Source organism: Ptychodera flava, chromosome 18 (assembly GCF_041260155.1).
Source record: "Ptychodera flava strain L36383 chromosome 18, AS_Pfla_20210202, whole genome shotgun sequence".
Taxonomy (NCBI): Eukaryota; Metazoa; Hemichordata; class Enteropneusta; family Ptychoderidae; genus Ptychodera; species Ptychodera flava.
The window spans coordinates 16422052-16566230 of record NC_091945.1 but is presented as its reverse complement, the minus strand read 5'-3'; the positions used below and the strand labels follow the sequence as shown (position 1 = coordinate 16566230).

The 144179-nt window shown below is 37.6% G+C and overlaps 8 protein-coding genes and 1 non-coding gene across 11 annotated transcripts; 3 read left to right on the top strand and 6 right to left on the bottom strand.

The window, feature by feature from the left end:
* The first annotated feature begins 23119 nt into the window (after positions 1-23119).
* Positions 23120-23228, top strand: LOC139118019 (U6 spliceosomal RNA). The gene has a single exon (XR_011548621.1). It is a non-coding gene; the product is annotated as a U6 spliceosomal RNA (small nuclear RNA).
* Positions 23229-24550: 1322 nt separating this feature from the next.
* On the top strand, positions 24551-50555 carry LOC139117001 (annexin A7-like). The gene is made up of 5 exons (XM_070679796.1): positions 24551-24801; positions 26795-26942; positions 36638-36903; positions 38331-38409; positions 45661-50555. The coding sequence occupies exons 2-5, from the start codon at positions 26907-26909 to the stop codon at positions 45679-45681; spliced, it is 402 nt and encodes a 133-aa protein (XP_070535897.1). The 5' UTR covers positions 24551-24801; positions 26795-26906; the 3' UTR covers positions 45682-50555.
* A 7260-nt stretch (positions 50556-57815) lies between these two features.
* Positions 57816-67729, bottom strand: LOC139117000 (uncharacterized). Its single transcript, XM_070679795.1, has 5 exons — positions 67529-67729; positions 61024-61323; positions 60085-60272; positions 59430-59514; positions 57816-58473 (listed from the first exon to the last, which is right to left on the bottom strand). Exons 2-5 carry the CDS (start codon positions 61300-61302, stop codon positions 58411-58413), a joined length of 615 nt encoding a protein of 204 aa, XP_070535896.1. The 5' UTR covers positions 61303-61323; positions 67529-67729; the 3' UTR covers positions 57816-58410.
* Positions 67730-72166: 4437 nt separating this feature from the next.
* LOC139117805 (uncharacterized) lies at positions 72167-82074 on the top strand. The gene is made up of 2 exons (XM_070681055.1): positions 72167-72552; positions 80106-82074. The coding sequence occupies exon 2, from the start codon at positions 80119-80121 to the stop codon at positions 81670-81672; it is 1554 nt and encodes a 517-aa protein (XP_070537156.1). The 5' UTR covers positions 72167-72552; positions 80106-80118; the 3' UTR covers positions 81673-82074.
* Positions 82075-86618: 4544 nt separating this feature from the next.
* On the bottom strand, positions 86619-103375 carry LOC139116998 (macrophage mannose receptor 1-like). 2 transcript variants are annotated; one of them, XM_070679792.1, is made up of 11 exons: positions 102867-103375; positions 99018-99103; positions 97154-97393; positions 94556-94765; positions 93851-94078; positions 93011-93229; positions 92415-92438; positions 91751-91948; positions 90600-90830; positions 89343-89381; positions 86619-89012 (listed from the first exon to the last, which is right to left on the bottom strand). In XM_070679792.1, the coding sequence occupies exons 2-11, from the start codon at positions 99070-99072 to the stop codon at positions 88783-88785; spliced, it is 1674 nt and encodes a 557-aa protein (XP_070535893.1). In that variant the 5' UTR covers positions 99073-99103; positions 102867-103375; the 3' UTR covers positions 86619-88782. The 2 variants fall into 2 exon arrangements, with proteins under 2 accessions (XP_070535893.1, XP_070535894.1); XM_070679793.1 differs by having other exon boundaries at positions 86623-89012; positions 97154-98241; positions 98812-99103; positions 102867-103275.
* Positions 103376-103504: 129 nt separating this feature from the next.
* LOC139116999 (macrophage mannose receptor 1-like) lies at positions 103505-113144 on the bottom strand. The gene is made up of 9 exons (XM_070679794.1): positions 112972-113144; positions 110191-110276; positions 109267-109461; positions 108947-109156; positions 108224-108451; positions 107050-107268; positions 106569-106592; positions 106320-106358; positions 103505-104807 (listed from the first exon to the last, which is right to left on the bottom strand). The coding sequence occupies exons 2-9, from the start codon at positions 110243-110245 to the stop codon at positions 104644-104646; spliced, it is 1134 nt and encodes a 377-aa protein (XP_070535895.1). The 5' UTR covers positions 110246-110276; positions 112972-113144; the 3' UTR covers positions 103505-104643.
* An 814-nt stretch (positions 113145-113958) lies between these two features.
* Positions 113959-118887, bottom strand: LOC139116997 (uncharacterized). The gene is made up of 6 exons (XM_070679791.1): positions 118760-118887; positions 117156-117307; positions 116775-116969; positions 116038-116247; positions 115471-115509; positions 113959-115204 (listed from the first exon to the last, which is right to left on the bottom strand). The coding sequence occupies exons 2-6, from the start codon at positions 117256-117258 to the stop codon at positions 115026-115028; spliced, it is 726 nt and encodes a 241-aa protein (XP_070535892.1). The 5' UTR covers positions 117259-117307; positions 118760-118887; the 3' UTR covers positions 113959-115025.
* Positions 118888-119311: 424 nt separating this feature from the next.
* On the bottom strand, positions 119312-127337 carry LOC139116996 (brevican core protein-like). The gene is made up of 8 exons (XM_070679789.1): positions 127039-127337; positions 125442-125638; positions 124179-124802; positions 123169-123366; positions 122317-122541; positions 122003-122029; positions 121442-121507; positions 119312-120913 (listed from the first exon to the last, which is right to left on the bottom strand). The coding sequence occupies exons 2-8, from the start codon at positions 125518-125520 to the stop codon at positions 120762-120764; spliced, it is 1371 nt and encodes a 456-aa protein (XP_070535890.1). The 5' UTR covers positions 125521-125638; positions 127039-127337; the 3' UTR covers positions 119312-120761.
* A 4820-nt stretch (positions 127338-132157) lies between these two features.
* LOC139116995 (uncharacterized) lies at positions 132158-143946 on the bottom strand. 2 transcript variants are annotated; one of them, XM_070679787.1, is made up of 8 exons: positions 143732-143946; positions 141750-141859; positions 139975-140160; positions 138724-139041; positions 136309-136494; positions 135884-136090; positions 135331-135387; positions 132158-134831 (listed from the first exon to the last, which is right to left on the bottom strand). In XM_070679787.1, the coding sequence occupies exons 2-8, from the start codon at positions 141832-141834 to the stop codon at positions 134668-134670; spliced, it is 1203 nt and encodes a 400-aa protein (XP_070535888.1). In that variant the 5' UTR covers positions 141835-141859; positions 143732-143946; the 3' UTR covers positions 132158-134667. The 2 variants fall into 2 exon arrangements, with proteins under 2 accessions (XP_070535888.1, XP_070535889.1); XM_070679788.1 differs by having other exon boundaries at positions 134497-134831; positions 141750-141851; positions 143732-143885.
* Positions 143947-144179: the final 233 nt, after the last annotated feature.

The window sequence follows — 144179 nt, the reverse complement described above, 5'->3', positions numbered from 1 at the left end:
GTTCGTATATACTCCGAGTCGGAGTCAAACTCGATTAGCGAAAGGCTAATTTTGACTCCTATTCCCATTTTTATCTCTTAACTGCAACCTGTACAACCTATACACTCTTTAATTGGCAACAAAGTGAAATGAAATGAACTCTTGAATACGAGCTATGATCAAAGAGATGATATTTTTCCGGTGCTTCATCTTTGGAAGATACGATTTTTAACAATCTTCAATAAGAACAATCGAAAAAAGGGATATATCATGGTGTCATCTTATTTTATAGTAAGATAGGTCTCTCTTCGAAATGAAAGACTTTAAATTTGCTCATATTTTTCTCAAGCAAACTTTCACCATTTCTCTTTCAAAATCGAGAATAAAAATCGACGTTGACCGTTAAAACTTTGGTACTAGACAAACAAATTACCCGAAAGATATTTGAAATGAAAAAGTATATTTTGACAAAACTAAACCGGTGAAAATTTTACTTAATCCCAAGAGCTTCAACACAAGAACCAAAAAGTGGGGTACGGAACAGAATCGTAAAAATTTGAGAGTCCAAATATCCGTCTTCAATGTCCCTCTGTGTGTACCCAGAAATACCCAGTGTACTTGTCAAATACGGCGTAAAGTAAATGTGGCATCGACTTGAAGTTCTAGCCGTGGCTACAAATAAACATTCGATAACCATTATTTATTGTTTTGTATTCAGCACAACTGTGCAGAATGAATAAATTAAGTATCTTTTCGATCGGATTCGAACTCACAACGTACGGCACCCAGTCCCCAAGCGAAGACATCACAGTCAATGAATGAATGAATGGAGGTAAGTCAATGCGAACTCTTAGATGATATCGTTTAGCTTTGAATAGGTAATGTACTGTTACGGTCTACTTTTTGAAATATAAAGGTTACTAATTTTCACTACGATAGAAATCATATGCTGTAGTGACCCTGTATAAAACATCGTCTCTCAGCCACAACGTTATGTATTCGCTGATACATTCAAGCATTTAACAACGTAATCCTTCTAGCCATATGTTTTCCAAGGTTCACCTAAGACCACAAAGACATCACACTCAACAACATTTCATTACCTTTTCCTTCAAAAACCATTTCAACCTTTCCTGGTTCTGTTGCACATTTGATTATTTCTTCTGCATTCATTTCTTTCTCTTCACTTAAATTTTGTACAAAAAACTTAAAGCAGTTTTTTCAAATGCTAGATAATAATTTTTCAGTCATTGTGCAAACATTTATGACTTCCTCTTCTTCACAAAAAGAATGAAATCACCCTCTTCTAATTCGTTGAATAAAAATAGTGGCGTCCCTAATCTCACAAACGCTCTTCTGTTGGTCCGTATATGTTACCATGACCTCCACTCAGGTTACTTACCTGCGGAAAGTTGACACGCTGAGCAACAAGTCCAAAGTACAAAGTTCAATGTCAGTGTATCACGAAGAGAGGGAGAACGGGCTATAGTGTGCTGTAGCAGAGTTCGTCTACTTCGGAAATTGCTGTGAGTATCGACATGGAAACATTTTATCTTGTTTCTATGTACCCATTTACACCATGAGGTACTTTTATTTATTCTAAAGATAATGAGTCAAGTTATATCATAGACAGGGTTTCTCTATACGGTATATGGTTAGATACACTCAAGGATTGCAGAGCCAAGTGCATGACCAAACATTTAATGGACGAAACTACCACACAATGCCTTGACCTCAATAGCATGGACTCTGTTATAGTTTATTTTAACCATGAAATCTCAGACCTGTAAATTCACGTTCAACTGCTCTGCAAGTTTGTTACCTATTCTGCTGGCTAGTTTACTGTACCCAAGGGACAGTGAAGTCGGTTGCGTCGTAGAGCTGTTATTATAACCCGGCGTAAGTGTATGTGGTGAATATCGGTTGTTATTGCCACATGGTCACGAGGCGTCATTAATCATAATAATAGTGTAAATACGTTTACAATCAATTTATGATTATAAATATTGTTGATAAAAATTAATAATTTTATCATAATGGTAAACTTTCAAAAATACCCAACTGTACTCGAATCCTGAATGGTGATCTGTACTAAATATCTTAATATGCAAAATTCACGTAGTTGAAGTACAAACCGTATAGTATCAATGAATTTATGATAATTAATAGCGAGCGCAGCGAGAGCGGCATTAAGACTAATGCGTGTACAAGTATTTTGAATGGAATCTCTATAAGACTATATACGTACGAGTTTGAAAAGAGAGCACAGTTCCATGGAGGCGGCCATTTTGAATACTTTTACACAGATTGCGTGAAATTAAAGATATCATCTACCACAAAAACTACTCGAGAATGTGTATTGCCGACAAAAGAATCTCTCTGTTCCAAAGAAAGTGTGAAATTTGTTTCAAAATGACTATTTTCGATCACTTTTGAAGGCCCGGATCGGTCATCACTAGGCGCCGCCATTTTGAAACAGCCTACTCTCGCGAGAACGAACGGTCAACTCACACGAGAATTAAAAATGGTGTGCTGAGAGCAGCTACCGACGGGAACATCAAGTACGTATTTTACATTAGACTGCCTCTGTTCCCGCCCCTGTTTAATATAATAAACTGATCGGAATCATATAATTTACCAGTTTTAAATAATTTTCGTTATTGAACTTGGCATTTCCGAGTTAATTGCTATAAATGTTATTCTAGAAAACAATTGACAACAATTCAACCTCAACGAGTCAATGGCTAAGTTATGAATCATGCATAAACACAGAAATTAGCATGCTATTGCCTGAAAACATCAATGACGATATACTACGCTGCGCTCGCTCTCAGGTCACCTGTTACATATTATTATTATACATCTACCATCGAGAACAATAGAATTTAGCGTGCGCTAAAAGCAGGTAACGGGAAACCGCCATGTATCGAATTACGAAATCTGATTGGTTGAATCATGGGGCGCTGTCATTGGCTGTTCAATTTTACTTTGAAGTAAAGCTAAAATTATCACAGCAAACGTGGCTAGAATTTAACCAAGGATTTAATTTACATTCTTACAAGTTTTGAAATATTGGCAGGTACCAGACTAGACTAAAAAGCACCCGATAAAAAATGATGCACTATGTGCGGGCATGCGCAATCAACAACTTCCGGGAGACCAAAACTGTCTCATTTCAAAATGGCGGTTTGCCGGTATCCATCTGCGTCTTACTTCGTGCTGCGTCTAGCTAGTCACGTGAGACGCAGTGATCAGCGAATCCGACCGGTGGCTTGCAACAGTTGCAAGAAAGTCCAGACCCTGGGATTCGCGTCGCGTCTCTGAAGGGTGCGCGTGTTCCAACAGGAAAGAACGCGAATCGCAGGGTCTCTGCCAGACTAGTTTGTAACTTGCACACACACTATCCAGAACTTGCAGAAGCGCGTCCGAGATAGCGTTCCACACTTGTGCTATAAATCGGAAGAAAAATTGTTGACATTGTACGAAAACGGTCATTACTCTGACAATTTGATGCCCCAGTCACGAATGTAAGATGTATAATAATAAGGTTATTACGAAAATACCGCAAAGGATGCACGAGGACATTGGCGCCGCGCATCGCCCTCCGCTTCGATACGCTGCGCCAATGTCCTCGTGCATCCTTTGCGGTATTTTCGTAATAACCTCATATAATTTCACAATGCTGTAATACAGATCCACAAAAATATAGCCTATATTTATAACTTTCTCATTTCACGGTTATGTGTGGTCAAAGTACTGCCTTGACAGTCTTTCTTACTAATTTTATTCACCTCCATTTGTCATATGTATGACTATGGAAGTTCTCTCATCGGCTAGGAAAATGTCTGTCTGTCGGTCTTCTCTCTCTCTCTCTCTCTCTCTCTCTCTCTCTCTCTCTCTCTCTCTCTCTCTCCATGCATGCATTTATGTATGCATGTATATATGTATGTATGTATGTATGTATGTATGTATGTATATACTATGTATGTATGTATGTATGTATGTACGTAAAATGTTAGGGAAATTTAATTCGGTTTTGTTTGGTTTTTTGTAGTAAGTCAAATTTAGGTCATAGGTTGCTAGGACTGACTGCTGTCCCTTTTGTGCAAATAACGCCGAAACTTGTACAAGGCTTAGTTATTCTAGCGATTAAAGTCAAGGTACATCTGTTTCAGTCCTATTTGATTTTACTTACCATTGAGTGGATAAGTTCAAACAAAGTCCCTTCGAGGGACTTTGGTTCAAAATAATCTTGTTAATTGCACTGTGTTTGTTTTTTCATCATTAAAACCATACGAAGTTTACCTTGATCGGTGAATTATATTACTTGTGTTATTTTGGGTAAAAAGTTTCTTTTCAAAAACTGACCACCGGAATAAGTTTGAACAGTACACCAGATTTAAATTGAAATTTTATAAGTGTTGTAACATATTACATCTATCAAAATTTAAATGAAATGAGTGCTATCAACATTTTGAGAATAGTGAATTGCTATTTCGAGAAATGTTAGTACTTTTTAAGTTTTTGCAGTGTCTGACTGAAATGAACGCATCATTTTCGTAATGGAACCCTAATGCCAATAGTCACTACTTTAAACTCAATTTCAAAAACTCGTTTTTTGTTGTGCAAGGCAACTCACATTCGCAACGTTATATTTTCTGAAAATGTTTTTTATGAACCTTGATCAAAAGCTGGGCTTCAATTGGATGTTTCAAAATTATGTTATACTAAACCACCTACATGTATAGTTTGACTTTGCCATTATAGATATTCACAGAAACTTAACCCCTAATAATACCCAGGTTCTGTTACAAATACTAACCAGTATGATACTCTGTTTGTTTTTAAATAGATATAATTCACACTAATTGTGATCAAAGATGAAATCAAATTGTCACTGACTGAATTTTTATTCTGCCTTTTACTGAATGTACGCAGTTCTCCATTCAGTTACCAATCGCACGTGATTTGAAAATTCCATGATACTATGGACATTAAATTGTCAGAGGATGGTAAAGATGTCACCGTCTTATTCCGTGAACTGCCTTATGACTACTTTGACAGGACAGGTACGTCAGTTCATTTCATATGTGTCAGCAAGAATATGTATACTGTGGTCTACTTTGTCTCCCTACCAAGAGTCTTTACTTCTATGTCACTCATGTTTTCTGACGGGCAACTTCAACACCTTTTCATTGGTATTCAAAATTATGTAATTGCAAGCTTGTTTTGACATTCTCTCAATTTCAGAGTCGTTATCACATTCTGTTCAGCTTATAAATAGTATAAAGACGTTATGATAAAAGTGGTAAGCTTCACCAGATTAACTTTAACCAACTGTTTTATATGTGACAAATAAAGATAAGGATGTCACTTGTCATCCTCGACTTCCGTATTAAGAAAATTGCTCAGAACAGAAAATAAGGAGTGAATGGAAAAGGCATGTGTTTATAGAAAACGGTCTATGAACACCCTAGACTGGCATCATAGGGGTAAATCTCCATTTACCGTGAAATACGGTGTTTAAGATCTGTCATCGCATTTCTCTGTAAAGAGATTGAAAGACATCATGGAAAAGGCCAAACCATATAGTTGTCAAGGGAGGAAGAAACAGATGAAGTTCCCTTATATCTTCTATATTACAGACTTTTCTCTTCGTTATCATATCCACTCAGCACACGCTTCATTTAGGAGTAAAATGTTTAGTACGTTCAGGCATGCTTCCCATGCAAGTTCTTTTTCTAAATATCATCTACCATTTTTAAACACACACTAGTAACATACCGTTCATATATATATATATATATATATATATATATATATATATATATATATATATATATATATATATATATATATATATATATGTATATATATATACACACGAAGTATGCGGTTCGACTTGTTGTCCGATACAAAGTGCTCAATACAAAAGTAGAGCGAGATATATGAGGGTTGCTGGAGAATTGACTTTACAATTTCATCTCTACAACGTTGTTTCGTGAGTCGCGAGACTCACTCATCAGGAGACTAGACTGGAGTGAATCTACATGGGCTAAACATCGCTGGTTACACAGGTGGTGGAATTTTGGTTGAGATTGACAGTTGTTGCATAACAATATATTGCTGCTGCTATGAATATTCATTTAACGGAGAGGACTGATTTACTTCGATGGATATACCGGGAGTTACTAGTTATTGAATAACAATGTCTTGCTTCTGTGACGGCATGATGACACAAGTTCATTTCTTTTATTGAGTGTGGAACATTCTGGATGGCGGATGATAATAAATTTTTCTGTTAAACAAAGGTTGCACCGCTTGTTAGTACTGTCATATGGCTTGGCTTTGGCTAGGACCTTCCATGCATGAGATAGTGTGCGTGATATTGTTGTCCTTTAGCGTCCAAATGTGTTTACTGAGTTCGGTGGATTTTCTTGAGCGTACATGTCGGAATGATGTGATGTGGTTTCTGTATCTTGTCTTGAAGTTGTTCTCTGTAAGCCCAACGTACGTTTCGGAGGTGTTGTTGTCTGAACGTGTGACCGTGCAGGTGGCTTGGTAGACGATGGAGGCTTGAAGGCAGTTACCGTCGAGTGGGCATGTGTCTTTTTGTCGGCAGTTGCATGTCTTGCTGTTATTGGTCTCAGTGGTATTGTTGTTGCCTTGTGGCCTCAAAATGTGTTTGTTGTGGCTGTCGATGATCTGCTTCGTGTTGTTCATGGTGCTGTAGCTGATCTTTATGGTGTTTCTGTTGAATATTTTTCTGAGCTTGTGATTTACCGGAAAACATTTGTCTACTAAGGAAAGGAATCTCTGTCCGATGTTGGTGCTTACATTTTTGCTAAATGGTGGGTTGTACCAGATGATGTTGTTTCTTTGCCTGTTTCTTCTTTTGTTTGTGGTTGTCGGTTCGTATCGTAGAGTGTATTTGTATCCACGCTCGTCAAGTGCTTTTTGATATGGCGGGGTAGATTGGTCGAAGGAGGCTTGGTCGGATGATAGGTTGGAGAGGCGTTTGTTGATTCCGGCTGGTATATTCCTTATAGTGCTAATAGGGTGGTTGCTTTCACGGTGAACGTACTGGAGTGTGGTATTAGGCTTCGTGTAGGGTTGATATGTATTTGCGGCTAAGTTGAATGTGACATCGAGGAAGTTGATAACTTGTTTGTTAGCTTCGATTGTGACTTTCAGCCCGTTGTTTTTGAAGATGCGGCAGATTTCTTTTTTGATGTTTTCTGTTTTTCTCGGGTTGGCGTCTGAAATGGCTAGTCCGTCGTCTCTGTTAAGTCCTATGTTGTTGCCGAATTTAGTCTGTAGCTGGGAAAGAAGGAAGCTGCCTACCAATTCGCATGTTTCTGCACCGTCAAAACTGCCCATATTTACGTCAAATGCTTTAGTGTCAATCTCAACTGTCAATCTCAACCGAAATTCCACCACCTGTGTAACCAGCGATGTTTAGCCAATGTAGATTCACTCCAGTCTAGTCTCCTGATGATGAGTCTCGCGACTCACGAAACAACGTTGTAGAGATGAAATTGTAAAATCAATTCTCCAGCAACCCTTATATATATATATATATATATATATATATATATATATATATATATATATATATATATATATATATATATATATATATATATAACGAGCATGCCATAATATACATATTGCGACACAAATACAAACTAACATTTGTAGAATTCGAGTATTGACTAGTACAATGGTCAAAAAAGTTACAAAATTCTTTGAAAGCGATAATCACTGATGAATAGTTTATTTATTTTTATAGGAACGTTCAGCATCTGGAAGGTGTCTTTCTTATTAGAAGTATTAAGAGAGATAGGGATATGGTCTGGTCTACACCGTGAATTCTTGTATCTAAAGACAGACACAAGAAAACCGACTTCACGTGGCTCTGATCCAACGAAGGAATTCTTATACAAGGGTCATCGGGCCTTTGTCAAGACGCAAGAAATGACCATATATCCAGCCCTTTACAGTAAAGTGAAACACAACACGCAGCTGAAAGGCATCTGCTCAATTCAACACATTGGGAAAACTTCATTCTGTTATCGACACGAACTTCAGCTTGCAAGAACTGGTGAATTGGTGTGCTTTTGTTCAACTTTGGTGGTGCTAGTTGATAAAGCTACAAGGAGGCCTGTTCAATTTGAATCTGACCGTGTCAAACAAAGCTTGCCCTTCGTAAAGAACGGTACATTCAGTTTCATGAGGCCAATATTGGATCAGCCGCCTTCATATTCATATCGCTATTCCATCTCAGTCCCTACAAGTGACACCGGTGTCTATCACCATGTCAACCAATCAAATTACATCAAATACTGTATGGACTGTGCGGCATTTGGTGCCAGGGACCATGCATACTCACTTTTCACCAAGGACATTGCCTCATACCCTATCAAATCACTGTCAGTGTTGCATATCGCTGAAGGTAGGTCCGGGCAAATCTTGAACGTAATTTCATGGGAAGATAGAGAGAAACCATACATTATTTACTTCATCATTAGAAGAGGTAAAGAGGACATCTTTCAAAGCATTGTAAGGTTTAATGTTGATAATAAATCTAAATTGTAATCCTTTTCCGATCATTTCTTCAACTATCAATCGTCAAATCAAGTAATCATCAACCTTTAAATCAAATAAATGTAGCTCATGTACTTCACTATTGTACATTCGCTGCTTACAAAATATCAAGTCATTCCTTCAACTTAGGAATTTATTAAAATTTCGTTGTCTCAGCCTCATATATTGCCAGACTAAAGTAATAGAAAAAACTCTGTTGAGAATTTATCGAAATTTCGTTGCCTCAGCTTCATAGCCAGAATACGAGTAATAGAAAAAAAGCTTTATTGAGAGAGTGGCATGTCTGTGAACGTAGTGCACAACACTCACTGCTTGTGTGATTGCTCTGTTCAACTTTTCATTCCTTTGACAAAGTATGCATATGATAATTTATGTAAACAGCAATTTTTGGCCAATTTGGCCTTTTTCACGGTGTAAAGATTGAAATGTCGTCACCATAAAACAGCGTAGACACGGGATTTTTTTCATGTGTTTAGGGAATCATGTTGGACAAACCTACGGCATGTTTTTTTTTTTAAGAAGGCTATTTCTCGTGCTATCGGCCTTGAAACTTCATCGTTTTGACATGGATGGGTATCCATATCTTTCCGATGGTTATTAGCAGAGGGGACATCCACGCAAAAACTGTGCCGTAGCTAGCATTATCGATTGCCTTGGGATATATTTTTGTACAAAACCGGAGGAAAAATACGTGATTAGATTTTGGTTTTGAAAATTTTAATTAATTAATGAATTATTAATTATTTGATTAAATTACGTCATATTTCTAAATATTACGATATATTTACAGTTTTTTTTCCCACTTGAAGATGAACATGTAATTACCAAATCCTGATTTTTTTAGGTCTGTATCTTTATTTAAACTTTGAAGAAATGGAATTTAATCACATAAACTGATGAAGTATTCGTATTGGTAATTTCACGGAAATTTTGATTAGTGATGGATCTGGTCCTAGAAGAACGCGGCATAATTTGCGTAGGAGGGCTAATAAACGGGTAGGATGGAGACAATCAACAAAAAGCTTATGTATGATATAGGTCAATGGCCTTGTACCAACTTTGAATGATAATGGTTGAAATATGTTTGAGTTGTGGCTCCGCACATGAAAAATATCGTAAAAAGTCGTATATCTATAGTTTGAAATTGACTCCCAAATCTTACAAACCCTCCCCTGTTGGTCCTTTATACCGGTTATAATTTGGCATGGCCTCTATTCAGGCCGAGGTAGGATTTTAGGTACGTCGCGCACCGGGGCCAAGTACAAGGTCAACTTCAATCCATAACCAAAAGAGTGCGAACAGGCTATATTGTACATTGCATGGGCAGAAACATCCTGTTCAGAAACTGCTGTGAGTATGGACATTAAAACATTTTATCCTGTTTCGATGTACCCTTTTACACTATGGGTCCATACCTTTATTGAAAGAGAAACTCTTAGATTGAAGCCCGAAGCTATACGACAAAACATGGACGAAATGATAACACAATGCATGACCTTAATAGCACGGACCCTAGTAGCTGCAGTACAATAGCTCGAGGTTTTGCCTGGGTATTTGGGTCGGACGGCAAAACCAGTTTTTGCCGTCCGACCCAAATACCCAGGCAAAACCTCGAGCTACTGTACTGCAGCTAGGACCCTAGTAGCTCTGCGTGGCAGGGCTGTGTGTTATCGGCGTTATACGGGTGCGAGGCAATATAACGCCGGTAACACACAGCCCTGCCACGCAGAGCTAGGACCCTTTATAGCTGTTCCTGCTTTTTCTATCGATCAAGAAATCCCCGGTCTCTAGAGTCATGTTGTATCACACTCAACTCAGTGAGTTGGTTACCCATTTGTCTTGTAAGGTTATAGCTTACCCAAGCGCTGTTTAAATAGGATATGTCGTAGTGTTGAAATTATATCCCGAACGAAAGTGGATGTTGGGAATGTTTGGCTAGATAATATCTCCTACGCGTATACGCCGCCTGGAAGAGACTGAAGAGACTGTCAAGACGTTAACGTAGGGCTTCAAGTACCAAACGACCGAGCTCTCCAATCACAGCTGTAGACAATGTATTACTACTACAACGTTACTCTGCGCCCGACTTTGTGCTACAATTATGATGATTATAATCGTGTGGTGATATCTTGTCGATATAAACAGTTATGTTTTCTACTGCTGCCCTGCAACGTTACAGTAAATACAAGTCTCAGATCAAGTGTCGTTTTGACGACAAAGTTCCCTTTTAATTGAAAACTTGCTCATTAACATTGTTTGCGTCTCATAGCGTTAGGCAGCTTATACTCCCAGAAAGTAAGTATCGAGGTGCCACTCAAGTTCTTTAAGGTTTCCTATTTTTATTTCTACTTTTTCTGGATGTACACAGTTCTCCATCCAGTTACCAATCGTACGTGATTTGAAAATTTCATGATACTATGGACATTAAACTGTCAGAGGATGGTAAAGATGTCACCGTCTTATTCCGTGAACTGCCCTATGACTACTTTGACCGGACAGGTACGTCAGTTCATTTGCAATCATCTGTATCAGCGTTAATATGCATTCTGTGGACTACTTAGTCTCCGTGCCAAGTACAATCATTTTCACATCACTGATGTAAATCATATGTTTCTGATGGACGACTATAATACCCTGTAATGGAAATTCAAAACTGTGCAAAAACCAAGCTTATTTTGACATTAATTCGGTGTTAGAATCTTTGTCACACCCTTTTTAGCTATATATCGTACCAAAACGTTGTGATTAAAGGGGCGAGCTTCACCAGGTTGAATAACACCAACTCACATTATTGGAATATATGTGGGGAATAATGTCTTGTAATTGTTAACATTTAGCAAAAGTGTTGATTGCCCTAACAAGCGCATTGCAAAAGAAAGAAAAGTCACTATCTTAAATTTCCTGATGAAACCAACATTACCACTAACAATATCTTATCTCCCAAATTAGTTCCAGTCGTGTTCACGGTATTGTCTCATTTCAAACATAGACGATATGTTACTTGTCATCACCATCTCACCCATTTAAACAAATAACTTAATAAGACAGAAAGACAGAAGAGTAGATCTAAATCATTTTTTTCCAATGAAAAATGTTCGATGAACAAGAGCAGTCCAGGCGCGCATCATGAGGGTAAATCTCCATTTATTGCGAAATATAGTATTTAAGATCTGTCATCTCATTTCACTGAGAAGAGATTGCAATTCACTGTGATATACAATGGGAAAACCCAAGCCAAAATTGTCTAAAGATGAGAAAAAAACAGATGTTGTAGCCGCGTGACTTCTAAGAGGTTTTCTGCCTCATTATCATATAATATGCAATCAGCGAATCTTTCATTAAGGAGTAGAAGCTTTAAGTATTTATGACCATTTTTTAACTCATATTTGATATTTATATAAATACCAAAAAGAGCTTATATGGTGAGTCGGTGGCGTCTGTATGTATGTATGTGGGTACGTATGTGCGGATGTATGTCCGTAACACGCAAAAGCTCCCATACCGCCTGAGCTACCATCTCAGTATTTGGTGTACAGGTAGATGCAGGGGTTGAGATGTGACGTTGTTCAAATGAACAAGTCAGTGTCAAAAATGTGCAAATGAGGTAAGAAAAAGGGAAATTCTGCAAATGTTCAGGAGTGGTGGCATGCCAGTGACTGAAACAGGCTACTCCACTGACCTTGAGTCATTTCCTGTCATTGTTTATGAGCTGTTACATATTAACAGACCTGCTCAAACTTTTCTCTTTTTGTCATGCTCAATTTTTTGAAATATGCTCTGCCATCATCTAAAACACAGTAGCACCTAATCTTTTAGATTTCATTTAGATGGTTTGGTTTTGCTTGAATGGTATTGAAAAATGAGAATGCTATTACGTCCATATTGAAAGAAGTTTAATGACTTTTCAATACAACTTACATTTGTAGCTTCTAGTGTGGACTTAGTAGACCTACAACAGTCAAAGAAAGTAAACGAGAATTGTGAAATTCATGAAAGAACAAACCATTGATCAATAGTTTTCGTCTGTTTAACAGATACATTAAGCATCTGGAAGGTGTCCTACCTATTACAAGTGCTAACTCTGATGGGGATACGGTGTGGTCTACACCGTGAATTCTTGTATATAAAGACTGACACAAGAACTCCACGTGGCTCTGATCCAACAAAACAATTCTTACACGAGGACCATTTGGCCTTTTTCAAGACGCAAGAAAATACCATATATCCAGCACTTTACAGCAAAGTGAAACGTAACACGCAGCTGAAAGGTATCTGTTCAATTCAACACATCGGAAAATCGTCATACTGTTATCGACAGGAAGTTCAGCTGGCAAGTTCGGGTGAATTGGTGTGTTTTGGTTCCACTCTGATGGTGGTAGTTGATAAAGCTACCAGAAGGCCAGTTCGACTGGAACCTGACCGTGTCAAACAAAGCTTACCTTTCGTTAAGGGCGGTACATTCAGTTTCATGAGGCCAATATTGACTCAGCCCCCTTCATATTCATATTGTTATTCCGTCTCAGTTCCTGCAAGCGACATTGATTCATATCATCATGTCAACCAATCAAATTACATCAAATACTGTATGGACTGTGCGGCATTTGGTGCCAGGGACCATGCATACTCACTTTTCACCCAGGACATTGCCTCATACCCTATCAAATCATTGTCAGTGTTGTATATGGGTGAAAGCAGCGCCGGGCACATCTTGGAAGTAATTTCATGGGAAGATAGAGAGAAACCATACATCATTTACTTCATCATTAGAAGAGGTAAAGAAGACATCTTTCAAAGCATTGTTAGGTTTAATGTTGATAAGTCTAAATTGTGATCATATCTCAGATCACATCTAAAGCTATCAGTCATTAAATCATGATCAAGAACAAATTTATCTCGTGTGCTTCCCCAGAGTACCTTTAGTGCTTACAAATTTCTGAACTCATTCCTTCAACTTAGAAATTTATGAAAATTTGGTCAGATCAGCCTCCATTCTAGTACATGTATTGGAATATTTTTATGCTACTTATCGCCACGGAGCTGAGTCATGGCATGTAATGTAAACTTTGCGCTGTTCGTATACTGCTCACTTGTTTGACTGCTTTCTTCGACTTTTACAATCCTCTGACAACATAATTTGTGAGCCATTTTTGGTGTTTTCAAATTTATTATGGCATACAATGACGTTTAGGAAGACAAAGACATTATCCTTTTAGCAGTCGTTCTTACCCTTTGACCCCATTTTGTTTTTATCTGTTCCAACCTTGCTTTTGAATGGCATAGAGTTCCACTATAATTTGATTGTTATGCCACAGCGTTGATGGCAAGTGGCCAACAATTATTTCTCCGGTATACATTAATAACCATTGATTATGCTGTTTTGCCAAACAAATGTCATTTTTCCCGAGCCATGAAGATCAGTTGCTCTGATTTCAAGGAGAAATAGAACACAGACAGAGTACATATGTAGAATAATGGGAGGTGAGAGTGTTTTTCTGACAGATTTTTAAATACGGCAAACTTTACTGATGAGAGGTCAGCACAGATTAGTGTAGAAGTTGGTTTTCGTTTTTTTTATGAAGACTATACATTTAGTCTCCTGTCTCTGACTATTTTATAGCTCTACAGATTTTTGCAATGGCATAAAAGCTTATTGTTCTTGGTTGCTATGAAATTTACGAATTCTTTATAAATTTATTCCAAAACAACAATGTTCCTTTACCTGTAGTTCACACATATAAAAGTCTTTCAGTACCAATATATGATACAGTCTTGTTGTGTTCAATGATACTGAAGGAAGTGTTAACTGGCAGAAGAGTTGAACGGCCAAAGAATGCTGGCTGTTTTGTTCTCATCTCTCCGCATATGTAATTGCTTTGAAGTATTTAATGCATGATACAAGTAAGTATTCGATTATCGTCTTTGTGTTGTTTTTTGCAATTGATCAACACACACATAGATGTTGGGATCAAAACGGAACCTTTCATGTTGGAAACGGACGATCTGGAAGTCGGAATCTGCGTCATCAACAAGTGGACGACTGGTACAATAACAATTCGTACTGATGTACTCTCTCTCTCTCTCTCTCTCTCTCTCTCTCTCTCTCTCTCTCTCTCTCTCTCTCTCTCTCTCTCTCACACACACACACACACACACACACACACACACACACACCATTGACATTTTCGTTTCTATGATAATTCTTAACTTTGTCATCAGCATCCTCGCTGCATCAAGTTTCTGATGTTTCTGTTTTTTGATGGGATTAGTTTGCTATTTTTATGGTATTTGAGCTACTTCATTGTTCAAAGCAAATTGTTTCTCAGCGACTTTTCAACGCACTGCACAGTTGCGATATAAAGTATCACAGATATATTCATTCACGGAGCATTGACATTACTGTCTCCGATTGTCTTTGCTATTTTGTCTGTATACGTTTATATGCCAGCTCCCTCGACACTGCTACATTTAACGGCATACTTACAAGTGAGCTTCCGCAAAGGTTCGTTTCGGTGGCCATATTGCCGACTCTAAAAGCTTGGTGATCAGCTTTGGGAGAATACGATCGTAACTAATTTTGGATAATTAGATGGTGAAGTATTGTGTGTTTGATCTGAAAAATGTAAGCTCATCCGCTTTCCTTTTTCAGTTACACACTTGTTTTTATGAGTAACTTGCAATATTACAACAATCAGCTAAAGAGTACCTAACACCTTTGAGAAATTTGAAAAATATGAAAATCCAATTATCCCAAATTAGTTCCAGTCGTGCCGGAGAGGAACAGCCAACCCAGTCCGCTTTATCAACTTTGAATTGTCCCCAAAAAGTTTACAGTATGAGTATACAACGTACTGACAGCAAGAACTTTTCGTATTCGTGTTCAATTTTGACTCCAATAGTCTGACAGTATGAAGCGAACTGGAGCTCTTCTTCAATACGTTAATCTTAAATTAATTTTATTGGTACATTAAGCCACTGGAAGGTTGCCTTCTTATTACAAGTGCTAAGACTGATAGCGATACGGTCCGGTCTACACCGTGAATTCTTGTACCTGAAGACAGACACAAGAAACAAGACTTCACGTGGCTCTGATCCAACGAAGGAATTTTTGTACAAGGGTCATTCGATTTTTGACAAGACACAAGAAATGACCATATATCCGGCACTTTACAGTAAAGTGAAACAAAACACGCAGCTTAAAGGCGTCTGCTCAATTCAACACATCGGGAAAACTTCATACTGTTATAGACTGGAGTTTCGGCTTGCCAGAATTGGTGAATTGGTGTGCTTTTGTTCAAGTTTGGTGGTGCTGGTTGATGAAGTTACCAGGAGGCCTGTTATATTTGAATCTGACCGTGTCAAACAAAGCTTACCCTTCGTAAAGGGTGGCACAGTCAGTTTCATGAGGCCAATATTGGATCAACCACCTTCATATTCATATCGCTATTCCATCACAATGCCTGCAAGCGACATGGATTCATATCATCATGTCAACCAACCACACTACATCAAATACTGTATGGACTGTGCGTCATTTGGTGCCAGGGACCATGCATACTCACTTTTCACCGAGGACATTGCCTCATACCCTATCAAATCATTGTCAGTGTTGTATATGGGTGAAAGCAGCGCCGGGCACATCTTGGAAGTAATTTCATGGGAAGATAAAGAGAAACCATACATTATTTACTTCATCATTAGAAGAGGTAAAGAGGACATCTATCAAAGCATTGTGAGGTTTAATGTTGATAAGTCTAAACTGTGATCATTTTCCAATCATACCTTCAACTATCAATTATCAAATCAAGCATCACATGCTCATTGCCTCCACTCGCCACTGACATAATTACTGAACTCATTTACTCATTCAGTCAGTCAGTCAGTCAGTCAGTCAGTCAGACAACTAAGAAATATTGAAGTTTCAGTGCATTAACCACCATACCAGTACATGTTATATGTTAATTTTCCATGCACTGAGGAGAAATTGTGTTGAGTCAGTAGCTTGTCAACTTGGCTCACAGCGCACACTGCTCATTTGCCTGATTTTTCTGTATGACTTTACAGTCCTTCGACAAATATATCATAATCTGTAAGCAATTTGATAATGCCTTTCAAAATACATCTTGGTAGATAGTAACATTTAAGACGATGAAGACGTATGCGTTGAACACGCATGTATAGTTCAAACCTGATAAAATGCCGACCCTTCGAACCAATGCAGTCTTTATATGTGTTCAAATTTTGCTTCTGAAAAATATGAAGTTGTACCAAAATTGATAGTTTACGAGGCTAACAATGATTCACTAATTATGCATCACAAACCTTTGGGTGTTCTCTTTTGTAGAACCAAATTCCACACCTATCCAACCCCAAACCCCAGCAATATACTAAGATCACTGAGGTTTGTTTCAGGGAAAAGAAGAACATGGCCGAACAAATACATACTATAGAAAATACAGTGAAAATATATCTTTGACACAGATGAGTGTCTTTGACCGATTTTTCTATATGCAGGCTCTGCTGTTGTCCCAAGTCTCTGTAATTTTAGCTTTGCACAGCATTACTACCACATGTTACAGTCTGGAAAAGTTCTTACCTGCAGTTGAAATACTATTTTTATTAGTTTTATCCAAAACATCTTTTATTTACTTTAATGTACATTTGGTACACACAAATTTAAAACATGTCAGTATCAAGCTATGGTATAGTCTTGTTTTCAGTGATCTTGTCGAAACTCTGAACTGGCAAAGGGGTGATAGGCCACAGATTGCTTTCAGTCTCGCCTCTTGACTTTGACCATGTAATTGCTGTAAAGTCATTTATGTAATAAACGTTTCCAATCAATGTCCAACTGGCTTGCTTCGTCAATAGTTGTTTCCGTAAACTAGCACTGTTATAGAAATTGGTGGTGTGAAGTGCTGAAACATGGGCACCTCTGAAAGGGCAAAGAATACCCACGTCAGCATTTGGTATTCCATGAGCGGGGTAGGCTGAAAAATCCGTCGTTCGAGGGGGCTCTATGCCACACCCAACCCACTTCTTCTTGTATGATGGAGAGAGCGCCCTTAATGATGGATTTTTCAGTCCATGCGCATAGCTGGTTGGTAATTGGTTATAACAGAGCAACGTAAACAGTCCGCAACTCGGGCTGTTGTGTACGTGATTGGCTTTTTGAAGATGATGACGTCAATGACATTCAGCCTACCACTACGCTACAAGCTTCAGAGACACTGCACTGCACACTGCTGAGAACTATGTAAAAAGTCAGTTTCAAGGGTATAGGTTGTAGCTAGAGTAAGTCCAATATGTTAATTGGCATGTGCACTTTATAGCAATCTATTGTTCAAAATGTAATTAATGTCAGGTAATTTTTAAATCCTTTCTTATGCATTCACAATGCATGTTAGAAAATGTGTTGTATGCGACAAAAATGACGAAAATATTATCAAAAGTTACAGCTATTGTCCCCTTGGACTGTTTTTATACATCGGCATCTTATGATGTTATTACGTCAAGAGGAGACCCCTTCCGTATCTTTTGAAAGTAGCATCAGTTAAAGATTGTGTTCTCAAATTGCACATACCCCAGACTCCCAGAGGTCAAGTTGATTGATAAGAATGAAATACAATCAATGTAAAACCGTAGAAGCGGTTACAAAAGCATAAGGCAGCCACAGCCACTTTCTTTGCTCCGACTGGAATCTTTTATAATGTTGAGTTCGGCATCGTTTCCCGTTCATTGTCGATTTTGCCAAAGAATGTGACCTGCAAGGTTATGGGGTCATTCAATGGTGTCGCTGCTGCGAGAGAATGTATACAGAGAAGCATTTGAGTTGCCTTAGTCTTGACTGTTTCGCAAAACAAACTTTCTTACTATTAAGCTGTTCGTTTTACCACAGGTCCAGATTAATGTATCAGACAACGTAATCCCAAATAACTGTTTTGTGAAAATGTATCCATTTGATGCCAGTTCGTCATATTCAATTTTTTTCACATTTTAATTTGCACAATACTTAATCAATGATATATGTGAAGATGTAAACAAAATATATTAAAGTAGACAAGTGTAAACGTTTGTATGTTGACGCGGACGGGTTTTTCTTTCTGATAACGGTTCTTGTTTCAGCTGAGATGTGCCTGGATAATACATGTATTTCCGTCGTACTAGACTGACTAACAACATTTGATGTCCGTCACTACTAAAATTCGCCTGAGTTTACATACACAATGGAAAGAGTATCGTAGATTTTGCCAAAATGAAATCTTTGACGGGAAAAATGGATTCACATTTACGCGGCAGGGATTTCAACATCTGGCATTTCAGCTGCACTGAGGCCAGCTTAGCTTTATGTGAGTGACTATAAAGATTGCTCTGATTTGCCAATAACGGACGATAACCTTAGAATACGAAATTTGCCTTTTGAACGGTTCGACTTTCACTATATACTCATATTAGTAGCCTTTGTGGTTATTCCGAGCAAATGCGTGCACAGAGAAAAAGGGCAAAATTATCTCAATGGAACAAAATTGATTTGAATTTCTAAAATATTTAAAAGGTATTCTCATGCAAAAGTTCATGGGTCATATCACTCTGTGTATGGCTAATGCTGTGTCGGTTAAAAGGCATTTGCGCTATTTCGGTATCGCAAATTTTGGTAACGACTGTTATAGACCGACAACCCTAACAGTGATAGACCGACAACGCTAATGTCGTTTGGTCATATTACACTGAATAAGACACCTCAGCGAAAGTTAGTACACTTATGCGTACAAATCATTACACTCTGTACGAACGCAAAGCCCTGAAAGAAACGACAGTAGAGGAACATAGACGTAGAGGTCGCTGTCGTATGGAAAATGTAAACTTGCAAAGTTCTCAGCCCAAAGACCTGTATGGGAGAATGAAACTTTGTATTGGTACTGGTTTTCTCAATAGCACAAAACGATCTGTTTAGGACATCGTTGGTGTCATACAGGGACTCGGTGAACCCGTTTTCCGTGTAGATTGTAAGATTGCAATGTAAATATTGCTTTGCAAATTTTGCCACTGATAATCGAAAACAGTAGGTTTGTATGAAAAGACTGACAGTACTTTTGTTAAATGTGATGCCGAATGATAAGTTGACGTGAAATCATAAAGCAAGAGCCAAAGATGTCAATATATGACGTTTTGAATTACAAGTTGTGGACTGAACGTAAAAATAGATAAAATCGGGCATTAGGTTTTACCATGGATCAGACGCCATCAGACATTGTATTGAAGCGGTTTCTTTTATATCTTTAAGTTTGAATTAATGTGGTAAGAACTGTGACTGACATGCAAAGCAACGGTCAACTTTAACCATGGCATACATATGAAATAATATCTGCTTCACTCCATCATAGTGTCATAGCTCACTAGCCACTTGGCCGATTCTTTGTGGCTGAAGAAGCGCTTCGAATTCTTGCATAAAAATGTGAAATGTCGGGGAGCACTGTCGACTTGTCCTTCACTGTATTGGCTTTAATAAGTCTTACAAGTCCATGCTTTCCGCCGTCTGCAGGCCCTGACTAAAAAGGTACAGTACCCAAACTATTACACGTATAATGTGAGCCAGTATTAATATTTCGTGTTTCCACAAGTGTTGTATTATTGCGCCCGCCATTTCTTCACGTTTCTCGTACTTTCTTCTTAATCCCAACTTCTCATTTTGAGATCAGCAAAATCTGAACATCATGCAGATGTGGATGTGTTTGCTCTGCAACTCGTCCCGGCACCGTCAAACACAAAAAGCGGAACATTGTTATCCTGAAAACTCACGGACGAACAGTGACATCCCAGAGGGAAACCATGCATATTTGTGAATGCGATAAACGGCAAACGTCTGTTTAGCCTTTCAACGTGACGTGGTTTGCATTCAAGTACAAGAATGCTTGGCAATGCCAAGTTCAAAGAAGGCACTTGCTAACTTGTCAGTGTGATCAATGTGCATTCAACTGAAATTACCACAATTGACACAGTGACCATATCCCTACCATTCTTGTTGACATACAGGAACTTTCCCTCTCCTTCTCAACAGTTTTTGGTGTTGACTGACCATTCTAGAATACAGAAAACATGGTAGTAGTCAGTTGCTACCGTGCATTAGAGATGGATCAATTTCTTCGGTCTGTGAGTGGTGGATTCGTGGAGTCATCCTGTTTTAAAAATGGGCGGGGAGGGTCAGAGTGTTTTGGGTTGTCGGATACCAGCCAATAATCGCATACAATGCATCGTGCAAGCCACGAACGGTAGCATCTAGTTGCATGTTTGGCCCGCCCTTCGGTAGATATGTACCTGGCCTGGGCGTTTGCAATTTCAAATTCTGTTTTGCAAAGTGTAGTCGTCATGGTGAAATCTGCAATTTTGATACAAAATATGACAAAAATGTGACCCTTGACTTTTTTCTCTATGAGAATCCTTCATGAGAAAGTCGCATGAACGGATATTTCGTAACATATTGATACGGTCACAATGACAAGACATTTTTCATTCTAAATGATGCACCTGACAGGGAAATTGAGCTTGTGTTTCTCCCGGTGCTGAGTTTTCAAGTCAATGAGCAAAGTGATAAGCAACCATTGGCGACTTTTGTCATAGTTATGTTTTTATGATCTCAAAGATAACCAGTCGTTTCAGCAGCTGTGCGTTGAACATCAGATTTGGCCACAATTTATAGAAGCCCATGCCTTTCAGAAGATGTACTGGAAATCAAGCAAAAAAGCCCATAATTCTTTGCTTCTGTCTTTGATGAGGGCGTGATTCCATTTTGTCAATACTGGATTTAGTTTCTTAACCTGCCATTCGAATGGTAACATAGAAAAACCAAGATAGGGAAATCCATACAATACCTTGGAAGCTAGTTCAAGGGCGGCCTTTAAAGTACGAGTTCAGAGAATTGACATAGTGCATCGTCACTGAATCTGTATCCCGAAATTATCATGAAAAGACGGATGATTATACTGATCTTGTCTTAGTTCTCCCTCAAGCTGCTGTAATTTACGATGATACAACTTCTTTATTATTTTTATATTGTATTATCAAACGCAGTTCCTTATGTAACGTGTTAGCTTGTTGAATTAACCAGTTATTTTTAGGTAGTGACTCTTCAATCCAGCCCAAAATCCATGCATAATAGTACAAGGACACAACACTTTATGTATATGTATTCTATGTTGACAAACTGAAATTTGGGCATATATGTATCGATTGTGTACCAAATAAAAACCATGAAAGATTGCTGAAAGATACAGTTACTGCCCTGTATGCTTTGCGTACAAACGAGAAAATGTATTAACCGACTTTCAGTGAGCAATGCATGGTCAATAAACATTAAACTTTGATGGCTGGTATTACAGTCCACTCTTGCCTTTCATCGGGATATTACCATGCGAGAGGTAGTCGGGATACATGAACAGCGTAAAGACTCTCAGTCTTCAAAGTCAACGGCACGTTTTATTCTCCCGCGTAAAAGTTACATGTCGACAAAGATGCTTACAGAAGAGCCCTCCCATGATAGAAGGCTGCTATACCAAATCAAACATCTAACTTTACGCTTTCTCAACCTGATTATATATTTGCATATTCGATTTCACCCATTACAATACTTCAAGGTAAAACTTAATCATACAAACAACTCTAAAAAACAATCAGCGGGCAGAAATTTACATAAATTCATAAGTGACTCAATTCAGTCTAACATCAGCTCGATGACTTTGTGAATGTTCCGACAATTAAGCGTATGTCTAGCTACGTAGATAAGATGGCGTTTTGGTGATGAAATACCATCAACTTTGTGTTGCTTGTCACAGTTTCCAGTTGACACATAACTGTCCAAGTTCAAAAAGTCGGCTTACGCGAAATGCATTGATGATTTAAATAAAACATACCAACCTTTGTGCTGAATAAATCGACGAAGTTCTGGAGGTGTGAGTCATCTCCGTAACATTGGTCCCGGGGGGGGGGGTAAAATTTGATTAACTTCTATTCTTGCTGTATTGGTGACTAATAACGACATTTCTGGACATCTTGTTATACACAGAAAGAGTGTGACATACATTCACAGCTTATTCAAAATACTGTAGTCACTTTACCATTTTGAAATTGCTATGCTTACAACTGATATTTGGTGATGAAACACCATCAATGTATGTATATATATATATATATATATATATATATATATATATATATATATATATATATATATATATATATATATATATATATTCAAAAGTAGTTAAACAGTTTAAATTCACTCGGATGGAAATAAATACACATACACACACACACACACACACACCACACACACACACAGAGGGGCTGAAGGAATTGGGGAGATTTGCAAATTTTTTGAGTAGTTGCCCCGAGTATGAGGGGATCTGAAATATACATTGATCGTTTTGGTTCATATTTGCATATCATACCAACGTATAGTATACGTTCCAATATCATACTCTGCCCTAAGTTATTATTTTCAAAAAGATGTATATGTCTATATTGACCGCACACATTCGGTGTGCAGGCTTCAGCTGCACATATACTAACATTGGTACGATATAGAGAAGATTACCATGGCCCCTGTACGCAAGGATGACACGCACAATCGTGAAGCGTTCCAAAATTTTTCCTTCTGAATCACAAATGTATATTTGTTTTTTATAACATTCTTATTCGCTCAATAATTCTTTTCGGACATGAACTTCTGTCGAAAAAACTGGGTATGATAATAAATCCGATCACAGGGGGACAAATTACTGTCCCCAGTCACAGCCGTGTAAATTTTAAGCGTTAGCTTTTTAATAGCCATGAATTTACACATTAAAACTCAACCAAAAACATCTTACAGCTTTTTTGAAACACTTAATGCAAATGAAATAACGAGAATAGTAATATTGATAGACTTACATTCACATGATCGAGAAGTGATCTCAGTCGTATGTTTAAAAAGACACTATGGCGTGACGACTGGATGGAAATAAAATCTAATTTGTTGCATACTTTTTGTGAGACTTTTGGGTTGTTTTGGCTTGGTTTGATTTTGGTTTGATTTTGTTTTGTTTTGCATTTGCTTTTTGTTTGTCTTTTTCCTGTTCAGAAACCGCTTCGTCTACAGCAACGTCATGAACACATGGACACATGAACACAAATCAATTAAATTGAATGAATATTTGCAAAAAGTTGGTTTTGAGCAAAATACGCTGCGTTGTGTGCAGCGCCCTCTTAAACGCGACGACATTGACATTCTGATCAATTAATTTGATTATTTCTTGCAAAGCATATCGTTGATATCGGTGAAATGTTAAAGCTTAATATATAAGGGGGAATAGCTGGAAAAATTGATAATAGGTTTGTTAGTTTTGTTCTGTTAATCAAAAACATTTTCTTGTTTTTTTTCTCCTTAAAGTGTGTCAACATTCTAAATATTATACTTGCCCGCTTGACGACAATATGAATATAAGACATGCAGTGGTATTGTGGAAGAATAAATTGCAGTCCTGATAAAAACTTATTTGTCAACAATAGTTTACTGTTGCATACATACATACAGAGACAGACAGCATTGGCAATTTTAACACTAGCTACGGATAGCCAGAAAATATTTATTTATTTGTTAATTATTTATTTATTATTTATTATTTTTAACAGAACAAAACGATTGGAAGTTCTCTGAAAGTCACAAATTTGGGAAAGGTTAATTTGTTTGCAACAGTAGCATGGCCAGTCGGTATATTTTTTGTCTTTTTTGCGTGTTTTTTAACTTCGCAGCCCCCCTTCCTCTCCCCAATATTTCAAAATAAATATATATGAATATTGTCGTACTTCTGCTATACCTAGTAAAATACTTATTGTGAACGTAGTCTAGTGAAAGATTTGTGTAGGTGATCGGTCGGGTCGGGTGGCGGAGCGGCCAAGGCGAAGATCAGATTGATATTTTCATGGATGAGGGCGCCCTGTTCGTTAGGAGAGCCGCTGAACATATATGCGTTATGAACAGCCAGCACTTCACAGCTCAGAAGCTAGCAGCTTGCGTGGCATGATTGATTTCTCAGAACAAAGTCTCCGTGACGTCGCGGTTGTTCTGGCTGTCGCATACCACGTAGCGTTTGCAGTAGACGTTAATATCAGGCCGAACTCTCGCCGTGGAAGCTAGTCCAGATCTCTCCGCCCGATTGGATTGACGGATTTATTCGCGAACAGGTATGTGCTTGTGGACTAACTCGCATTTTCAAAGCAGTGTCTGTCTTATGTATTCCCTCCAAAGATAGGAATTTGAAGGTCATATGGGTAATGTTGCGTTCTTCCACAAATTAACTGGGAACTCTGGGAATAGTGAATACCAAAGTGACAGTTTCGACATGGAAAAGACCTGGAAAAGCCCGAATGTTGCTATTATTATTATCAAAGTTTCTGAATTTCGATAGTAGAAACGCCCACGCGAGTTCTCCTTTTTTACGCCCAGTTTCCATACGAAAGTGGCGATGAATAAAAAGAATAGGACACCGTCAATTACCGCTGAATTCAGAGAGATATCTGATCCGGGACCTGACCACGAAGGAAACGCATCGCATGACCGCTTTTACGCAAAACTGTTGGAGGTATCCATGGATACAGCGCGTCACGTACGTGTACACTGACATTGAAATGACTTTGCCTTTTGTTTGTTCGGCCCTCACAACAAAAAGGCGGCAAAGAAAAGAGGAAAAGCGAAATTGTAAAAAGTGTTCAGGATGTATTGCACGCCACACATAAACCAGGCAAGTCACATGGAGTCAAATAAATATTGTTCAAGTTCAAGCCGGGCAAGTCGTTGGTAAAAGGTCGACGGGATCAAATGCCCTTTTCCCTGTTAGCTACAACCCTGAGACAACAAAAAACAAACCCGAAATCTCTTACATTTTCAAAACAAAAATGCGAGGGGTAGTGGGTTTTAATACAGTAGGTTTTTTTTTATCATGGGTGTTAAACAGGTAAATATACAGGGGTTCCCCAGTCATTTTACCGGGCTTCCTATTGGTACATCAATACAATGACGGACTGAGGGACAGCAGAAATGTGGCCGTCTGGTTCCCAAAGCATTTACCAATTTTCCAAAGCCCTCAACATAAGCACTGGGTCATAAAATAAGGCTTTTTAGAACAATTTAAAAAATTCAAACTCCAGATGCGACCTTTCCAGGAATTAGTAAGTTTCCAAGGCAATCATAGTACATCATTAACAGTTATTTTTTGCGGCGGAATTTGACATTTCATAGTATGGCATGTGAACCAGATAAAAATGCATTATGTATTAACCTCCGAATAAACCATATGTTGTTCATTTGTTATTTGTTCTGAGTCCTGTCATAATTATAAGGAAATACTATAATGCCGTGAAAATATTTATCTAGTCATTGTCACAGTGCACCAAAAAACAAAATATTTTGAGATGCGATTTGAAGTCTCAACAGGTTGCTAATCAGCATAAAAGTAATTGCTATGGAATACATAATTTATGAAACAAATGCTGTTATCACGTCACCGGCGGCAAGTGAAGCTGGAGCAACAAAAGAGTTGCCTTTTTACCAGTATTCATGTTATAAATTATACCAAGAGATCTTGAAATTGATATGGTAAATATGTACGTGATACATAACTGCGATCCTATAACTGCATTCCATGGGCATGGGCTCTTATCCAGATGAATAATTCAACATTGTTTGTAAAAATGCACATGTGTACATACAGTAATAGTGTTTTCAACATATTTTGAGCTACTTGTCAATATTCAAATATCACCGAGAGATCATACAACAGAGTGTCATTGTGACGCTGATTTCTCTTACTAAAAGCAACAACTTTTTGTGCAAATTGTACAACACTGATAACACAACAGTTGGTCCCTTTATTTTTCAATTTTCCAATATTTACGTCTGCCTGAAGTTTGTACCTTTTTAAAGGAGATCAATTAATATTATGCAGAAATGTTACAACAATTGTTAGCTACAGTCATGTATGATGAAGACAATGTCAGACTTTACATGAGTGTTTTTGTCCGTTACTATAAGGCTCTGATGAATTACAACTACTGGAATTTCTCCTTTTTCGTCACCTGTTGTCATGGCAGCAGCTATGCAGGTCAATTATTAACCCCAGGCGTTTCAGTTGTCATTGCAGTTAACAATGCGGTTGATTTATGGTGAATTAATTTACAGGTTTTTTACAACCTCTCAACCGCCGCCGAACTGTGAGGCCTTGGGTTCAGCTTTGTACCAGTAAAGTGTGAATTTAGAGTTCCAGGAGAACAGCTGACTGATCTAAGGCAAGATGGATGCAGAAAAAGTTCCTCCTCCATACACTCCGGTATGTAATTCTCTTCATCTGTGTGTGTGTATGTCTCTCTGGGTGCATCTGTCTATCTGTTCATCCCCCACCCACGCAGTGTGATCATTTATTGAACTGTTGCCAGTTAGTAAAGCTAGTGGAAACGTTCTCAATATTTTGGGAGTTTTTACTAACATAATTTACCAACATAATTCCTCTTAAAGAGGTTAATCAGCCCCCAGTCAAGGCAGAATGTGTTTTCGGAGCATATTATGAGTGGCTTCATGATATTTGAAATCCAATTTTTCCCACCAGTTAACAAAGGGATGGCGGCCGTTTTGAATATCATATTTTGTGAAATTTAGGTCATTAACCTCTGGCACCAATATTTCCACAGGTTTACCACTGTTCTGTATTCTTGATTCTGAAAGAAAATATCTAAAGTAGCCTGGAATAGTTTTGAGCAAAAGTCTTTCAGTTCCAAGGCGTGTGTAACTCACAGTAATTTTTTTTCAGCCTGTAACTTAGTGATACAAACTGCTATCCCAAATAAACCAGAGTTTATGCACTATTTTAAGGGGGCTTTGAAATATATTTAAATAAAAATAAAGTTACTGGTAATCATGCAAATTTTTTGGAGTTTGAAATTAGAGTATGCCAAGAATAAAAATTGAAAATGTCTACGGTTAAATTTCCAAGTTTATTGATTTTGAATCAGATGGTGTAATATTCTTGAAAATAAACACAGAGTGCTATATACTTTCATATCAAAGTGAAACAAAAAATCTGGAATCTGCGCACATACAGAAAGATTTTTTTTCCGATAATCTATGCCAGCGGTGTCTTTGTCACCCTACAGGAAGGGTGGTTATGTGTTTAATCATCATGTTTAACTATAGTCAATGTGTATTTGGTTTCTTTTCAAACTCATCACTTATACTGTACAGTGTAGGTACAAATATTGCGCACATGAGTGTCGATAATTGTGTTTATGTTTATGAGTTTGTGAACATGTATAAATATAGTGGAGGGCATATGTCTTGATAAGACAGTTACAGGGATACGATTTTGTCGTAGACATAGGAATATTAAAACATGTAGAATTGGTGTGGTAAATTCCTGTAGACATTGTCCAGAACTATTCCACATTTGTGGTATGATTCTAGTAAAAAACTTACTTTGATTAGAATCATGTTAGAGATCGCAGAGATCGATCGGTATACTTGACAGATGTTTGAATGCTCTGATCTAAGTATGTGATGTTGTAGTGCTAGTTGGAGTAATCTATTCATAAATTCTTGACTAACCGCGTGAGTCAGCTGATAACAGTCCCACGTGGTTTACAATCCACAGTGTTATCAATTTGAATCTGACACACCAAAAAGAAGAAGTGAAAGTGAACAATTTAAAATGAGGAAATCTAACAAAAAAGAGTCTACTCTTCATTACTGATATCAGTGCTAAAGGGTTGAAAAATTTCCTGTTTTTTTGTTCATGCAGTATTTGCAAAATTTTGTGCTTATCAGTACAAATCCAAAAGCAGTAAAAAGTGTTCAGCGACACAAAAAGCAGTATTAATTTTCATCTTGGGTTGTCGAAGGAGTGGCTTAATATCATTCTTATTGCTTCAACGCCGTATAGAGACCAAACTGTTTCTGTGAATAGTGTCCAGATTCTGTACTTGGACCTGTTTGTTTGTCCTGTCAGGGTTCATAAGCACTGATGCACTACAAACGCAATTCCTTAGTTTTGGTTTCAATCCTTCCCCCTCAAAATGAAACGCCTATGTGCATTGATTTCAGGAAAACTGTGTTGTTCATTAATGTATGGAGAATACCAACTGTGGATAAACAAACTTTACATTGACACTTGTTCAACATTCCAAAAAGCCTATATTATTCTATCAGAGTTCAATTTTTTTTTGAATTTTAGGTTTTGGTAATATATTTTCCAATATTTCTCAATGAGCACAAAGATTATCTGTACTGCGTCAGAGCCGTGGCATACGTCACAGTTAGTTGAGTCCACACATTTTTTCAATTTTATTAGCTGTCATTAAGGTTAAGTTTGGATCAAGTATCAAATTAAACATGATCTCCTTTTCTTGCTCTTAATCCATATAGGAAATGCATGTTTCATATATAAGGAGCTTAATTAGTCATACACAAATTATTTACCCTTGATTCATATAAGTTCACGTACAATTTTGTAATATGGTGGCAAAACTCTAAGTCTCACATTTACCTTTGTGGTTTTAATCAACTTTGAGACGTTACGTCATCTGCAGCAATCAAGATCCAGAATATAAGACGCCACTATCAATACTTTGTATACGTGCACATCAATATCCCTCAGATCTCATTGTAGGGAAACATGGCGCAGCATTTGTATTATATTTTAAGGGGGATTTTGACTAGATAGGTGATATTAGGGAATTGCGCACTGAGGAGAAAAGTCTTCAACGATTAGCATGCACTGTCAAGCCAGTCAGTCATGCATGACAGTGTTAACAAAATGTTAATCAAGTCTCGGTGATAGCACTTTTGCATTGCGCTGTTTAAATGGCATCACCATAGTAACAGGGCCCTTTGAAATGATCCGGCCCTTGTTTTCCCTGTAAAGGTCTGTTCCAACTGTTTACATACGCAAGTAAATGAATGTCTTATGATGGGAGAATTAGCAGCTCAGGTGGCTATTCAAATGCATGTTGCTTCTGTTGATCATTTTTCTGCCATTTAACATATGATATATATATACAGCAATAGAAAAAAAAAAAAAAAAAATATAGATATATATATATATATATATATATATATATATATATATATATATATATATATATATATATATATTGTACACTCTACACATACATGTAGGTATTAGGTCAATACGTAAAAAACCTTAGAAGAACTAAAATTACATGATAGGAAAAGGCCCATATATATATATATATATATATATATATATATATATATATATATATATATATATATATATATATATATATATATATATATATATATATATATATATATATATGTATATTATATATATTGTACACTCTTCACATACATGTAGGTATTAGGTCATTATGTAAAAAACCTAAGTAAAAATACAAGAACTTAGAAATTACATGACAGGAAAAGGCCCACTGTACAGTAGTGTTGCATTGCAATGGTTAAAGGTCGACTGCTAAACTTTTGTAGAAATCAACATGGGAAACACATTTCCTCTAGACTGACCCATTTCCTACATGAGATGGAAAGTTTTTTTAGGTAAAGTACACACATGGTTTTTGTAATTGCAAGTTTCTTCTGTCAGTAACACACCAATTAAATGGACAACTAGTTGACCTGAGTCTGATCTTTGCGTACCCAAATATTTACCCATGACAGACCCTACAACATTCATTAACAATTTAACTTCATAATTCCTATGCTGCAGAAAGTGGATGCAGTCGCACTGCATTGTTCAATAATATAGTACAACCAATCCATCACAGAATGAGACGCCAAAGTTATGTGAAAGTTTTCACACACTCAGCCTGTAAGCATGTACTGCATAGGGACAATTCCACTCGACAATGATTGCATCAATCGAAGACAAGATACAATCCAATACAAAGAGGGAACAACAGCCCCGGGGCAACAACTCCCAATAATAGTCATCCAATAGGGACTATGTCTTCCGCAATGACTCATTGCCCATGGAAACAGTCACAAACAAAAATATTGTGTCGTCAATCATTTGTTACACTAGTAATCATCATTAAGGAGATCTCGATGATTAAAGCCAAGACAACTTTCACACAGGATAAATTTGTCACAGTCAATGAAGCATGGACACTTATGAAGGCTGTACAGATATTTTCACAAACAAATTTACAATCCAGTAATTGCAAACCCAATTTCGCAAATAACTTTTCACTTGACATCCGTGTTTATCCAAAAAAATTAATATAGATTTATCACCTGCAAAATTGGGTGAACAGAAATCACGGATTTGATAGATGTTGTGCTAGGTGTCTTCAAATTGTCAAATTCATCCTAAATGATGATATTAAATGGATGGTTTACAGGAAAATATACATACAGTAATTGGGTGATAACACAAATATTGTCCCTGTTTAGATGAGGGCTTCAATTAGTATCAGTAAGAGACATGTTGAACTCATGGCGTGCAGTTTATCCACTGAATTGTCACTCACTGGGTCCTGACCCATACAGGGATGTATTTTGTGAATCCTGCAATAATATATATAATTGTTATGATATTATGTAATAAAACGTAATATAGTATGATATGGTAATGTAATGTAGTGCAATAAAATATATCATACCAGTATATTGATGGCCCAAATACAGCGATCTGATTGGTCGAGACGTGAAAAGAACCGTGGTATATTCGCGATATACCATGGATGGCATATACTTGAGGTCTTAATTGGCTTGAGCAAAAATCCGCTTTGATGTTCCACGCCAGAATTTCAATATCATGTTATGATATATTAGCAATAAAGCACACCCAGCAACAGTATACCACTCGATTTTGACCAGTTCACTTCATATACCCACTCACTATTGCTCATGCATATATGTCGTTAAATGGTCAAAATCTCACGGTATACCATGGTTGGGTCAGTGCTTTATTGCTTAACTATATCACAGCTTTGTCAATACCAGTGATCCTGTAGTTTATGATTGATAATGTATCCAATCGTCCAGAATGATTGTGGCCCCATTCTATAAATTACCTAATCGCCAAAACTATAAATAAGTTTTTGTTGACATTTTTGTTAGCAATTCCTGTTTTTATGCATTTGCAGATTGAGATCTGTAAGTTGTGAATTACATATGAAAAATCTTAAGGGTTGTTGTGTTCAGCTCGTCTCTGGATATCTGCATGTACAGTGTTGCTGATTGGAGGATGGTAAAAGACAATTACAGACCAAAAATTGCAAGAAGTATTTGAATCTAAGCCACATTTTTAAAAGAAATCAAAATGCAGGTCGGCCATCATAATAACATTGGGGAACTAAGGGAAAGTACATGTATGCATGCAAGATAACAAAATTGTGAAATTTTAGCATGCGAAAATACATTTACATATTGGCATTCCGGCTACCTCTTAGCCCGAGATTAAATGTGCATCCCCGAGAGACGGAAAGCATGCAAATAGAAAAGGGGCAGAGCTCAGCAGAGTTCAAATTTTGGGCAGAAAATTGAATTTTTGTTTGGTTAAAGTGTGACGCCATTAGCTAGCTAACCATTCTGACTGGAGGGTGTTCAAGGCAGTCAGATGATGTGCCTTCGGTTTCTAGCTCACATTTGGTGTACCAATGTGAGGTTATCGTATAAGCTGAATCAGTTCATTTGCATCTGATTTGCATGTCTGTATGTCTGTATATTTGTGGGTATGTGCGGATGTATGTCCGTCACACACAAAGGCTCCCATACCGCCACAGCTACCATCTCAGTATTTGGTGTACAGGTAGATGTAGGGGTTGAGATGTGAATTTGTTCAAATGAACACATCAGTGTCAAAAATGTGCAAATGAGGTAAGAAAAAGTGAAATCCTGCAAATGTGCAGGAGGCATGCCAGTGAGAAACAGGCAAACTCCACTGATCTTGACTCATTTCCTGTCATTGTTTATGAACTGTTACATATTAACAGACCAGCTGCAACCATAGACAGTAGATGGGGGAAGACCGTTTATACTAAACTAAGAGGGGCTTGTTTCTGCTATGCATGTTGTTAAAGTTGACCTCCAGTACCTAAAGTTAGACCTTAATTATTTTTGTCATTCTTGTTTTTCTGGTTTAAATATTTCTTGTTGTTTTTCTGGTTGTACTGTGCAGAAATCATTGTCATAACATCAACGTAGAATTTTCCTCCACTGAACAGATAGAAACAACATTTATTTTTGATCATTGGTAACCCATACTGGTACATGTATATACCAATTCTGATCAAATTTGAGCGACACCGTATAATTGCGGTATTTTTAACACTATGTGCTGGGTTTTCTTCAGCTCAAGTAATCCTGCTTCTTTTTCCCCCATCAGCACATAAACCATACTTGACAATTATGAAAATTCATTTCGAAGGAAATTAATTCATAAATGGATGCAATTAAAAACATTGATCCAATTGTGTTATATAGTCATTAATGTCTATGTGCATGAAATGCGCATTTAATAATAAAAGAGATGTCAATTTCTTCATAATACCTATATCAAATTACGTCCAACAGGTAATTTTAACATTAATGAGATCATAGTTACCATAGAAACCAAACTGTCTTATGTAAACACATCTTACATGTCAGTTGTTATGGAAAATGCCAGCAATGGTCTACTGTACTATGTTCTGATTACCTGCATGGAAAAGGACACAGAAGTCATTAATCGGTGTAAACAAAAAAATATGAAATCCTGTGTTCCGAAATGGTCACATATTTTTATAAAGATATAATGCGTATGGTGGTAAGGTGTCATGATCCATTTGAATTCTGGCTTTTCACGTTGTGAACACTGGAATATTATTTCCATTGCAAGTGATTTTGGCATTATCCCTGTAAGTTTTATAGATCAATTGATGCAGGCACATTTTGTGGAATAATTTAAGGTTAAGGACAATCCCAAATCAATTATAAATGGCAAATCTTGTAGGCAAAATTGAGTAGACAGGAATTTAATTTATTGAATTATAAACATTGCATTGTGCTCTCAACCTGCCATTTGCGGTTATTATACATTCTTGTATTTTTCTATCGTAAATTGCACACTTCCAAGAAGCAAGAAACTGACCAAGATTAAAATATTGTCATTTCATGATGTCTGAAGCATTCGTCTCTGAGTGCCTTTCATGTATGTTAAGACACAAACGCATTCTTGGCCAAGTAATTAACAGTTGCTATGGAAACCAAACCATCTTGTGTCAACATATCATAAATGCTGAGTCAGCAGTCTTTCCTAATGCAGATTTTTAGCAAACAAAATTTCCAATTAACCCGACGAAATAATGCATCATGAATCTACCTCTGAAGTATTTTTCAATATGATATTTTCAAGCTAGGCGATTACAATATTAAAGTATTTCCTTCTTCCGTCTCTAATATACTCAGTATGGAATGGTAATAAATATACAGTAGTTTAGCATATTAATCTGTCTGGGTTTTTTCGTGTTTTGCTTCCTTACATGTATGTACTTACGCTGTACATTATTAATCCTCCACCAACCATGCACTCACTATCAAATCAATAAGGTAGTGAACACAAAAACAGAATCACATCTGTGCTGAGATGTGATCCTGTGCAACATGTGGTAACATGTTTAGTATCATGATACGTCTCAAAAGCAGTCAAAAACAAGGATCGCCAGCGCCTTGCAATTGTTCTTAGCGTAATCAATATTCACGTAGGTATCGTCAAAGTTGACCTCGCATGGGGACAGATATTCAAACTCTCAAATTTTTTACAGTTCTCTTCTGATCTACCACTTATGGGGCTCATTTTTTTTAAAGCTCACGAAGTAAGAAACATCATCACCATCTTAGTTTTTGGAAAATCAAAAATTTTATTTTTCGCCATGGAGTTAACACAGGAGGCAGCCATTTTGAATTTCAAATGTCAGGTAATTTGTTTCTCTAGTACCCAACTCGATGAACCCTTTTTTCATTCTCGATTTGATGAGAGAATGGTTGAAAGTTTTATTTGAGGAAACTTTGTACAATTCAAAGGAGTGAAGTAATGGTATATTATTTAGATAAACAAGAAACAGGATTACTTATTAGCCTCTTTCTGTAATGAGTTATTCTTTTCTCATCTCCACTTCATAGATGATAAATGTTTATATTTTGTGAGATTTTTGTCAAAAATTGAACCTTGTGCCAAAACTGGAACACTATCACTGTCAAATGAAAAGTCTTCAATTGTTAGAAAACTCACCAAAATGAAAATTCATTTGTAAACAAAGGTCAAAACAATGCTGTATTCATTATTTTTTCATTATTTTAATAAATGTTTCATACATGTTATAATTTTTGGCTTACATGAAATAATTAATCATACATATACAGTACGTGATTAAAGAAACTCATGCCATAAATAACTCTCTGAAAAATATCATAGTGTCAAAATTAGAGTTCTAGAATGACAAAAAAGCCCTCCTCAAAATCAGTTTTAACCCAAATGTCTTCATGCAGTGTGGTAATGAAAACTGTAATCCTAGAGACGGGAAAGGACATTGCTAATGTCTATTATAAAGGGAGAATTCCTGGTACAGTTTGCAAGAAATGAAAAATAGACAATACAGTTTACAAAAAATCAACCATTACAATAAATGTGATTTCGTGGAATATGGCAAAGGGTAATTGTCTTAGAAGTTTGATATCAGAACACAAGTATACCAGTATTCACTGTAAAGCTCAATTTATTATCGTCCTGGCATCTTCAGTCTTTACGCTACACAGTAAATATTTGTAGAAGTGTTCCTTTGCTACCTTATAACCACTGAAGCAGTACACCAGGTTATGTACAAAGAGCTCATTGTGCTGTCTGCAGTGTACTCTGTCAGTTCAACTGTTGAACTGTGTTGTTATGAGTTACTTTTGTTGGTTTGAGAAAGAGAAGACCGGCACTAAGAATCATGGATTCTGAGTATTGCATTCATGGGCTTTGGTGTGTAACGAGAAAGGACCCATTCTTTACCAACTCTTTACCAGTGACCGCATTCCACCGAGGAAAAAATTTACATTTTTACATTTTACAAAACAAATACTCAGGTTTGTTCCTAATTGTCCAAAGTTTCTAGTAGTAATGATATGATGACACGGTTTTTTTTTTCATTTTCCTTTTTTTGTATATATTTTTTTCATCTTGTTTTTTTTAAGCTAACAAGATCTGACTTCATCTGACATATAAACAACAAAACAGGAATGTTAGTTAACTTGCATCATAAAATCTTGAGTGAGACTTGGACTATAATTGCATCCCACATCAAAGACCGGATATTTGTTCACTGTTCAAAATTGTACAGTCTGTGTGCAGTCCTACATAAATTGTCTAATACTTTGAGTATGTGCCCTCTCATTTTTTACACTATGATTTTTTCAAGTAAACAATATTGCCAAAAAAATGTTGGCACAGCTTGGCAAAATTGACATGAGTAAGGATTAGAAACATGCTAAACAATTATGTGTAGCATTCAGAGCCTTTGCAATCAAAATGTCATGAGATAGTTTTGAAATTTGGTACATGTATTTAGCTTCCTAATGCATGACCTTATTCAGGTTTGTTCAAATATAATTACATAAGGGCATTAAAATTTTAGGGCGAATTTGGTTCAAAAAGTCTGTTTCTCTTAAAGAATTTGTCCAATAAGTGTCAAATTTTCTTTGTAGATTCCAGGAGGTGACTCATTTAGATAGCTCACATGAATATGGCTCCACATAAAAATTTGTTGGGTCAATATTCTCATCATGGTGACATTTTTTTTCTTCCAAATGACTTGTAATGTAGTTTACAAATTTACTTTGCAGGTTCCTCAAGATAATGATAATTTGTCCAAATGCTGACAAACTTTGGATATATGCAAAAATTTGGGTCAAAGATCTCACTTTGAATCAAACTTTGTCTCTACAATTGATGATAAAGTCAAAAAAATGTCCTTTTATTTGTAATGATAATAATAATTATAATTATAATCATAATAATATAATTTTCTCTTTCAGAGTCAACAGCAACCACCACCCCAGCAAGGAGGGTATCCACCCCAAGGTGGATATCCACCACCTCAACAAGGAGGGTACCCTCCTCCACAGCAAGGATACCCCCCACAGCAAGGATATGCCCCTCAGCAGGGGTACCCCCCTCCGCAAGGGTATGCCCAACCACAGATGGCAGGCTATGCACCACCCGCTCAACAGATGCAGACAAGCAACACAGTAGTCGTGGCAGCAGCTGCGCCAGCACAACAGACTACCATCATCCACGAAAGGTCAGTCACAATATCTAACGAAACAAGTCATTGTCAATGACATAGTCCCCACTTGATTAATGAATTTTGAAACCATTGATGGAAATGATGGTCATATTGGATTGTATCACAAAACAAATCAACGTGCATATATGTATGGCACAGGGAGTAATTATTGTACCAACTTTGAAAGAAATTGCTTCAGGCATCTATGAGAAATTTCTGTGAACACACATGTACACAGGCATGCAGATACGCACGCACACACATATGCACACACGGACATGATGAAATTTACTTTCAAGTATTTTTTATGTGTTTGTAAAATACAGATTTTTGTTCAAAAGTTGAATGCATGTGAAATTGCTGCCTTATATGTATGTAATGTCCATTGTTACTATCGAAAAATGAATTTAATCTGGACTAGAATTCATTTACCAATACTAACACATTTTGCATATTGTAGACAATGTATTGTTTTGGCAGTGCTTTTACTTTGTATTTGTACTTTAGGAATAAAATCGTAAAATGCAGAAGGTGTGGGTGTATTCTGGAACAAAATAATGAAAATTATCAAGTGTAACAGCAATTGCCCCTTAAAATGAAGAAATTAAAAAAATCATTGAGCCAGAAAATACAATAATATCAGATCACTGAATGTTTTTTTTAATATCATGAAAAATAAATGAAGTTTCACAGCTTTTTCACTATAAGCTCTCACGTTTATTGTCTGATGATTGTACGGATAACCTCTTCATTTCCAGTTTATTGGTTAAAAGTCCATAGTGAGTTAAATCAAATCTTCAAATTTAAGCGTGGTAAAACTGGTCTCTAAAGTCATTCTCATAAAAATTCAGTTGTACCTCAGAGACACTGACAGTAAAACTCAAATCTTCACAATCTTTCCTGTTATGCAGCTCTTATTGAAATATTTTGAAACTCATGGAGTTAATAAAGTTCACACCATCTTTCTTTTACTAGAATTCAAAAATTCAAAATTCAAAAAATTCAAAATCTAACTTTTCCCTTTGGAGATAACATAGAAGGATAGCAGCCATTTTGAATTACAAGTGTCCGTAAGCTGTAAGGGTCATTTCTCTTGTACCCAATTCGCATGATGAGCTCGATTTTTTTCCTTGAATTTGAAAGAGCGTGTTTGAAAGCTTTCCTCAACGGAAATTTTAATGGAAGTCTTATATCTTCCAGTTTCAAGGTACATACTTACCTTAACATACATGTATACAGTAGTAATCCTACCAAACACCACATCAATAATAAATCATACTAGGAACATTTCATAATGATTTTACAAACAGACAAGGTCAATGTAGAAATTCCATTTAGTTGTCGGCAAATATATGGCAAATGGTTGTGCTGGAATATCTCACCCAATCAGAAATCTTATACTACATTGTTTCTGTGTTGTTGGCTTAATTTCTCTTTTCCAGAAAACGAGGAGTAAATCACTGTCTGCATTGCGTCATCTCCTTCTTCTTCTGGCCCTGGATTTTCGTATGGATTTTCCTGGTAAGTGTCTACCCGGGTCATAGATGTGTTGGAGAGTTACCGCCAAAATTTCAACCAATTGAGGTAGAATGCCCCTCGGGAACAAATATAAAGACTCAAATTTTTACAATTCTTTTCTAATCTACCACTTGTGGTGGCTCATTTTAAATCCCTTGGAGTAAAAAAATTTGCCATCTTAGTTTTTCAGAAATCGAAAGTTGTATTCATCCCGTTAGAGCTAACACAGGGATGCCGGCCATTTTGAATTGCAAACATAGTAATTTGTTTTTTCTAGTGATTTTATTCTAATAGCAAGAGAATGGTTGGTGTCATTGAGGAGGCGCATATTTCCTTAACACTGCCATAATATGTATCATCAATTTTATCACTATCAATGGGAGCTACCGTACATTCAGTGCTATTTTTTGGCTGCAAGAAAGGGAGATCAATCGACAGCAACTTGTGTCGTGGCTGGCAAAACTTTTGATCTTTGGCGGAAATTTCCAGCTGTCCAGCTTGGAAAGATGCTGTTTTATGTATAGATGCGGTGTTACAACGCAAGGTGCTAGGAACTTTGATCATGAAATCAGCAATGCACTGATTTTCTGATCTCAAAAATCACCAAGGTCCAAAAGTTTAACTTTATAAAAGTTTGAACTGAAAACTAAGACCATGATAAATTTGATGTGGAGAAGTGATGTATGGTACGTTTATACTTTTACTCATCTAGAATCCATCATTTGGTTTCTCAACAAATTGACAACTTAGACATCCCATACTGTTCTTTATCATCAAAAGCAGGAAAATCACCATGGTTACTAGCTCAAAATTGTATAGTCTTGTATTATGTGAAGATCATTAAAGTTTACTTAACTGTAAAATTCGGGATCACCATGACAGATTTTAATGTGAAAATCCTTTCATCAGTAATGACACTGAGGGCATAATATTTTAATCATCACATATATCAAAATACAGATAAAGTTTGAAAAATGGATTTCTTTAATAAAGGGCCAATCTTGAACAAATGTATTTAATACCTGTAGATTGTTGATTTCATTCCGTCAATTTCGTGTCAGATACAACTGACAGCACCATTACGTTAGAATGACTGTGGGAGACTGCTAGCAGCCAGAATAAAAAGCAACCTTTGCAGGATTTAAGTAGTTTCATGAGGCCATTACAGTGAATTAAAGGTTTGGCTAATGGAAGTTTTTCTGAGGAAATTTTCATTTCTTCTATCCAAGTTGCAATGCCGGAGATTTCAAACACTCAAGAAACATGTAATTTTAAGGATATACAGTGTAACATAGAAGAAAATTCCCCTGCATATAAGAGAATTTAAAAATCTTTGGGGAAAAAAATCATTTAATAAGCTTTTATAAAAATTCTCCAGCCAGATGTAACATGTCACCCTTCAGCCTTTAACAGCCATTTTTGACAAAATGTTAACTTCTACTTCGACTCAAGCTGTTTTTAAACACTAACAAATTTCATCTTTCAGTAATTCGATTTTCAAATGTGTCTGTGCCAAAACTCGTACTCGACGATATTTCATCAGAGGCGTGTTAATGAAATAAATCAGCTAGTTTTATTGCAGTCTACAATACAAATATGGGCCAGTTCTTTTTGAACAGCTCCGAGGCTGATAGTGATAAAAATAATGAACACCATATTTGGTTAATCATTAATTTTTCAGAAGAAAAGTGAACAAAAGGTGTTTTCATCCAGCCAAATATTTGACAAACACGATTGAAGATTTAATACAAGGCATATTTCTGAAGAATAACTCTAGATTAAACAGAAGTCTAGTGTAGATCCATAAACATGAATCAATACATATACTTGTAAAATGTAGCTTTTTCAGTTCATCATAATAATATACATTTTTCAGAGTGCACACCAAAAAATTAATGTATTCAACTTTTTCTTTTCCATGCATGTATGTATAACACAGCTTCAGGATGAAAAATTTTCAAAGTTGAGATCCATTTTGTTTCAATTTGCATGTGTCTGTTTGTTGAAGAATAAGGCCACCTGTTGAATATGCTTATGCTGTAACATCTGTACATGGCAATGGTTATGTTTGAAAGCAAAATGTTCACAAAACAGATAAATGTGTCAAATTAATGTTGAATTTTTTATATCTGATGTCAAAAAAATTAGCATTGTGATACTTTCAAGTTTTTGTCTATAAAATTATTAAGCAGTCTTGGAACTTTCATTGTAACATCACACTATTTATTCCATTCTCCGAAAAAAATACAAGGCTTTGTCTTTTTACCTGGAAGTCAAGGCTGGCTTTTGAACCTGAATGGTATCACCAACACAGCTTGAATATGACATTGAACTTTGACAGGTTTTCAAGAAAAGGAAGGGGCATATGATGGGGCACATGAACTGAAACCTCCTTGATTTTAAATTTAAAGCATGTTTTGTCAAAAATTCACATCGTACTTTCATTTTATTGTTTACTTAAGGGCGTGATTGTGACCAGCTCCTTATAATTCTTTCATTGGTTCAGACACACTCACGATTCAGATAGCTTGATATTACAGAAGGCCAAAGGGTCACATGTTGGCTTTTGTGATTCAAGAATTTGAAAACAAAATACGCCCATCACGTGTACCTTGAAATAGTTAATATTTCAGGAGACTATATTTATACACCCTTATAACAAAGCTTGCCATTTTCTTTCAATTTTCAAAATCCAGTGAAACGAAAGTAACAAGCTGAATTCAGAATCGCTATAATTGAACTCTTTTTGACACAAAGAATGCATCTTCTTTAAAAGGCTCAAGTTCAGGATTGTTTGTACTCACTGCACCACATAGGAATTTAAGAGAAAAGTTTAGGACATTATGCCTGCATGGGGGCCACTCACAGAAACACTTTTCAAACAAATACAATCAGCTGAAAATTGAAAAAATTAAAAACTTCTTGTTCCAATTCTTCAAGTTCTTTAAGCTAATTGTTTGTTCCAATTATTTTCATTTTTTCAAAATTTTTCAACAATCAGCAACACTATGCAAACAGCAGTATATTTTTTAGTCAATTTCTAGAGTTTTAATGCACTAGTATGTCTTCACTGCCGCCAATGCATCATGCAAACAGCATTTGTGCGATGAGTGCAAGAATTTTATCGTGCACCCATGATTTTGATTCAGAAATGCCAGATGTCTCGCACTTCCCCATACTTATGATTGTTTTGACACTCTGTACACACCTGTATAAAAATAATTGTAATTTATCGATAATGCCTCACGTTACATTCTCATTTTTCAGTGTCACTGTCAGTCAGGGATGTGAGGTCTGAATCACCATTGTGACTTAGGTCAGCCTAGGCTGAGGTCACAGTGTTGTGTCCCGACACATCAGCTAGGTCACTCACCCTCAGTTCTTCTGATACAGATATCATACAAACTGAGTACAGCCTTATATCAGAAAGATAATAAAATTTTCAAATGAATTTAATATGTGTGTATGTAAATGGTAAAGATTGAGTTCCTATTGGGTGCCTGTGAAATTTTAATGAGAAAAAAGTATTATTTTGTGATATTTATAGCATATTAATATTTGGCAAATTTAATTCTGAACAAGTTTTAAATCAGGTACATCGCCAGTTGTAAGATTGGTATAATTTGAAATTATGCTATCACCAAATAGCTTGCTTTCTTCAGACATTACCCAGCCAGAATCCGTGAAAAACATAGGATAGGCTTAGCTATAGAAAATGAATTTCAATCAGAGCTGAACTTTTGACATTATGCCTCCTAAGAGTAAGGCTAAAAGCAACTTTAAATGAGAGTCTTTGTGATATTTATATTCATATTAATATTTGACAATATTAATACAAAACATTATTAATGTGAGATTATGAGGCTGTAAATCATCTCAGATTGGGTGAATTTGTTGTTGATGACTCACTAATAACTTGGTGTTCTTTATAGGATAATGCACCTTTCAACCACTGATTATTGAACATTATTAACCAAATCATTTACAATGGCAAGTGAAGAGAAACAGAGATCACAACACACCATTTTCTGTTACTTTTGATGTATTTCCCATTTTGTTGGTTTTATAAATACAGTTTCTTGCTTTACTTTTAAAATTATGTCAGAATATCTTCAGAGTTCCACTTTTCCACAGCCAACATCAGTAAATGTATATGTAACATGTACACGTGTATACTGCACTGTACGTGGTATAGTCGACAACTGAATTTTTGTCCAGAACTTGTTTTTTATCAATGAAATTGCACATTATTACTGGTCGAGAATGACAAATTTCAAGCCCATTCATTGACTGTTTCCAGATGCCCCAAGTACAGTGTAAATTAATCTGCAGGTAGCAATGCCATATCACTTTAAGATGGTTTCCAGGAACCCATTGGACAATGGCCAGAATTTGTCTCCTGCATATATGTGTAATTATACACACAGACTTGCAGAAGTGCGTCCAAGACAGCGTTGCATTCTTGCTACATGTATAAATCAGACGAAAAATTGTTGACAATATTGCACAAAAATGGTTACAAAAATTTTGAACCACCAGGTGACCCTGTTGAGGCTGTAGCATTATATCACAAGTGACCATCCAGATAGACTGTTAAAACCAGTAGATGTGGTGTCATGCGGCACGTAGTCACGTAAGTTTTATCAAAATTTGTATTTGTGTGGAGTATTCTTACCAGAAAAGGGCAGATTAACAAAACATGAAGGAAACTCCAAATATGGCATATCAGCTGACGTAACGTTCTACGTTCTGATATCAGAGGGGCCACTTCACATTTATTTTATTATGAGTTTTTTGTCACCTTTTTTTTCAGGAAGGGGGTCAAATTATGTGCCTTTTTGGTAAAATTGATAGCAGGAATGTGATAAAAGTGTCGCTAGTGTTTAACTATTACCTTTTGTGAAATCAAAATGTTGTCAATAGATAGCTGGGAAAACAATTGAAAGACAAATGGATCCTCCATAAACAATATAGTTACTTGAACAAAACTGATGAAACAAAGAATGTTAATATGATATCCCCATAGGATTGAGTTTCCTATTTCACCCTCTGACCAATAAATGTTTACCCTTTCCCATTGTCATCTCCATGGTGACCGTAGACCTGTTGAATTAGGAATGAGTAGATTGTGCTACAAAAATGAGTGTAACAATGCAAGCTTATGTCATATATATGGGGTTTGTTTTGCAAAGTTTTGTCTGTGAGGACACACCCATGTCGCACACAGACCATATTGTGATTGTAAGTTCAAAGTTCATGGCTGTATTCCCATGAAGTTATGTATGTAAGTGAAAGTAAAATATGCCCTCAATATGTAACAAAGATGTCGTATTCAAAATTCAAATATTTGGTGGATGTGAGTGGGTGTTTAGGTATTTATAATATTGGGGTTTGATTTTGTTTTTGGTTTTTTCTTTAGCAAATCTAGAAAAATGATCAAACAGCTAAAATGATACCAGACTTTAGCAATACCCATTAGCATACTTAGCATTTATACAATATATTATTTTGATCTCAGAATTTTACTGCATGTATACTATTATGCATGCATACATACACTGTACCATATTTACATTATTTTTTCAATTTTTGAGAAGTTTGTCTTTGACTGTTGTAAACAAGATAATTTTTTATCTTTACCAGATTGTTAATCACCAAAATTAACTTATATTGTCATTATTGACATTGATTTTGAAATTTTAAAATTTCTGGGAAAATTATTTTCATGCAAAATAAAATTGCAATTCAATATTTTATTTTTAAGTATGACTATCTCAGTTTGTGCTTGAAGACTTTTGATGAATAAACATAATTCAATAAAAATTTTGAATTGACATTAATTGTAGTGAAATTAGAGGTTTTGGCATGCTGCCGCACAAGCAGTCTGGCAGTAGACATACTCACAGCCTCTTTACTGCTATGCACTGTGGCTGCAGGTATATGCCTAGCTCAATGAGCTACACACCATGCCAGCTTGCTGAACCGGCTATGCTGGCTTGTGCTAAGCCACTGGCTACACCAGACACTGAGTGCAAGCCAACGAGAGGATATGAGAGAGTCAAGTTAGGTTCTATTAATTGCGTCAAGCATTCCTGAAGTGGCCAATTAAGTATCAGGGCCTTGAGTGATTGCTGGGGCCAATTATATCAAATGCCATAAAAACAGCAACAAATGTTATATGGTACTGAGCACGACTTCTCCATGCTGTTCAATGTACGATTTAATTTAACCCATTGATACTGAAAACAAAACACAACATGTGGCATATTTCAATAGCAACAATTATAAGACCAATATGAAGGGCAAAGATGAGGTCAAATCAACCGAAAGAAATGTGCTAAAACAAAGAATTGTAAAAATTGGTATGCCATGTAGTTATACAATGTACTGCTGCACTGTGACTCAAACATCACATAAAAAGGCTCCCCAGCACAAGAGCCAACCTGTACAAAACTAGCCCTAATTCCAATAAGTGTAGACCTCAAAATTTAGGTCGTGCAAAATGCTGTATTTTCACATTTTTGTCAAGTAAATTTATGATAATCTGAGCCCTGTGGGAGTGATGGCATAGTTATGAGAGCAACCACTTTTGGTCATCTTTTTCAGAATTAACAGTCAGTATACACGTAGTAATGGCTTCTATCATTACCTAATTTTCATGTTCCTTTTGAAATTTGTGAAAATTTCTGGTTTAAAGGTTTGTTTAGACAACCCATTTCTCTACTGGTATGACTTGCGTCCAGAACTCTTTGCAGACATTGATTAATCTTTTAATCTGTTCTCACGTCCATAAATAACAGAACAAGTCAATACTTCAATAAGAAGTCTATTTATCCTTGCCGACCTAAAAAAACTGAGGTCACAAAGTCTGTCCTTTTATGACAAATCGATTTTTAGTTCAAAGTACACAGCACTGAAATACAGGGACATTTTATAACCTTCCATAAGCTTGCACAATTATACTTTAATTTGTAAATTTAAAATAAAAATGAAAATGTTCATGTACGTCTTATTTCTAAAAGCTAAATTGCCTCTTGTGAAATATATGTCAAGTACTGTACTGCCGACGAGCTTTCAGCTGAAGTTTGTTAGTGTGTCAGGCCTGTTAGTGTATATATTTTGTCACTCTTGCTTTAACTCCTTGAGTGTCTTATTATGCAATGACGTATTAAATTTTTTTACTTTTTCATATGTATTAGAAAAATGAAAGTATATTCTTAAACTAACAGTAATTTCTTATTTTTTGTCTTACAGTGCATCACGGATGACAGTTAAGCGTACAAATTGGTCACAGCAGCGTATGAGGGTGGAGAGGTTTGCGGCTTGGAAACTGGCATCCTTAAGGTAGAACGCGCCTCAGGACACATATTCGGACTCTCAAACTTTCACAATCCTTTTCTGATATACCACTTGTAGGGGTTCATTTTAAAGCTCTTGGAGTAAGGAAACTTTGTACCATCTTAGTTTTTTGAAATTCAGACATTTCATTTTCTCCATAGAGTTTACACAGCGATGGCAGCCATTTTGAATTTAAAATTGGTAAATTTTGAGTTATTTGTTTCTCTAGTACCAAACTTTGCATGGTGACCCTGTGATTTTTATTCTTGATTTTGAAAGAGAATGGTGGAAAGATTCCTTAAAGAAAGTTTGAGCAAAAGTTTTAAGTCTTTCATTTTTGAGGCGCATACTACCTGAATGTCTAGAGATGGATGATATTTTCTAGCAATACTTGTGATAATCTAGAGGTTTCGTCATATTTTTTTAACACGTACATATCTTCATTCCTGCATTATAAAAATTTACACCAAAATTCATGGTATTTCTGGACAAGTGTGAGTTTGAAATAGAAGCAAAAATTTATTAGTTGATTTTGCTGTACAGGTTAATACTCCATCGTTACAGAATCAAGTTTTCTCTGCCGCATAACAGATCATTCCATGTTTGGTTTACAAATGAACTTTACTTCTAAACTATTTTGTCATGCTGCAAAAAAATGCCATTTAGATTTGTCTATATTTTTGTGTGTAGTTTTGTTTTGCTTTATCAACCTGTGGGCCACTCAGGTCACATCACAGCTGAATCTGATTTATTTTGCATTTTGGGAGATTTAATTATGTTTCACATTTTATTTTGGTTCCATCCCAACAGGACTTTCTCCTGCAAACCTAAGATTATATCAGTGTGCCCCCACTAATTGTAACAAGTCATCACATCTGTCTCAGACAGTATATTTGTTCCCATTGTTCTGTGCCGGCATGCAATGGAATAAGTGACTTTATTCCATATCACTGAGAACATACATATATGTACCACAGCAATTCTGCCTCAGATATGCAGTGTTACTACGCTGTGAGGCAATCCTGCCTCTACATCACATGATATTATAAGTCCATCACAGCATGCATCAAAACTTTCAAAAACACAACAGCTCAGATAGCAGTACTGCGATCTAAAGGAAACTGTTTCAGAACTTGAGGTCCAGTAAATCCATATGCCCTTGTACAGCTTTTCAAAAGAGAAATGTCATTTTAATATTCTGCGCTTTAGTTTCCCTGCCCCACCACCAACAAAAAATACGACGCCACATTCCTTGCCTTTAACCCTGTTGCTTTGATATATAGCTCATTGATTTTTGAATCATACATATATGCTACTTTTTTTTTCATTTAAATTTCTGTTACATTGACATATCTCAGTAATGGATGGATCATTGAATTTACTATCACCTTGTATGGATCAGGGAAAGTTTTCCAGTATCACATTTGCAAATCAAAGTTGGCACACAAATTCGACTATCATACACAACTCGGATGACAAAATCATATAAATACTTGATTGCTACACCTCTACATTAAGGCACCTGTGTGTTCATCTCATCTTTTTTGTTCATGAATATACAATAATGCATTATTTGTCATGGAGTCAGCTTGATATGATTCTGACGTGACTACCATAATCGAGGCACAAGTTTTGACATTTATTGATATTATCCATGAAGCAAGTTTTAATACTGTCCTTCAGATATAACAACTTAATTACTTTATTATAATTATCATATTCCCAATAAGTGTCACTGATGGTTGTCCTGGTGATTTTCTCCATTGCCATGGTAACCACTGCTCAGCAAAGTTCTCCCTCCCCCCCTCCCCTGAAGAGTGATATGCATCTCTGTACTGTTTCTTTTTGAAAAGATTATCAAAGTGATTGTACACCATGAATAGCAAAACCTTAAATTGCTGTGAAATTTGAAGTCTTGCTGTAACAGGCCGGTATGGCTGTAAAATTTTGACAACTTTTGCTCCATTTTTGTTTTGTACGTCAACCGCTAGTTCTTGTTCTACTCCTTAAAGCATGTCAACACCCAGCTTAGTGTTCAGCTTGTCAACAAGGGTTTATATATTTTATATGCACTCTACCTGTTGAAGTCCAAGTTCTGAATACACATGATTTGTCAGCAATAACAATCCAGTTCACACATGTACACTGAGGCTGGATTGACCGGCTGAACACTGTTAGGGGACAAGAAACTGCAGACACTAACAGACATTAAAGTAGACATTAAAAACAAAAAATGGTGAAAAGGTCATTAAAAGGTTACAGCTACTGGCCCTTTGAGGTTGCATTTCAACTCTTCAAGATAAGAAACTGAAGGAACAAAAATAAGTGAACAGAATAATATGATGTTTTGACAAACTGTTGAAAAGCGTCATGGTTGGGCAGACGTATTGTGTATAGAAGTGTTCGACATACATGGAGAATACAAATTCTAAGTAGCCAAGGTATTGGCAAATTAAATTCATTGAGCATGCTCAGTTTATTTTATGGCTGCCTTTTTCCTTTCATGCATCCAAGCATGACAGCGTAACAAAGGCAACGAAGACGCCATTTCACAGACACCATCTGTTCGCAAATTTATGAGCCATGCTGATCATCAAGTCTTATGCATCCCCAATGTTTTTGTTTGTCACCATGACAACTGCTTCTGCTCTTGGCTATCATGTTAGGCGAATGGCGGAGTCAGCTTGGTGAAAATGCAGTACCGTGCAAGGTTGACGTAAATTAACAAATATATATTCACTGGGTGTTCCAGGGCTTAACAGAGCGTGAACAAACAATTAAAAAGCATGAAGTGAAATTTAAAAAGTAGGTTTCAAAAAATTAAGGGTGAAAGAATAAGTAATTGTGTGTCTCTCATGTCATTTTGATAGACCAGTTTTTAACAGATATTTCCAAATTGTCAATTGTCTTTCAAATTCATCTGGTGAATGTTTATTTTCTCGTTATCATGCTTCAACGTTCCTCAACCACCTGTTGAATGTATTAGAACAATTGTATAGGCTATTCCGTGTGAGACACAAAAACCTCAATAAGTGTTTGTGGCACCAACATGTTAATTTAATGTACTTTCTGTTTGCAGAAACCCTGCGTGTCCCCCCCCTTCTCCCCTATGTAAATGTAAGTAGTCATTCACCAGCTTTGTTGACTCATTGCACACATGACGTGAGTCATGCATTTTCAATACATTCCGTGCATTGTATCGTCTATATGACCCTTTCACATGACCAGGGGCTTTTGAATTTTGGCACAAGAGTAAAGTTTGGTCTGCTACATCAAGTGGCACAAAACCTCCAGTGAACCCAGACTATATATTGTCAGCTGGAAGAAATGAAAGACTTTTTAGCCCGGAAAGGGGCTAGCCTGTGCTTGGGTTTGTTTTTGTCCCATAATTCGATGAATGTTTATCTGCTTTTGACACTTGAAGAGGTTGACTTTCTTTTCTGCTGTAATTGTTTTCATTGTCTAGACTCATTTTCACTTTGATAAATTCTGGGTGTGACTCGTTTTACGTTGGGCTTAACACAATTTGGACTGAGTTATGTGTGTCGACCATCCATCAGTTTGTTTACAGTGCGATGTCAGACAGTAAAGAGAGTGGATAATGTGTATATTTAAACAGAAACATCACATCATGACTGAGTGTAGTAATTAACCCCCGTTTTCCTGTACATGATCAGCCTATGCAACTGAGGAAAACAACCAGATAAAACCACACAGTGTGTCAATGATAGGGTTGTGAAGGGCTGAATTACAGCTCGTATAAGATGCAATCGCAACATCCACAAAGGTCAGATTTTAAGGGAAAACAACAATTGTTCTGACGCCTACACTAAACTAATACCAATCCTAATTATTTTTTCACTATATATATCTAGTTTGTTTTTTTTAATTTGAGTAAGGGAAAGTTTCAACATATACAGAAAAATATGTTCCCCCACCTGAAACAAATATTTACATTGCCTTGAGTTTATTCAATTAGACTGTGAAATTGTTCATATATCTGTTCAAAGACACAAGAGAGAGGCTGTTGAAAGACCCCAGAGAGAGGCTGTTCAAAGACCCCAGAGAGAGGCTGTTCAAAGACCCCAGAGAGAGGCTGGTTGAAGGTGACACAAAGGATTCTCTGCACTTAACCTTTCTTTACATCAATTTTAAGGTAGAATGCATCTCGGGGATAAATATTCGGACTCTCAAACTTTTACAAGATTCTTTTCGCCTACCTCTTGTGGATGCTCATTTTGAAGTTTATGGAGTAATAAAGTTTTCACAAGCTCAGTTTTGTGAAAATGGACATTTTAGTTTCCTCAATAGAAATAACACAGGGATGGCGGCCATTTTGAATTTCAAGTATTGAATGGTGGGTAATTTGTGTCTCTGGTACCAAAATTTGCAAGATTGTCCCAAATTTTATTCTTTGTTTTGAAAGAAAATGGTTGAACATTTGCTTGATGGAAGTTTGAGGAAAAGTTGAAGCCTTTCATTTTCGAGATGCACTTTACCTTAAGGCTGTAAACCCAACAAAAATATCTTTTCTCAAGTAGTGATCCAATTTTCACAATGCACCCATTTACTTCTATGACATGAATGTAAGAAATTGTTTGAAACAGGTTGCAACCAAGAGGTATATTTTGTGGTCCAAACAAACTGAACTGAGAGAATTGTAAAGTTTATATTATTCATCATATTTATTCAAGAGCGTTTTATCAGAAACTAACTCACCACCCCACAAGTGATTATTTAGTACCTGTTTGCTGAATTTCTAGACGGTTGGACTCTTATTCACATGAAAATAAACTCTGCTTTTCTGAAGAGTTGCTGTCTTATTGTCCTTATTTTACATTCCTAGTTCTTCAGCACCCCTCTGGGCCTTCCCCCATTCATCTCTAAGTGGCTCACAGACCTCCGCCCCTCCCCTTAACTTTCTCTGTACATATATGTTCAAATCAGGTCTGGTTTTCTGTTAGATCAGAGAACTTTCCAGCGTGTTTAGGAAACCTTCAGTTATTATGAGGGGTATCGGCTGGATGAAATTTAGGGTGGTCCATCATGTAAAATGCCTCCCCCTCCCCATTCCTCTGGCCCACCCCATATAATAACAGAAGGCTCCAAGATCTTGTGTTGACTGTTTACCTCAGACATAGGTAACCTCAGCTTATTGACATATATACATGCACCAATCAATGGGCATAAGTGGACTGGCAAATAAGGTCAAGGCTGCGTACCTGAACCACTGTCCCATGCCATGCACCGAGGACAGTGCTTGAACTTGTACATGATGCAGCCATTTTGATTTAGGAACCAACCACCAGACCTTGGGGGATGGCGATTAAAATGTGGAAAAATAACAAAGTACATGTAAATTTCTGGTATGAATGTCATGCAATGCTACAAAGTTTAAACTGAAAATTTCCTGCCCCCCAACTACTCTGACAAACTTCTTCCAAAATCTAATGGTCTATTTCTTATCAACAGCTTGATGCTCAAAATACTTGCACTAGTGTTGTTACTCATTGCAATAAAAATTTACAGCCTCGCCATAAACGTCATGGATGTGCTGTTTGAAGAGCACACTTGTAGGCACACAATTTCACCACAAGGAACATGAAGGAAAATGACCTCTTTTTTCAGTTCTCATCAACAAGCAAGTACACAGAAGAACGAACATATATACTATAGTTCTTTATACCACCCATACGTCAGACAGTAATTTTTTTGAATTTATATTGTATGACTACAATCTGGAAGGATAACATTTTCGATTTGCTGGCCACGCCTCAAAATCTGCGATGCCAAATGTTTAATAGAATGGGTGGACATTAAAATTCTCGACTTCGCCCTGGACGAGAAATGCTTTTCCATGTTTGTTTTTCCTTGCTTCAGGCTTCATAATGTCGAATGATTTTAAGAGATTCTTCAGCCTATGTTTCTCACGGTTTCTTAGTCAAAAATATCGTCAAATTTCATGCTAAAGTACCCCTTTCACTCGTCCCTCCATGGAAACTCAGTGCCATGCGAGTTTACCTGCATACTTTCAGGTTGGAATGGGGGGAGTTGGGGGCGGCACTGAAGGGACCGCAAACGATCGACTGAGTTCAAAAGCTGTATTAAAGTCTAGTCAGATCAGATTTGAAGTCAAGTGGACAAAAGAAGCCCACCCGATGATATATCGACATGAATTTATTAATAATGCTGATATTTAATAATCATGGTATTAATATCATAACTTTTCTCTTAGCGGAATAGTGCTAATGCACCAGTTAATGGGACTGCAAACAATATAGTTTTACGACTTTGCCCTCGATGAATATATCCCGTATTTGATTTTTTTCGTGGAGTATGCAGGGTCCTAGCCTAACATGAACGTGAGAAGTGTTCGACTGTTGGCTACAATGTCGCTACCCAACAAATAGACGAACAAATTAGTGAACAACCATCATACTCACTATTTACACCCTAGAAGGCTAACCAAGGGCATATTATATCACTTGTTTGTGACGAGACTCTCTGTAGATTGAAAACTAGTGAAAATACATTCAGACAATTTATAAATCGCTTTATATCTCTAGTCTTTGACAGGAAGTTACGATTTTTTCGTTCAGTTATGACAAAACCGGTATTTAATTTCGGTGTTTCCTTGAGTCACAAATCCCATGACACCCTCAATATCGACAAACAATTGTATCCATGTCAATGAAAGCGAATCTTATTTTTATGGAAATGTTCTTAATTTGTAAATCTTTCGACGAGATCAGCCAATAGGGAATGGCCGTTGTGGTTTTGGCGGGAGCGTCCAAAATAGGAACAAACAAACTGATTTTAAAAAAGGGGGGTAGCCTTTTCTTATCTTACAAATAGATGTTAGCATGATTATCGGACCTTAAAATGTGAAGAATTCTTAGGGGAGAAGAATGCCATGGTACTCAACAAACTGAGGAAAGGTTTGTCAAATCTTGAATGGCGGAAAAAACATGTCGGTATTCTGCCCACAGTCGCCAAAGTCTTATAGTGCCCATTCTTGATTGATATCAAAAGGTTACTGCACTTCCAAATCTCGAGTAAATATACTAATAAGGAAATTTCCGTCACACAAATCTTGAAGACCGATTTTTATGTTCACATGACAGGATCTGATAACCGCGCCCCGCTCTTTCTCAGAAGCAATTACTCAAGCATCTCTTCGTAGAAACGATCTTCAATGAAGTTTCCGCCTTCTTGGTTTAATATTTCACTTTCTCTTACTCTCGAAAACCATGAAATCTGCCACGGTGTTGGGGTCATACCTCGAACAGCTTTTACCCACTTGTTTTATCAGCGGGAATTCGACAAATAAATTAACTATGTAATTTCCAGATCAAAACAATTTATCACCATTGTCGTTCGGGAGACTTAATACTGTTTGTATTTCAAAGAAGAAGAAGAAAAGGGAGAAGAATACGAATTTGTCCTAGAACAAAACCATACTGTATCCATCAAAAGTTGCCACTATTTCCCCTATAAGGTGAAGATATGCTTCGGGGATAGATAATGTGTGCGGGGATAGATATTGCATGCCTCGGGGACAGATATTGCATGCCTCGGGAACAGATATTGCATGCCTCGGGACAGATATTGCATGCCTCGGGAACAGATAATGTGTGCGGGGATAGATATTGCATGCCTCGGGGACAGATATTGCATGCCTCGGGAACAGATATTCGGACTCTAAAATTTTAACAAAACCTTGTAAAAATTTGCTGCTTTAAATTTGTAAAACAATTTTGAAGTTTGTGAAGTATTAAAGTGAAGTTTTCGCCAACTTGTTTTGGTGAGAAACGCAAAACTTTATGAATTTTCCCGTGGAGTTAACAGGTAGTACAACGGTCATCTTAAAATATCAAATATCTGTAAATTTTCAGTACTTCGTTTGTGTATTCCCAAGATTTGAAGGGAGGACCCTGATTTTTATTTTTGATTTCGAAATTGTCTTGGTGAAAGTTTGAGCAAAAACTCTATAACTTTCTGTTCCACGGCACATTTTACCGGCACAGACAAGGTTCCGGTCAACTACCTAGCTGTTATCAGAGTAGTTTGTGGAATGTTCCCACCACTCTTTCTCTTTTGATTTCTCACGGCGATTTCTACGAATTCGGTTTCCGGGTTCCAACTTTGACAACATAAAACCCGGATGCTCTAATATTTATAAGTGTTTGACATACTGATAGGGTGAAAAGACTGCGGCGAACAATTCGAACAGGTGTCGTGTCGAAGACTGCCCGGTTGTGCTGCTTTAAGAAAGGTTGACAAATTTCAACTTTTTGCCATGAGATGGAATTCAACAATGTAAAGTGAAAGACACGAGATAGCTAGGGAAGTCCATCATGATATAAGCTTAGCAATTCTTTGGCGTTTAAATCGGTGAAATGTACTCAAGGGCATAGTGTACAGTAAACTTGGGATTTATTTAACACAAAACTTTACTTGATGAGCACTTGATTTTCCTTCATGCTACAGTCGCTCCACACCTTACCTCGAGGAAAGTCAATGGCTTCTTTTTGAGGCAAGTTTTACCTAAGTGCAGAACATGAAACTTAGTTTAAGAGGTCATGTAAGAAAAATCTGCCGCAGGTCTACTCAATATTTTGAACATGAAAGTCGTCGGTAAGAAATGCTCTGGGCCTTCAAGTTCAAAAGTTTGCAATATAATTTACGTAGAGCTCAGTGCTTGACTTAAGACTGAAAGATCCGGTCTTGCGTGGGTCACCGCCAAACCTAAGTCTGCACGCTTGATTGCAGCTGCAAATGCACGGATGAAGTCACAGATTCGGTCGAGTGCGGGCGCTCATACAAACGACCTATGTAAGACTGATGGCGCGCTTGGCTGTTAATTACAGTAGCCCATTGAATGGGTTGACAAACTTTCAATAAACCGAATTTTTTAAATTCTATAAAAAAAGTAAAGACTGGGTGTTTTCATTGTGCAACTACTACGCTCTATGAGAAAACTGCATTTGAACAAGAGCTCGAAAGACAAAAAATATGGTATACTATGGAAAGCCGTAGCTGCCAGTCTGACGCTGTATCGTGAAAACACTTCACAAATAAAAATAACATTTGCACATCACAATATAACAAATGCACAAGACAATTAAACAAATGCCAATATAATAAATGTCAATCACAAGTATGCACGGCATATCTGGTTAGCTGGTTAACTAAAAAGCATAGATTTTAAAGTACAGCATGCGTTGTCTCCATAAGGAAAATGTATCTGAATTGTCACCATAACGAGAAATTGAGCTAAAAAAACTCAAATGCATTACGGGGGCCTAAAAGTATTGTAAAAATATTCAGTTAAAAGATTGTCTCCAAGGCGCACTCTATCTTAACTTTAGAATCATTTATGTCTTATTAAATGTGTCTCTCTGCCGAAAAGAGTTAAAACATTATGAGGCCTCCCCACTATTAAAAAGATCAGTTATTGCCGAGTGTATACAGGGGAGTGTTTTACGTCATTTCACTAAAACTAACACATCCTCAAGCTTTTTAACGGAAACATGGTATTATGGTAACACTTCTAGAAGCGGGGTTTAACCGGGTCTCCTTACTGATGATAATTGTATGTTCGTAGAATGATTTATTCCCCATTTTTGCTGTATAGAAAATACGTACAGTATTCGAGGGTATTTAAAATTGGGAAGCCGCTCACAAACCGAAACCTGGCATAATGACGTTTGACCTGTTTCCTCTGTAGTTTTGACATCTGTAACTATAAACCTTCGCATGAAGTAAATACTGTTTCTGTGTTCCGAGGAGGGCGTGACCTCGATTTCTTATATTCCATGGGGTAATTTTATTGCTTGGTCGGTGCATTCGCAGGATTCAACATCCATAGCATGCAGAGACAAATGTTTCAAGCATAGTGTCCTTTGTCATCGCGGAGGCCATAGCGTGCTACGGCCTACATACTTGCAAACTTCCTTTTCTGCAATTTTTCCGAGTCATTGGCCTGCCCTTCATCTGAATGTTGATATCCACGGGTAACTTTAACACGCTTGGAACTAATTTGAAATAGTTAGACGGTAAAGTAATGTCGGTTTCATCTGCAAAAATAAGCTCATCTGCTTTTCTTTTTAAGTTATACTCTTGTTTTTTATGAGTAATTTGTAGTATTGGACATTTAGCTATATGGTACCTAACACTTTGGGAAATTTGAAAAATATGAAGATCCAATTATCCCAAATTATTTCCAATCGTGTTCTTTGATATTTCCAGCCTGGGAACAACAACAGTCTTGAGGCCCAATCTTCCTTCACAACAACAATCGGGTTTGCAGGGGGGCCAACTCCTTCTTAAAGGAAGGCTGTCGTCTGAACTGCGCGTGTGCGACTTTCTTTTTTACAAACAATCTATTTCATGCATGATATCTAGATGAATCACGTCAACATGGCTGCAACATTTAAATTTTACGATATTCATTGTTAACAAACATGTTTTAACTTTCATCAGTCACCAACGTACCCTAGGTACAGTGTTAAATTGGTCGTAGGGGTCCCTGGCAACCTTTGAGCAGAGTTCCGACGACAGCGTCCCTTTTGTAAACTATACAAGTGGGATTCCTTATATAATTGATTTTTTTAATGTCGGCCCAGCCATAAATGTTTCCGTTTTCTTTTTCTTATCCATGCTAGTTAATTTGAAAGATATAAAAATCCACCTATATAGAGTTATGAAACACAGGTCGGTAGGAATCCCGCATACAATATATCATAAAAATACGCTTCCGGTAATCTGAGCTATTCTCGACCCGCCCATACAACTTTCCCCTGTTTTGATTCGGGTCACGGCGGGCAAAAACATAAATCAGACTGACCGCTATATTCCCTGAGATAAAAAATAAAAAACACAAATACTGGATATGTTTATTCCAGTCTAGGCCGATTGCCACTTTGCATGATGCACTGAACCGGGTTTGCTACACGTACTTTCTTAAAGTCTTGCGTGCGCGTGCGCTGAGGGTCCATCATTATATCGTTTCTATTTCGTGTAAACACCCAAGTTAGAAAAATTGCCCTTGAACGGTCAGCAGGATGTCCGCCCTGACAGTTTCAAGGATCCGCGCTTTATTTTCATAGTCTTTGTAAACTACTTCGCTCTCTCCGGCAACAGTTTAAGGCGTCACCACGAGATAATTTTTTGCAGTGCCTCGTGGAACAAAAATAAAACTCTTCCTCGAGAGAATGATACACTTCAGGGGAATGCAATTTTTTGAAAACATTTCCTGTTCAAACTGAACTTTCTTGGTGAATATGAGGCTAGAGATTTGACTTCGCTCATTGATGTGCGCAAAAGTGGTGAAGAAAATGCCTCCTATTATACATCGGATTGCTCAACAGGTTATGTGGGCATTTTGTATTTCATCATTAAAGGCATCTCCAGACAAGTATTGATTTCTACTAGAATAACCAGCATCCGACGTTGAATTTTTTTTGCGATTGATGAGAAAGGCACGCATTTCCACGTTCTTAATGGGTAGTATGCACCTCGAAAGTGAAAGACTTAAACTTTTGCTCTAACTTTCCTTAATGAATCTTTCAATCATTCTCTTTCAAAATCAAGAATAAAATAGGGGGTCACCGTGCAAATTTTGGTACTAGAGAAACAAATTACCCAAGATTTACCCATATTAGAAATTCAAATGGCCGCCATCCCTGTGTTAACTCTATGAGAAAAATAAAAATTCTCGAATTTCGAAAACTAAGCCGGTGAAAAGTTTTCTCTCACCAAGAGCTTTAAAATGAACCCCCACATGTGGTATATCAGAAGACAATTGTAAAAGTTTGAGAGTCCCAATGTCTGTCCCCGAGGTGCGTTCTACCTTAATGGGTGAGTTTGCCACAAAGTGCGACGGGAGCACTCAAAGGTAATGAAACACGAAAGGAAACACATAAAGACTTTTTATAAATTGGTTTATTTACTTTTTTGATATTGTACCTATATACATTACGACGATCAAAACAACGAAAGGAGCCAGTAACCTCGTTCACACGGTTTCTAGTTTCTAGTTGCCACATGTGCATCCCGCGTCATATTTGGTCACGTGACAAATTTGGTCATCTAATGTCCATGTGACCACAGTCACCTGTAGTCTATTCCGCGCTGCGTCTATATATGCGCCACATAGACGTGTCTCAGCATATGTACACACGTCTATGGGGCGTATATATATATATAGACGCAGAAGGGAATTAGACCACAGGTGACTGTGGTGTGACTGCTGCATCGCACACAAAAGTATCATAACACTCTTCAAGACTGGGGTACAAAGTTACGAAAAAGATATATAATATGCTAATGAATGATATCCTATTATTTCTCTTAGTTTATGTCGTCTTGTAGTTGATGAATAGAAGTAAATGTTTTAAAAGGCACTGTATATTGCATCATTCTTTTATCAGGCTCTAGGGCTGATTCAACCACGGGTCTCATCTCACTATTTACGAACGATATTTCACGAGACTGCCATCAATCAGACAGTCAAAGTTAAATGGAGCGTTGAAATCACGTGACCTGACTGACTTAATCTCTTAAATTTAACAGGCCTTAGGTAGTAATTCTTGAACCTGTTGATGGTGTAATTTTTGGCCGGATCATCAAAAAATAGTCCCGGAAGCGGAAGGAAGACAAATCCTAATGCTGACGGGCAGCCGCTGCTCTGCGTTCCCTTTCTCTTTCTTTACCTTCAGCCGCAATCTGTGAAGATTTAGTGGTGTGAGAGAAGAGTTAGAAAAAAACATATTATGATTCATCGTCGTAAACCACGCGCCTCTTTACGGCAACAGCTCTGGCAAGCGAGAATGATTATGATTGGAAATTGTCAACACTGGTATCATCAGACCCAAATACAATGCGCCTAGACCACAAATTTCGAAAGTGGAAATGCACGAAAAAAAGATCTCTGATTCTGATATATGTAGCTGTGCTGCTATTCAAGACGTGGCGATCAACGGGCGATCAATATAGATTTCCGCCTGGGCCGGGAGGAGCTTCTTCAAGTGAAGCAACGATGTCATTACAAGTTGCAAACTGTAACTGATGTACTTTCAATTGTTTGTGTGGTTTTAAGACTAGTTTTTTCCTGAAAAGTATATCGTCACCTGTTTCACGTCCTTCTGTAACTCCTTGGGATCGTATACATTTGATTGCCTGATGTCCTTTAAAAAACTACACATAGTCGTCGACATCTCTCTGAACTTTCTCGCCCCAAATTCTTTGACTACATGTATGCACGACTCTTACACACTGGGTCAGTACAGAACAATATTATAATTGTCAACACCCGATTTATTTATTTATTTATTTGTTTATTTATTTATTTATTTATTTATTTATTTATTTATTTATTTATTTATTTATTTATTTGTTTATTTATTTATTTATTTATTTATTATTCGTTCATTCATATTATATTTGTTTCTAGACCGATTATTTGTTTGCTTGCTTGTAGGTTTGACCATAGAGAGTAGAGTTTGTCTATATACTGTCTATGGTTTGACATGTGAATTATCACCATACAGAAGATTAGAATTTCGCCTCTATATTTGCACAAATTTTTGAAGTAGTCTAGTTTGTAGAGTATTTCATTGTGTAAAAGTCACGTAAATCTGTGAACTTTAAATGTGTGAGGTGATTTTGAAAATTGGTCTTACCAGACAGCACCATACAAAGAACCAGGGCCAGAAGAATATGCTAATACAACAATGGAGTCCATGGTTGACCCTAGAGGGCGGTGTCCTAAAGAGAGAAATTAATAACGTGAGATTTTAGCCCATTACTTGTTAATTTGCGGTAATTCTCCTATTTTCTTTAAATCATTGTCTAGACATAGATATTACACATACCGTTAATTTTGTTACTTTGAGTAGTTCAAGATTCCCGTACGTTTGATGTCCGCTTTGTTTCTTTCTTCAATAACCTGTTACTAGCACTTCTCAAAATCAAATCGTGCAGACAAAGTAATGTTAATATTTCAATACCAAAATTGCATTTTTATATACATTAGATAATTGACCACCAATCTAAAACCCGTTGAATTATCTCTGTTTAATGAAAAGTGTGTAAGTTACCCTATCCTTGAAATTAGACGTCAATTTTTATCCATTTTCATTAAACTCATGTCAGAGAATTTAAATGACTTTGTCCATAGAATTGTTTTGTGTCATAAGATCTCGCTCAACGTTGTCGTGCTTCAGCGCACACGATATATATAGATAATTTCGTTGAATTGCGATTATTTTTTTTTGTTTATCTAAAGGGATTCTTTTGTTTGTTTTCAACTGGTTCATAAAATAAGATTTTACGTACGGGTCCTCTGTAATGACATAAGTAGTTGTCCTTGCAGTCTGCGGCTGTCCGGTGACGACATAAGTTGTTGGTCCCCCTGGCTGACTCGTGGTGTACACAGTGGTTCCTGGAGGCGGCTGACCGTAAGGGGCGCCATACGCCGGCATTGGTTGCTGCATCATCGGCTGAGCCATCGGAGGTTGGTATGGCTGTACAATCGAGCATCGTTGAAAATAATCGAATTGAATGAAGATAAATGGTAATCTATCTTAATACGGCACATAAATTGGGCTTAAAACTACACCTTGGGTATGTACATCATTTTGTTATGTGTACGGTGTTTAGGATGTCCAGAGACGAAGTATAGTGTAACAGTAAGTTGTCCGTGAAAGTATGGTTTTTGGATCTTCAAATGAATATTTCGTGACAGAAATGTGATGAGGTATCCAGTACCTTAAATATGAATATAAGATAACTTTTGAAATTATAATCGAACGCAATATTACTTATTGGTGAGTACTTGTCTATTTTTTACCAATATTCAATTACGGGGTTACAGCTGTAAATGATGACGATAATTTCACCATTGATGTTCATTCAAGCAAGCACAATTTAAGCTTTTTCCCTGAAGTCAGTTGATATACAAAGCACTATATTTTCAAACTCAACAAATAATATAACGTTATTGTCGCGAAATGAATTCTATTCCGGGGCTAAAATTCATTCCTCGTCGACAACATGGGACATTGTACACATACAGGGTACTTTGACAATCAAAAACTGGATCCGGCCATATATGATTTCTGAAATAGGCGGGACACTGTTTACTATAATCAACGACAATCAAAATTTACAGCAAGGCTTTAAAAGTTATGGCGAGATGTCAAATATTCTTTTCATCGTTTTTTGTGTGCCCCTTTTTCTTTTTAATGAACGAATCCGTTTAATTTAGGATCTTACCGGAGGAGGTTCCTGGTTAATGGCGGGAGGGTAAGGAGTCGTGTTGGGTTGAAATCCCACTGGTGGAGGTGGTTGAGCAGGTGGCGGCTCAGTTTGAGCTACTGGAGGCGCAGTTTCAGCTAATGGTGGCGCAGTTTGAGCTAATGGTGGCGCTGTTCCTTCAGGTGGTGGCGCGTTGTACACAGGATACGGCGGGGAAGATACACTCTGATTTGGCGGTGTGTCGGTCTGGTTTTCCTGCTGTGTCTGAACATCTCCATTTTTCTCAGGTTCACTCATATTGTAATCCTATTCTGTATTCTGTATAGTAACAATAAACATAACTTCAAAGAGGTTTACTTCACGAGCATAATATTGTGGGTGTTTTCCGTAATTTTTTTTGTGTGTGTTTGTTTTTGTCTCCAAAGAGTGAATCGGTTTCAGCATTATGTTCGGAAGAGTACATAGTATGTATCTGCTTATTCTAACTTAATACTGTTAACCACGACGAACTTCACAAGAAAACAGGGTAATTATCATTATCTTAAGTGTCAGGTACGGTGTTTTCCAAGTTGATAAGTCGTGAAACATTTGCCACGCATACAGCTTCTCATGAACATCCAAACGACGAACACATCGTTTTACAATATTTTATCATCTTTTGTTGCTACAACAAGTGAACACGATTGAACTAATTTGGGATGATTGGATGGTGAAGTACTGCCGATTTAATCTACAAATGTAATCTCATCTGCTTTTCTTTTTACATTACACACTTGTTTTATATATTGCAACATTCAGCTATACGGCACCTAACATTTTTGAGAAATTTGAAAAATATGAAAATCCAATTATCCCAAAATAGTTCCAATCGTGTTAGTGGGTGAATGAATTTGAAAACCTAATTTATAGCACAGAATGCACCATCAATATCTTCATCCTATGAACTACCTCTAGGTTCAGAGCATGTAATTGTAACCCTGACAACTCGAATTTAATCCGCTTGTCATTTAACGTTACATCGTCACATATCAAACAAAAAAGAAAACCATGCCTTGGAAGATATTTCTCAGTCACGCATCTTCTCTCAAAATTGAATCAAATAACATGTCCCAGCTTCCCATCAATCAAAACTAGTTCGGAATCGCACATTATATGTACGTGCTGATGTGTCATGATATCTAGAAGAAATTTTAGGTTCAAATTTAAAGATGATCGACTGCTGTAGGTGCATTCTAAGGTAGCGACGTATGTCTCGAATAGCACAAGTTTATAACCACGCCATACCCTATATATCATACGGCTGTATTCATATAAAATCTCGCTTGATGTATCGTTTTTACTTCCTTTTTAGTTTTGTTTCTTACAGAGTTGGTTTGTTTCGGTACGAAAACTGAATTGGACAGATTCATTTTCTAAGGGGAACACCATTTGATTTCTGGGGGGGGGGGGGGGTATGGAGGATTTGAGAAAAAAATTTGTCGCCAGGTGAGATAAAAGAAAAAAACAAGCGACCTAACGGTCGACATAGCTCCGCTGTGTTTATGTAGAGAATAACTATTTTTGACACATGTTGATGAAGAAGGTGGAAATCTTGATAGCTCAATGCAGTGGCCAGAAAAAGTAGCTAAAATAGCTGCAAAAATACACAATCGAAGATTTCATCATACTTTGAATATATCACATGGGATCATCCCTAAGAACATGTCAACCAAAGCTATCTCATGAGTAATTTTTTGGAGAATAACATTTTCTGACCAAAAATGGCAACATTGCCCCCAAAAATAAAATTTGCAGATTTCATCATAATTTCAAAAGATCAAATTTAGTTCATCTATAGACACCTGTATACCAAATTTCAAAGCTGTTAGAGCAGTTATGTTATGCTATGTTATATCAATTTATTAAAGTGTCATGTGTGGTCTTAAACAGCTTGGTTGCCTCACCCAACCCCAAGGGCTTACAAGACACGAAAACAGTATATTTTGAGAAACACATTTTTTAACCAAAAATGGAAAAAATTGACCCAAAAATTCAAAATTGCAGATTTCATCATAATTTCAATAAATATTATTTAGTTCATCTATAGAAACCTGCATACCAAATTTCAAAGCTATCAGATGAGTAGTTTTGGAAATACACATTTTTTGACCAAATATGGTCAAAAATTGCCCCAAAAATACAAAATTACAGATTTCATCAGAAATTCCATATATATTACTTAGCTCATCTTTAGAAACCTGTATACCAAATTGCAAAGCTATCAGACCAGTACTTTATGAGAACACATTTTTGACCAAAAATGGTAAAAATTGCCCCAAAATTACAAAATTGCAGATTTCATCATAATTTCCACAAATATCATTAAGGTGATCTGTAGGAACCTGTATACCAAATTGCAAAGCTATCAGATGACTAATTTTGGAAATACACATTTTTTGACCAAAAGTGGCAAAAATTGCCCCAAAAATACAAAATTGCAGATTTCATCATAATTTCAATAAATATCATTTAGTTTATCTGTAGAAACCTGTATACCAAGTTTCAAAGCTATCAGATGAGTACTTTTGGAAATACACATTTTTTGACCAAAAATGGCAAAAATTGCCCCAAAAATACAAAAATACAGATTTCATCAGAAATTCCATATATATTACTTAGTTCCTCTATAGAAACCTGTATACCAAATTTCAAAACTATCAGACCAGTACTTTTAGAGAAATACATTTTTGACCAAAAATGGCAAAATTGCCTTAAAAATGCAAATTTGCATATTTATGCACAATTTGAACAAATCTGAAATAGATCATCCCCAGGGACATATGTACTAAATATCAAAGCTATCTGACTGGTAGTTTTGAAGAAGAAGATTTTTAAAGATTTTTTTACCAAAAATGACAAAAATTGCCTAAAAAATACAAATATGCAAATTTCACCACGATTTGAACAAACTTAAGTGAGGTCACCCCAAGTGAGCTGCATATCAAATTTCAAAGCAATCGGACAAGCGGTTCCAGAGGAGAAGATTTTTTTACCAAAAACACCAAAAAATGCCCCAAAAATACAAATATGCAAATTTCACCACGATTTGAACAAACTTAAGTGAGGTCACCCCAAGTGAACTGCATATAAAATTTCAAAGCAATTGGACTTGCGGTTTCAGAGGAGAAGGCAATTGTTGACGGACGACAACGGACGACGACGGACGACGGACGACGACGGAAAATCAACCTATTTGATAAGCTCCGCGTCGCTGACAGCGGAGCTAAAAATTGATCCTGTCATGGCCTGAGAAAAAAATTGTCATAACAGACAGAAGTGAAAAAAAAATTGTCACAATGCACCAGAAATTAGCAAAATTTGGAAACCCTATTCTCATATATTCTTTGCCGGCGCGCCGCCATAGGCGGCGCAAATGTTTTTACCACAAGCAATTCTTATGTTTTTTTCCTAGCACTTATGATATAAGCATGCACTACATAGGTCTACTTTACACCTCCGTACACTCAATGTTTTCCTTCCTTTTCTGACCCAAGAAATCATATTTCAGGATTCTGTTGCAATATCTCCTCAATGGCATAGGTACTATCTAAAGGGGACTTTTTGACTTCTGTAAATTGTGAAAATTTTAAAACACAAGACAGGAGTCAATAAACAAGTGTTAAAATCTATATATTATTCTCTCAATATAAATATATTAGGAAGATGTACAAGTTGACCATGAAAAATTGAGGAACAACAAATATAATGAAATACAAGGGAGGGGGCATGCACTAAAAAAATTGAAAACTTCAGGGGGGCGTTACTCAAAATGTGGAGAGGAAGAAGGGGGCGGGGTTACTCAATTTTTTTTGGCGAAACAAATTGAAACACATCTCAGATTGCACCATTGCACACATCCATTCCTCAAATTTTCAATGCGAGAGGGGGGCACCCCCTCTCGTGCTCTCCCACCCTTGGGTCTTCTAACAGTTTTACTGGTAAAAGACAAATTTAAAATACCTATCGGATTGCACTACACTGCACCGTGGCGCACATCAATTTCAACATTTTCACAGGATCTAGGACAAAACTGAACTGTTGTGAATTCATCCTTTATTATCACAGAAACATGTTTTCATTTACCTCAGTTCAATGACCATTTGACAGTTAAACATACCATATCAATGCTTTTCATTAGAAGCTGGCAGCTGGAGAAATGACACAAGAAGGTCACAGATTTTCCATTCCTGTATATTTATTTATCTTCAGTCTCTGGCAAACAGAACTGTTTTTCACAAATTGTATTGTCATTGTTTGGTTGTTGAATATTGTGACACAAACACTGATCATGCATAAAATGTAAAAAAATATTGCAGTGTTCAATGTCATTTTCAAACAGTTTTACTGAGTGCAAAATAACCTGAAACTCCTCTCAGATTGCACCATTAAACACATCAATTTCCCAAAATTTCCAATACGAGAGGGGGAACCCCCTCTCGTGCTCTCCCCCTTGGGGTGTTCTAACAGTTTCACTTAGTAAAAAAATTAAAAAACACCTCTCAGATTGCACCAGACTGCACCATTGCACACATCAATATCTTAAAACTTTCCATGCAAGATAGGGGAAAGCCCCTGTGACTCTTTCCCCCTAAGCCTCTCGCATGTTCCCCCTGTACTTTCAAATTCTGCCCGGTCAGATATCCTAGTGAAAACCCTGTCATAATACCCATCCAAATTAAACAATATATTATATGGTTAGATACTACGTGAGCTTTTATATCTTTATTTTATTGTGACTTGCAATTTCATTTTGATGGGTTCACCTTTTTTGAACCATCATGAGATAACTGATGATAGTCTAGCAGAGTACATCAGGATTTGAAAGGTCTTTACTGTTAAATTGCTGTATTTTGTAAATTTTACAATTACATGTATTTGTATTTAACTTTTCTAAGTGGGCGGGATCAGTCAAAATTTTAGAGTTAGAGAGGGGAGTTACTCAAATTCATCATGCTTGGGGAGGGGGGGGCGTCACTCAAAATTTCTGAGTTCAGGCCGTAAATAATGACAACGCATCACAACTTGATGACAAAGGAAAAAAAATTGCATTGCTACTCCATTTGAAAAAAAAAATTGACGCAGCTCTGACAGTAGAAATAAAAATTGCTGTCACTGTGACAGGAAAAAAAATTTGCTCCCATACCCATTTCCTCCATACCCCCCCCCCCCCAAAAAAATCAAATGGTTCTCCCTAAGGGTTGAAAGCATCGACCTCTCCTTCGCCTGACAAAACATCTCACCATCCATATGTACAGTAGTGGGTTTTGACACCATTACTATATCAGTTTCGACACTGTGGGTGTTTCTATTACTCAGATTATTGTCTGGTTTTTTCCAATTCACGTCCGGGCAAAAAATGTAACACATTGTCCCTGTGCATCACAGAACTGCCCTGTCTTTGTGTTTTGGCAATGTTTAACGTCGATGCTGCAGACAGCCTCAAATCAGCTCTCTTGTCGCAACTTGTGACTTAAAGTTTACAATGTAAACAGTTGTTTAAATTGTAAACAATTGTTTAAGTCAACAGTTGAACATAAGTTAAAACACCAAGTTCATGGCCAACGTATCAATGTGTCTTCTTACTTAGATTTAATATTCGCGTTGTCTCTCCTTTTCTCCCATTTCAAAATCCCGACATCAATATGAGATCATAAATAGCAGTGTATTGCTTCAGCTTGTCTCTTTGCTCAGGCTCCATAGCTATAGGGCCGAAGACACCTGAGTGTGTATAGGTCAAAGGTCGAGTGCTTAAAACTGCTTCTTAATTTGACTTGGCCTTAATTAATGAACCCATATACTGTATTCAAATAGCAACGATGTTCTCTTCATCTCGTCATTTCGTTTTCACGCTACGGCAGAAGTTTCCGGGATATGTCTTGATTGTTGGACGCTGGCCATGGCTTACTTCAGTGGTAAAAAATCACTAACATTCAGTTTTCTGAACCGCGCATAATTCCTATATCGTAGTGCAAATCTTAAAGTGGCGACGAGTTAGGCCAAAATATGAAACATCATCGGCGATAAGAAGCCTTTTTTAAAAATAATATCTCTCATAATTAGACGGCTTATTTCTATATATATCGGTGCTAATTTTAGATAAGGCTTTATATTGGAAATAACGTAAACGTGATGCGAAAAGGAACTGCTAACTAATTCTGTATAGATTCGACTAATCTTCCGCGGACAATGCTATCACTTCAAACGGAGATTGACGTGCCGTATCCCGGAAAAAAGACCCGGGGAAAAAGTCAAAGAAAATCTGAAGTTGTTTGACGTTGATATCACCAAGGTATACTGTTAAATTTCAGTTCACGCAAGGCCCCTTAAGAATACGCGGGCACATAACTTGTGAATTTGATACATAACTTGCACACAATTTGTCATAGACTATGTGTCTGTTTCTAAGTTTACCTTACACTCCAATAGAACTTCGGCCATATTGGATTATCGCTGAGTCCTGTTTTCCCAACTCGAAATCACTCACCTTAACAGGTATAACTGTCGTCTAACCTCCTTTATGCTTGTCTACACACCCTACAGTACGTCTACACTGTCCTTAATGAAAGATGTATCACTTTCTTTGAGGAAATATTCCAAAATTGTCCCCCTTCTTCACAAAACGCGTTGACTCTGGGAAATCAGGTACTCTTCCGTTCTTTGCTGTACCGTGGCAAATAAATGATTAACTATGATATGTCTTTGCGTTACGTAATGGCGATGGGACTGCTGGCTCCGCGGGCGACTCATGTGTGACGTCACTCCTGGACCACCCTCTTTCAGTTCTTTTATATATGTAACCATGGAAACGGATGAGGGGTCGAAGATATTCTAGTCAGAAAAATACACTAGAATCATGCACCTTACACTAAAACAACTAAGTCTGCAATCAATAAACACTACAAGGTCAATAAGGTCAACTCAAATCACAATTAGCACGTTATTGACGAACGATTATAGGATTATATGACCAATATGAGTATCTGTGCCCACAGTCCCTCGTGAGCTATTCAGCTCTGGGACTATTCGCCCTATAGACGTGTGTATACATAACTGACATAAGCGAGAAGTGTTTCTCGCTTATGTACACACGTCTATGGGGCGAATAGACCCAAAGCTGAATAGCTCACGAGGGACTGTGCTGTGCCTGTAAAATGAGTGTTATGAATTCCAGTTTCAGTTCTTCAGCACACATAACTTTCCTCACCCATGTATACATAGGAGGGGAAAGTTGAGAGTTACGAAACTGCAGCTAATAGGTTGTCAGGAATGACAAATATCCCGGGGGTGTCTGTTTGGTAATGGCGAGCAAAACGGCAGCAGCGTTGCTTTCAAGATGACGTCAACAGTGACGACATAGAATGACGCCACTGCTTCAACATATGAACCGGCTTCTAATGCCTATATACTCCTAAGGGGTCTTCCGAATGAAATGTTTGTTTTTTTTGAACTCCTAAATTAGGAAAGTCATCTTCAATGAAATATCGTTTTATAGTAGACTGAGCGATTATGTCCTGGATGCTCCACCAACTCCAACCCTGATTAGGGAGCGTTCAGTTATTATGTAAATTCTTCCTGCGCGTCAGTCAAAATAAGTGAACCCCCTACCCATTGCACCAAAAAATTAATGACCACCTGACAAAAATGTCATGAAACCCCACCCCCCAACATTGCTTGAGTAAAGCTGCACACACAAACATCTCTGGGGGCGATAGAATCCCCCCAAAAAAGACTCTCAGATTTCTTTCAAATGACGCTCCTTACAAACTCACAAGGTGTCAATGTTCAGATTTCCCCTTCTGACTTGCTATAATTTTGAAATTACCCATCAAAGGGTTTGGATAGAAATTACAGGTGGCTCGCAATATTTTTGCACAAGCGTGTGTGTACAAAATTTTGATGTTTGGATTTAATTTATAATCAGCTGTTGATAATGTTGATTCACTATACATGGTAGTCTATGAGAAAACTATGTAATACTTTTTCAATACAAAACTATATCTATGCATTTATATATATTTGATAATTGACATAAATATACTTAATTGAAATAGGGTTGTTACAATTGTTATGTGGGAAAAATTGACATTAGAATTTCACCAAAAATATTAATCCATGATACATTGGAGTCTATGATAGAATTGTGAATATTTTTTTTTCCGATGAAACACTTGCCATACTTGTGTATATTCAGACGTTGAATAATTAAGATAATTGTACTCGATTAGAATATGATGGTTATTATGTGTACAAGAAGTGAGATTTTGGAATTTCACTGAAAATGTTCATCCACTATACATGGGAGTCTATGAGGAAACTATGAATAATTGTTTCCACTACGAAAATAGGTAAATCTGTGTATTTATGTACTCTCTATTATTAATATTAATGTACTTGATTAGACTAGGGTGGTTACAAATGGATATGTGTGCAAAAAAATTGGAATTTAGAATTTCACCGAAATGTTGATTCACTATACATGGTAGTCTATGAGGAAACTATGAATATTTTTTCCAAACACAAAACTATCAAAATCTGAGTATTTATAGGCGTTTGATAATTCATTTTAAAGTACTTAGTTAGACTAGGATGGTCATAGGTTGATATGTGTGCAAGAAATTAAATTTTGGAATTAAATGAAATATTGATTCACTATACATTGGAGTCTATGAGAAAACTATGAATATTTTTTTTTACAATGCTAAACTAAATTAATCTGTGCTTTCATAGGTGTTTGATAATTGATACAAATGTACTTGATTCAAATAGGGTATTTGAAAGTTTAGATGTAGACAACGATTATGATATTGGAATTTCACCTAAAAGTATAATTTCACTTTTCATGGTACTATAGTCTACAGGTAAGTGTTAAATAATTTCCCTGACAAAACTCGCTTTATCTCTAATATGTAAGTAATAGGAATTGTTCATTGCCTATCTTTCGCGATGTTGACCAACCTATAAAATCCCTGATAAGTCTACGGATAAGCATAATTAGTTGTGTTGACTAATTAATTACAAGATGTGTGTATATGAGAGATAAACGTCCTTGTAATGGGGTGTAAAATAAATAAAGAGTCAAGAGGTTAGGTTAGGTTAATTATATAGTCATTTATTTTATTTACTACGATCAGTCAGAGCATGACATGAAGAAAAGGAGAGGAACTGATAGAGAAAACTGAGAAAAAAACTCAATAATAAGCTTATTACTAGTGTCTAGGCCGCCTGTGATATGGACTGTTTTCTTTGAAAAACTAAAGAGAGATAGCTAGGGTAAAGTAATAGGCACCACAGTCACCTGTGGTCTATTCCGCTGTGCGTATATATATGCGCCCAATAAACGTGTATACATATGCCTGAGAAGAAGATGTACATACGTCTATGGGGCGCATATATAGACGCAGAGCGGAATAGACCACAGGTGACTGTGTAGGCACACACCAGGCACATGTAAGGCTTGTATAATGAGAACTTGATAAAAACGCTGTATGTGTATGAGTTGTGTGAGGATACCGCGACATTGGCACTATAGGCATTATCGGATAATATTATCTAAGTTTTCTAAGTTAGAGTCTAATATTAGAAGGATGTGGAAATGGCAGATGCCCGACATGCTGTTTTATCGGATAATATCCGATAAAATCGATAATATCGTCTAACATCTAAGTTGGAGTCTAATATTAAAAGTATGGGGAAGAGGTAGATGCCCGACATGCTGTTTTATCGGATAATATCCGATAAAATCGATAATATCGTCTAAAATCAAAATTAGAGTCTAATATTAGAAGGATGGGAAATGGCAGATGCCCGACATGCTGTTTTATCGGATAATATCCAATAAAATCGATAATATCGTCTAACATCTAAGTTAGAGTCTAATATTAGAAGGATAAGGAAGAGGCTGATGCCCGACATGCATTTTTATCGGATAATAGATAAGTTTTACATTAACTTTATTTAGCGTAAAACAAGGTTTTCTATGTTTTTTGTTGAATGTGTTTTTTGCTGATGTAAGAGAAATAGTGTGAGCCTGATCTCAGTACAAGTTGACTACGTTCACTTCTATGTCTTGAATTTTAGCAATTACAATAAGCCTCATTGCAAAACAGAGTGTCGGGAATCGTCCATCTACTGACCCTTCTAATATTAGACTCTAACTTAGATGTAGACGATATTATCGATTTTATCCGATAAAACCGCATGTCGAACATCAGCAATACCTTACTCGTCTAATATTAGACACTAACATATAAGTTTGTGTCTAATATTAGACGGGTGGGAAGTGGCGGTGGCCCGACATGCAGTTTTATCGGATAATATAGGATAAAATCGATAATATCGTCTAACTTCTCAGTTAGAGTCTAATATTAGAAGCGGACAGGTGGAAAATTCTGAAAACGCTGTTTTATCGGATAAAATGGATAATATTATCCCTATTAGATCACTTTGGTCTCATGTTCCTGGAACACTCTAACTTAGACATTTTAGACGATATTATCCTATAATAAAGAAAAAGCTTATGTCGCACCTTCATGAGTTGTGTATGACATAAGAGGCTGGCCGGCGCGCAAGCATGTCCTGCCAGCACAGGCACTCCTTAGCTGGGTAGTCTGCTAAGTAGATCGATTTTCGGATCGATCTATTGATCCCGTAGTCGATATGCCCGCCACTCAACCTAAATACTCACAAGGTGTGCAACACAGTCACTCAAAAAAACACACCACCCGATTTGTAAACTGGCCGTGCGCTCGCACAAAACATTCAGAACTGCACTCCCATATACCTAGTTAGATCACAAATTTAACCATCTCCTAAAAAATCATGCCGATGAATGTGTTACTCGCGTCATCTTGAAGAAATCGGCCGTGTTTTGAGACCAAGCGCGGTGAAATGTGGCCTGCAGAACGAGTCTACCATATGATGTAATATATTCCACTACTGATTGGCTAATCAACGGCCAAAACAAAGGTCATGGCAGCACGTCACTGGTGTAGTATAGTTGAACCAATCAGCAGTGGAAAAAATGACGTCATATGGTGTGGTGTGGTGTGTTTTTTTTTTGAGTGACTGTGTTGCACACCTTGTCAGTATTTAGGTTGCAGTGGCGGGCATATCGGCTACGGGATCGATAAATCGATCCGAAAATCGATCTACTTAGCAGACTACCCAGCTAAGGAGCGCCTGTGCCTGCCAGGCCGTCCTATATACTCGGAGTATGACATTTATTGATCATATCATAGACCCTCGAGAAAAACACGAGGGTTTGATCATATTCATAACCTCTGGACGAATGTTGCTTGCAATACCCTGTGGCTACACTATACCAATCACTCTGATGATTAATTTGCTAGTCCTGACTTGATTTCAGACCTAGACCTGTCTGATGAAACACGTGCACCGCCAGCTGAACAATTTACATAATAATGTCAGCGCTCGGGCAAAGCAGTATTACCTTCGTTGATCAACACCCTTCTCGAAATTTGAACTGTAGAGCCGGGCTGTAGACTTCACGTAAGTAACGTTAAAATCATTTTCCGCAACATCTTCATACACTGAACGTCATAGTTACATTTGATCGCTCTGGTTTGGAACGCGGACTCAGCAGTTGCAAATTGCGATCGAACTAGTTTGATTACGTGTCGCTGTGATATCGCAGCGGTACTTGTGGCGTATATCGAACGCCCTCCGGTCAAGAGTCACCGCCACAGTTCCGGTGCGAGCCAACCCATAGGCTTTTTTGGTCGTTTACTACGACACCGATCGGTGTCGGTGATTTAGCTCGAAAAATAATGAAATGGGTTACTGTCGTATGCAGTCGTATCCCCGTACATTTCAACAACGTTCTCACGTACTGCTTCTAGCGTATGTACACCTCTTTTCCTGTGGATCATGATTTTTTTGCCAAAGAACTTCATACAATGCAAAAGCACCAAGAGTCTAATGACAACTAGACTCTGACTCGGCTGTGATACAATGTAACTCAGAGCGGCAGTGTATCTTTTTACTTTCACTTTATTGCATAACAACACACTTCGGAAAGTGCGGTATAGCAAGAACAAAACTAAACATTGTATAAAACATTGTTGTCTATGTCTTTACCTGCAGCTGCTGGGGGAAACATAGTGTTTGTAATATATTTTATGAGAGACAGCGTATCATCTGAAGTTAAAATGTACAAAAACTTATCTCTTTCATTTAAACTATCAAATATAGGATAATACAACTTCATTGCAGAAAAGAGAACTTCTCTATCACTATTATATTTTGACACTTCATTAAATAGTGAAATTCATCCAGGAATATAATATGATTCTGTATAAGTGAATACTGCCAAGTGTACTCCCTGGTGTGTGTTTATTTGCATAAAAGTTCGTGTTAGAGAGCCTCGTTTTCGTGACGCTGACCGCCACTGCAGTGAGGGATAAAATACGGCGAAAGGGTGGTCTTTAAATATCGACGTGCAGCAAAACGTACAATAGCTAGAACTATAATTTTTGCTTTCAGTTGTAGCATACATACTAATGATCTGTTTTCCTTGGTAAACTCACAAAAGTTGAGAAGATTTTATTTAAAGGGGAAGTTCACCAAGGATGATTTTTACATATGTGGTAGCTCTGTGGTCATTTACCCTAGAAAAGCTATTTTCACCATTTATAACTCGCCCAATTTTTTACAAAAATGATAAAAATAGTACAGGAAGTTGCCCATGTAATTTGAATCATGGGAAAAAAGCCCCAAGCTTGGAGCTTGCATCATGTGATATGGAAGGGACCATCTTCGGATGGGTATGCCCCCCCCCCCACATTGTCCACTCACAGTAATACAGTAGTAACAGCAACACAAAATCTGACAGTGGACAGTTTATTATAAGTGATTCACCGTTTATGCAAGGATACTCAGTATAAACAAAAGTTACGTAAATACGCACAGCCTGGTTTAAGCATGGGTGAGTGGACAATGCCATACCCATGGGAAAATGGTGCCTTCCATATCACATGATGCAAGCTCCAAGCTTGGCGCTTTTTCCCATGATTCAAATTACATGGGCAACTTCCTGTACTATTTCTATCGGTTTTTGTAAAAATCGTGCAAGTTATAAATGGCGAAAATAGCTTTTCCGGGGTAAGTGACCACAAAGCTGGCACATATGTAAAAATCATCCTTGGTGAACTTCCCCTTTAAATCGCTACAAAGTGGGTGGCGAGGTCGACCCGCCAAATGCGGAAGTAAACTTCACCTTTTTCGTAAAACAGCTCGATAATGACCTTAGAGGTCTTAAGCCAAGCCGAAAATTTCAGAAAATATTCATTTAACTATTATCAACATTTGGTGAAATTTTCATGACCGTGCGACCATGGACATGTATTTGCGGCAGTGTTGAATGTTGGCATGCAGTTACCATATCCCTGTATACGTAGATCTCGAGGGTCTATGAGTATACGAACACCCGTTACGCTACGTGCACTCCACGCTGTTTACCGCGACCAAACCACTTGTAGTTCACACGGCGCGGATGTTACACGATTAATCTTTCATTTTTTTCAAAGTTTACTCCTATAATCTCGGGTCACTGATGTTATATATAAATAAAGTATTTAATTAATGTCACATTATGACCATCAATACTTAAAAAAATTTTTTGCTAGTTACATGAGTTATAAAATGTGCCAGTCTAGTTCGAGCACGCACGGTAATGCTAGCACGAGGCCTAGGGATGGCCGCAACGCGCAGCTGTTTACCGGCTATCATTCTAGCCGCATCTATATTCACGTACTCGTGTGCGGGATACAGAGTAGCCGTATTTATCCACGGAGATTTTTTGCAGTCGATGTTATTTCCTACAGTTTTGTATGCTTGCTAGCTACTAGAATGCGAAAACGGAAAAAATCACTCATAAACGAAACAGCACTGCTAGTCAGTACGACGGGTGTCTACCACTATACTACGTGTACGGCCGCAGACAGTGATAAACATAGCCCTTCTGTCACCGTAGTGTTTTTTTTTTCCATTTGCACTGTCCACGACTTTACCGAGAAGCCAGCCAGGCAGATTGTGTTGGCCAGTGAGGTAACACAAGCTTGCAGTCTTGCTTCCTCGTCACAATCATTGAAAACATAAACAGAACCGAAAAAATCTGCCAAGTTAGCCGGTGAGGACCGAGAAAGAGCTGAAAGAGTTTACGTGTACACTCACCACGCTGAACACGCTGCGCTGTAGGTCGCCATGTTAGATTTAACACATGAACGTCGCTGCATAGTCAACTTCAACGAGACTTATTTCAAAAACGGAGGCTTAAGCCACTGAGATTTTTTCAGATCGTATGGACCTACTCAAGATACGTCCCCTTTCTACTTCTCATGGAAATTTGACTTTGGATATGCTTTTGCGGCAGTGTTTAGTGAACGGCATTTTCGGTCGCTCGAAAACCATGAAAATAAGGCTAACGCAAAACGAATCGATAAAACCCCACAAAAATCATCTGCGAACACTAGCTAAGAGTACAATTCAGCCGCTACCTGGAAACAGGACGGATGCTAAACGAAGGCTGAGATATCTGCGGATAAAATTCTGGCGAAAAATGCCATAACCGTCACTCACTGGCTAGAGGGCGCTGTGCGAATTTGAACTAATCCCTAATTATGCATGCAAATGAAGTACCCTCCTTTCAGACTCCATAAAAGCTCTGTGATTTCACCGCAGTTTAATGTAACAAGTCAGTCAGTGCAACTTCTGAGGCAAGTTTTGTAACATCTTTACAAACCAATTACACAAGTGTAGGCCCCAATGACCCGAGCGCGTTCGATATATGCCACAAGTAGCGCTGCGATATCACAGCTAGTGTAGCCCTAATATAAACATTTAGATCAATTTCACTGTCCATGTTTATCTGCATATCAGTGTAATCTTTGAATAAATCGACCTGTACCTACTATGTCACTGACTATCTACAACTCATCTCCTACTCTGCTATCTTGACTGTGACAACATGTATTTTTCGACCGTTTTCCGTAAACCGTCAACGGTTTCTGTTCGAAGTGCTCAGTGTATTCACGGTCGATCCCGACCTCGGGACATGTGACTAGACTCATTTGAAATGACCTAACATATTAAAATATGACCTCAATAACATAATTTACGCGCTAAAATTGCACGCCGGCGTTTTCACTATTCTGAAACCAGCTAGGTTGAACCTATTTCGATAAAACAAATTTGTGATTTAATCAATTCAATGACTTGGTAATAATTTCTTTCACAAACACTCTTAACGGGTAGCGCTAAGGGAGCCTTCAGTAATTACAGGGGGTGGGCCGGGGGAATTGGGGGAGGGTCACTTTTTAGAAAACAGTTCAAGGGGAGGGTCACTTTTTATAAACCTATCTTGGGGGAGGGTCACTTTTGACAGAAGCTGATTTTATGGCCAAAACTCTGATTGTCCATGTGATATTTCCTGAATAGGAAATCACCAACAAAATACGTACACATTATCCACAAGTTTCACAAGCAAAGAAGATGCAGTGGTATCCTACATTAAACACCTTGAACAGTTAAAACTGATAAAAGACAAGCGACAAAAACATATGCAACAGGTGGAAAAGTGTATATCAATTATCAAATGTACATAAATGCAAAGATATTGTCAATTTTTATATTGAAAAAAATTGTGCATAGTTCTCTCATAGACTACCATGTACAGTAAATCAACTTTTCAGTGAAATTCCAAAATCAAATTTCTTGCACAACCATGGACTTGTAACCACTCTAGTCTAATCAAGAACAATAATGTAGATAATCCAGCATACATAAATGCACAGATTTATCTAATTTTGTACTGAAAAAAAATTATTCATAGTTTCATCTTAGACCGCAATGCATAGTGAATCGACATTTCAGTGAAATTCCAAAATCAAATTTCTTACACAACCATGGACTTGTAACCACTCTAGTCTAATCAAGAACAATAATATCCAGCATACATAAATGCACAGATTTATCTAATTTTGTACTAAAAAAAAATTATTCATAGTTTCATCATAGACCCCCATGCATAGTGAATCGACATTTTGGTGAAATTCTAAAATCAAATTTCTTACACAACCATAGACTTGTAACCACTCTAGTCTAATCAAGAACATTAATATCAATAATCAAGAGTTCACAAATGCAAAGATTTACCTGTTTTGTGTTGGAAAAACTATTCATAGTTTCATCATAGACACCATGGATAGTGAACCAACTTTTTAGATGAAATTCAGAAATCAATTTCTTCTACACGAATGCACATTTTACTTCCCAATTCAAGCAAAGTACATTTAAATACATTATCAAACATATATAATATACAGATATAGCATGTTTTGTGGGGGAAAATTGTCAATAATTTGCCTGATAGACTCCATGTATTATGATTTGATATTTTTGGATGAAGCACTAAATCAGCCACATCTTGCCTTCTTATAGTTGCACAAAATATGGTGACCCTCCCTCAAATGTATGAAATACCATATCTCTTCAAAAATTCTTGCGTGATAAATTGCGACTGTCCCTCCAAAAACACCAGCCCTCCCCTCTGTAATTTGTCCTTAACATAACAATTGAACCAATTGTTATTTATTTATTTTATTTATTTATTTATTTCGAGAGCCAGCTCATACACCAAAAAACGCACAGAAAAAAGGGGGACTGATAAACTATAAAAATTTATGTAAATTAGCTGATACTGTTTCAGTTATTCCTGGGGAGAATACCGCAGTGGTTGGGGGAGGGTCAAGTTTTAGAATGTCAGACAAGGGGGAGGGTCACATTTTAGACAGGAGGATAGTGTCTTCCATGTGTTGCTCCTCGCCTTGATCTGTGTACAAGTAAAAATTCACTGTCATGAGCGTCATATGATCCAAACTCTTCTTACATGTAAACTATATCAGAGTTAGAGCTATCAACTGTCACTGCCGGTATGCATTGACAGTGACACTGCCCATAGGCTGTAGCTGTATGAACTCTGTACTTTGACAATATTTTCGTTCAGTTTATACAACTGCGTTCTTGTATACTCCCTACAGCATATTGAGCTGTCCAGTATTCAGCTTGTCAACACAGCCTGTGTATATGTGTACGGTGCATTTGTATCATTGACAAATGATCAGCCTGAACTCCAATTCATTACCAATAGTGTTTATATATACAGGTTTTGTCGAAAAACCCAATATTGCGCGTTTCAGCATGCTGTAGGGAGACACTAAGAAACTATGTTTAATACATTGTATAAAACATTTTTTTAAATTATCTACAGCTGCGGCTGCTGCCCTGTTCCAACATCTACTTATTGTTTTTTTTAATGAAAATTCAATGGCATCATACATTTTTAGATTTTTCAAAATAAAAATCATGAAATGCTACAAAATGTTCTAGATTTTACTTATTACTAAAATTATATCATTGGATGACATAAACATGTTACTCATTTTTCAATGAGTTACCTACCAAACTATGGAATATATGTGAAAATGTAAGAAAATAATAGATAACCAAACTATTTTCAGGTCTCCCCCCCCCTTATACACAGAACAAAACTTCAAGTTCCCCTTCTGCCCAAAGAATTATCAAATCCCCATGAATTCCTCCAAGCAGTATTGTGAGCTGCCCTTACTGATATGCAAGTCAGATGTGCATTTAAAAACCATGGTGACCCCATTGACCGTCACCACACCGGCTGAAGAAAATGAACAGTCCCCAATGTCAACTACAGTTTTTTGTTCTACTCCACCAAGCATGTTTGGACACAGTATTCAGCTTGTCAAATCTGTCTGTACAAGTGTAAACTTGTGTAAACCGCCCTGTTATTATTTACTAGTGAATTTAAGTCCTGATTAGAATTTAAATGTAAACAATAACATGGTATTTTACACGCATAGATGCTGAAAGTTAACGGGCTAACACAGTAGGTGTTTCAGCATGCAGTAGAACAAGAATTTTCAATTGACAAACTAAACACAAACAGTGAAAAATCTATCAATAGTAACAGCTACTGGGCCTTTATGACTCTGTTATTTGGATATGCTAATCGACGGTTATATCTTGACTATAAAGGGACGTGTTGAGGACATAGGTACACGTTTGAAATCATACTGAGATTGGTTTTATTTAAGATGACAGGTTGGATATTCGTAGGTTATCTTACAAAAACTATCAAAGTTATACTTTTGAAGACATGGGGACGCTTTCTAACTCATACTGGTTGGTTCCACATTCATAGTATACGATTAATATATCAAACTTCTTCAAGTTGTACTTTCAATAGGGCTTATCAGTATGACTTTAAAATGTCATACTTTGAACTAAGGTTTGAACTAAGTGAATGTGACAGAAAGAAATGTGACAACCAACTAGTGTTTAGGAAGGAACGCAGCCGTATGTTTTAATATTAGCATCTAAAGATCTCCAGGACCTTTTGGATGATCATCACGTTCCATTCTCAGTGCCTTCCGACTCACCCACTTCAGAGCAATTGATAGCTCATCTAAAATACGTATGTCAATCTCATCGTATTCCATTCATGACACCTAAAGCAAGACTAAGTGGGCAAATGTACAGTGGTTTTAAAGGTCATGTCTGATCGGTAGATCATCATTTAAGGTTACTAACTAAAGGGGCCTGGAACTGAGACTATTTTTAGTTGATTGGCTGTTTAGAAATGGTTTAAATAAAAACAATGAATTTCAGCGAAACGATCAGCTAAAAGCCCCCTAGTGCTGCACTTTGCGTCTGTTTAACACTGTGGTAGATTATCGGGGTAGATTTGCATGACATAAAGACATATGTACATGTAAAATGTTCAGTGTATCCTGACAAAGGTGCTGGAAAGAGGAGGGAAGAATTAATTCCGCCAAATGTTGAAAATTACATAACAAAAATGACAAACGCAACAACTTGCACAACACACAACAACTTGCCATAGCATGCTGTTATTCCCATATAAGCCAGCTATGAAGCTACAGTATCCATCTTATTGCATGTTATTTACGCCTCAAACAAGTCTTCCTGGCAACCGTCTCTTTCTCTTTTCTTAGGTCTCACAGAGCTATGGATGCCGCTGACTTCTCCGATGATCATTCGTTGTACATTACACTTGCTACATGTATGGTTTTGGTCCTCTCAACACTGCTTTTCTACAGACACTGGATATCTTCTACAGGAGATGCAGTTTCGCCCTATTCTTCGGAGCAATCAAGAAAGCTTTCCCCTTTTGAAAGTTATTACTACGACCTAAATACACAGGGCATGGAAATAATCTCTTACATGGCGTTTGTCGATTCCTATCTACCGCTTTCTCTTGAATTGGTGACATCGGCTGCCAGGGTTCTTCAAAGGAGACACCCACTCTTGAAGATGAGGGTGATTGAGGATTCTGACTCCGACGGGGCGTCTCAATACTTTGTTCCAATGGAAGTAGTTGCTGTCGATGTAGAGGAGGTTAAATCCGAAAGTTGGGAAGATGTTCATGCCGAAGAGATGAAAACACACTTAAATCTGTCACAAGGACCATTGTGGCGAGTACGTTTGCTCAGAGATGGTGACCAGCAAGACGGTGCTATACACAAAAACATCATGGCTGTCTCATTTGCCCACTGTATGGCAGATGGGAATTGTATTATGAGATTTCTGGATGATCTGATGGATGTCTTTTGTCAACTATCTGGTGATGATGTTATAAACGAAGTAAGTTGGCCACTTCTACCACCCGTTGAAGATTATTTCCCGCGCAGCAAAGTTCGACCGTGGGAAAAGGTCGTTATCAAATGCCACTCAGCAATCGGAGGTTTGTTAAAGAGATATTGGTCCTGGAAAGGAGTCGTTCAAAGTATTCCATGTTTTCCAGCAGACGTCCCCAAAAGTCCTGACATTGTCAAGGAGACAAGGGCTCTTTCTTTCCATCTGACAATGGAAGAAGTGCACAAATTGAGACAGAACTGTAGAAAACACGGAGCTACTGTAAACGGAGCCGTAACTGCGGCAGCCTCTGTTGCTGCATGCAAAATCATGCAGGGAGGAAAACTCAGCCGCGAACAGAAAATTCATACAATTTTTATGGTGAACATGAGACATCACTGCGAACCCTCCTTAGAACCAGACAAGTCATTTGGTTTCTATAGTTCAAAGATAAAGTTGGATGTCACGGTCCGAAAGGATGGAGATAGTAGGGATGGCTTTTGGAAGCTAGCGACGGAGTGTACAAATCAGAAAAAAGAAAAACTCAGGGACAATGGTAAAGAAGCAGTAAAAGCGTTCAAGAGTATGTCTGTCATAAGAAAAGTGTTCAGGTTGACGGCTCTTGATGTTGTTAGTAGCGCTAAGTCCGAAAAATGCAACGACAATCGTTCTGAATATGCCTTTGCAGTGTCTAACTTGGGGGACTGCGCATACTTCACAAAGGACAAAACTCGAATCTTTGAGTTGGTGAGAAAAGTGTCCGCTACAAGTGGCTTCAACTATCAGCCCATCTTCTGCCATTTTGTAGCAACGTTTCATGGCAAAATGTTCTGGAACCTCGCTTACCATACAAACGTGTGTACAAAATCCCAAGCACAGGAGTACGCCGATGCTACTTTGGAAATCTTGCAGATGGTTATTGATTAAGATTTGCAAAGTTCCTTCAACTTTGGTACATTTAAAACATGCTTACATGGTTTCTATCTAAGGCCACCCTATATTCGGTTAAGAGAGGATTCTGATGCCAGTGGAATGTCCCAATGCTTTATCCATATGAAAGACGTAGGTATTGATGAGGTTAAGCTGCTATTGCTGTTTTAAGATTATGCAGGGTGGAAGACTGAGCCACGATCAACAAATTCATATAAACTTCATTTTGGACATGATAAATTACTGCTGACCTCCTTTGGAACAGTATAAGTCTGCCATTTTGAATTTCAAATATTGCAAAATGTTGAGTAATTGGTATCGCTAGTTCCAAACTTTGCACGGTGACCCCTGATAGTTTTTTATTGTTAATTTAGTAGGAGAATGGTTGAAAGTTTCATTGAGGAAAGTTTGAGCAAAAGTTTAAGTCTTTAACTTTCGAGGCGCATACAACCTTAAGTCTTCTAGTTTGGGGGCGCGTACTTCATTAATTACACCTATACACAAAAAGTGTTAGGAATGATAGATATCCTTTATCAGCTGCTTCAAATATAATGACAAAATTGTATTAAGGTGAATAATATCATTATACAGTGTGTTTCAGCGGAATCGGCACGGTTTTTACCCTTTAGAGATCGTGTGAGACTGGTGTACTGTTTTGCTTCATGAAGCTTGTCTCGCTGTTATATAATGGGGGCAAAACAGTGATCAGATTTTTCCAAGGCATTTGATAAAGTTAACCACTTTTAGTAAACAAATTTACAGTTAGAAAGTATTGAATAGTTTACTAGTACCTGATTGGTAGATCCCAAATAGAGAATGTGAGAGGATGCGGGTCACACACAGTGTTGGTCAGGTCAGGGGTCAAAGAGGAGTTAAAACTTGCCACAGTTTATATTATTTTGTACATTTTTGGTGACTTATGAGGCTTTGCTTTGTTCAAGATCATTAATAATTTGAAAGACTGTTAGATGTTACAAGATGACATTATACGGTTATCCAAATAATCTGAGAATTGGAAAAAAGCCTTTTAACATTACAAAGTCAAGAGTACTTCGTCTTTCTTTGAAAGGGTCACCGATCTTCTGGAATTGGTGAACACGAATATTGGAGACAGTTCACAGTTAAAGTGACTTATCTGCGACGCTAGACACCAAGTTACCTGTAACAACCCGTGCTATTTCTACAGCTACCGATGATCGAAGGTTAATTGACATGATAAAAAGATTATGATGTACAAACGGTTTGTAGAAACCAAACTTGAGCAGAATCGATAATTTTTACTGATATAATCTGGAAGCTGTTCTTAGCGTATTATTATTGAATTTTTGAGCTGTATTTCAAAATAAGATTACTGCGAATTATTATACATCAGTGAAAACTACGAATGGTTGTAACTAACGTTTACTCCGCGTCCCACCACCTACCAAGGAGAAGTCATCAGCCCTAATCCAATGCTAGATGTCAGTTTCTGGGTCAAGTTATTCATTTAAGTTATTTGTGCTGTTTGTGATGAGATAATCTGGATAAAACATATTTTCAATATTCTTGTAGCACTTTTATCTGACTTTCACCTTCATATACATGGCTTTCAATGTTTCCAACCTGCGTCCACCAATTCATCATTCTGATGACGTGATCAGTCTCTCAATGAAAATGCGATGTTGAAACATAGGGGTTGCCTCATGTCCGTCCCTAGGTAGGTGTTTTGTTGTATTGCTAATAAAGGTTTATTCTACCAACTTTTGGTGTTTTAGCACTGCCCTTGACAATCTTCCGTAAACGTTTTATCACCATGCTGCATCTATTATCTGAAAAGTTTGATCGCCTAATGCGCCAAAGCAAGCAAGGGTAAAATACCTTGCTGGTGCGTTCGTTGTTGACTTTGTGTGATAATCTGGTGACAGCGTCCACATATTAGTAATTTACCCTTGCTTGCTTTGGCGTACTATGCAATCAAACGCATCAGATAATAGACGCAACACAGTGACAAAACTTCGCGTAAGATTGTCAAGGGACAAATACGTGACACGGCGAAGGAAAAAAGAAATTGTTACAAAACCAGTGCTAACATAAGACCAAGACACTAAAGGTTGGCAGTATTCTTTATTGGCAATACATATCATAGTCAAACGTATTAAAATAAATTATATTACCATGCCCTGCCCGTCGCATTTTGATTGGGCGAGCTGAACCACGTGACTGACCACAAATACACAGTAATGGTTTGTTTACATGCCCGTGAATATGAATAATAAGATTAACAACTCAAAGTATCGTAACTTTACAGCTCAAACGTAAATCATAATCAATCACAAAATAAAATGGAGCACTTGTAGGTCAAGTTGAGATACTTTTTTCTGAAAACATCTCCGGATTTGCCAATTTTTACAGCGCGCGTGACAGTGCGTCGCGTATTGCTCAGTTTCTGGGGCCCATTTGTCGTTCGCTCCTGAAATTTTCGGAAATTTTGAGGGTTTTCTTGGGTTCGCTGATAATAATGGAAATAACAATCTCCGCTCTGACCATTTACGTTTATTTGTGGGCGCGGGCTCGAGAAAAGCCAAATTAACGGGCTCGGCAAGCCTCGCCCGTTAATTTTTGGCTTTCCTCTCGCCCTTGCCCACAAATAAACGTTAATGGTCAGCGCGTCGCCCACTATTTCTATAATAAACTATAGCAAGAAGAACCCTGTGTTGAGCCGAAGACACCCCTATCCCCGCCCCTGCCCCTGGGGATAAACATTTTGTGCAGCCGCTATGATTGAAACTTAAGCTTCACACGTCCTTCTTGACAGAAACCTGAAAACAGACATTCTCAGCATGACAGTATGCGTGGATTTGCAAGACTGGAGAATAATGGGCCAATGTTAAGTTGTGGTGCAATTCAATATTAGGTAATGGGGTGTGTCATTAAAGTCTCCCTCAGACAAGCACTGATTTCTACCGTGAGGAAGATGTAATCTACATGTAAGTTATTCAGGTCTGCTCGTACATTTTTCAGCGTTGTTCGTCAGCACTCGACATCAAGTTGGATGAGTTGAAGGACCGGTAGGAGGAAATTTTGATGGTTTCTTCACTACAGTTTCTGTAATATCAACTACAATTTGTACTACTCCCCAAAGCATGCATAATATTCAGCTTGTCAACTCAGCCTGTACACATTGTGTAGACTGCATTTTTATTGTTGACAAGCTGAATACTGAGATACCCAGTATTCAGCTTGTCAACTCAGCCTGTACATGTGTAGACTGCATTGTTATTGTTGACAAGCTGAATACTGAGATACCCAGTATTCAGCTTGTCAACTCAGCCTGTACATGTGTAGACTGCATTGTTATTGTTGACAAGCTGAATACTGAGATACCCAGTATTCAGCTTGTCAACTCAGCCTGTACATGTGTAGACTGCTTTGTTATTGTTGACAAGTGAATTCGTGTCCGGAATAGAATTGAAACGAAAACAAAAACACAAAAAAAAACTTTACACATGCAGACGCTGGGTTGACAAGCTAAAGACATGTAGTTGGTATTTCAACATGCTTTGGGGAGTAGAAAAAGAACTTGCAATTGATATGCAAAACCAAAGTATTGAAGATAATCCTTGGACGTGGATAATTACAACGCGAGTGAAAAACAGAACTCCTTACGTTTAGGGGTGTTCTGTTCTGCTTATTCTGTGCAAGTTCACTAATATATTACATCTACCATCGAGAACAATAGAATTTTGCGCACGCTAAAAAAAGCCGTACGGAACTTCCATTTACCGTTTCAAGACTCCCCAACCTCTGTGGGTGCATCTGCGGTTTCACCGTTGAACGGTGTCAAGGGGCCCATTCTTGCGCGAAGTGTATTGCACAGGATCTCCAGAAGCAAGTCCAAGATAGAGTTCCAAACTTGCGCTATAAATCGGAAGAAAAATCGGTGACAACGGTCAATACTCGGATAGTTTGATGCACCAGTCACTAACGTCATATGATCATGATGATCACACCCTGGAACCGGAAACCACGTGTTTGCGTGATAACCAATAGTCATTCAGTTTTTTTTTTAAGAAACGTGTGTTCAACTCCCGGGTTCAACTTCATGTCTGCATTTTCATTTTTCTGACAACCTGTTTGTGCAATTTATTGCGTTTGGCTGAGGGCCAGAATACAATTTATGATTTCCCGCAAAACTTTCATTTGGGGGAGGGGAGAGGAGGGGAGGGGGTTTGATGTCAAACTCGATCGGCTTCGTTTGCCATGCGTAGGTGTACAATTATCCACAGGTAACGATAGAATTTCTCTTGCTAAACATTCGAATACGGCTTAATTAAACGTCTTGCGAGGAATCAATAAGCGTCTTGGTCATTTCACTATCTCGCCAATCTTCGTTTGCCAAGGTCTCTTGTCCGTTCTTGGATGCTTGGAAGTAACGGACCCGTGCAAGCGGACGATGTATCTCGCCAGACCTGTCTTTGTTTAATACAAATGGTAATATCGATCCAAAATTAAACGAAAGAACAAGGATGGGGATAAGCATATTTTACGACTTTGCGTGCATTGTGTGCTTGCCCCGAGTCTGTGGGTATGTAAGTATGAAAAACAGTAAACTGAAGATATAAACTTCAGCAGACTACCACGTTGATTGTGAGGTGTTTTCTAAATTACTGCAATATACTAATGCATTGGCAAAATGCAGATCGGGTAACCACAGCGTGACCCCGAGAATAGCCAAGCAGTGGGGGGTCCGGGGGCGGTCTACATCCACTGCAAGGACTTATAGTAACACTGAAAGTAAAGTTTGTTCTGCAGAAATGCCCTTGTCATCACCGAACTGCAATGTCTTTTAATGAAAGTTTCATTTTTTATCTCTAAAACTGATACAAGAGGTGAGACGTTGTACATTTTCATCATGAGTTTATGTGTGTTCATTTTCTGTATCACAAAGGAAAGCCACACCATGAGAATAAACAGATATTTAACATTTTAATAATATCAAATGTAAGCATACACAAAGTATTTTCGTAAAACTCTGAAAGTCTCAAGTCTTAGCATGATGGCACAGTCGTTGTTGACAATAAACACACTAACCAAACACATTAAATGAACCACAACGCACAAAATTTGGACAAGCACTAGAAGTATATATTTTTTCTCTTCAAATGAGTATCTTAAAGATTGCTGAATTCTAACGTCCCCTAGATATCTAATTTCTATGTTACTGTGTTTTAGTCACTACGCTGAGCTCAAAGCATCCGGCGTGCGACTACTTTCTAGTCCTGCTGCGGTACACCAGCCTATACTTGTAACCTTTTAATCTGGTCACAAAACTAACATATTCGGAAATGACTACTCGAATAAATTCACTATCATTATATGCTTACAAAATGCTTATATGATTCTGGTAATATCTAAGTTCATAAAATACAGAAATAAAGCTGTCAATCTCAGACAGTCTCAGTTTGTAGAAGGAAATACGCACAGCCTATCAAACAAGATATAGGAAGTGATGAAGTAGTCAATCAAATATATTTCGAAGAGTTGATCCACTTTTGGAATTGTCTTACAGCGGATCATGTGCTTTTTTCGAATGCTACTCGTCCACCTTGCCACTGAAACCATAAATTGCTCTTTAGCTCTAAACATTATTCACCACGTGTTAAAACAAAGAAGATATGAACAATGCCTCTTATCTCGATTGAGGTGTGAGATGAGGAAAAAAATGAAAAAACTGACGAATTTTAAGAAAGAGAAGAGAAGTTTGATAAACTGCCGCGCAAAACAAGAAACAGAAATTAGTGAATGACGAGTGATTGATGCTATGAACTATTAACAGGTGGACGAACCAGTGACACTCTAAGTAATCTTCATTCTTTGCATTAATGTACTTTTACATGAAATTTTAAAACATCGATAAAGGTTATTACTATTTTAGCAATTAATAAATCTTGTTTGTCTGTATTTAATTATCAGACGCTTGTCTTCACAAGAATATTGTTTACTTTGATGATACGGAGGAAAGAGTGTGAACATTAATCTAACCACCCCATTCTATGTAATAAGGTCCACAGTCACCGTTGATAACAATAGGGTTAGGCCAAACCATTGTTGTGAAAGGATTAAACTTTCGACAAAAATCAACACCCATGAAACGAGAAGAAAAATTTTGACGGTTGTCGTTTTAGAAAACATGATAGTATCGTAATAAATTCTTGGCTAAACAGCCCATAAAATACACCTTCCATTTCTTGTCAAGATTCTATAAAATAATATTCTTAATTATTGGTCAGAGACATAGGTAGATGATGTCGCCGCGGTGAGAAGGATGAGTTCTGTAATCGGCCTATGTGATCACTCAGGGTGTCTGTATCTCAAAGTTAATATTCTTAGTATTACACAGAAGGGAGATCAGGCAATATATTCGAACTACATTGTTTCGTTTTCTTCGAATGAAATTGAAGTGTTTCACAGAAAGTAGTTATATTTTAACGTAAATTGGCACATTGAAAAACTCATTGGTTGACAGAAGGAGTGGTTTGTCTTTCGGTTTCTTTCGTTCCTGAAGTAAATGCTTTAATCATAGTCCCTCTAATTTAAATTGAGCCTACGACACCTGATAAGCTCGTTCGATTGAACTGCATCTCCCCGACGTCTTCACCGAGATCATATTTTCAGCATCTTCACTCACTCTCCTACTAGTGAAGATCTTTACATTCTCCACAGAAACAGTCAATATGTTATGAAGAAAATTCACATGTTAAAAGTCATATATAACTTTTTGCTCCTTTAAACCGTTGATAAAAAATGGGACCCCCATCAGGTTCATCCTAGAATAGGCCCGCCTTTGTAATTCACGTCCCTTAAAAAATTCAAAAGATCAACAAAATTCCACCATTTACAAATATTTAAAAATCTCATGGGATTATGTCATCGTTGAGATGATTTAGTGACAAAATCGGATCGTGTGATTGTAGAGTTACATTAACCAATGTGAAAAGCAGTACTGGGGCAGCAAGCGTTTATAGAAACATGAACCAATCAGTGTGTATCTATGACTTTCACCCTAGTGTTTTTGTGTCTTTCAGGGCTTGACTGCTCATTTTTTCCTTGTTGTAACGCACAGTTTTTCTAAAACGTTTCTGGCTGGTCACGATACACCGCAGTGGTGTCATCACGATATTCTCGAGGATTCTCGGTTATTCTCACGTCAGTGTAGGCCTCGGGCTGGTTTGTGCGCATGTCCGAGTACTTCACCGTCACTCCCCTGTTCTTGATGCAATATTTCCGATATCCTCGGATGGCGAAGGCCACGGCGATGATGATAACGGCGACGATGACAATGACACCGAGAATAACGACTGAGAAGAAAGAAAGAGAATAAAAAAATGTAGTTTCAGATAAAAGTACACAATCATGGCACAAATATGACTTGATCTACACCTGATGTGTGTTCATTACACAGTTTACAACATCCGTCGCAATCGCCTTTGATGCGATGTATAATTTTAACATTTTATCACTTTTTGAATGATGTAAAAGTTGCAAAATAAATTCATCGATACCGCAATCTGAAGGCAATCTTGTAGTCATAAGAGCTCAGTTGGCCTTTATATCGTACGGTATCTCTTCTGGTTTTTAAATTTGAAAAGGTCGCGAGAACTTTGAATAATTTCTTATTTAATACTTACTGTCTTTGTGAACTGACGATTCGTTTACTTGTTCACCAACTGTGAATAAAGAAGAGTACCATTAATGTATTCACTTAGGTGTATGCGCTTCGAAAGTGAAAGACTTAAACTTGGCCGCTCAAACTTTCCTCAATGAAACTTTCAAACTTTCTCTCGTCAAATCAAGAATAAAAATCAGGGTTCATTGTGCAAATTTTGATTCTCGAGAAACAAATCACCTAACATTTACTGACATTTGAAATTCAAAATTGCTGCCATCTCTATGTGAACTCGATTGTGAAAAATAAAATTTTCCAATTTCGGAAAAATGAGATGGCAAACATGTTTCTTACTCCAAGAGCTTTAAAATGACCCCAAGTGGTAGATTAGAAATTGTAAAAAATTGAATGTCAGGTGAGAATATCTGTCCCCAGGGCGCATTTTACCATTAAAGCGAAGATTTGGCCATTGCCAGAGAGTATCGCCCCCTCGGAATTGAAAGACTAACTTTTCCTCAAACGTTCCGTGAGAATAAAACGAAGAGGTCACCCTGCGAAATTTAGTACCATAGAAACAAATTACTGAATATTTACAGACACATTAAAGTCAAAATGGCCGCCGCCATCACATTATAGAGTGGGACCAAATTTTCGATTTTCGATCACTCTGTGATCGCAGAGTGTGTAAGTTTGTTCATGTCCAAGACTTCTGTCTCACGCGAGTGTTAGCCACAGCGCGATTACTGTCAATGTTATACAAGTTCAGGTTCGTGCAGGCTTGAATCGATACGTAATTTGTCCCCGTTACGTCACTCGTAAACACGTAAACAGACAAACAAACGAAATGTCTATGATGACGTATAATCTTGAAGGCCCATATCATAACATTCATTCTATCCTTAAAATACATTTTTTTAACAATCCAAAATCATATATTTGTCTAAAAATTTGTGTGGTCACAATGGTTCAATGTCAGTGTGAACAACTGATTTTAAGTCCGGATCAAAATCCATTGGTCAACAACTAAATGTAGTACTCCGTACACAATGGATCATGTTTGCAAGGCTAACATTTAGTATTCCGAAATACCTTACAGGAAACAAAATATTAAAGAAAATGCATTTTTATAGGACAAAATAATGCACATGTTATCAACAATTACTGCTATTGTCCCTCAAAGACACAACTTAAGTCGAAAGAAATATAAGAAGTGTGCAGATTGGATTGAAAGGTCGCAGATCGGAGGATCACAAAATATTTATCTATAAGAGTAACTTACATCCTTCGTCTTCGTATTCACATATGAACTGCTCAGCGTGATCACATCCATGGTCGTTCAAACCGGAACTTTCCCGACGCATGGTGACGCACATATCGGTCTCACTGCTGGGATTATCTTTGGCCCATTTGTTGTCATAAGTCAGTGGCTGTCCGTTGGACCACTCCCACACATCCTTGTCGTCACTGCTTCTCATCAGACCGACCCAAGTGCCGTACTTTTTGTTATCAACTGGACAAGACATTATAATAGCAATGGTTATCGTCATCATCATCATTGTCACCATTATGATCATCGTTGTTGTTAATAGTTTCTATATGGTTATCATAGAGGGCGCTATTATTATAGAAAGTCGTTTAACCTTTGACACCTGGGGATCCAAATTAGTTATCATGGTTTTATTTCGCTTATTTGATGTTGCTAGCGTCGGTATAAAATTGAAAATAAGTAAACATCTGCTCGACACAACCCGCAAGGATGTGTAGTCGGCAATTTTCATACAGGAGGAGGCGTGCAGGGGCACGCATGCGCCGCACAGAATCTGAGATGTGGTTAAAGTCCTGCCACCGTTTGTAAACCTTTTCCGTGTGTTAGGATCGTTTAATATGAAACTATACGGTTTAAGGGTGAGCCCCATACATTAGCGCTTACAGAGAGAAATGAATTTGTGTGAAAAGAATCACATCGTGTCTGGTGCGTCTATTCTTATGAATCTCCCACGAAAAGTAGGTTGAAAAGGGACGTAGCTGTAACTTTGGGTGATTTTTTCACCATTTTTGTGCTTAATGTCAACCACATTTTCTTGTTCAAGTCCAAAAATCATGTTGATATACACAGTGTTGAGCTCGTCAAGTCAGCCTGTGCATGCGCAGATTGCATTGTATGGTTGAAGAGCGAATTCTGGTTCGAACTAGAATTCATATGTTAGCAGGTAACAGTGCATTTTACATGTATAGTCGGAGTGTTGACAGACCAAATAGTTGGTTTTTCAGCAAGCATTCTAGAGTAGGACAAGAACTTGAAATTGACATACAAAACAAAAAAAATGTGGGGGAAAAATCATCAAAAGGTATTGCTTCGGGTCCTGAACGCAGAGAGAGAAGACTGAGAGTTGGGCAGGGACCTACATGACAGTATAAGTCAGGACTTACATTCGCCACCTCTGTATGCTATTTCTTCCTGGATCCACTCATATTCCGACGTAGTTTCTAAATTGACTAGTGTCGCTCCTTCGTGACGAGCTGAGCAGTTGGCCGCTGCTTTATCGCGTGGCAGCACCTCTTCCTTGCCGTGGAATGAATAGCAAGACGCATCACGGTGCACCCAGCCGGTCTTGCAAGGCTTACGAGCTGCAAAAATATCCAATACAAGGGACACAATGAATTTAATTATCAACAAATATGTCGATTATGTAAACGGTGTCAAATCCCACGTTTCTACATGTAATTTACATTTCTGAATTCAATTTTTACTTCTCGACCTTTCTCTCGAATTTCTATAATTCAATTTTACAACCCGGCTTTCTATGAAAGGTTGAGTAAGGTTGAATTGTAAAGACTTTAATTCAGAATAATAAAATAGAAAGAAGTAATTTTGGCACAGATTGGACACCATATCAAGACTACACATGCAAATTTGAAACCCTTCTTTCATTTGACCCTGTATCGTTCGTTCAGTGGATATTGAAGTCATGGATGCCGGTTCAGCTTTGTCCAAACCGTGATCGAAATTGAAAACGGCGAAACAAAATAAAATCGACCTGAATATCCCAGACGAAGTGAATTATGAAAAAAGTGTAACTATAAGCACACTTACAAGTTGGTTTTGGTGTCTCTGGTCCTGAAAAAGGAAAGGAGGAATGTCAAGATTATCAAGATTTTAGTCATTTTAGCCATGGTTTGTCTTATGTAAGAGTCTATGGTTCGACAGTAAACATGTTCAATCGATTTTTGTCGAAAATATTCCAATAACATCGACAATTGTGTACTTTTATCTCTCGATATGAAAAGAAATGCCAAGACAGTTTCCCAGATATTGCGTTATTTCAAAAATGAACTACCTAAAGAAAGAAATTTATAATAGGTCTATTACCACGTTGAGCAACTAAATGCACATGGATTTACATGTAATTTTTGCAAATTTTTTCCGACAATCTTCTCGCAAGATTACTTAATTGTCATCTCTCAGTTTATTCATGATTGATGCGCTCAGTGCAAATCAAAAACATCTTATAAATCAGGATTTTAGCTTTTTTGGATCATGGCAGAAAATCTCCCGAGCAGGTTACTGAATTGCCGTTCATATTTGATATGCTCAGTGCAAATCAACAGTATATCCTCTAATCAGGATTTTGACGAAGTTTTGATGAATCCCTATCCCGAACTAGGACGTGAAACGTCGGTGTAACTTACGGTCAAGTTCAGCCTCACATAGATACTGCTTCACGTGATCGCAAGCCGCAGCACTGAAGCCACCAGTTTCTTTATGTATACTTCCGCAAGGTCCGTGATCCGATGGTTCGTCTGGCGCCCACAGTCTGACAGTGTCTGCAGTCATTTTCGTACCGTCTCCCCAGACCCAGTGTTCGTCTGCAAGCCGTAGACCGACCCACACACCGATCTCGACGTGGACTACGAAATACAACACAGGACATGCGGATGAACAAATTAAAACTGGAAAATTTCCAGTATTAAATATTAGCAAAAACATGCCTTACGCATTTCATACATACTGTTGATAGCTGACAGGAATATCTAAACTTCACCACTCCTGAAATCAGATAACCCAACGTTATAAGCATGTATGGCAAACTAAAGCAATCGAATTGTGTAAGCATCACACTTGTGCACGTCAACAAAAGAGGACTTACTGTATCTTTATGGAAGTCCAAATGGCCAAGCTGTTAAACAAATTATTTCAATGTAAGCTTCTACACGTTTGAAATTCAAATGCCAACATCCCGCCTGCATTCTCGCACGTTACATAGAGTATCTGCAGACAGTCAGTTGTACAGGTTTTGAAGTTTTACGACAAATAAAATTTTGGGTGTGGGCTCGGTCAGTATGGTGACGGCACAGTCCCTCGTGGGCTATTCAGCTCTGGGACTATTCGCCCCATAGACAAATGTACATAAGCGAGAAACTCGCTACACTCGTCTATGGGGCGAATAGTCCCAGAGCTGAATAGCCCACGAGGGACTGTGGTGACGGTGGTATATTCTCGTACAAATGTTGATGAGTAGGCCTACTTACACTTGTCGAGTGTCTCGAAATACGAATAGGCATAGTAGTATTCATCCGACGTCTGGATGTTGGCGAGGTGAGCTGTCTTATCGCCGACTTTGAGGGTGCTACACGCCGCTTGGGCTTGCGAGTACATTTGACCTTGCTCATGGTCCACAAACTTGTAGCACGAGAAATCGTAGTAGTCCCATCCTGGTGGGCATGGAGACGGCAGTTTGGTAGCTTTGATTGGCAGATCTGTGGACGAATTAATAACCGCCAATTCACACACATGGTTTCCACGAAAAAGTCAGACGCTAGAGACATTACTAGTATATGTAACTTTCGAAGAAATGAGGCACAACAATTTGTTTCAATTATTGGTTTGTTTGTTTGTTTGTTTGTTTGTTTGTTTGTTTGTTTGTTTGTTTGTTTGTTTATCATAATTCAATCATTTCACCGGCTTACATCGTAAATGATTCTAAGCAGGTTATGATAAGCTAATAACGTGCTAAAACAGCATTCCTGTAGTGCACACAAACATTTTCCACACTTGCCGGTGCGTGTTATATGGCTTCGATCAAAATAGAGCGCAAAACATTACTATAATAAAAAAAATTGTAAATTTAGACACTTGAGTCTTTGAAACACCACTGATATTTCTCTTCTATCTCTTAGTTACCATGACTAGTCCGTCAAAAAAATCAATTTGATTTCGTAAATTGGGACACCTACTACTCAGTTCGTATTCACAGAAGAACTGGCGGACAGCTGAACAGTTGTAGTCATTATAACCGCCGGTGTCTCTTCTGATACACCCACAAACACCATTGCCGGTAGGTTGGTTCTCTGCCCATCCGTACGTCATGTTCGCACCATTCGCCCACTTCCATTTTTTATTAGTATCTTTTGTTATTCCAATCCAAGTACCCATGTCTTTCTTGACTTGAAAGAAATAAAGAAACATAACAATCATTCGTACCGAGTATACAATTTTTTTCTCACTTCATTTACTGAACATCCTTGTTTTTCAACAATGCTAAATCCTGTCCGCATTGAAGTCATTCTTGCTGACCATAACTGCTTGCAGAAGACAACCTTACATCTTACAACCATGCCAGTTGCTAACACCCGAAAACGTGTGATTTTAAACCGTAAGGATTGCCTTCTTATATTTTCCCTGTCGGTGATTTTTTTCTGTGATATCGTTTTTTAGTCCCCGCGGACGAAGTCCGGCGGGACTTATAGATTGGGTCCCGTCTGTGCGTCCGTCCGTCCGTCCGTCCGTCCGTCCGTCATCAACAGTTTCTCAGACACTGCTAAACGAATTTCGTTCAAACTTGGCACAAAGGCATAGCACTATGACCTACAGATGCACGTTGATTTATTTTGTGATACGATCCAATATGGCCGCGAGGCGGCCATTTTGTTGCGATTTTTCATGTCTTTGGACCATAACTCAGACATCCTTGAACAGATTCTGTTCAAACTTGGCACAAAGGCATAACACTATGGCTTTTATATCCATGTCAAATTATTTTGCGATACGATCCAATATGGGCGCGAGGCGGCCATTTTGTTGCGATTTTTCATGTCTTTGGACCATAACTCAGACATCCTTGAACAGATTCTGTTCAAACCTGGCACAAAGGCATAACACTATGGCCTATATATGCATGACAAATTATATTGCGATACGATCCAATATGGGCGTGAGGCGGCCATTTTGTTGCGATTTTTTCATGTCTTTAGACCATAACTCAGACATCCTTGAACCTATTCTCTTCAAACTTGGCACAAAGGCATAACACTATGGCCTACATGTGCATGTCAAATTATTTTGCGATACAATCCAATATGGCCGCAAGGCGGCCATTTTGTTTGCTATTTTTCGTGTGTTTGAACCATAACTCAAACATCCTTGAACCGATTCTGTTCAAACTTGGCACAAAGGCATAACACTATGGCCTACAAACGCATGTCGAATTATATTGCGATACTATCCAATATGGGCGTGAGGCGGCCATTTTGTTGCGATTTTTCATGTCTATGGACCATAACTCGGACATCCTTGAACCGATTGTGTTCAAATTTGGCATAAAAGCAAAACATTATGCCCTTCATATGAACACCAATTTATTTTGTGATATGATCCAATATGGCCGACAGGCGGCCATTTTGTTGCGATTTTTTCATGTCTTTGAACCATTACTCAAACATCCTTGAACCGATTGTGTTCAAACTTGGCACAAAGGCAAAGCACTATGGCATACATATGCATGTATCAATTAACCTTGCGATAGGATCCAATATGGCTGCAGAACTGCCATTTTGTTGGAATTTTGCATGGCATTGAAGCGTAATTCAAAGGTCATTACACTCATTTTGTCCAAACTTGGCACAAAGATCAAGCACTATGGTATACATATACATGTCAAGTTACTTCGTGACATGTTCCAATATGGCTGCCAGATTGTCATTTTTTTCCGATATCGCTGCCAGATGGTCATTTTTGGATTTTTTCATGTCTTTGAGGCTTAATCATATGCAAATATTCCTTAACCAATGTTGTTGAGACTTGGTACAAAGATAAAGTACTATGGCATACATATGCATGTCTACTAATTTTTCTGATTCGAAAATTCCACCAAACCATGTGTATAGTACATGTATGTGCCGTCATGACACTAGAGGCAGTGAGGGCATCGTTATGTGTGATGTAATCAAAAGTTCCTTCAGTGGTCATTACCGGCAGAGATGAGTCATTTATTGAACGTTCCTCAGATTACTTTATTATGCAAGTCACAGGCCTGATGCGCCCGTTGCATCAATGTCATTCCACAGCTACCTAGACCACAGCTACCTAGACACCAAAGATTATAACAAAATGGACAAGCGGGGACTGTGTCATCAACGATGACTTGTCATTTTACATTTGCCTTCTTTCTTATGACCAGCCTGTAGATTCATGTATCCATCTACAAAAGCTGATGATCTATATCTATCAGGCCCGCGGAACGATGTAGCGGTCAGGTAGTCAGTTGCAATGGCTGCAATATTCCATAAGTTCAACTTTTTGAAATCGTTACTCAGAGATATATTTATTTTGTCTCTTTTCTGGGACGAATCAGTCGCGCACGCGCAAAGTAACCACTAGTTCGCCGCAGCAAGCACAGCTGTAATATTGGTAACTGGCACCAGACAAATACTGACAAAAATGAACAGTTCTGGTAGTGGTATGGCTTTACATCCCTATAGACGAGTAAGATAAACGTAAGGTGATCTCCATAAGTCTTACTGTATAATAAAACTCTAAAAATCCAATTTACTTACAATTATTAAGCGTTTGAAGATATGAATAAGCCCAATCATACTCCTTCGGGTCTTCAAAGATGGCTAGATGTATCCACCATCCCTTGTGTTGTTTATCACAAGTGAGTTCTGCGTAAGTGTGATTTTTCCCGTAACTGTACTCAAAGAACTTGTAACATGATGCGTTGAACAGGGTCCAGCCGTCTATACAAGGAGTAGACTGCGGCACGGGTGATGCCGCTGGTGTTGGAGCAACGGTTACTGAGAGACAGACAGACAGAGAGAGAGAGAGAGAGAGAGAGAGAGAGACAGAGAGAGACAGAGAGAGAGAGAGAGAGAGAGAGAGTGGGAGGGAGGGAGGGAGGGAGGGAGAGACATACAGACAAAATATGAATGAATTAATGAATGAATGAATGAATATCAATGTTTATGGTACTATCCACCGTTAATGACAGGTCTTTCTTTTGTCCATTCTCCTTAAGAAAAATCATTACTTTTCTTTCGGATTTTGTCGTCGTTTATCATGTCATTTTCTCCACTGAAACCTGAAAAAGTTTGACTCTATGCCATACTGCCTTCCAATAAGCGTAGTCGCCGTGACTTAGCTCTCTTGGTACTCACTTTTTGACCTCTGACCTTTTGTTGATCATTTGACTCAGGTGGCAGCTTGACGGCTTTTAAAGTCAGAATTCATTCTTTGTTAGTTTTGCATGGAACTGCCATAAGCTTAGTCAAATGAGAGAGGCACCTTTCCCTTGACTTATTGCATCAACTTGGGTAAGTTTTATTTAGTCCGGTTACTGGAAATCGTTTTGTCACTGTGTCAGTACTCATCATATACAATGAGTTTTCTTTTTCAATCTATCACAGCTATTCAGTTTACTGATCATTTGATGAAACAAAAATCATAAGAAAATGGAAGAGCTTATTGTATTATGAGCGCAGATGACGCCGATTTCCTATCATCTGCAGACCCGTGACTCTAAGCACCTAGTAACAATTTCTCGGTGTTATTAGAAGTATTAATGTTGTTCATAGATGATAATGTTTCAGGCTGAGAGGTCACAAGAGGTCACTGTTCATAGTTAAAGTTCCATTAGCTGTATCTTCTGGCGATTTTTCCGTTAGTTTTGATTGAAATGATCACTGACTCATGTTGAATAGCCTGTCAAATAACAGAATCGCATATCATTCGGAAACATTACGTGCCCTACAACTAAATAACATGTGATTTTACAACGAAATTTTCAATTTTTGTCCGGACAGAAATACAAACTCTGTTGACACGCGGATTGCAACGTAGGCATTCTTCTGCACCTGCGCGAGCCATTTACAGCGATTTCAAAATAAATATTCATTACTTATGCCCGGTACTTACGTCGTTGTCCATTGTCCGCGCACGTTGCGTAGCCAGATGTCTGGCAATCCACGACGCAATGTTGTTTTGATCCCGCAATAAACGTGAACTTGTACATCTGGCGTGATCGCGGCGTCAACATTATCTGCGTTCTCCCCAGCACGCTGAGCATGCCAGACGTCAACACGTTTGAACAAAAATTAGCAATTTTATGTGGCTATAACATCACTAATCATGTTTGTTTCTTCGTAAAACAACATTTTGCAACAAATATGAGCCTCCAACATGGAATTTTCCGAGGTAAAAAATGGTCAAAAGTTACAAATAATGGCCCTTTAAAATGTAACGCTACACGAGACAAATAATATCCCAAAGGTGTCTCTGTGTCATGCAGGCGCGATAAAAGTGGAACATTATCCGCCAACAACGACGGAACCATACAGATAAGATATCCCCATCAATGTGATGATGAGCAGTGTGTTACAACGCATACATACTGCTAATCATTAACAAAGCAAAGCAACCTACCTGCTGCAAATGCCGCTACTAGACAACAAGACAGCCCTATTATGAGAGTCTTCATGGTTCTTCTCTTCAGAAACGAATTTATTTCTCTAAGGATGTAATAAAAATGATTTAAGGCATTCAGTAACTCTCAATAGTGACGTAATATTCGTTGTTCTTAACCATCCATTGGTGTAACTTTTGGTGTATTTTGTATTATTTTTGTCCTGTTTGTGAAAAAAGTTCTTCTTCTAATCTTAAAATAGTGCCAACTTTCGAAGCGGACCGACTCCTCACTGTTACATATTAAGCAAAGCAAAGAGCAACATACCTCTGCATGGCAGGGCTGTGTGTTACCGGCGTTATACGGCCTCAATGTGGTGGTAGGCCGTATAACGCCGATAACTGCCATGCAGAGCTAAGAGCAACACGGCACATGTAGCTGTCGACAGTTCTGGAAGGGTAACTTTTCAAAGAAGTTCTTCAGCATCGCCTCAAATGTTCGCAATCCCCTCTCCCTTTAGAGAAATAAATTGAGAAACGTCATTTGTCGTAAACGTGACAAACCCCTTTATGTCAAGGTGGGCAACAAGTTGTTTTTGCGTGACTTGACAAACGCTCTGATTTGAACGCTTATCGATAGAAATTAGGCACTGATGAGGTCAGGGTGGTTGGTTGTTTTCTCATCTTTGTTATCGATGACAGCAGACCATGACACCGAAGAAACAAACATACGCCACCACGTTGAGTTCAGGCGGTTCTGCGACAACCCTGATGACATTGACCGACAGACAATGAAAGGGAATATGAACGATACACTAAAACCACTCAAACGAACCACAATCCTTCCATGAGGGAACTGTGTACGAGTACTTTATAATCAAGTCACATTATTTTTGGGGATAAACCAGTCGTAAATATGTGCTTGTCGTGAACAATAAATTAGATATCTCTAGGGCATGGGTCCCTGGGCCCAACTAAACTATTCATCTGTAAAGGCTGAATACATTCCACCGTTGCTGTCCGATACAGCCATATCAAGTTTTTCATGAATGCAATGTCAAGTCTTTGAGACTCGGGTAGTAAATATTTTTTATATTAAATTGCAAATTACTTGTTTACTCTGGACTTAGAACAAGCAGTCCTTCCTTGAATGATTAAAACGTTTAATGCTCTTTAGAATGGCTTTTCGTACAACCATATTTTTTCGATGATAAAATTGGACGCTCTAAAGGCATCCGTGAAAACATCGTTGAGATAAAATGTTATTACGTGTGTCAAAAAAATAGTTAGTTTCGCATGCTAATTAGGCCTGACTAGTGACTAGGAATATGACTGTTGATGCGTTTGATTCCAAACATGGAAATATTGGATCGTTTTCCTGTTTGGAAGACAAACAAACTAGTGTTTGAACTCCTCGGCGATGATGGTATTGGAATATTTTACACAATTAACGTATGGACTCCGGTGAAGATAGGTTTAGAAACTGAGGCATGTTCTTAGAACTATAGCCGAACATATCATGTGTGGTATGGCTCCATGGAACGGTGCAGTTTTAAATATTTTGCCATTTTTACTGAAAAGAACTGTTTGTTTTGCTCGGTGCAAATGGTGACTAGCCCATGGAGTCTTTTCCTAGTCCTACGGTTCATATGTATGTCACAACCCTTAAAATTGGCGCAAAATTAATATTTCACGCTCTCCATTCATTAGCGTCCTTGGACGCAACTAATCCAGCACATACCTAGAAAACCGTCGGATTTCCTCACTTAACTAGAATGACGAAAAAGAATGTTGCCTAAAAATCTGACGCTGTTACATTGAAACTGCGACTTATGCACTGTGCTTCACGTAACTGTTTAAAATTTCCCGTCCATTATTATATACCTGTGCGGTACAAAAAAGGAGAAGTTTTTACTAAACATGGACACTGTTCAGAACGTCAGCGCATGTTTGCTGACCGTGACGTAAATTGATGAAAAAGATTAATAAGGCACAATAAAAATTCAGTCGTTGAATTTTTTAACGACATACCTGAATTGCGCTGCCTCTCACTTCGTTTACTGAGAATCGTTTTCTCATAGGCGCTAATCTATTTTATTTTTTTCTTGTACAAAATTTCCCTAACCATATTCTGACATTATCTTTCTCAGCAATCCCGCCAACGCAAATAAATGAGTGACACATGCCACTGAGGACGACACAAAGACTTCCAGTTCAACAGGTGTCAGGTCGCTCGGTTGTGTATTAACTAGTGGTGAAACAACTCGTCGCCATTTTGTTTTATAAGCGGGTACAGGCAACATGATGTTGTATTGTGGGTAGTTGAAGATCTTACACGATACATTGTAAGTGCGGTTAATCGCGGATCAGCCTGTACATTTTCACACACAACAGAGAAGTTTACAATAAAAAATTCTGAAATGTCATTGCTTTGTTCTTAGTCTCTGAAGAAGACCGTTAAATTGCATTAATTGGTTCCGAAAGTGTTATTCAGTGCCGAAAAATAGCTATGAGTTGCCTCGTCTTCGACAGCATCACACAACAATGTCTTCCTTTTTGATCACATTTAACTGCATGGCGCACTAAGTGTTGCTGTCCTTTGCGTTTCCGTTCAACCTTAACTCCACAGCCCTAGGGATGTGCATACAGAGGTTACATGTCTGTATAGGTGTTACACACACGGTGGGAGAATTATTTAAACCGTAGAAACACGGAAAATAAAATTAAATAAATCAAATGAATCGAGTACATTACATATTTAGTTTAAGTTTTCCCATGATTTGTTTTGATAATGATTCGATGACGAAACGTTTTCTTTTTATCTCAAGGCTTCAAACTGGCCTTGTAATGTCCTTGTACTGAAAGCTTACTGAAGGTCAACAAGATGGGAGCTTGCCATGCCATGCCGAGACCGCTGCTCCTCGCATATAAGTCCATGTACTTTAAAGTCTTATAACGGAGTATCGACTCCTATACAAAGACGATTTTGTAATTGGTTCCGTAAATAATGATGAAATACAAATGTTTGTGAGATAATCAAGGTCATTATTGAGTGTGTTTATCTGGAAAGTGAGCAAAACAATCAGTAAAACATTTTGCCCAATCTTTGTTTCTCATCTAGAACCCGTTCGTTTGTAAGTTCAGCGATTTCCGGATGTTGAACAGGTAACCACACTAATATTTTACTAATCAATTGATTCTGGAATATTTTCTCCTGACAACTGTAGTACCTTAATTAAGCTTTTCGATGAGATCATTGCAAACCAAACTACAACAAATTCAATTACACTACATCAGAAGAAATATTTCCTATCGGTTTTAGATTTGAAAATACATTCAATGTTCTCAATTGCACATGCTATGGTCCTCATGCTTATCCATCCCGTCGATTTGAACGTCGGTACGACAAACGAAAGAATAGTTTGGCGAATAAATTCTTTTCAGCCTCACGTTCAAAATGAGGAAAAAACACGAAGTTTCAAAGTTTCAGAAAGAGGTTGTATTTTTGTTTCATTTGTGAAAAAATAGGGAAGCGGCTAACGGCGATATTCGCGCGTGATTACAACCTGCGCTATCATTGCCATTGGGGGCGCTGTGAAAAGTTATGGCGTAGAGTCTTTTGGTATAGAAACGGGTACAATTGCTGCTTGGTACCAAGATATTTTGTAAAATCTGGAACAAACCGTATTTAAGTTGAATAAAGGTTCCACTTTACACCTTAAAACGAGAAGTCTTTTGTCCAAAACCTGAGTCAAATATAGAGAGAAGTGCAGGCGGCAACACAAGACCAAAGTCCGTTTTGTGACACAGAAGAGGGCACTCATTAACACTGAAATACAAGTGCAGACGATTTCAAAAACTAAAACATACCTTTATGGATGAATTAATTCCTTATCGTACAGTAATTTCGTCAGTTGAAGTATCCTGCGTCTTGTACTGGTGACATGAAATAAGAATTATCGCCCCAGTAGCGGCAAAACGGCGTAGGTGTACAAAATTTATGGTATGAACAAACAACGACCACCCGCTGCTTACTGCCACGGCAGATATTTATACGGTGATGTCATAGTTAAAGTTTAACTTTATAACCAATGATTGACGGTATTCACAGACTAGCACTTGTTGGAATTCGATTATCAAGGGCATGGCCTGTTTACATACAAGGGACAGAACGGCGTGGTTTTTGACGTGAAAAGCCAGAGGTCGTTCGGTGATTTCTCAGAGTTTGAAGAAGAAAAATAGTGGCGGCTATGTGCTTGAAATTTTGAAAATGTATACTGACCCTAAAACTACGCATAGGAAGGCCGCTTCGTGCGTGAAGTATTTACACTCCCACGCTAGATAAATACTTGTGTGTATGATGTAAGGACCATTGTTATATTTTACTTACTTAGCGAGAGAAACTTCTCGGGAGAAATTACCAGAGAAGGAGGACTGGCGGGGGTGTCGTGTGTGTGCTCTTCTCAGCAAAGCCGAACAATTTAAACATACATAATTTCAAAGCTGGATTGCGAATATAATATTTACCTCTTTATTTCTTCAATTTTACACGTTTTAGTTTCTTTTCCGGCCACAAATGAACATATTAATATAGAAAAAATATTCAATCAACTGAAAGACAAAAGACGAAATCTTACTTCTTTTTTTGTAAAAAAGACATAGTTATCGAACTATAGTGACTAGATCAATTATTCATAAACAGTATATTGGCAGCTAGACCTGACTACCTGTAACCGGGCGACAAAGAATTATAAAGTGTAGTGTCATTGTCCTGAAGACAGGGGTCGTGACTCGTCTACTTATGACGTCATCGCCTGCTGGGTACTCTTCTGACTGAGTACGAAGAACACAGAATAAACACTGTATTCACATGTTGTTTACTATGAACACTTTATATATAATTCAGCAACATCTCCCATGGAAATATCTGTTTCTTTGTGACCACGAGCGAAAACTCTTAGATGTGGACAGAGAATTATGATACTTACATTACTGATAGAAAACATGTAACATCCAATTTTCACAGACGAAAAAGACTTATTACATTGTCCGTATGACTGCTTTATAGATACAATACTAAGACTACAATATGCTCGTACGTTCATACATAATCTTATTTATCAAAAGCAGACAAAATCATAAACTGAACAAGACTGTAAACACCGTGTACAAACTCCGCATCTTCTACGTCATGAAATACTTGGTCAGGAAATTTCATTTAAATTTTCAGAATTTTTCACGCAGTCGCCATGAGACAAGATGTCCAGAAAAATCCCGACAATTATTTGATTTGCATACATCCATCGAAGTTTCTGGAAAGCTTGGGTGGTATTATTTATTCCATAGGTATCTACGCTTTACGCGTAACATGACTCATGGCTTTACATGACTGGTCAAGTTTTTCTACCTGGGGTCCTGGTACGTGCATACAATACGTAATTGTTCTAATATGTCACATCATCGTGTCATATCAGCAGACCGAAACAATACTATGTTCTAGTCACCAAGGTGATTGAAGTCGTCCATGTTTGCGTAGATTAAAGAGGTAAAACAACATCAAAACGGGGGGGGCTATAATGTAAGAGCTTTTTTTGAACTTTTTACATAAAATGCGTTTTCTATGTTATATTGAGAGTGCAGACGTATTTTATATTTGGTCGCTATTAACGGCATATCCTAATTTCTTGTACTTGTGTAATGTATAACCTTTGTCCCCAGGACTTCTCTTACAGCGACATACGGCAATGGTTGTCACCAAGACGGCAACACATCCAATTAGAACCACAGCGATGACAACCAACATGACAATACCTGTTTTAAGTATGAGAAACGGACAGGAAAGTGTTGCAATTAGGAAAGAAACGGCGTTGCTGTTTTGACATATAATTTTGTGAATAGTAAAAAAAGAATGACACAATGATACTAATTAGTCAGTGTATATCAATCAGTTTGTATATTTGTTACTTGTAAGAATCATAGTCGCACTATGGCACGTGTGTGAAGACCTCAAAGTGGTCCCCGACTTCAAAGTGGTCCCCGTAGTTGTAATTGAACTAAATTTTTATGCGGTCCAGGGAATTTTACATTCATATACTTGTGTCATGTTTCTATAATTTGTACCGGTCACTGTAATCTTCATTCTAGTTTCAACGTTTCGCCACTTGGGCTTGAATTCTCACGATTTACCGGAGGTGTAATTCTTCAAAATTGGCAGCAAATTACATTTTCAAGTCTCTTTTGTTTAAATTCAATGGCAGCGCATTCCAGCACCCGCGTGTCTCGTGAATTCCTATGATTATGCATGAAATGTCTCACGCAAGGTTGGACAATAGAAAGACAATGTAGTCGAACTTTTATCAGAACTGTAGCTGTTAAGTATCACTTTTCATATTTTCACAGCTTGGATTTAAAACAATGGTGTTGTGACATGTCTCATGCATACTACGTATTAATCATTGTGAAACTAGCGTTGGCAAGTTTTCTTGTCGACAAAGTATTGTAAATTTGAGAGTCGGACTTTGGGGGCCTTGGAGTGAACATATCTCCAGGCTCTCGGAGCTAAGAGTTGGCTCAGGCAGCCATCAGGCTGACCTGGGGAAATAAAGTTTCGAGCGCAACGTTAATTCCTGTGTCGCCTGATCTACATATTTACTCCATCTACGTGGACTGTGGTCCGAAGTAATCCTTAATCCTGATTCAGAACACTTCCTTACAATCCCTACAATTTGATACTTGCATAAAGTTGTTGAACTTTGTAACATTGCCAATACTAATCAGTTATTTTGGTTCTTTTTGATATATGCGCTCACTTTTATTACTTTTTCAAAATTCCGGACATTTAGGATGGGGACCACTTTGAAGTCGGGGACCACTTTGAGGTCTTCACACACGTGTATAACGGTTTAGGAGTGGTTACAAATAGTTGACCTGGCACATTACCTATAGAGGTTAAAGGGAAGTTCACAAATATACGGAAGGTCATCAGTCAACAACCATAGACAGTAGACTGTCAAGGTCTATGCAACAACTAAGTCAAGAAAGTTGTGCTACTATTGATAACAATCAATCACTGTCTTTTTGTACAATTTTGCGGACAGATTTTATCGTTGGTTTTCCACGCCAAATATTCGTTAGAAAAAGCTTCGATGCCGCAGGTTCCTGTGATTTGACGCTTTGTCGCTATTTGAGTGCAGAAATTTATCAAATCATCTTGCTTTACTGTGTGAAAAAGGCAAGCCCTGGCACAGGTAAGGAATTGGGAAGATAGTGTTTTCATCTGCCCGATATAGCTTAGCTCCGAATAATTTGTATTTTCATACTTACTGCCTTTATGAACCGAAGATTCTGGAACTTGCTCACCAGCTGTTAATAAACAAGGATACGGAAAACATACTCAGTTAAGCGGATGGATTTTCCCATCGGGCAACAGTTTTGAAGTCTTACCGTTCTTTCTAATGACGTGACAATCACGACTGACGGGTTTATCTTTGCCAAAGTCATGATCTGATCGAAATTAAAAATGAAGAAACACAATAAAATGTTGTGTAAAAGTTTAACAACATGTACACTTACGATCTGGTTTCGATGTCGTCAGTACTGAAAAGAGAAGGAAACATATCAAGAATATTTTTAAATTTTCCTCTCTGTTGAGCCATAGCTTTGTCTCATTCCATGGTCTATGGTTTAACAGCAAAAGTACTCAATAAACTTTTTTATCGAAAATGTTCAAATAACATCGACAGAGGGTACTCTCGTCTCTCGGAATGATTAGAAGAGATGTCAAGGCACTTCCCGACGATATTATGCCATACAGTGTATCAATTTGTGTCAAATATAATTGTTTATATAAAGAAATAAGTTTATAAGTATTAGTGTAGTGACCACCCGAATTCTCATTTACTCAGCTTTTTTGGATCATGGCAGAAAATCTCCCGAGCAGATTATTGAACTGCCATTCATTGATATGTTTAGTGCAAATCAACGGCATCATCCAATTAGGAATTTTGATGAATCCTTATCCCGAACTAGGATGTGAAACGTCGGTGTAACTTACGGTCAAGTTCAGCCTCACATAGATACTGCTTTACATGATCGCAAGCCGCAGCACTGAAGCCACCTGCTTCTTTATGTATACTTCCGCAACGGCCGCGATACGATGGTTCGTCTGGCGCCCACAGTCTGACGGTGTCTGCATTCATTTTGGTACCATCTCCCCATACCCAGTGTTCGTCTGCAAGCCGTAGACCGACCCACACACCGATCTCTCCGTGGACTACGAAATACAACACAGTACACGCGGATAAAACCTAACTCTTTGAGTACTGTAATTTTTCCCCCAAAATTTTAGTGCAACATTTTACCAATAGTTATGAATTTTTCTGTAACTTTTTTGATAATTTTGGACCAAACTGACATCACATTTCATTGGCTACAGTTTTTCAGCAAATTTTGGCAAAAATCTGAAAAAATTGACTGGGGTACATTTTATGAAGGTGACAAAAATTGACTTCTGCGCTCAAAGGGTTTTAATGTCAGTAGTATTTTATGTATGTGCAATATATGTCCAGTCGGATAACCCCGACGCCAGGCCCCGACGTCGACGTTTATGTATATATACCGTAATTGTTTTCATGTCAGGCATACTTTCAAAACGTCAGGTAGAACGCCAAGCTTATACTAATCATGCAAACTTAAACAAATTAGAGCTTTTCCAGTCTCTAAATTATTTACGCTGAACAGCATAAACATGGCCCAACTTTTCAGGAATTTCATTGTAAGCTTCTACGCGTTCAGAGATGCACGCGCCAGCATTCCGCCTGCACTCACGGACAGCCGACGAAAAACCGACGAGAAAGATTTTAAAAATGGGCAGGGTTAAGCTGTATCACTGAGCATCAGTCGCCCTGCTCGTCAGACCCTTACAACACTAAGTTATTCATACGATGTATAAAGCTATTATTGTACAAATTTCACACGTTGGGCCAAATGGGGAAATATACAGAAATTATCCTGGTTACACCCAGACAACCTTGCGAGACCGCTAAAGATCTCCTGGAGGAAAGTTTCATGGTTTTTCAAGTTCGACATAATCTCAGACAATTGTAGTGGTTTTCTGGGATCTAACCGATGGATATTCAATATGAAAATGTCGAGAATGTACAAATCTGAAGTAATAGGATTCAAGCAGATACAGTGTTTATCTGTTCTAAATGTAGGCGAGTACTTACAATTTTCTAGTGTCTCAAAATACGAATAGACATGGTTATATTCTTCCGACGTTTGGATGTTGGCAAGGTGAGCTGTCTTGGTGTCTACTTGGAAGGTGTTACACTCAGCCTGGGCTTGCGAGTATATTTGACCTTGCTCATGACCAATAAACTTGTAGCACGAGAAATCGTAGTAGTCCCAACCTTGTGGGCATGGAGACGGCAGTTTGGTAGCTTTGATTGGCAGATCTGTGGACGAATTAATAACCGCCAATTCACTTACATGGTTTCCGCGAAAAGTCAGACGCTATAGAGACATTATATGTAACTTTCGAAGAAATGAGGCACAACAATTTGACAAACTTAAGTGTTTCATTTTAATTACGTTTGTTTGTTTGTTTGTATTACAATCACCCATACAATTTTTCACTGACTTACATTGATAATGACTCAAAACGTTCAATGATTGACCAGAGAACGTTCTAAAGCAGTGCATTACAGCAATGGAAAACAAAGTAAACATATTTTGGCCACATTTGTAGTTGCACATACGAGTGAAATTAACCAAAATTAAAATATTAAAAGTAAAACATTAACACATAAAATTTAAGCAAATGAGTCTTCGAAATACTTGGAGATAATTCCAATTCCGTCTGTTAGAAAACCATAACCAACCCATAAGAAAAAATGTCTCTTATGCTCCGAAGCGAAATTAATTTTTTCCCCGTGAAATGGAACACTTACTGCTCAGTTCGTATTCACAGAAGAACTGGCGGACAGCGGAGCATTTGTCGTCATTGTAGCCACCGGTATCTCGTCTGATACTTCCACAAACACCACTGCCGCTAGGTTGGTTCTCTGCCCATCCGTACGCCACGTTCGCACCATTCGCCCACTTCCAGGTGTATTGGGTATCTCTTGTTATTCCAATCCAAGTACCCATGTCTTTCTTGACTTAAAAAGAGCCAGGTAAACAATTATAAATGTAATACTTATTCTAAAAATTAAGTCCCCTGCTCTCTATCACTATCTTGTAATAAACTTTAACAATCCAATTTACTTACAATTATCAAGCGTTTGAAGATATGAATAAGCCCAATCATACTCCTTCGGGTCTTCAAAGATGGCTAAATGTATCCACCATCCCTTGTGTTGTTGATTACAAGTGAGCTCCGCGTAAGTGTGACTTTTCCCGTAACTGTAGTCAAAGAACTTGTAACATGAAGACTTGAACAGGGTCCAGCCGTCCATACAAGAAGCTGAAGGAGTGATGAGAGAGAGAGAGAGAGAGAGAGAGAGAGAGAGAGAGAGAGAGAGAGAGAAAGACAGATAGACAGAGAGACAGAGACAGAGAGACGGAGACAGACAGAGATACAGACAGACAGACAAACGGATAGATAGACAGACTGCAGTTATAGTATATTTAGTATCATTTCACCATTTTCCTCCTCCCCCTGATTATTTTCTCCTCAATTTCTTGTTTTGTCATAGTCCATGTACGACATATACGACAGTACTCGCTTTTGTTGACCTCTGCCCTCTGGTTGGTCATGTTATTCAAAAGGCAGCTTTGCGATTTTTCGGGTCAAAATTCACTTGAGTATTCAGTTTCGCATAGCATTTCGATATTAGAATGGAGGAGGCCTGTTCACGACTTATTGAGTTGGTTCAGTAGTGTTTAATACGATCAATAGAAATCGTTCTTTTCATTTTAAAGGCTTTGGCGCTACAAGTGTTTCTTGCTTCAGACTTTCATCTCCCACAACACCATCAGTTTTCTGAGCAAAGATGACATGTTTGAGAAATCATCGCTGGAAATACCACTACATTTTCAATTGTAACGGACATCAGACAATTTGAAATTTACTGATGCGCGAGAATAAAACTGTCCGTGTGTCATTCAAACGCGGAAAACAAACGCCAACATCGACAAAGATAGGGTATCGCTATCAGCGATGTCGGGGTGTGGACACAGTGAAGCAACCTACTTGAAGCGAATGCCGTTGCTAAACAGCAAGACAGCGTTATTATGAGAGTCTTCATGATTCTTCTCTTCAGAAACCGATTTATTGGTCTAAGGATGTAATAACAATAATTTGAGATATTAGGTAACACTTAATAATGACGTAATATCATAAACATGTTGCATTGATATATTTTCTAGTATTTCTGTTCTCTTCGTATAAGTTGATGTTTTTTGTTTTGTTTTTAATTCTTGTTACCTATTACAATATTGATTGTAATTTACCCAGCGTCTCTGATCACACTATTTGTGTAGATTTAGTCGCTTTATAAATGATTTATTTATTATTATATTATGTGTGTGCAAGAAATTTGATTTTGGAATTTCACCAAAAATGTTGATTCACTATACAAAATGGTCTGTGAGGAAAATTTGAATTTTTTTACAATACAAAAAACTAGCTAAATCTGTGCTTTAAAAACGTTTGAAAATTGATATAAAATGTACGTGATGAGAATATTATGTTTGAAAGAGCAGATCTGATAAACAAAATATTGGAATTTCACCCAAGTGATTATTTGTAAAGTTCAAGAAAGATTCTTTGACAGTTCAAAGGTCAAATGGGAAATAATAAGTCAATTAAGATATTATTGATACAGACTGTGACATCTGGGGGAGGGTCCCTGTTTTTTGTGCATGAAAACAAGGGTGGGTAACTCTTTTTCTTGCAAACACTTTTGAAGGGTTCAGTTATTTACCCGAGGGGCATGGGGAGCGAAGGGTTAACGAACAAAATCCGATGATTTTTTTTTGGGGGGGGTCACATTTTACAATTGATGAATTGGGGGGTGAAATTTTAGAAATTTGATTTGGATGGGGGTCGCTTTTTACATTCCATTTGTCGCTCAAGTTCCACCCAACCCCCTCCCCGTAAAAAACGAATGCTCCCTAATCTTGAAAGTATGTCAAAATGCGTACATCACAAACGCGCCGAATTATCTCATCTCATAAATAATGATAATATATATATATATATATATATATATATATATATATATATATATATATATATATATATATATATATATATATATATATATATATAAAGCCATTATGGTGATAACCGGGAGGGCACATTGTATACATTTTGTGTGTATATATATATATATATATATATATATATATATATATATATATATATATATATATATATATATATATATATATATATATATTGAGAAATTACAGTGCTCGATGCTAAAGCAGAACGTTATAAATAATAACATAAAATTACTTCAAGTACAAGGTAATGGTAAACACGATTGGAACTAATTTGGCATAATTGGATGGTGAAGTAATGTCGATTTAATCTGCAAATGTAATCTCATCTGCTTTTAAATTTCTTTTTAAGTTACACACTTGTTTTTATGAATATTTTGCAATATTGCAACATTCAACCATAGGGCACCGAACACTTTTGAGAAATTTGAAAAATATGAAGATCCAATGATCCCAAATTCGTCCCAATCGTGTTGATGTCTGTTATTTAAGTTTCATGCATCCTGCAATCCTCAGACAGAAGAAGTCTTCTTACCAGTCGTATCATTACTGTGTACATGTGTTCCGTGTGTACATAAAATTACTGCAAAATCGTTGACTTTCATTATGTTGAAAAGAGCAGATTGCGCGAAATCAGACGCAGTTACACGTATTTGAATCCAGGGTTGTTCAGTGCAATTCACGTGACCGACGTTGTTACAACTTGGGGCCGCAAAATACCTTTTAAAATTACTCTTTTCGAGCCATCTGGTACAAAATTGCAACAACTCACGAGACCCATGCTTTATCCGCTGGAAAGCGCTGAACAAGTCCACCAACAGGCTCGCCAACGCAAGTAAACGAGTCTTACACACCGTCTTATTGAGGATGAACATACCAACTCAAATTTTCAACATGTCATTGAGGTTGTGTAGGCCTAGTTGTCCAGTAACTAGTTGGAAACGACCGTGTTTCGAGAAGCGCCGCCATCTTGTATAATCTTTTTTTATCTATAGGACCCGTCCATTTTTGGGGGATCATTTCCGGGTTTCGAACATGTTGCTTCACCTATGTTTTATCAATTGATTTCGGAATATGTTCGCCCTGCCAGCTATGGCCGTTCATCTTACCTTTCGATGAGATCATTTAAAACATACTATTATAGCGACACCAAACTAGAACAAATTGAACACAATTTACGCTCATTACTGTACCAGAAGAAAGATTTGTCATCAGTAAATATATTCTTTGTCCTCGTTGTACACGTCATTTCTCTGCATCTCAGTAAAACGTCTGTCGTAATGTTGCCTATATCTGCAGTCAACAGCCCGTCTAGCTAGCGAATAAATTCTTTCCTGAAGTCTCGCGTGTAAATTTGGGAGAAATGTGAAGTCAAGGTTTTCAGAAAGAGTGGTATTTGGAGGATTGGTTTGTTTGGTGTTTTTTTCACTTGCCAAAAAGGAGGTACGAAAAACCTAGATGTCACTTGGGGCGCGGTGAAAAGTTACTGCGTATGGTCTTTTGGTGTAGACCGCGACCAGTTACAGCTTGCTACCTATAATATTTCGCTAAATATGAAAAAGCGTGTTTAGGTTGAATCAAGTCTTGACAATACACCTGAAAACGGGAAGCCGTTTGTCAAAAAAAGACAGATTCAAAATAGAAGGAAGGTAGTGTACATAAAGGCGATAGGACCAAAGTCCGTTGTATGAGAGCATTCAATAAAAGAGAAATACAAGTGTGGTTGATTTCAGAAATTAAAACATACCTTTATAGAAGAACAGATCCCCTATTGTAAAACGGATCTGTCAGTCGAAGTATCCTGCGTCTGGTATCAGTAACAAGAAATAAGAATGTCGTCCAAGTATAGCGGCAAATCGGTGTTTGGGTTCAAAAATTATGATGACGGTATGAACAACTAACGACCGCCCTCTACTTACTGACAAGCTACAGATATTTATACGGCCATACATCATTCGCAGACTGACACTCGTACTTGTTTCAACTAAATCATCGTGGGTTTGATGGCCTGTTTACCTAAATGACACTGGACTGAGTGGTTTTCAACACTAAGGGGCCAGGGCTGGTCGTCGTGCGCTCATTTCTCACTTTTTTTAGAGGCGAAAAGAAGTAAAATCCGTGAGTTTGAAATTGCGAAAATTCTTGCCGACGCTGAGATGGCTCAGAAAAGCATATTTCATGCGTGAGATTTTTAACACTCCCACACTATACAATACTTCAAAGTTGGAATACTATTACAGATATCATTCCCATACATTGATGGCGCAAAAAAGTCTCCTGATTGGGCGAAACGCGAAAATAACCGCGGTATAGCTCTGCGCATGGCAGGGCTGTGTGTTACCGGCGTTGTGTGGTGGGAGGCCGTATAACGCCGGTAACACACAGCCCTGCCATGCAGAGCTAACCTCGGTATTACTCGCAATATAGCTCTCAGCTAGAGAAAATATCCTTTTTTGAAGTTTCACGCCAGAATTTCGACATGTTATAGTATACTGTAGTAGCATTAAACCACCTCAGCAACAGATATACAACTCAGTTTTGACCAGTTCACGACATATATTAGTATGTTGTACTCGCCATCGCTCGCGCATATGTGTCGGGAACTGGTATCCCTGTGGTGGTTTATTTGCTAAAATATTTTTGTTATCGTAAATTTGCATGTTTTAGTTTCTTTTCGGCCATAAATGCGACATATTATATAAATAAAATATTTGATTAGATCGGAGACAATGAACCATTTTACTTGCTTTTATTATAAAAAGACATATTTATCTAAGTATGATTAACATCGTATTGGCAGCTAGACCTGACTACCTGTAACCTGTGACATGGATACATAAAATACGGTGTCATTGTCGACATTTCCTAAAGAACAGGGGTCGTGACTTGTCTAGCTATGACATTATCGCCTTTTGGATCCTTTTCTGTTCAACTAGGAACAGGATGATTGTCGTTCAGTAAATCAGAACGAACACTCAGTTTATGTCGACGATGAAAAAAGGGAAATGTCTGGGTGATTATATTCCAATAGCATAGCTGTTTTGTCAGTGACCTAGATTGAAAAATCTAGATATGGGAAGAGAAAAGTGCTGTTCACAGAAAGTATGTTAAACTCAGGTTTTCCGTGGGGACAAACAAAGAAACGATTGTAATATCTTGTAATACAGCTTAGATATGATAATCGCTAATATACATCCTATTGCTACGAGATAGTTCAACTTGTCATGTCATAATTGATCAAAATGTGACGGAATTCTATGAATACAAAACTACCAACGAATTCAATATCTTTTACCTACGTCATGAAATACGTCATGCGGTTAATACAATTACAGGGAGTGTTTGACCATCACCATGAGACAATGTGTAGGGAAAATCCTGTCAGTTTATTTAAGCCCAATTGATTAATATGCATATGGATGTTTTAAGAAAGTTTCAGGCAGTTTTATTTATTCAATGCGTATCTAGATGATATATACGATTTCATAGTTTACATGGCTGGCAAAATTTTTCTACCTTAGCGCACAGTCCGTGTAACCTTATACAACACGTAATCACTCTAACGTGTCTTGCTATCGTGCATCATGCGACTGACCGACAAAAACCAAAACTATATCAGACTTGCCAAGTTGTTAGACTGTGTTTGTAACTTTTTTTGAGATATAAACGATAAAACAGCATCGAAGCAAGAAGCTATTACTGTAACAGTGTGGAAAGATTTTTGTACCTAAAATGCATTTTCTGTGTTATATTCAAAATGCTGATTTTACAAAATAGTATGATAACTGTGTGAGTTTTTTTCTATATTTGGTCATTTTTCACGGGATATACCGTCGGCATGAAAACTTCCTGGTCCTTGTGTAATTTGTAACCTTTGTCCCTGGGGCTTCTGTTACAACAGTATTTGGCAATTCCTGTCACCAAGACGGCGATGCCTCCGACTAAAACCAGAGCGATAACAATCGACACGATGACAATATCTGTGAAAAGAGAGAGAAGGGGACAGAATAAGTAAACTTTTTAAGAATGTCAAACAGTGGCTGCCGTTTGATATATATTCCAGTTTTGTAACAGGAGAACCAGCAAATAATTAAATATTAACTAAATGATATTTAACGCATTTGCAAGCCAATGATGTTCGACTTATAAGAGTTTCCAAATAATCGATCGAAGATAGTCATATCATGAAGTTGCAGTCATGAAATATAATGTGGTCTGTATATTCTCATCTTTAACTGCACCATACCTCTTGTTCTCCGTTGCTGCTCGATCATCGTATATTCCTCTGTTGAAAATAAAAACGAGAAAACGACAGCAATCAGTCAATTGTTCGCATGTATTGGGAGGTCGCGCTTCAACACGTACACTATGTAAAAACGTATAGAACTTCAGTGGTGGCCACCAATCCCGTTGACCCTGCAAAGTTAGCCACGATGACTGAAATTACCGGCAATGTCAGTGCCGAAATAAACTAACAACTCAATCTAGGCATTGGAACTACTATGCTTATCAATCATCACTAGTGTCTTTTTGTATAGTTTGGCCGACTATCAAGATTCGACAACGATCTTTCCATCCGACAGCTGTTGTCTGTTTTTCAATGACATCCAAAGTGTTTCAAAAAAGATCGATATATCAGGTCATTAAGTAAGATCGATACACGTAGTCTTGGTAATTACAGTTAATAGTGTCTATTTATGCGAGAGAAACAAACCAAAGTCCGGTAAGTCTCTGAAGCTCTTCACAAATTGACGATGTAGATTTTATAAGACAACAGTGCCATCATTATTTGAATATTGAGTCATCGTGTCACCTGGTATAAGCTCACACAAAGCTGCCTTCTTGTGGTCGCACGAACCGACAGCGTAGCCGACCCTGCGAGATGGAATGTAGCCACAGTTGCCGTCGGTAAACATCGCCGATGGGAGCCAGAAATCGTTGTAAGCGAGAGGCGTCCCGTCAGTCCAAGTCCATTGCTCGCCGTCCTTCATCAGACCGATCCACGTGCCTGATGTTGGATGTTCTGGAAATGGAAGCAATCACAAGGAAGGGGATGAGTGGTCGAGCTCTAATCAATTTAAGTTTAGTGGAAATCAGACATGTGAGGCAAGATTACAAGGAGTTGGTGATAAAGATCGCAGATTACATTTGACGTTTTAAATGATGGGAAAAATGTATGATTCTGAAATGAAGGGAACGACACAATTTTTACATACTATGAACGAGCGGTGTCAAAAATCTATACAGAGACATCCGTGCAGTGCGCTGACTAGTTCCCGTGCGCATTCTTTCTTATAACAAAAATGGCGTAGCCAAAAGCACATACGAACCATCGGCAAATTTGGTACGAAATAATTTTTACTCCGAAATACATGTCCGTGTCTTTCGATTAAAAAGTCCTCTTTGTTTTTACAATGAGGTCTCTACACATATTTAAACAGCTATTTTTCATCGACGTTCGACTTTCTTTAGATGTTCTAGTCATTAATGCGATATGAAAGGTGTTTCTTTTTTTCCTGAAAGTCATCGTTCTATGTTGCTAGAGCTCACCATGATGTTGATTCTCGTGCGCCAGAATGTGATGGATGTGGTAGTACTGGCTCTGATCGCGGAAGTCGGCCAGGTGGGCTCTCTTGTCCAGAGCGATGCAGGCTCGGTTGGCCTCGAAAAAGTCAAGTCCGCCGCTGAGATGATAATAACACGATAGCCCCGATGCGTACCATTCATCGGACGGACATTTGCTCTCTGTTGACGAAATAGTAAAAGTTTTAACTGATAAAGTGCTTTCTGTAAATACATATTTATTTCATTCAAAAGTGACTATCTTCTGAAAACATAGTTGACAACAAGTGATATATATAAAATATCACAATACACAAAAAAAACATACATATAATTTTTAAACATTTATGTTTTAACACATTAACACACCTGTCTCATAAAGTATGTCGTCTTCGGTTTTATCAGTATACATGCCCTGGGCAGCCACAAGCACACAGGCCAGCGTCAGTAATGACACCATTTTGTTACACATCTTGTTTTTGGTTCCAACTGATGTGACGTAGCCTAAGGTTGAGTTCACTCTGCAAAAGAACATGCAATCGACTTTGTATTTATAGTGCTACTCAAATCTTGTAACTCTGTTCCATGCAGTGCTCGATGCTCCTTGGTTAGTCTAGCCATAGACCCCCGAAAAGTTTCTTTCTCGAGGGTCTATGGTCCAGCTCTATGTGTCTCGGCATAAGATGTTGCTGTATACAAGCAGATAATATACAACGCTTGATCTTAACTGTCTTAAGGTAGTGCATAGTACACACCTTGAAATAGAAAGACTATTATATTTGCTAAAACCTTCCTCAACGAAACTCCCAACCAGTCCCTTACCAATTTCCCGTTTATTTGAAATTCAAAATGGCCTTAATCCAAGTGTTAACTCTATGGGGAAAAGTTAAATTTGTCGCAAATCTGAGATGGTCACACCTTTACTTAAAAATGAGTCCCGACTAACGGTACTCGGTAGACCAGAAAAGAACTGTAAACATTTAAGCGCCCGAATATCTGTCCCCGAGGTGCATTCTACACTTTAGACACAGACACAGCAAATTGAAAAGTAGAAAGTACTCTTATATCTGGCCGATTATTTCGTGCCCGTGCAAACCTCCCCGAAATAATGTTTTTTGGGCGACAAAATTCCGGCGGGAAACTAAATTAATTAACTGTTGCAATGTTGCAGAACAAACATTTATGCCACCTTTACACTATTTATGGATGTGCCATTCAGATCTGTGGCAGTTGCACGTCAAAGTTTATGGACATACCGAACGTATGCTAATACCTCTTCTTTGAATTCTTTCCTTTGTGGATACGATGAACAACCAATCTCTGCGCTGTTCAGAAAGTTGGCATGTTTGTTCATCTGAGTCCCTGACCTGTAGTTTTTTTTATTGATATCTCTCTCTCTCTCTCTCTCTCTCTCTCTCTCTCTCTCTCTCTCTCTCTCTCTCTCTCACACACACACACACACACACACACATAAACAACAGTCGACGCTGTGAACTTTTTTGGACACCAATGGCGTTTCATTCGAACAACACACAAAACAACGAAATATAACTCTACTTATCAGCTTTAACGAGCAAGGGGCAGCCAGTCATTGGCCCTTGTACCGACTGAGTGCCACATTAAAACCGACAAACTGTTAATGATTTACCAGTAGAAATGTCGCTCACCAACTATAGCATTTCATCGAAAACGCAATACTACATTTAGGCCTTCTCGCCGACATATACACAACACCGGTCATACGAATAAAAAGTACTTTTCTTTTACTATACCAACAGGAAACACATTTGATGAACAAGGCCTGAAACTCTGAAATTTTGAGTTGCAGAACAATATGCATTGCTTCAAAGATGGCGTCGCTTTGTTTATATTTCATTCTCGATGAAGATGTAGAGGCTGATAAAGGTGAAATGCTACGTTTATGATAAAGTTTTTGATAATTTGAAACAGGGCAAATTCAGAGGTGAACTTACCTTCTGCAAAATCACCGGAACACACTAGAATCTTGATCAAGATTTTTCACAAAAAAGACATAAAGTTTCACATAGGTGTGCCTTTCTGAGTCATCGCTTCAATATGTATTTTTGGAAGGTCAAGGGTCAACGCAAAGTTACTCTTTGACCGACCGAACCTTATCGGTTAAACTTTGAATGTAAACGATCAATCGTAAAACCGGCATATTATCACCGTTGTTTTCCCGCGTCAGATTCGCAGTAATTATCATAGATCGTGAAACAATTCCTGTTTGCCTGTGTCGATATATCTGTCTGTCTGTCTGTCTGTCTGTGTCTCTCCCTCTCTGTCTCTGTCTGTCTCCGTCTTTGTCTGTCTGTCTGTCTGTCTCTCTCTCTCTCTCTCTCTCTCTCTCTCTCTCTCTCTCTCTCTCTCTCTCTCTCTCTCTCTCTCTCTCTCTCTCTCTCTCTCTCTCTCTCTCTCTCTCTCTCCCCCTATCCCCGGCTCTCTCATATATATTTCATTGAATACCAATCATTCACTCGAATTTCCTTTTTGAACGAAGACATTACTTGTTTAAATCAATTAAGTTTTTAATAACTTTTTTAACTTTGAAAAGTTACTGAAATTGCCAAGATACTGAAAGTCAACAGCATAAAGGAAGAAAAACAATCTGAGAATTAAATCACAAGTTTTAACTTGTCTAAGTAAGTCACAATTTAATACTAAATCTATAACACCAGATTGTCGTGTAAAATTTCAAGAAATGTTCAACAATATCACTACGGTCACTGCAAATCTTGAAATGAAAATCTGAATGACAAAATTGAAAAATACACAAGTTGTATCCCATGAATATTAAACATTTTGTTTAACATTCATATTTGCACTACTTCGTTGTCAGTACAAGGCTTGACCTTTTATTTTTATTTTCGCTTTCTTTAAGCAGTTTATCACTCAATATTGAGATGAAATACGTATGATGAAGAAGCGTTTAGTGCCAATTTTGACTATCTGGCGTCACTGTCGACGTCTGAAGTTCTTTCTTTCTTAACGTTTCATCGAAGCTCGAGCTTTAATTCTTTCGTACTGCCTTCCCATCTGTTGATGTAGGGCCGATGAATCGTATAAAAAAGTCGTCCACAACTTGAGGCCTAACGACCGTATTTTAGCGTGTCTATAGGCCTACACTTTGCACACAAAAATCACAAATTTTATCAACACGTAACCAGATACATTGTGATTCGAAAATAAAATAGCTTTAAAAAAGTGAATTTAAGGTATTTGAAATAAGTTTATCAATACATATATAAATTGGCTAAAATAATAGAGTTTTATCGAGGGACTGAAAACAGGTGTCCGTCTTACATAGCTGGATACATATAATGTTCAACTCCCTGTGTCTGGCGTGTGCGCATGCGCCCTTTACAAGTTCACTTACAGACAAGTTTATGTACAGAATGGTCGAAGCAAAGATGAGAATAACAGATAAGTACCGACCGAAAACTTGTTCATATATATAGTATGTGTTCAAATGAAAGCAAATATCTCGAAAGAAGTTTTAAATGTAGGCAGCAATGCAAAAAATTCAAGGAATTTCCACGTTTCCAAACAGATGGTCAAAGATAACCACCTGTTGAACGTCGGCTCTTAAATTCGACATATTTATACTGTAACGTGGCTTCCCCATTAATCATATCATCGTTTCAAAACGACCAACTGCCGAGATCATCCGAAGTGCGAAACATAAGAGTCATTCAGTCACTGCTGATTTGCATAATTCCATATATGGCAAAAGCGGACGTTCAGTCATGTTTTCTCATGACACATCAGTAGCATTGTACAGTTGTGGCTGTGCAGTATTTTTTTGTGTGACCCCGAGTTAAAAATCACCGCTTTCCTTTGAAAAATTCTGGTGAAGAATTCCCCTGGGGACAGTGATTGCGAAAAAATAACCCCGGCGGCTTGATATATTCTATGCAGCATGAAGAGTAAATCACTGAACCTGCTGAAATCAGACATTTATATATCCATGCTTTCTATAATAGTCATTTCGTCATCCCTACGTAGCTTCTGGTGGACGAACGAACGCTTGGCCTTGACACAGTAGACGATTACGCCACCAATACCAAACACCGTGACTACAACAGCAATGACAATGACCGCTATGATAGCTGCAAAAGATAGAGAAAGTGTCGATTAAACACATGGAGAAAATATATATATATATATATATATATATATATATATATATATATATATATATATATATATATATATATATATATATATATATAGTTAGTGTTGACAGACACTTGACATGGTTTTGTCTATTGGGTTGGTCTTTTTATTTGGGTAGACATGTATTCATCGACAGATAAATGATGGCTTTATTTGGTATTGATAGTTTGGCCCAAAGTGGAGATTAACAACCGTTAACACTATCATTCAGTTGATGACGATCACGCGCCACATAGTGGTACGATTGTGATCCTTTTAGATCTATGTACAGGGTTCTGATAACAAGATCAAAAGGTCAAGGAATTTCAATACTATACGCGCGGCTTGCTATGATAAAGTGACTTTTGTGCGCTGTTATTCATCTATTCGATTTTTGTTTATTCTGTGTCAATTTCCATGTAAGTGAACTTGTATTTTCTAAGCTACAGATTAACACCAATAGATTGACAAAAACTCCTCACCGTTGTCGAGTTTGTGTAAGTATTCCATGGAATCTTCAATTGGCGCAGCCGGTTGGTCTGGTTTCTCTACAGGACAATAGGTAGAAAATCTAAGATTTCATGAAAGTAACACGGTCTATGATCAGCGAGCCGATAAGGTATATCTTACTCACAAAGTCGGAAAATATCAAGCTTTTCGTGAGTAGAAAAACTTCGGTACCCACAACTCTGCACATGGTTGTGTTTGTGGTAAGAGTATTTTTAACCCCAATGCACCGAAAAGGCTTAATCTACACATTGGATGATTAAAGCTCAGCTGTAACTTTTGATGCAGTTTCTAGCACTAGAAATTTCAACTTTTTTGATACAGTCTTTAAGTCCGAGATGTCTAATATTTTTTCATTGATTATGAAATTTAAGTCCAGAATAGACTGTATTTGTCACTGGTACAACATTTCGTATTGTACACAATATAATTTTTTTCCATGGCATATACTTTTTAATTCAACATAACTGGTTTTCAAGGGTGAGAGCTAATGAAAATACTGTCAAATGCGGCAGTTTATGTTTCCAGACACTCACCTGTCTTCGTTGGTTTACTCGTATCACCTGTCGAAGAATGAAGACCGTTTTTACATTCAGTTATTTTTCTCTCCCCTTTTATAATCAAACCATAATGTTCATTCAAATTTATTCACGATCTCCTTCATTCACCATTGTATCTATATCAAAGGCACCTTTGATTAAATCGTCATTATTTCTGAAGAGGAGTAGGCCTATATAGATCAGAAAGTGATGCAACAATCTTTCTCGTGCAACTTTTGTGAGATAGCATGTAGCCCTCCAAGCCAAAAATTCGTCTGCTATCTTTTGTTGTCAAGTATATTCATACTCACCCCCGAGTTTGTATTCACAGAGAAACTGCTGTGGTTCCCTGCAAGGACTGTTCAGGAAGCCCGCGTCGCCATAGAGACCCTGGCTGGCCCCACAAGCGTTGATTTCGTCCGGTTGGCCATCTAACCACAGGTCATAGGTCAGTAGGGCCCCGTCACTCCATACCCACTCGCTGTTTTCTGTCATGGTGTTTTGAAGACCGATCCAAACGGGCTTTTGTTTTTTAACTGGAAACAAATCAGTGATATAATATAATTGTTGAAATGCCAAACTGGGACATTTTTTCTTTTGAGGTGGGGAAAAGTTGGTCTGTGTTCAGGCTGGGCGTTTGTGTCTTTCACTCAGCAACATAGTAGTGATTATGACCAGGGACTTATTGTCATATCTTAAATGACTTCATTGGGACAAGACTGAAAACTACTCAAGCTTTAGTAAAATTCATCACTATCTTAGAGGTTAACATGGATTACTTCATCGCTAAAGGACCTCTCAGACAAGTAGTGATTATGGCCCAGTGTTCTTCAGATGTGCCCTTCGTCGATCTACAGCCTGTGAGAAACGATTTGAAGTTTGCAGAGAAAATCGAGTTTTCTGTTCGTGTTTTGATTTTCTTGAACACAAAAGGGAACAGATTAAAGTTTGAGGGCGCAAAGGATGGAAACATGTAATTATTTGATTTTAGAGGCGTAATCATAAATATATACATACGTGATGTATCATACATAAGTGTACTGATCAGTCGAGTAAAAACGAATATATTACAATATCGAATGTTTGTACAAGGTTCCATTAAAGATTTTTTCAGCTATAGTTTTTCTGCAGATTTCTCTTTTTTTTGCACGTATCTTACTCACAGTCATTTTGTTCTTCGAGAAACTTTAAGGCCCAGAAATATTCCTCTTTCTCGTGGAAGTCAGCCAGATGAGCCTGGTGTAGAAGTTCGCATTCCCTGCCAGCTAGATGGAAGTCTTCTGGCACGGACACTAGTTTGTAGCACGACGTGTTATGGTGGGTCCATCCTTCGTCACAGCACTCCCCTGTATCCGGTGTCACTGTTAAAAGTCCCAAGAATATGTTTGTGAACTTGAAGTCTATATGTTCAGGATATGTTCATCATTGACCTTATATTACTATATCGTGCACTTTTTTTTCGGCTGATAATCATTTCAAAAAATGAAACTTTACACAAAGTGAGCTTTTGGATCTCGGAATACGAGTATAAACCGATCATGATACAGCATTGTGTTGAGTAGGTAACCTCATGTCGGTCGTGATAATGTTTCGTAGAGATAAGTTATATGTCCATGGATCGTAAAAAACTAGCAACCACTGGTTTCAGCACAGGTAACTCTGGCTCCCTGTTTGTTTATTTGTTTGTTTTTGCTTGTTCGTTTGTTTCTTTGATTTGTTACAAATGATTATTTCCATATGCAATAAAGAACAATCAAGAGTTTTCTTTGTGTTCATGTTTGTCAATAAAGAACGGCGTTTGTTTGACACATAGGAAATACAGTGTTTGAATTAGGAGGGAGTATTTAAAGAGAGTGGTGGACACACATGAGTGCTTACTTACCATGGCAAAGGAAGGGTATGCTTTATTTCATATGTTGGGTTTTATTAGAAACTTTTTAAAGTATCATTTATAAACAATACTTGTCAATAAATAAATAACAAACAAACAAACAAAACAACACCTTTCTGTGTTGACAAACATATGAACCCAAATACAACTCTTGATTGGTTCTTTATTGTATATGAAAATAAACATATGAAACGAATAAACAACAACGCATGAACAAACAAACAGACAAAATAAATCAACAAACAAGGAGCCAGAGTTCCCGATAGTTTCAGTGATTCCTACCTGGTATTGTAGCATGGATATCCACACATACGTATCCGCATTCCATATAGCAACAAACTTCTCCGTGTGAACAGTCTTCTGGTTTAGAGCAAGTGTTGTTACACTGAGAAGGTACATGCTTTATTGTAGGCGGACAGTCACCGTAAACTGGAGGTAGGCTCGTCATGACAACCGGCATGGGATCGAGACACACGTTCGCGCATCCGTTGTTGCAGCATTTCTGTCGGTCGGGACACGAGTAGTCGTCTGTGCAGTTCGCCTGGCACAGGCCACCGTCGGCGCCCGAGGGACACACTCCGGGTTTTTCCGGGGGCACAAAATCCGGCTCCACGCAGGAATGCCCACAGCCGTTGTTGCAGCATTTTTTGGAATGCTCGCACTCTCCATCCCCGTCGCACTCTTGTACACAGATACCCCCTGCTCCGCTCGACGGAGGACAGTGCCCTGGCTTCGTAATATTCACGTTTAACGAAACGGGCTCGTGACAGATAAAGCTACAGCCGTTGTCGCAACACTTTTCGTCACCACTGCAGTCAGCGTCATAAGCGCAAAAGTCTTCACAGAACTTTCTAGTTGCATTTCCAAACTTCGGACACTGTCCTGGTTTAGGGGCCTGCTGGGTGACTGAATCAAGAACCGTACAGAATTAATTATTTACAGAATCAATTTTTCATTATTGTTATATGAATCATAGACAGTCTATTTATGTATGTGCCTAGATGCATAACGATTTGTCAACATTAGATCATCACCATGATGCACACAGATAAAATTCCAGAGAATCTTTGAGACCCAATTGTCGCATGTACAGACATCAATAACATGAAACAGGGTGACCGTACACACTGTATTCCATCAACGCATCTTCAGTAATTGTCACCCCGTTTCCAGTTCGCTCAACATTATCGAAGCACAGCTACAGGCATGGTCGCTAATAGATTATATGCCTGAATCCTTTACAAACACCAGTAAAAGATTATTTTAATATTTTCAATTTAACGCTTGTCAAAGTGAAGGGTGACGTAGAATGGTGGTAAAAAAGCCTGCTTATGATCATGGTTGAGCAACACAGGTGAAGACTTTATGGACTGCAAGAAAGCAGGTTATTCGCTGGACTGAAACGAGCGTGCTCTCCGAGGTTCCCAAACCCCATTAACCTTACACCAACACGATGAGTAAACAGTGATTGCCTTGTCGTTCTACCAGAAAACACGCCTGACAATAAATCAATCGCCTCCTCTGAATATTCATGCTTGTCCTTACCTGTATCGTTTGCACTCTTCGCACAACTGAAAACCACCATGAAACACAACAGCGTCACTGAAAATTTTATCCACGCCATGTTGTTGAGGTGTTTTTAGTCTAAAACATCCAGAGTGGAGAAGTAAATTCCCGCTCCTCTTAGAAGACCGATGCGGTTCACAAACTGTACCGTGCCTTGTGGTTAATATTCATCCAATCTGATAGGAAAAAAGTGAAATATCAACCTGCGTGATGAAATAAGTCAACTGGGGTCATCATTCTGGGTTCCTACTACTCTACTGTCGCCTTTCAGGTGACTATGATAGCCCTCTTTACCTGATAGGTGAAGCGATTCATAAAAAAGGTGATATTGAGATCTCCAAACGTCAAAAGATAATCAGTTCAAAAATCTGTTTGACTTCGATGTGGTAATAAAACGTGAAGGTTACTATTTCAACGAATGCTTTTGTCAACTCAAGACATGTGGGACTCTAAAGCGTTGCCTAGATGCAGTTTGAACAGATAGACGAATTTATCTCAGTAATTGGGGGTATCCATCATCACAAGTAATATTAATGTCATATTCTATTCTGCAATCCTGGAGGATTTTTGTGAACGTAATGACGACACATATCCAGTTAGATTCATACTCACCGCTTTAAGATTTTGGATTTATGCATTTGAATTTGATGTTTATCAATGCCACATTTCTTAATACGCGAGGGTTTATTATGCCATATTGCAATCTCCATGACGATTTGATTTAAAAATTAAGTTTATAAATTCAAGGTAATAATATTCATAAGATCATGACCCAGATTCATTTGTAAGGACTTCGACATTACAAGTTTAAGTTTAATAAGTGATTGTTCACTTTTAATTGAATATATATATATGTATATATATATATATATATATATATATATATATATATATATATATATATATACATATATATATATATATATGTGTGTGTGTGTGTGTGTGTGTGTGTGTGTGTGTGTGTGTGTGTGTGGAAAATAGTTGGTAAGAAAGCTTTGGTTCATGAAGCTGAGTTTTTGTGAGTTGTATATAATATATATATATATATATATATATATATATATATATATATATATATATATATATATATATATATATATATATACATATATATACATACACACACACACACACATATATATATATATATATATATAATATATATATATATATATATATATATATATATATATATATATATATATATATATATATATATTTGCGATAGCCAGTTTCTGATCCGCTTACTACTTGAAACTGCAAATCCAAACATTACTTATTGAATATTCATTTTGCATATGATAAATTCGCGGGAGGGTGCTCTTTCGACATTAAATTCCCGAATATACGAGTACAATCTCGAGCTTTTTGGATTCTTGCGTGAAGCTACGTTCACATGTTCAATATCAGTGTCGTGAAATTATCCTCAGGATCATAAAATTAGCCTCTGCTTCGTTGAAAGTGACTTCCTTCATTCAACAGGTAAGAAACATTAAACATGGCCGACTCAGCGTCATTGTACAATATGGAAGCTAAATATTGACAAACACCAACGTTAAACAAGATAGGCACATACCTGTCAGATTAATCCAGAATCCGAGGTTAACTTACAGAGAATCCTCCACTGATATATCACAGTATCGAGAACAACAATTTTATCGACTTGGAGTCTGATCTAAATACAAGTTATGAACCATGTTTAACATGACGAAATTCACCACGAAGGCCTTATATAGTTATTACATCGGGTAGTGGAGTTTTGCTGAGTTTATTTGCAAACTTGGTTACTTAATAACTAGACCACTCCTCGTTGTGGGGCACTTGGTTGCAGACAGCTTTAACGTGTACAGGTGATGAACGACACGAATCAGAGTGGCCATCGAGGGCGCCCTTCAAATCATGACCTGGAATCACCTTTTAACATATTATAATGTAAACATGGAAGTGCACGCCAGATTAAAAGTGAATGGTACAATAGCCTGTTATCAGGCAAAAAAGGGGGAAACTCCGGAAGTGAGCTAACGTTGTAGGGACATATGTTTTCCAACTGTTGATCACATTTAATTCAAGATCGTATTCTCTGGAATCCGTGCTACATGCATTGCCGCCCAGTCAATATTCCGATTTATTCACCCAATTCTATGCTAATGATCAATTTTAAAATTTTTCGTTGTGCTGATGAGGTGCCGTTTGATATTTTGGAAATGAACAGGTTTTCAACACCATCAAAAATTATAAGAAACTCATAAATGTATTGACTAGCTGTGATGTACCATGGATTATTGTGAATCGGAAATACTGTCACGTGACGAACTCGTCAATATACTTTTTTTATACGTCAAAGGGCGAGACAGAAAGGTGTATGTAGAGATATTGAGAAACTGCTGATTCAACATTAAAAACAATTATTACAAGCATTGAAATTCACTGAGACACGTCACAGCAGACTAGGCACGAACCTTGACAAGTCATGCATTCCCGTCTGATTTTAAAAACATCGGTGAAAATCAGATCTGGAGATGGCAACGTGTCCATCATAGCTTTTTCTTGCTATTCTTGTTGTCTGTTGGTAGCAAGGCGTATTTTCTTAGACCTTATAAAACATTTGAATTAAATGAAAAGTGATTTAATGACGAATGTGAGACGTCAAGACTAAATTTTCTCTAATGGAGACGGTTGTCAAGGAATCGGGTTGGACAATGTCATAGTTGATTGAAATACATCACGCAAAAATTGCATTCGTAATTCTTTACAAGCAAAGTGCTGTTATTTGCATCATCATGAACCATAGGGGATATGTCTGTCCCCAGAGGTGGGGGTAGGGGCGTCTTGGCCTAGACACAGGTTTCCTGTCGCTATTATTTCATTTTATTACTTTGGAATATGATATTGCCAATAAAGATAGATACATATTGACCTTGATTATCAAGGTCGAAGATTTTCTGTTATGCTCTTGCTGGTGCGTTCGTTGTTGACATTTTCAAAATTAGGCCGGTGATAATCTGGTGCAGCGTTCACAGATTAGTAACTTACCGTTGCTTGCTTTGTCACACTGCGAAATCAAACGCATCACAAAGTGATGGAACTTCGTGTGAGATTGTCAAAGGACAAATATATGATAAAGTGAATATTAAGGCACATGAGCTGCAACTTTTGACATTATTTTAATGATTTTATATTTGTATTTAAATTAGTTCATATAAATGTTCTCACTCAGAGATGTTTATTTAAGTACTTATAATTACCCACTGAGTGGACTGCATGGGGAGGTTTCAGTAAGACAAATAATAAACGGGTGCCGCACCCAAATATGGCTGCCTCCAAGCAGCTACATGATAAACAGCGTAAATGGCGCATGTACACATTTTAATCTTTAAAAATACAGCATGGTGCAACTCACTGAAAGGATGGGAAAGGGATTCACTCCAATTTGACAAAAAAGTCCGTTTTTCACCTAATATGGCAAGATTTTGAAAATGGCGGGAAATTTAGAATGGACAAAAATCTGTTCAATATCTTGCTATTCTGTCACAAGCAAATGTTGTACAGGCACACTTAATGACTATATCGTTCAATTTGTAGATTGCAATGAATATCTGAGGAAATTGGTGGTATGTCGAGGATGGACACATTTCACAGTGCTGCAGCTCATGGGCCTTTAAAACAAGAAAAACAAATCTTTACAAAACCAGTGTTAAGAAAAGACCAAGACAGCCTAGGTTAGTGGTATAAATCTTTATTGGCATATCATAGCCGGACATATGAAAATAAACAATAGCAACAAGAAATCGTGCTGAGACCAAGACATCCTAACCCCATCCCCACCCCTGGGGATGGACATGTACACCATCCCCTGTGCATGAACTTGAATTCGTGCATTGTGCTATATATATATATATATATATATATATATATATATATATATATATATAATATATATATATATATATATATATATATATATATATATATATATATATATATATATATATATATTTAAAAACTATCTACTGTTGATTGACCAATCAGAGTGCTCAATTCAGGGTGTTTTATCTGCTCATAAAGCCTGGTCACCAAATTCCAGAAACGAATGACAGCGCCGTATAGTAAAGTACTGTCCAATCAACAGTGAACATGTCATATTCTGTAGACATCTTGTACGTTTTAATATTCAAATTTGGTAACACAGCGGAAACCAGCTGCAACACAAAATCTGCTGTGCCTAGGGCATTTATATAATGTGCCCTTGGGCATATATAGGATGTTCCATTACATGTGGAAGGCTATTTCACAAATAAAAGTTTTAATTCATATCCTAAACATGTTACACTGACAAAAGGGACGGTTGACGTAAACACATTGAAAACGAAAATATATCAGTTAGGGGCGATAGTTTTTAAGTCGGATAAAACCCTCGTACTCGGGCTCTTCTGGTATATAAAGGCCAACCCTACGATAAAATGTCTCGGCCTGCGGCCTCGACATTTTATCGTTGGGTTGGACTTTATATACCAGAAGAGCCCTCGTACTCGGGCTTTATCCTATACATATATATATATATATATATATATATATATATATATATATATAATATATATATATATATATATATATATATATATATATATATATATATATATATATATAGTACATTATGTCGCCATTTAAAAAACTGCAATTTCATTTAATAGTTTTCCCTTTCATTTCATATAGAGATTTTTGGTCCATTTAAATTGACTTTATCAGAATAACTAGACTGGTTAAGAATAAAGCATCAAAGTATACAATGCTGAAGTTATTCTCGTATTCATATTTGTATTGGAGTCACTGAGTGTAATTGGTATTTGTAGTCCATGTTTTGACCACAAAATGCGTATTATACAATTTTTATAGAAGTTTAAGTTTTATGACATTAGATTTTTACTTTACACCTACTTAATGACGTTAAATTAGCAAAAAATTACACATGCATGCGTTTTTGGAAAAAGCTGTTTTCCTCATTTTTATCAAAAATCTCCATTGGAAAAGCTGCTATTTCAAACTACATCATCTTGTCCCACTCTTTTAACCAAAACAACACACATGATTGTGACACAAAATATGTTTATTTAGAATATATATTTATTACCTAATTATATTTTGTGAAGTGATGATTATAAAAAGTTACACAAAATGGCAAAGATGTAAATGACAGTATTTGTCACAGAAATAGAGACATTTCTTCTTTCAAATGTCCTCTCTACATGTACAGAGACAGGGCACCACACCATTGCATTGAAACAAGCTAAAATGCACCTATAGAAATGAACGTGTTTCACCTGTGCTCTTCTTTCGCACATGCAAATTTTACAATTGTCTTTCAAAACCAAGAATGAAAATCAGACGTTATTACACACAAATATTTGGGTGAGAGATGCAGACTATGGTAAACTACCCATGTTTGAAAATCAAAATGCCTTATTTCTCTGTGTTAACTCTACAGGAGAAAATAAACTCACAATATCCCATTTTCACATATCCTGGATTGTGAAAACTAAAATTTTCTCTTTGAACCCAAAGTGAGCACACACCACAGACACTGTAGAGCAACTGTGAACTATAGAATTTTGAAAGACAAGATATATAATGTTAAGGCGCACTTTTGATTTAAAGGTATACAGTCACCTGTAATCTAAATATGCCCATATATGGTCAAACGGGTGTTCCTTGGTATTCAAAATGCCTGTGTGAGGGCGCTGTTTTTAAAAAGCAGCCACCCGCTTAAAATCCGTGATTGGTTAGATTTTCTCTTTCCATAGTAACTGTGGCAAAATTGGAACAGGTGACAGTATACCTTTAAGTACATGATTCTTGTTGTGGCATTAGTGTCCTGACAAAATCTTCAGATGCTGGCATGAATTGGATAAAAATACATACAAAATAAAACTGACTGAGATTAAAACTGCATGAACATGTTAGAATTTTAAACATCCTCTGATCTGGATTACAAGTAAATTGTGAGGGTAAACGTCTGAAGAAAGGGTAATATTTTATGAAGTCACATGACTGTATAACAGCACACACTGAAATCTATAATGAAAGTGGCAGCCACTGTCTGAGAAATGCTAACATCTCTGTACTGCCATGTGAGAATTAGCATAACAAAGTCACAAGAATATTCCCACCATATACCAGTATCATAATCAGGTACTTTTCATGTATGAAAACCTAGGACCACAATTTTTTGCCAAGTAAGTCTATCTATTGGGCAATCTATCGCAATGTTCTTTTTGTGTTTAGTTTTCTCCTATATTTCTCAAAAAAAGTATACGTGTGTTAAAAAATCCTGGAAAAGGGTACTGTAAAATTTGCAAGATACTGTCTATGGAAAGCCACCCTGAGCCCAAAACTAAAGCCTATCTTCAGCATGTTTAAATGACCTGTAGCTGTAATTTCTGATGATTTGTTTTCACCTTTTTTCTTTTTAATGTCAACTTCAGTTTCTTGTTCTACTCCCCAAAGCATGTTGAGATACCCAGTATTCAGCTTGTCAACTCAGCCTGTACATGTGTAGACTGCATTGTTATTGTTGACAAGCTGAATACTGAGATACCCAGTATTCAGCTTGTCAACTCAGCCTGTACATGTGTAGACTGCATTGTTATTGTTGACAAGCTGAATACTGAGATACCCAGTATTCAGCTTGTCAACTCAGCCTGTACATGTGTAGACTGCATTGTTATTGTTAACAAGTGAATTCTAGTGTGGACTAGAATTCAATTGTAAACAATGACAGTGCATTTTACACATACAGCCACTACGTTATTAAACTTAATAGTAGATGTTCTAACACTCTTCGGGGAGTTAAACAAGATTTTTCTTTCGACTGACATTCAAAACAAAGCCAGTGAAACAAATCATCACATATTACAGCTACTGTCCTTTTAAGTAAGCAATCACCTTACACTTTACACTGTCAATGGAACAACGAAGATTGTCATGGAAATGTGCATTAAGTTACTTTAAAAAAACAACATCAGTCATAACACAGGAAGAAAAATATTCATAAAACTTTGGAAAGAAAGTTCCTTTGCACTGGAAATATATCAAATCTTCACAAAGCCTCTGAACTATGCTTGACTTTCTGAGTTTTTGTGTCATTTCTACTTTCAATTTGTATCAGAATGTGAGAAAATGAGTTTTAATAATTCTCTCACCTTGCTGTGAAGTCAAAGAAAATAGTCTCATTTAAATTTGGGTGGAAGGTATCGTGGAAGTCAGGATTGATTTTAAATTGAGATTCAGATTACTACAAAAGTGGAAGAAATGTGTCTTGGTATTTAGATGTTATTATATTTTTTACTAAGTTTGAAAGAAAATGGGAAATAAAATAGCTAAATTCACTATTATCCTAAAGATAAAACATAATCATGTGACATTGCCATTTGTACAGTTACAGACTACAAAATAAAGCGCACGTAGAAATTGATTTGTAAACTAAAATGTCTACAGAAGGTGCTCTGTTATACAAATATTTTTATTAAAGTTTATCAAACAGAAAAATTTAAATCATAATTAAATATCAGGTCTTTTCCTTGTCCTCTTAGCGTTAACGATCTCTGATATTTATATACCAGATCAATATTTACAAATTACTTGTATTGCTTTTATATGTCTCACTGACAAAAAAAATACTTTTCACTGTACAGGGATGGTATCCTCAACCTCTATAATTTAGCCAAAAAGAAAATTGTGATTGGAAATAATCCAACTAGTAGGACTTAACACTGCAGAAATCATTTTACTGGTCAAATTAAAAGAGCACAATTACAGAAATTTCATATGAGATGTGGTGGATTTAACAGAGTGGCCAAATTAAGAAGGTTTTTATAGCGATTTGCTTAGATAGGTAGGAGGTTTATGCTCTCTAAGGAGAAAATAACATAAGTCACCATTAACGACACTTTTCCATAAAAGCATGTGCATGTGTAGTAAACACTACCGCTGTTTAAAGAATTCAAATGCAAGAATTTGACCATGTAGTATCAAAATATGAAAGGTGAACTTAAAAGGTATACAGTCGCCTGTAATCTAAATATGCCCATATATGGTCAAAGGGGCGTTCCTTGGTATTCAAAATGCCCATGTGAGGGCGCTGTTTTAAAAAACGGCCATCCACTTAAAATCTGTGATTGGTTAAGATTTTCTTTTTCCATGGTAACTGTGGCAAAATTGGAACAGGTGACAGTATACCTTTAAATTCGGAGCACCTGGCCAGCCCTCAAGTAGCTCACCAAGCAAATATGCAATATCAAACTACATCATTACAAAAGTATTTTGTAAAAATATCCAAGTACTACAGCTATTGTCTCTGCCACAGCACCTGTACAGTCCTTGATCCTCCAAATTTTGCACTGAGAACAAATATTTCAGGAACGCAGAAAGGTCAAATCATTGTGTGGTAGAGATAGGCAACACGAACACTGGCAGATGTTCATTCAGAACTGTCAAATCCTCAACTCTCAGGTTCAAAAGAGACATACTCCTACAGGAATGTGATGCAAATATTATCCTGGTATTTCCCTATGGGAGAGGAGTCAGTAATCAACTTGACTTTGTGATAAAAAATCATCGTACCACAATACTTTCAAGACTGCCTGTACTGAGTATGGCAATATTGGAAAGATCTGACGCACAAATAGCTTGGTTATAAGTAGGTTAGATAATAATATGGTAAATGGTCACACACTGTATTCTCAATTTGATTTTTTTACTCATGCATTCATTTTCACGACATCATTGAAGTAAGAATTAAGTTACTATTTTACTGGAAGTGGCCAAAATCAGGAAAAAGTTCTAATGTCTAAAGAAATCACCTGGCACGTCTGCCTCGTCGTATCATTTCTGTGCACGAAAAGGGAGATGATTGAGAACAACAAATAAATAAGATGATGTTTTCAGAAACTAGAAACAAATTTGTCACAACTTGTAGGCAGTGAACAGTGATTACATATCATAATGTTTTTTGTTCATTATGCATCGCAGTACATGTGACCTGAACCCCTTAGTGTAAAAGAGCTTTTATTTTTGGGGAAGTGAAGCTCTGCCTTGCTTGACTTGTAAATAAATAAAACGTCAGAGACACTACCCCAGGGTAGTTTAGGACGGTGCAACTTCCCTGTACACAGTTAACATTCACTCTTTTGCCTGCAATGTGTAGTTTTGTTTAGATTAGGACTGGGGAGTAGCCTTTGTAGTTAACCACCGTGATGCTGTTGTCACCGGTTCTGATGACGCGTCGCCGACACTTCATGAAAAGCACGATACCGATCACGATCGTGCTCAGCAAAACTGTTGCTAGGATACCGACGATGACGTAGGCGTTCACCACTGCAATGGAACACGGAGAAAGCAGCATTGAATTCATATTCTGATGAAAACTGATAACAAGAACACAGTTCTAATTTGTATGTATGAACACTCTTTTGACATTTTTGTACACTACTTTTTATGGACTGTAGTCCACTGGGTACTTTTCAGGAAGAATGTGACTGGTCCTTAGTGAGCTCTTCAGATGCTATTGTACAGTACTTTTCTATTCTGATGTTAATGTGGACTTCTTTGAGCCTTGTCTTGTGAAATGTTAAGTTATACAGAAATTTCTTTAAAAGCAACAGAACAATACAGAAATTATTTTTAGCCATAATTTACATGATAGTATCTGACATTTGGGAAATCTTATTGGCATCTCAGATTGTTCAGAAAGCAATGTTATAATTATTTCCTACTTCACAAAAAATATGAACCTGACAAAAGTTGATCTCCTGTGATATAAAGGGCAGCAAAAAGAATAATTTTTAGCACATAATGTAATGTTGAAGAAAATTACCTGTTTCACTGTTTGGCTTGTCGTCTGTCTGCTGGGCTGCTAATGAGTATTGTCCATCTGAAGTATGAAAAATTAAAAAAAGAATATTAACAATTATTATTATCATGTAATGCAACTTAAAATGGCTGATATCTGTACTGCAGGGGCTTGATGTACTTACTCGACAGAGTGCTATCATATACAGTATTACAAAAGGAAGCAGCTAACTCCATCATGCAATACCAGCTGCACGCATCAACTTTAGCTGATCTATGATATAACTGTTTTCAATATTTACTACCCGTTTGCAATCTTCAAAAAACATCCACCATTATAAATGCATAAGTAGACTTGTGTGCCTCATGCTAGCTAAAGCTGGAGTCAACTAAAAACTACATGTCCACTCAAAAATCACAGTATATGCCAAATGCCAAAATCACACTACCGGTACTTCATACCAATCATAGCCGGCAATAGGTCACATTCACCCCTGCTTTCTTAGTGGACTAGTCTGTGACACTAGCAAGCTATTCTATTACTGTGGAGGGGCAGGGTGCATTGTAAAACATCTCACCTTGGAGACTATACTGGCAGAGGGACTGCTTCGCATACTGACAGGAAGAGGCACTGAAAATATCCATGTTCTGGGGCAGATAGACACACTGTTCATTCTCTTTGTTAACCCCCATGTCGGTTGCATAGGTCAAAGGTGACCCGTCATTCCACACCCACTTGCCCTGTGTGAGTTTGAGACCGATCCATGCACCATAGTCCTTCTGAACTGTAGAGAACATATCACAGGGTGTCAGACTTAATAAACTTTGGAATATGATTCATTTGTTCAGAAGAGTTGGAAAAGGCCTTGTTTCCTACATTGTGAGCTCAAAACACAAACTTGTGAATTCAAGAAAATTGTGGAAAAAATTCTTCTGATAGCTCATAAAGTTGATAAAAAATGTCTATGGGTAAAATTCGAGTACAGTGAACTAAGACACTTACAACCTTCCTGCCTCAAAGTGTACTTATGCGCCCATTCAGCCTCATCTTCATCTGTCAACACGGCTAAATGAGCTCTGGGATGTTCCTTTTGACACTCTAGGGATGCTTGGTGATAATTGCGACTGTAACTCACAAATTTGTAGCAAGTGTTGTTGTGGTTCGTCCATTCCAAGGCGCATTCTGTTTCTATGTTTGATGATAACAAAAGAAAAGCGTTGGTTTGGTTTGTTGTATATAACTTAGAAGGTGTGCAAATTTCACCTAAATCACTAAACTCTGTGGCCCAGCCACAAAAACAAACATCATGAACTCTATGAAGTAAAGATGCACCATATTACCCCCTAAATTGTAAACACTCTTCAGTACGTCAATTTAGGCCGCATCTTACATGAAGTTACAATGCATCGAATTTCATCAATAATCCCTGCTTTGCAGGCAGGTATACGCAACATTTGTATACAAAGTGTGAATATTTGATTTACTGCACGAGCTGCTAGGTAAGTGTTATACAGAGCAAATGTACCTTAACCCTTTAAGCGCTTTTATAATTCCCACCAAAATCTTAGTGCAATGTTTTACCAATTTTTATGAATTTTTCTTTAATATTTTTGATGATTTTGGACAAAGTGCACATAACTTTTCATTGGCTACAGTTTAAGATCAAAAGTTTTGGAAAAACCGGATAAAAATTGTCAAGATCTGAAGAAAAAAAATGTCTGTGTAATATTTTGATGAAGGAGACGAAATTTGATTTTAGCACTCAGAGGGTTAATCAAGTGTATGCCCACATACGAAGGGGAATCTTGCTATTATATCAATATTTGTGTTTATGGCATTTATACAAGGTTGCTTTCTTACAGTCTTATCCCCTGAGAAGGAGAAAACCGAACCAAAAGTTGACCAACCTTTGTCAAACATAAATTCAGCACCTGGGACTGAGCATTGTCAGCATATATGATACACAGCACATGTATTTGGTGATGGCAGCGGAAGCGACACAGACAACAAACAGCGACAACAGTTGATTTGGTGAAGCTCAAGCTATTATGCTCTCATGAGGCAGTTCTAAAAGCAACATTCTGAATGTTCACACTCCTTTTGTAATTACATCCATCTATTTAACCCTTTGAGCGCCAAAGTCTATTTTGTCCCCTTTATAAAATAAACCTCAGCTAATTTTTCCCAGTGTTTTGCAAAAATTTTGAGAAAAAACTGTAGCAAATGAAATGCAATGTCCATTTCGTCCAAAATTATCAAAAAATTACAGAAAAATTCATAAAAAATGGTAAAATGTTGCACCAAAATTTTGGCGAGGAAAATTACAGTGCTTAACGGGTTAATTAGCTCTAACACTGATTTTTCCACCTATCTAAACACTGTCTCTGCATTATGCTGCTATGCTAGTCAGGGGGGGTTGTTTTAGCCCTGGTAAATCACTTTTTTAACCACTGCAGGCATAATCTTTTAACCAATCAGAACAACACATTGGTGTGACTGATACTATAACACTGGTTACATGTACTATATTGTGAACATTCTGAGTTAAGTGAATTTGCCAACAATATCGGTACAATTTATGGCTCAGCATGACAGCAATCTTTGTTTAATTGAGGAAAATACACAAGGTGATTAGCTTGCACTATACAAGTATCAGCAAATGGCGGGATTTCTGTATCCCTTCAAATCTGATTAATTTCTAAAAATGTCTACCTCATCATCTGCCTGGAATCGGAAGAAATGCATGCTAGAGGAAATGCACTCTCAGCGTACATACATCAGAATAGCCAACAGCATTTGACCTCAGTATTGTCGTTTGGTTCCTACCAATGGTTACACAAAGCCAGACAGATTCATGACCATATACCCACATGAGTAACCAGTGTTACAATCTCTGTTCAGTAAGGGACCGTCTCAGATTGTCGCATAAGTTCAAGATACGAAATTTCTTCGCTTACATCAAAATCCCCTTCCCCAAAACGAAGGTTCAAAAGTGCAAAACGTTGTCTGCCTGAGAGTACAATGTAGCATTTTGCTATAGCTACTGAAGAATATGTATCCACTGACCACATTACATCGTCAAGTAGTCAATCAAATTTGAGTACTAACCATAGCATGACACGAACCAGTTGGAAACAGTTACAGCAAAATTTGTTGGTAGAAGTGTGCAGTTTTTGTTCATTTTTACACACAATGTAAAGCGTACTTGTAATCACAAAATAAAAGTGCGAAAGTGAAGTTCACTAATTGAATGGAGGTCAAACCCCCGTAAACGATCAAATTTTGCTTTTTGTACTTATGCGACAATCTGAGACGGTCCCTAAGATAAGATTTGCTCAGGACAGTCACAGAAGATCAAGCTGACAAAGAGATGGTTGCCAATGCATGATTTCAGGGAAGACAGCGGTGTTTTCTTACCTACTGGTGTCGCAGTTGACCCTGTGACATTCATACACGACGCACCACACGTATTCGGACAGCACTTCTGAATACCGGGGCACTGCTCATCGATGGAACACGTATCAAGGCACTTCCCGGCTGGGTCTTTCGGGACAGCAGGACAATCACCCGGCTTGATCTTGATCTTGGCAGGGTCGGAGCAAAGGAGTCCACAGCCATTGCTGCAACACTTTTTGTTCCCGGCACAGTCAGAGTCTGTGTTGCACATTTTGTAACAGATCCCCATGAAGCCCTGTTGCAGGACGGGGCATTTACCTTCTTTGGCTTTCACTGGAGCTGTTGAAATCATTGACAGCAGAATTATGTTGCATCCTTGGTTAATGACTATAAACTGAACAAAAACTGTCTATAAACTGAGCAAAGATGTAAATTACCTACGTGGAACAGGGTGGATTGCAAGCAATGGTTGTTGTTTAAGAACAAGACCGTGATGTTAAAATGACAGAGTACAGAGTATCAATGCCTATCAAAAAAGCATTTTCTTAATATACTTTTTTGGGTTGGAAATTTAAAGGAATCAAATGTTTTGAACAATACATATTTTATGTAACTCAATTACAATGTTGTTTCAGTCTCTTGGCAGTGCAATATACTTTGAATTCAATGCTGACTTTGTCATCTGCACTCAAGGAAATACTGTTGGATAAGTTTGGAATGCAACATGTGACATCCTGGTTTTGAATTCCTTGGCACACATCCATCAACCATAGAATGGCTGCTACCATCTTTCATTCCCACCTCCCTGCATGAACATCCCACTTTGCCGTGTGCACTCAAGGAAAGAGGGGTTGGGCAAGTTTGGAATACAACATCCTGGTTTTGAATTCCTTGGCACACGTCCATCATCCATGGAAAGGTTGCTAACATCTTTCATTACCTCGACTCCCCATATGAATATGCCACTTTGCAAGTGAAAACATTACAGTTGAATCAAAAATTCACTGGTGGTGATAGTTTATTTTGTTTAACCCTTTGAGTATTCTAATTTTTTCCAACCAAAATTTTAGTGCAACATTTTACCAATTTTTATGAATTTTTCTGTAATTTTTTGATAATTTTAGAACAAATAGACATCAAATTTCATTGGCTACAGTTTCTTATCGAAATTTTAGCAAAACTTTGAAATAAATTGACTGTGGGTATACTTTATAAATGTAACAAAAATTGACTTTGGTGCTCAAAGGGTTAATGTATCAAAACTCTATTCACCTGCTTCATATATACACTCATCCAAACATTCCTCCTTGGAGTAGAAGTTATTCCCATTGTTATGGCAACCACCAAAGATGAACTGGACGCAGTCATTCTTAGCAGCGTTCCATGCCCAGCGAGGAAAGTACGCTCTGCAAGGGCCTGTCACTATTGGCTGGAAACACCTGGAGGCGGTGCTTGATTCTGTTTGCCAGATATGAAAACAGAACAGACATAAATGATTTAGACGGCATGGAAACTGAATCTTGATAAGTGGAATCAGTGTATATCACTTTATGATGAACAGCAAGAAAATTTGTCCGAAGAATTTGCATATGTCCTCATCATCATTTCATTGATAACAGTAGAAATGCATCTTGGGGATAGATATTTGAAGTCTCAAATACTTTGAATACTTTTCTGATCTACCACTTGTGGAGGCTCATTTAGAGTAAGAAAAACAATAACAGTCTGTATAGAAAATAAAAAAAAAATTATTTTTCCCCAAATGGTTAACACAGGAAGGGATGGCAGCCATTTTGAATTTCAAATATCGGTGAATGTGAGTTACTTTGTTTCTCTAGAACCAAACTTTGCATGGTGACTCAAGATTTTTATTCTTGAGTCGGTGAGAGAATAGTTGAAAGTTTCAATGAGGAAAATTTGAGCAAAAGTTTAAGTCTTTCACTTTCAAGGTGCATATATACTACCTTAACCCTTTCACCCCCAGTTCCCTGTATACAGGTCCAACTTTACCATAGAAAACAATGGATTTGGGACAAACCGTGGTGGTGAAAGGGTTAAAATTCCTAAAACCAAATTTTTACATTTTTCTTGTAAGTGTGAGTGTGGTTACACAAACTGATGACATAAAGGTCAGAAACAAAGTAAAAACATAACTGTTACCAATTCTTTCACAAAGTTTGAGAGTCATTCAAACATTTTTGAAATGGAACTTTCAGAAATATCTCTTGGATTTTATACTGCCTCCTAAGCAGAGGGATTGCTAAACCCCTAACCTTTGATAAAAATCTGGACTCCATGATGCATTCATACTGAGGCCAACAGTGATACCACTGAGAAAATACATGTAGGTACACCCAGAAGTACAGAAATTTAAAGGAAAAAAACGCACAGCAACTCTGAGTTAACCACTGAATCAATGACAAATTTTGTAGACAGAAAATGTGAGTTAGAGATCTCTCTGTCTAAGCATACAGTGACACCACCGATTGCATTCATGACCTATGACCTTTGATCAATCTGTTGCATTAACACAGGTATGGCACTCATGACAAAAATCAACAGAAGCAGTTTTAAATTTACCCTACAATGCATTTTGGTATTTATTGCTTTCCGAAAACTTTAAGTGTTAATATAAAGAATCTACTGAGCTCATTTGGCACCATTGGAATTTGAACCGAAAAGGTGTGAACTGGATACAAATTTAGCCAGAGTACACTGATAGCGTTACAGTGATAGTGTTAGAGCATTAGGTCTTCTGAATGAAGAGAATTCATAATTCTGAATGATAGTAAACTGCTTGCAAAAAACAAACAAAACTTCAGGACAAGCGATGTGGAAACCTAATACTCTCTGAGAATGAGGATATCTTTATTATTATTTCAGCAAATGCATCCATTTTACTAATTTTGCTTTGCACACCACTGGTTTGATCATTGTCAATTCAATTTCAAATGGAAAATACTCAGCAATTTTTTAAAACATTGAACATGTGCTTCAATAGGCACATATTCTTTCTAGAATTGCTTTGTTTGTGTAACTCCACATACCTTCTGCCGCTGTAGAAATGCATAATATTGAAAACAGGACAGATACCAAAACCAAAATAGCCACACGGTGCAAGGCAGATTCCATGGTAATGCTGTCAAATTGTCTTCTTCTGTAAAAAAGAACATTCAATTTCTGATATCATTATTTCTCTCCAATTTAAACTCTTTTTCTGCCAGGCCTAATCACTTTCCTACCTGCCAAGCCGGTCAAAAGCAGATTGAGCAAAAACGTATAGCCATTTTCATCTCTGCTTGGTGTGATATGTTAGAACAGTTTATATCCGTAAAGACGTTTACAGTATCAACATTTTCAGGCGTCTTAAAATATTCAACTCTTATTTTAAATGCAAGATACTGGACTGGTATACTGTACTTTTAAACAGCTTGACCTTATCGTGACATATGAACTTTGCAAGATAACTTATTAATCGTATATTTTTAAGAATTTAGCTTCAACCTAATAAATACATTTTCATGGCATACAATATGCAGTAAGTTATTGTTGACAAATTCGGCCATCTTGCAAAAAAATGAAGTTGGCCATTAGACACATACAGACTTTATCATTTGATAAATCAAACACTGAATTTTTTTACATGACTTCTGGGAGTATAACAAGAACCTATTTCACAGTCAGAAAAAAAATTAGTTCCAAAATGTAACCAAATTTAAGGCTGTAGTGGAACGTTAAATTTTAAAGTATGGCTTGATTTGTGCATGCTTCAAAACTGACATTGTTATTGCAATGCCACACAAGTGGATGAAATCATATCACAATGCTGATGACGATGGGGTTTAATGGTTTCGTCACGCATACCATCAAATTATAGTGTCCTCTGGATACTTGATGTGACAAAGTTAAACCAGACTGCAGCGGCACTGGAACAGCGAATTTCTCAGTCTGTGCTTCACACCGCCAAGCAATCTCCAAATCACTGAAATACTTCATTCAAAAATTTACAGCTAGGTCAACACACTGAACATGATCCAGTTGCAGGAGATTGTAACCATGGCGATGAACTTTGGTACACCATTTTCAGCAGCATCACATATGCACATCACTGACTCATCAGATATTCAGTTACAGGGCAACTTCAAAAGGTCAGAAGTTGGTATCTGTCTGCCAGTTTCAAACGCAAGCTATCTGATTGCGAGTTGAAAACTGACTGAAAGATTCCTGCCCGACATGGTCTAAATTCTATTTAATGAAAAATTTGCAATGGGCATCGCAAGTTCCTGAAAAATACATATGACCTAAAAGGAGTACAGTTCACACTCAGTCTTCGGCAAAATTTTGGAAAAAAGTATTTTAATTTTTTGTGGAGGAGTCTTATCTACTCATCTACTTAACAATTCTCACAGTAATAGTCCCTCAAATAGCCCTGCGTACAGGTCTGTGTGTTCCCGGCATTATACCTGTTATACGGCCTCCACCACAGGCCGTATAATGCCGGGAACACACAGACCTGTACGCAGGGCTATCCCTCAACATGTTCAATGACCGAGGTCACGGTCCCTCCACAATTTGTGAAGACCCTGTACAAGTACTATGCCAGGATTTGGTGGCCCATCGTATCGTGTCGATCCAAAACACTTCCCCGCTACAATTAGCTGCACAGGGCATACTCTGTGTGGCTGAACTAAAAGTAATTGTTATTGATAAACAAGGCAATATATATCGGCACTCAGGAAGTAGCGACGGCATAATACTGGCCGAGGACACAGAACAGTTTTTCACGCAACGGTTGAAACAATGCACCCAGGCTTTCACGCCATGATCATTAACGTTCGAAGATCCACAACAGTGGTTTTTGACAGGTTTTCGGACGTTTCTTCACAGATTCTAGAAATAAAATCGATGTCAACCTTTACGTAACAGCAACTGCTCTTGTTCTAATCATACGACTACCGTGTTATAAAATGTACATGTACAAAATTCACAGTGCAATAACAAATGAATAATTGAACATTTGTTTTGTTACCTCGACACTTGCGATTTCCGAAAGAGGATAAACACAAATGAACTGTTCTATCTGCTGGTGAGTTTCCTTAACTTTCCTTGGTGAGTGTGTTTTTAAAGGAAGTGAATGTCCTTGGCGAAAGTTTCGCCTCCGCCGCCGTGCCAGTCCAGTGTTGTCCTCAATCTTACCAGGTTCATTCAGCTGCGATGTTGACGAGACAGTCGATGTGGAATGGTGACATCATTGGTAAGTACGCCCTCTATCACGACGTTCAAGAATCCTCAATGGATGCGTCAACGTAACACACGCCTTCGACCACAAGGGCCTCAGGCTGAACAAGCAAGTAAACACAAAACAACCAAGTAAAATAAACAGAAAAAAAAACAAACAAAATAGAAGAAATAATGAACTGAAAGATAAAAATTTTAAACAACCAAGTAAACACAAAACAACCAAGTAAAATAAATAG

What these genes read in the sequence shown, in the direction of transcription:
- LOC139117001 (XM_070679796.1), top strand. Translation starts at nt 26,907, where the DNA reads ATGGATGCAGAAAAAGTTCCTCCTCCATACACTCCG. An exon ending in TTCCTCCTCCATACACTCCG is followed by an intron (nt 26,943 to 36,637) that starts GTATGTAATTCT and finishes TTTCTCTTTCAG; the next exon opens with AGTCAACAGCAACCACCACC. An exon ending in TTTTCGTATGGATTTTCCTG is followed by an intron (nt 38,410 to 45,660) that starts GTAAGTGTCTAC and finishes TTTGTCTTACAG; the next exon opens with TGCATCACGGATGACAGTTA.
- LOC139117000 (XM_070679795.1), bottom strand. Translation starts at nt 61,302, where the DNA reads ATGAGTGAACCTGAGAAAAATGGAGATGTTCAGACACAGCAGGAAAAC. An exon ending in TATGTCATTACAGAGGACCC is followed by an intron (nt 59,515 to 60,084) that starts GTACGTAAAATC and finishes TTCTCTCTTTAG; the next exon opens with GACACCGCCCTCTAGGGTCA. An exon ending in TCTTTGTATGGTGCTGTCTG is followed by an intron (nt 58,474 to 59,429) that starts GTAAGACCAATT and finishes AAATCTTCACAG; the next exon opens with ATTGCGGCTGAAGGTAAAGA.
- LOC139117805 (XM_070681055.1), top strand. Translation starts at nt 80,119, where the DNA reads ATGGATGCCGCTGACTTCTCCGATGATCATTCGTTGTACATTACACTT.
- LOC139116998 (XM_070679792.1), bottom strand. Translation starts at nt 99,072, where the DNA reads ATGAAGACTCTCATAATAGGGCTGTCTTGTTGTCTAGTAGCGGCATTT. An exon ending in AGTAGCGGCATTTGCAGCAG is followed by an intron (nt 97,394 to 99,017) that starts GTAGGTTGCTTT and finishes TCTGTCTCTCAG; the next exon opens with TAACCGTTGCTCCAACACCA. An exon ending in CTGTGAATACGAACTGAGTA is followed by an intron (nt 94,079 to 94,555) that starts GTAGGTGTCCCA and finishes ATTCGTCCACAG; the next exon opens with ATCTGCCAATCAAAGCTACC.
- LOC139116999 (XM_070679794.1), bottom strand. Translation starts at nt 110,245, where the DNA reads ATGAAGACTCTCATAATAACGCTGTCTTGCTGTTTAGCAACGGCATTC. An exon ending in AGCAACGGCATTCGCTTCAA is followed by an intron (nt 109,462 to 110,190) that starts GTAGGTTGCTTC and finishes TCACTCCTTCAG; the next exon opens with CTTCTTGTATGGACGGCTGG. An exon ending in CTGTGAATACGAACTGAGCA is followed by an intron (nt 108,452 to 108,946) that starts GTAAGTGTTCCA and finishes ATTCGTCCACAG; the next exon opens with ATCTGCCAATCAAAGCTACC.
- LOC139116997 (XM_070679791.1), bottom strand. Translation starts at nt 117,258, where the DNA reads ATGTGTAACAAAATGGTGTCATTACTGACGCTGGCCTGTGTGCTTGTG. An exon ending in CGACATACTTTATGAGACAG is followed by an intron (nt 116,970 to 117,155) that starts GTGTGTTAATGT and finishes TTTCGTCAACAG; the next exon opens with AGAGCAAATGTCCGTCCGAT. An exon ending in TTTGTGTGAGCTTATACCAG is followed by an intron (nt 115,510 to 116,037) that starts GTGACACGATGA and finishes TATTTTCAACAG; the next exon opens with AGGAATATACGATGATCGAG.
- LOC139116996 (XM_070679789.1), bottom strand. Translation starts at nt 125,520, where the DNA reads ATGGCGTGGATAAAATTTTCAGTGACGCTGTTGTGTTTCATGGTGGTT. An exon ending in TATCCATGCTACAATACCAG is followed by an intron (nt 123,367 to 124,178) that starts GTAGGAATCACT and finishes GACTTTTAACAG; the next exon opens with TGACACCGGATACAGGGGAG. An exon ending in GAGTAAACCAACGAAGACAG is followed by an intron (nt 121,508 to 122,002) that starts GTGAGTGTCTGG and finishes ATTGTCCTGTAG; the next exon opens with AGAAACCAGACCAACCGGCT.
- LOC139116995 (XM_070679787.1), bottom strand. Translation starts at nt 141,834, where the DNA reads ATGGAATCTGCCTTGCACCGTGTGGCTATTTTGGTTTTGGTATCTGTC. An exon ending in GTCAACTGCGACACCAGTAG is followed by an intron (nt 136,495 to 138,723) that starts GTAAGAAAACAC and finishes CATCAAACATAG; the next exon opens with AAACAGAATGCGCCTTGGAA. An exon ending in CTGCCAGTATAGTCTCCAAG is followed by an intron (nt 135,388 to 135,883) that starts GTGAGATGTTTT and finishes TTCATACTTCAG; the next exon opens with ATGGACAATACTCATTAGCA.